This window comes from Lacerta agilis, chromosome 6, assembly GCF_009819535.1.
Source record: "Lacerta agilis isolate rLacAgi1 chromosome 6, rLacAgi1.pri, whole genome shotgun sequence".
Classification (NCBI taxonomy): domain Eukaryota; kingdom Metazoa; phylum Chordata; class Lepidosauria; order Squamata; family Lacertidae; genus Lacerta; species Lacerta agilis.
The window spans coordinates 7,405,888-7,517,473 of record NC_046317.1 but is presented as its reverse complement, the minus strand read 5'-3'; the positions used below and the strand labels follow the sequence as shown (position 1 = coordinate 7,517,473).

Here is a 111,586-nt window from a genome sequence, read left to right as displayed (position 1 = left end):
TTGACTTGCTGGCTGGGTGTTCTGCTTTAAGGATCAAGAAGATCAGAACATGCTGTAGGCAGCTTTAGAAAGCTACCATCTCTGCTCAAGGGAAGTAATAGTACCACTGTATTCTGCTCTGGTCAGACCTCACCTGGAATACTGTGTCCAGTTCTGGGCACCACAGTTCAAGAAGGATACTGACAAGCTGGAACGTGTCCAGAAGAGGGCAACCAAAATGGTCAAAGGCCTGGAAATGATGCCTTATGAGGAACGGCTTAGGGAGCTGGGTATGTTTAGCCTGGAGAAGAGAAGGTTAAGGGGTGATATGATAGCCATGTTCAAATATATAAAAGGATGTCATATAGAGGAGGGTGAAAGGTTGTTTTCTGCTGCTCCAGAGAATCGGACACGGAGCAATGGATTCAAACTACAAGAAAGAAGATTCCACCTAAACATTAGGAAGAACTTCCTGACAGTGAGAGCTGTTCGGCAGTGGAATTTGCTGCCAAGGAGTGTGGTGGAGTCTCCTTCTTTGGAGGTCTTTAAGCGGAGGCTTGACAGCCATCTGTCAGGAATGCTTTGATGGTGTTTCCTGCTTGGCAGGGGGTTGGACTGGATGGCCCTTGTGGTCTCTTCCAACTCTATGATTCTATGCTTACAGGTGGCGATGCTTCATTTTTCTGCATGTTTAGTGATTGGTGCTACACATACAATAGACACCTCTGCATAGAACTATGCCATTTACTGCCATTGCTCCCAATTTAGGGACCTTGAGCAGTAGCACCATTGTAAAGCTCCGATTCTGCTGTGGTTCTCAATGCAAAGCACAAAAAACACTCTTCCTGCAACATTATGACACGCCACTGACAAAGGAACCATACTGTTAAGTGGCATGTTGCCTTGCATGCATTTCACATATGCCTTTGTAGATGCTGTGCAAGGAAAATCTCTCCCTATCTCCCTATCTCTCTCTCTCTCTTACACACACACACACACACACACACACACACACAGAGAGAGAGAGAGAGAGAGAGAGAGAGAGAGAGAGAGAGAGAGAGAGAGATGCTGCCTTCCTCTTACAACTGAGTAGCTTGCCACAGCCTGTCCACAAATCATGTCCTCCTCACAGAGAGCATGTGCTGCGGTGAGATCATCAGGACTGACCTCACTGCTTATGTGGGTGGGAGCGATTGGATAGCCACAACAACCTGATTGATGGTCCCTCGGTTGCTGTAGTAATTCTGGCCAATAGGATCGTTTCATGCAGTAACCGAGGGACCTTTACATACCGCTACATGTTGCGTTGAGCTTCCTCTTTTTTGCCTCAGGCATCGCATCACCCGCCCACCTTCCCTATATTTAGGGTCCATTACGACCTTGCTATGCCACCGTGGGTCATCTGTTTTTGGGACAGAGGCCCGGTAGGAATTTTCCCATTTGGCTGATGCCACTTGGGTTTCGCCTGCCGCGTCGCAAATCGTCACAACTTTGTAAGGTTTGGCGGTTAGGCCTTGGTTCAATGTGGAGGGGAGGGCAGGTTGTCACACCTGCCCCTCCAATGCGCGAAAGGGTATTCCGTTAAAGGAATCCAGGGGCTCGCCTTGCTTTTGTCCGATCCCCTTCCAGGGGTTAGGGCCACGCCAGAGCCCCTGGGAGCATTTGGGGTGAGCTTGAGTCTGAACCTGGGCCAATGTTTACCTTACTGACCTCTGCCGGTGTCCAGGCATCAGTTCTGCCCGCTAAGGTCATGTGCAGCTTGTTGGGAACCAATGCCTAAGCAAAGCACTCATGATTTGTAATCAATAAAGTTGTGGCCAAAATTATGCCAATAACCTTAAACTAAATTCCGTGTCAATTCCGTCTTTATTTCTTGGGGTCTTAACACACAATACAATTAAGGCTAAAATGTCGTCTTGGTGTTCAAGCAACTTGGTCCTTAACAGTTCAGCTCCTTGCTTTTTGCACATGAAACTCCATGTTTGCTAGTTTGATTTTACGTTTCCCCTTCCAAAACCCCTTTGCAGAGCAGCAGAGGTCAGGTCTGTCTTCTGTAAACTGCTGCTCTTGCAGGATTATTTTATTCAGGGGATCTATTCACAACACAGCTGAGAATTAATCACCAAGCACATAATGGCAACCGAGTAATTGCCAACTGCCCCAATGGCCACCTATAATTTCTACCGGACCTAGCAATTAGCTCCCACAATTAATTGTATTAACTCGGTTAAACCCATAATTGAGTGATTTTAGTTTTGGGGAAGTATAAACAAGTTCATGTCTGCAAGCAATGCAAGAGCGTTTGTTTGTTTGTTTTTGGTAGGTATTCAATAACAAGAGTATATAGAACTGGAAAAGATTATTATAGCTTTACAGGGCGGACATTTTACGGGTCAGATCACATGTTCGGGGATTGGTTTTCACTGTATTATCTTCAACCTGCTCCAGTGTGTAATCAAAGACTTGTGGAATCGAATTGCCCCCATGTTGTTAAACATGTAAACAAAATAACTGACCATTTGCTAGCTTATAATGGTGCCTTATAACCACCACCTGAGGGAAGCTGGCAAGCATGGCCTATTTTATGAGCTGTGGATGAGCAATTTATAGCTGTGCTATTCATTTTTGCAGAGATTCCTACCAGTGTTCCATAAGTGCAAACTGCAGCATTAATGTGTGTGTTTTTTATAATAAATTTTTATTAGTTTTCAATTACAGTCCAATAATAGCCTCTTTACAACAATGCCAAATTATAATACAATTGCTAATACCAATCATTCAGATAACAAATTATATAATCTAGGTGGCCCTCCACATGCTAGAATTGATGGTTTGGTGATTTTCTTTATTTCTGCATTCCAAATTCTTATTAATTTTAATTACATTCCAGTCAAGATAACAATCCCTTATACAACAACTGCAATATTAACAACTTCCATTTGTATCAACACATTATTAAACTACAGGTGAGGCACTCAAGCTATGTCCTTATTCTTCCTATGTGTTGCAATTATTCTGTCCGTGATGTTTCTTCCTGCACTGCAGCATTAATGTTGGCCAGTTGACTTTACAAAAATGTCTATTTGGCTTGAGATACAGCAGGTTTAATGCTCATTTTCCAATATCATTCAGAAAGAGACACCCACGAATGTTGGGTTCTTTGACTCCTATTTGCACCGATGTGCCTGTTCTTCAAAAATAAGAAGATGGGCATGTTCCAAATATTGCCTGGGGGGTGGTTGCTCAACTGGAAACACTTACACTAACTGCTCCCATCCAAGAATGGTGAAAGAAGTCATGGCTGTGTACTGTTGAAAATTGTTTATGTTAAAGGAGATTTTGGGTAGAGGGGAAAAAAGGGGCTCAGAATGGCTATACTAAGATGGTCAAAAGGGAAAGTAAATAGCTATACTGTACAACAGACTAATCATAGAATTGTAGTGTTGGAAGTGACCCAAAATGGTCTTCTATTCCAACATTCTGTAATGCAGGAATCACAGCTAAAGGATCCGAGACAGATGGCCATCCAACCTCTGCTTAAAAACCTCCAAAGAAGGAGAATCCACCACCTCCAGAGGGAGAACGTTCCACTGTTGAATAGCTCTTATTGTCAGAAAGTTATTCCTGATGCTTAGTTGGAATCTCCTTTCTTGTAGCTTGAATCCATTGGTTTGGGTTCTACCCTCTAGAGCAGGAGAAAACAAGCTTGCTCCATCCTCCATGTGACAGCCCTTGAGATATTTGAAGATGGCTATCATATCTCCATGGAGTTTCCTTGGCAGGGATACTGGAGTGGCTTGCCGGTTCCTGCTCCAGGTGGATCACGTTTAGTCAAAACTCTCTACTATGACCTGTCTGTCTTGGGTGGCCCTGCACTGTATAGCACATAGCTTCTCTGAATTATTCAAGCCCCTTCGCCACAACAAGGCAGTGGTCTGAAGCCCAACTTAAAAAAAACTAAGATCATAGCCACTGTTCTCATCACCTTCTGGCAAATAGAAGGGGAAGAAATAGAGGCAGAGTTTTTACTTTCTTGGGTTGCATGATCACTGGCGATGGTGACAGCAGTCACGAAATTAAAAGACACCTGCTTCTTGGGAGAAAAGCGATGACAAACCTAGACAGCATCTTAAAAAGCAGAGACATCACCTTGCCGACAAAGGTCTGTATAGTTAAAGCTATGGTTTTCCCAGTAGTGATGTATGGAAGTGAGAGCTGGACCATGAAGAAGGCTGATTGCCGAAGAATTGATGCTTTTGAATTATGGTGCTGGAGGAGACTCTTGAGAGTCCCATGGACTGCAAGAAGATCAAACCTATCCATTCTGAAGGAAATCAGGCCTGAGTGCTCACTGGAAGGATAGATCCTGAAGCTGAGGCTCCAATACTTTGGCCACCTCATGAGAAGAGAAAAGACCCTGATGTTGGGAAAGATGGAGGGCACAAGGAGAAGGGGACGACAGAGGTAGAGATGGTTGAGCAGTGTTCTCAAAGCTACTAACATTAGTTTGACCAAACTGCGGGAGGCGGTGGACGACAGAAGTGCCTGGCGTGCTCTGGTCCATGGGGTCATGAAGAGTTGGACATGACTAAACAACAACAACAACAACAACATCATATCTCCTCTCAGTCTCCTCTTTCCCAGGCTAAAAATACCCAGCTCCTTCAACCGTTCCTAATAAGTCTTGCCTTCTCCAACTCCCTCAAAACTGCAATTCAGATAACAAAGCAGCATGAGTTAGCAACAATTAGTTAAAAAGCCAATCAGACTTAAGTTGTAACCCTTTCACCAGGAATCTAGATGAGATGAGAAACGGGACTAATCTGATCTCCATGTACAGGTAGTCCCACAACTTCAGTGGCATAACAGAGAAGCTTCTCCTTCACATGCCCACCAATTACACCTTTGATGGTGAGGATGGGACAGACAGAGCAGAGACTCCTTCAAAAGCTTGAGTAGATAGGTAGGATCATGTGAGAGGAGATGTTTCTTCAAATAATTTGGTCCTTTCAGGTCTTTAAAGGTACTCAGCACAGCTCTTGGAACTGGAAATGTTTGTTAAGCCAGTGTGGTTGGAGCAGCTGTTCAGAGCTACAAGCTCCATGAAAGCAGCCCTGGTCAAAACTGTAGCTTAGTGGAAGAACCATGCAGAAAGTGGGTCCATTTCCCAGGAGTAGTCCAATAAATAAATAAATCTGGAAACAAACGATTTTAATGTTTCCAAAAAAATGTTCTGAACTTCATTCCAGAACATTTAAGTCTCTGCAAGGGAAATGCCTGCATCTAATTAGGACAGAGGGAACATTTTTGTTTACTAGCCCTGTTTATGTAACTGGGCCTGGCAACGTCAAGCTACTCCTTACACCAGAGTAGTATTGCTGAACTCAGAAAGTCTACTGGGGTGTAAGTGCTTTGAGAACTTGCCTTTCTCTTGCCCATCAACCCCTTCAGTTTTTCCTGACATAAACAAGCTATATCTAGATGTGTTGGGTGTTTTTTATTTGCTCATTTGACGGTTCAATGGCAGCATAGAGTACAACTGGAAAGATAGAGAAAATAAAGGAGCATTGATTAAAAATCAACTCCCAGTCATGTTCTTGGTGCCAAAGGCTTGAACACGTGTTGAATTAATGTGTCATGCACGAAACAGCAAAAGTCACATTCCTGATGCTTCTCCCTGGAAGCAAAAATGGGATAAAAACCCCTCATTGGCAATGTGATTTGCCGACCAGATCATTCTGAAGAGCTGGTGGGGGGGGGGGAGTAAGGGCTGCACATTCTTACCTTTTCCAAAGGGCCTGGTGACTGTTGCCTTCTCCTTTTCCATTAGGACCACCTTTTAGTGGATTTTAGTGGATATGGTTATGTAATTCTGTACACATGTTCAAATATATAAAAGGATGTCATATACAGGAGGGAGAAATGTTGTTTTCTGCTGCTCCAGAGAAGCGGACACGGAGCAATGGATTCAATCTACAAGAAATAAGATTACACCTAAACATTAGGAAGAACTTCCTGACAGTAAGAGCTGTTTGACAGTGGAATTTGCTGCCAAGGAGTGTGGTGGAATCTCCTTCTTTGGAGGTCTTTAAGTGGAGGCTTGACAGCCATCTGTCAGGAATGCTTTGATGGTGTTTCCTGCTTGGCAGGGGGTTGGACTGGATGGCCCTTGTGGTCTCTTCCAACTCTAGGATTCTATGACATTAAATGTTAAAAGTCGAGCTATTGATAGCTTGTTGAAGTCCTTATGAAGAAGTTAAATGGCTTTGGTGTTTCTATGCTGTTGTTTTATGCTGTTGAGGGACACGGGTGGAGGAGGGACGTGGGTGGCGCTGTGGGTTAAACCACAGAGCCTAGGGCTTGCCGATCAGAAGGTCGGTGGTTCGAATCCCTGTGACATGGTGAGCTCCCGTTGCTCGGTCCCTGCTCCTGCCAACCTAGCAGTTCAAAAGCACGCCAAAGTGCAAGTAGATAAATAGGTACCGCTCCAGCGGGAAGGTAAACAGCGTTTCTGTGCGCTGCTCTGGTTCGCCAGAAGCGGCTTTGTCATGCTGGCCACATGACCCGGAAGCTGTACGCCGTCTCCCTCGGCCAGTAATGCGAGATGAGCACCGCAACCCCAGAGTCGGACATGACTGGACCTAATGGTCAGGGGTCCCTTTACCTTTACCTTTTAAATCACTAATTTAGTGAAGTATGTATGTTTGGGTGGTGGTACCGGGGCTGCAGGAAGAAGAGGAGGAAGAGATGACAGAGGGTGAAAAAAGAGCTGTGAGTGGAGGGGGACCCTTCCCCCATCCTTTGGATCACCTGGGAACCTCAACAAACGTGCTGCACCTGGAACACAGCTGTAGGCAACCTGAGCATCACCCACCTTCAGCCTGCCCATAAAAAGCAATTTCAGAGTGAGATACTAGGGTGGTTCCACTGTTCTCAGAAAATCTTCTGTGAGACTTTTGTGGGTGAGCGGAAAGTTTGTTTGGACCCTGTGTGAGAACCTGGAGGTTGAGAGGGTGGGTATGTCAGAAAGAAAATGAAATTATATTTATTTATATATATTTACATTTGCATTAATGTAAGCTTTTTATATGTGACTGTAATGTTTTCGTAATGTTTTGTTTTAAGTTTCCTGTTGTTGCTCCTTTTTTGTACCCTGCCTGGAGACATTTTTAATATATTAAGTGGTATGGAGATTAAAATTAAATAATCAATCAATGCTTACTGAAAAACAAGTGGACAGATTTGAACTTTTGCATAAGGAAGAAAAGATTCGTTCTCAGCTGGAAAGCCACAACTGGAAGTGAGGGAAGCTGAGGCTTCCTGGGATAGTGTTCAAGGTTTTCATGCATATCTCTTCAGTTAATGATTGATATGAAACTTCATACGTAGAATTAGTTACTGGATGCCCAAAAACGGGACTAGATTTCACTGGAAGCACTACAACAAGAACTTGTCCAAAACCCTGTATTCCTTCGTTGTGTTAGGGAAAAAAAAGTTACAGCCATTTTGGTTTCCCATTTGGATTTCTGAATTCTGATTTGGATTCAAGGGTCAGGTCTGAATTGGCCCAGAGTGAATCTCAGCTCATTCTCAACCACTGAATCAGAAGATTCTTGCAGTACCCTAGTAGAAAGCTTCCTTGATTTAGAGAAGGCTGCTAGGTCAGCATAAACATCTGCCATAATAATAATAATAATAATAATAATAATAATAATAATAATAATATTTATTATTTGTACCCCGCCCATCTGGCTGGATTTCCCCAGCCACTCTGGGCGGCTTCCAACAGAAATCAAATACAAAAATATCACACATTAAAAACTTCCCTAATAAGAGTAACTCTTATGCAAAACATTTGCTTTGCCCTTTTCACCATTAATTCCCGTTCTAAAAGTTCTGAACTTTTAGCCCAAAGCTGAGGCCAAGACATACCAAACGCAAGGCCAAGAAAAGCATTGTATTTGTTCACTCAAAGCCTAGCAAATCTGAACAAAGGGGAACTGGGTCCCGACGTAGGATAAAGTGAATGGTTTGGGGGGTGGAGTGGGAATAAACTGCTGTAAATAATGTACCGGTAATTAATATATATTGCCTTTGACTAGTTTGCCACCTCAAGTTTCTATTTTATCCACCTTTGGGTAAGAATCGGGCTGCTGAGGCAGGCAATTTAGCAAAACAGTCTAGTCAAACATGCTTCATTATGTGTATCCAGACCAACGTCACCCCTCCTCTGAAATGTCACCCCCTAGCTTCCACCATTTGGCCTTGTTCTTGTTGTTGTTCAGTCGTTCAGTCGTGTCCGACTCTTTGTGACCCCATGGACCAGAGCACGCCAGGCACCTCTATCCTCCACTGCCTCCCGCAGTTTGGCCAAACTCATGCTAGTCGCTTCGAAAACACTGTCCAACCATCTCATCCTCTGTCGTCCCCTTCTCCTTGTGCCCTCCATCTTTCCCAACATCAGGGTCTTTTCCAGGGAGTCTTCTCTTCTCATGATGTGGCCAAAGTATTGGAGCCTCAACTTCAGGATCTGTCCTTCCAGTGAGCACTCAGGGCTGATTTATTTAAGGATGGATAAGTTTGATCTTTTTGCAGCCCATGGGACTCTCAAGAGTCTCCTCCAGCACCATAATTCAAAAGCATCAATTCTTCGGCGATCAGCCTTCTTTATGGTCCAGCTCTCACTTCCATACATTACTACTGGGAAAACCATAGCTTTAACTATACGGACCTTTGTCGGCAAGGTGATGTCTCTGCTTTTTAAGATGCTGCCTAGGTTTGTCACTGCTTTCCTCCCAAGAAGCAAGCGTCTTTTAATTTTGTGACTGCTGTCACCATCTGCAGTGATCATGGAGCCCAAGAAAGTAAAATCTCTCATGTGGCCTAGAGGGTCCCAAACTTATTTGGCCTACTGCCCCATTTTCAGAAAGAAAAAAATTACTCAGTGCCTTCCTGGAATCCTACCTTCTTTAAGCAAACGAACAGAAAGATGCCATGACAAATTTGATGTATCTATATTTGCATAGACAAACGGAGACCCTCCCAACCCCAGGTCAGCTCCCGCGTGGAATAAAGACACACGACTCTGTGTTATGGGTTTAAAATTGGCCACAACTTTATTTAAGATTCAGGTGTAGGGAGACCTTGGCTTAGGCCTTGGCCGTTTATCCCTCCCAGTCCCCAGCTGGGGATGTGGGGTTATCCAGATTGAGTGGAGATTGGAGTAGCTCTGGAGAACATTTGTTCAAGCAGAGAGAACGTCCCCGAATTTGCCGCAACACGGGGGAGACCAATGGCAGCCTCTTGGTGTATGGCCAATTACTCCCCTCAAAACAGCCCCTTTAATGGGGAACCCTGGGATCGCCGTGGGGTGGGGGTGGGCATGGGTCACCGCTTCACGCCCCCCCCCCTTTTAGGGAAGAAAGACTAAAGGATTCCGCCCAAGGCCTGAAACCGCCAAAGTTGTGAGGTTTTGCTACGGCGAAGGCAAAACCTGCCAAAGCAGGAAAATTCCTTTATGGTCCTTAAACAGCAACCAATACATAGCAGCGCCAGCATACCTGTGAAGAAGAAGTTAACCTGCAAAAAAAAAAAGCTTAACTGAGGGAGGGCGAGGTGGGAGACGCTCTGAAGCCGACTGTGATCTCCCAGGTAAGTTCCACCCTCATATTGTGTGGGTAGGGAAGTCCCACCCCTTACCTGGCCAATTCCCCTGGCAAGGTTTCCCCCACCAGGATTGGTTGAGTTCCGAGGTTGGGCAGGAACCTCCAGGTATCCAGCCTGGGGGGGGGGGGTGCTGCATGCGATCATGCAAAGTATGCCCCCCATTTGATGTGGGGAGCGGTCATTCTACCAACATTTTTCTAGTAAAGAAAGATGTGAACATCTAGGGTTGACAACCCACTGTCATGAAGACAGGGGCCGAGAGCCGAGACCGGTGATGTATGGGAGAGGGAGCACAGTGGCTCCTGATGCTGCTTCCCGCAGGTAAAGGTAAGGTAAAGGACCCCTGGAAGGTTAAGTCCAGTCAAGGGCGACTATGGGGTGTGGTGCTCATCTCACTTCAGATCAATGGAGATGGCGTTCAGATCAATGGAGATGGCGTTTGTCCACAGACAGCTTTCCAGGTCATCTGGCCGACTTGACTAAACTGCTTCTGGTGCAAGGGAACACCATGATGGAAACCAGAGCACATGCAAACAGAGGCGTAGGAAGGTCAGGTGGTACCTGGTGTGGAAAATTTCTTGTCAACCCCCCAATTGATCCCCCCCCCTGCAAAAATGGTTTTACATTATTTCATATTTTCTTACAAAGGAATAATAACAAGAAATAATAATAAAAAACGTTTATTTATATCCCGCCCTCCCCGGCCGAAGTCGGGCTCAGGGTGGCTAACATCAGATACATAACACTGGTGTAAATTCAAACAAAAATTAAATTACCTCCTAAAACATCTCAGACTCAAATTAAAGTCTAATTAGATGGCTTTCCACAGGGTTAGGGTTGGGAACAGTAAGTGCTCCACTGAACTGAAATTTCAGCCTTCACGACATAGGAAAACAGCCAAGTAAACAGCTATTTTGGTGGAGGAGGGTCAAGATATTAACCAATATGCATGAAATTTCATATATAGCTATATAATCCCTAGTATAGTAAGATAAGACCTTTGGAGCAGGCATTCCCCCCCCCAAAAAAAGTTTTTTATGAACCGCCCTTGTAGGGCAGTAATTGTTCCTTGATAATTTGTCACCCCCTCCATTATGGAACATGGGGCGGCCCACCCCCTTGCTACGCCCCTGCATGGAAATGCCGTTTACCTTCCCGCCACAGTGGTACCTATTTATCTACTTGCACTGGCGTGCTTTCAAACTGCTAGGTTGGCAGAAGCCAGGAGAGAGCAAAGGGAGCTCACTCCATTGCGGGGATTCGAACCGCCGACCTTCTGATTGGCGAGCCCAAGAGGCTCAGTGGTTTAGACCACAGTGCCCCCCGTGTTCCCCCCAGGACCACAGCTGCTGCATCGATCCCTGGACAGCTAAGCCCCAGGAGCCTGCTACTGCGGATCAGACCCACCCATCCCCCAAGCCCAACCGATGGGTAATTTCTTTTGTTTTGCCTTGGGTTGCTTGGTTTGGTCCCATTTATTTATTTATCTATTTAGGTGGGCGAGTGCAGGGGAGACTGAAAATGGCAGCACCCACGGGGGAGCAGTGGCGGAGGAAGCCGCACGGGTGCCTGGGCTGGCGTACCATGCGGCAGGAGTCTGCCTGCCTCCTCCCACTCAGCCGCCCCACAGCTGGGGGGTGGGTGGGCAGTGGGCGAACTGTTTGGGCAGCGCGGAGGCTGCACATGTCAAAGCCACCGCATCTCTCCCAGGAGAGATGCGTGGCTCGGGCACACTGCAGGCCCCGCGGTGAGTGCTGCCCAGTATTTAGTAACACCCCCTCAGTGGTGACACAAGGGGCGGCCCACGCCTACCGTACCCCCTTCCTCTGCCACTGCTGGGGAGGCCTGAGTTGATGAGAGCTTTCCCTCAAACACTAAAAAAACATTAAAAAAAAAGAAAAAAGCATATTTTTGTATATCCCATCTTCTATTAACATTGTATGGTGACTTCCTTCATTCCCTTTCTGCTAAATTTCCTTGTAATATATCTTTGGCAGTTTATTGACCAAATTTATTCAACATCATTGATTATATAAGCATCTTTCTCAATTCTCCATTATTTCTTACACTTATTTCTTAACTCAAAATCCTAATTTTATGCTGTTAGCCTTAAATTTCCTTTCTAAGGTATCAAGTTACTCTATATTACAATATTTTTTTAAGATATACAGTGGTGCCCCACTAGACGAATGCCTCGCTAGACAAAAAACTCGCTAGACGAAAGGCATTCGCTAGTGGAAGGCTGCCCCGCAAGATGAAAAAGTCAATGGGGCTGCCTCGCAAGACGGAAAAAAAAAATTTTTTTTCCATTGCAAAAACTGCTACTTTGTATTGGTGCTTCACTAGATGAAAAAATCGCTAGACGAAGATACTCGCAGAACGAATTATTTTCGTCTAGCGAGGCACCACTGTAATTTAAATTTCTTCCAATCTTCTTCCGTCGTCTCCTCCTTCTGGTCACGTAGTCTCCCAGTCATTGATGCAACCCTAGCCCTCAGGAACGGCTCCAACCTCCAGACACAGCGATAACCATCCTCGATTTGATTTCAAATAATAATAATAATAATAATAATAATAATAATAATACACACACACACACACACACACACACACAGAGTATATTAAAAACTCCCCCCTTTTTTGGGTTCGTTTTTGTATTTTTAGCCATTACCCCCCTTCTTAGCTGTCAACTTTTCCCTTTTTAAAAGGGAAATTCCCTTATTCCAAACAGGATTCCTCGCAAGAAAAGGGAAAAGTTGACAGCCATGCCCCCCTTCCTTTTCCCTTTAATCCCCTTCTGCATTAATTATTGCCCCCCATTTTTATTTTTAACTTTCATTTTCATTTTTATTACCATTATTAAATATTTCCATACACCTTTTGTCTTTTACTGCACACACACACACTAGGACTGCTTCCCCCCTTCCTCCCCCCCCCCACCTATAAATGTGTCCTGGCACATCTGCCCTCTTTTTTGCTCTCCAAAATACAGCAGCGCTAGAACACGCCTGTACAGGACTTTCAGGCGAAAGTGAGCTGCTATCCAAACCAACATTTCCCCGAGGGCAGGGAATGGATATAGGACCGGAGTCAGCCCAGACAATGTATGTCGTGCCTCCTGGCTTTCAAATAAACTCCTCCCACATTTCCAAAGCTAAGAGGGAGACGTTTTGCCTTCTCTTGCGAATCCCACTTGCATGCGGACAGGGAGCCGGCAGGACTGGAAGAAGAGGAGCAACAAACAAGGAAAAGTAAGGGGATACTAGTGGCAACACAGGGAAAGTTGAGCTGGAATTGGCAGGGGGCGAATCGCAGCATCATTCCCCCGACTCTTTGAGTCTGTATCTGCCAAATCCTCATTCTGTTGCAGTTACAGCCCTAACAAGCTGCAGCTGGAGGAAAGGGCAAGGTTCGTGTAAGCAGCATAGCTGTCAACCTTTCTCTCTCTTTTTTGCGGGAAATTCCCTTATTATAGCATTGGGAAACAACAGGGAGGTTTGACAGCTATGCATATAGCAGTGGTGCCCATCTCATGAGAAGACTCCCTAGAAAAGACCCTGGTGTTGGGAAAGATGGAGGGCGCAAGGAGAAGGGGATGACAGAGGATGAGATGGCTGGACAGTGTTCTCGAATCTACCAACATGAGTCTGACCAAACTGCGGGAGGCAGTGGAAGACAGGCGTGCCTGGCGTGCTCTGGTCCATGGGGTCATGAAGAGTCGGACACGACTGAACGACTGAACAACAACAACAACAACAACAACAACAACAACAACAACAACAACTTATAGCAGTGGGGGAGCAGCAAGGAGGGTTGACAGCTATGTATATACAGGTGAAACTCGAAAAATTAGAATATCGTGGAAAAGTCCATTTATGTAAGCAATTGTTTTCATTAGCTACTGGAGTTTAATATATGAGATAGACTCATGACATGCAAAATGAGATATGTCAAGCCTTTGTTTGTTATAATTGTGATGGTTATGGCTTACAGCTGATGAAAACCCCAAAGTTGAAATTGTTAATTTGGGGTTCTCATCAGCTGTACGCCATAATCATCACAATTATAACAAATAAAGGCTTGACATATCTCGCTTTGCATGTCATGAGTCTATCTCACGTATTAGTTTCACCTTTTAAGTTGAATTACTGAAAGAAACGAACCTTTCCACGATATTCTAATTTTTCAAGTTTCACCTGTAGCAGTGGGGAACAGCAGGGACGGTTGACAGCTATGGTAAGCAGTTCTGCTGCTTGTACAGATGTTCATGTTTCAAAGCACTGTAGCCATGGGGTTCTGCAAGCCCATGGCATCTCTAGGCCTTGAGTAGGGTTAGCCTAACCCTAATACCAAAAATGTGGTGGGAGTGCAAGCGTTGCTCCTCTGCGGACTTTTTGAGGCACTTTCCAGCGGCTGTGTCTTCCTTTTCTCACATCGAATGGTACTGATCTGCAGAAAAGACCTGAAAAGAAAGTACATGTTTGCAGTTGTGGGAAGCTAGCTCACTGGGAGCCTAGCCAGACTGGTCACTTTTGAGTCAGGAGGTGCGATGGGGAAACTTTGCATACATGCTGTGAGTGCATGGTCCCAGTTTGCAAGAATGTGCGCGAACGCTCACAGAGGCAAGGACGAGCTTTTTCGGTTGTGAGTTGTGTTGGGATTTGGGAAATCATTTAGCATGGGAGCCCAAGATCCTTTTTTGGGGGGGGTCTTTGGAGACTAGTAACATACTACATATAAAATGGCAAAGGAGATACGCTTTCGTTTCTTTCCCCTGTACAGTATTTTTGCTTCCCCTTGTTTTATCTCTCCCCCCCATTTCATCTGTTTTAGATTTATCGGTTCCCAATGACTTCAAGTGGTCCTTGGGGGTGGGGGGAAACAGAGAGGGGTGTGTGGGTGGTTCATGGGCAGTTTACACTGGTACACCAAACGAGTCTTAATAGTGGGTGGGCATCACTAGGGCAGACGGAATGTGGTGAAGTTGTTGTGTTTTATTGTACTATTTTTTAATGAAATAAAGGGGGAAGGTGTTGTTGTTGTTGTTGATGATGATGAATTTATTATTATTATTATTATTATTATTATTATTATTATTATTATTATTATTATAACTGGTTCTGAGGAAGGATCTGTACAATTCCCCCTGTTCTAGGTGACCATGGTAAAAAGAGTAGCAGTTATTGGAGCAGGGGTGAGTGGACTGGCATCCATCAAGTGCTGCCTAGATGAAGGACTGGAGCCTACCTGCTTTGAGAGGAGTGATGGCATTGGGGGACTGTGGCGGTTCACGGTGAGTGTGTATTCAGGGACAACTGTCCCATCTGTCCAACGAATGTGCTGGCCCTGTAGCTTGTTACATATTTCCCTCCTTACAGGGGCGTAGCAAGGTAAATTGGTACTCAGGGGCAAAAAAAATTTGGTCACCACCCAGAGGTGTAGGAAGGTCAGGTGGTACCCGGTGCAGAAAATTTCTTGTCACCCCCCCCCATTGATTCCTCCCCCCCCCCGCAAAAATTGTTTCACGTTATTTCATTTTTTCTTACAAAGGAATAATAACAAGTAGTAATAATAATAAAACACGTTTATTTATATCCCGCCCTCCAACCCGAAGTCGGGCTCAGGGTGGCTAACATCAGATACATAACACTGGTATAAAATCATACAATAATTAAATTACCTCCTAAAAACATCTCAGAATCAAATTAAAGTCTAATTAGATGGCTTTCCACGGGGTTAGGGTTGGGAACAGTAAGGGCTCCACTGAACTGAAATTTCAGCCTTCACGACATAGGAAAGCAGCCAAGTAAACAACTATTTTGGTGGAGGAGGGTCAAGATATTAACCAATATGCATGAAATTTCATATACAGTGGTGCCTCGCAAGACGAAAATAATTTGTTCCGCGAGTCGTTTCGTATTGCGAAAATTTCGTCTTGCGAAGCATGGTTTCCCATAGGAATGCATTGAAATTTTATTCCCATAGGGATGCATTGTAATTTTTGTCTTGCGAAGCATGACCATAGAAAAATTCATCTTGCGAGTCACCTAAAAAATCGCAAAACCTTTTCATCTAGCGAGTTTTTCGTTGTGCGAGGCATTCGTCTTGCGAGGTACCACTGTATAGCTATATAACCCCTAGTATAGTAAGATAAGACATTTGGAGCAGGCATTCCCCCCCCCCCAAAAAAAAGTTTTTTATGAACCGCCCTAGTAGGGCAGTAATTGTTCCTTGATAATTTGTCACCCCCTCCATTATGGAACATGGGGCGGCCTGCCCCCTTGCTATGCCCCTGCATGGAAATGCCGTTTACCTTCCCGCCACAGTGGTACCTATTTATCTACTTGCACTAGCGTGCTTTCAAACTGCTAGGTTGGCAGAAGCCAGGAGAGATCAAAGGGAGCTCACTCCATCGTGCAGATCCGAACCACCGACCTTATGATGGGCAAGCCCCAGAGGCTTGGTGGTTTAGACCACAGCGCCACAGATACCTAGTTGTAAAAATGTGTCAACCAGATGATTACAAAAAAAACGTGCATATTGATTGATTGGTAAAAGATGTGAACCTGTTTTACAACTCCTTTTGTTGGAAATGTGCATTTGGCTTCCAAAAATTATTGCGGGGGATGGACATTATTGCGGGGGATGGACATGGAGGAAACTTCTTAGTGTTGCTTGTTCTGTCATTATGAGTTGTTTTGCCCTCTGTTGTGCCATGTGCCAGATTCATCTGACAATTTTTGGTGGGAATGAAAAAGGCACAAGGAGTCACTTTAGTCTGCAAACACAAAAGACCTTTGCTGCAGTTCAGCCGTTCAGAGTCAGCCAGAATCAAATGCATGACTGGTCGGGCATCAACTGAGAACAGTTAATAAGTTCAGGGAATTTCATAGTATTGCCAATGTGACTATTGGCCTCAAGGCTGGTTGAATAACCTTTATTGCTGCTAATCATGTGGTTTTAAGGCATTTTGCAGTTTAAGAGAGGCATTGCTTCTCATGCTGAACATACATCTTTCTTTTACACACGGTTGAAACCCCTGCAAAACTTGTTTAGCATGGAAGAAAGTGGGATTGGTATACAAAGCAATAATCCTTCTTTCAAACTGCCTTCAACTTTCTGAAAACAACTTCTTGCCTCTCTCCACCTGAAATAGGCCTAGGTCTCCGTTTTAAACCTGTGTCATGGGTCCAGGCTGCAGGATCCCCAGTATACAAAAAGTCCCTGCTCACAGAAAGCTAGTATGTCAGGGAGAAGACTCGGTGGGACCTCTTCTTCCTAGTAGTTTTCAATGTGAATGGGTTTTTAGCAGCAGAGAAGTATCCACTCGTGTGGCCCCAACCTGACCTCTAAAGTGGAATGGTTCGCAATAAAAGTTGACCATCTCAGTATGACCAGAGTCGTTCCACAAATTCGTATAAGCGAGCATTTTGATAAGCCGTTTTGCGAACTGTTTCTAAAATGCACCCTTCCATTTCAGTAGCAAAAGAGGATATTTATAGGTTAGGTATTGTGATGTGTTAAAACATACTTCTCTCTCCTCCATGGAGTCAAATAGTGGCAACAGGGAGATGACGTCCTAGGCCAGGGGTCCCCAAACTAAGGCCTGGGGACCGGATGCGGCCCAATCGCCTTCTCAATCCGGCCCACGGATGGTCCGGGAATCTGCATGTTTTTACATGAGTAGACTGTTTCCTTTTATTTAAAATGCATCTCTGGGTTATTTGTGCGGCATAGGAATTCGTTCATTCCCCCCCCCAAAAAAAAATATAGTCCGGCCCCCCACAAGGTCTGAGGGACAGTGGACCGGCCCCCTGCTGAAAAAGATTGCTGACCCCTGTCCTAGGCCATATTAACAAAATTATATCAACAGGTCCAGATGGCATCCACTCAAGAGTTCTGAAAGAAGTCAGATGTGAAATGGTTGATCTTCTAACAAAATTTAGTAACTTGTCCCTAACCTTCATATACTAGAAATTGAAAAGTGTCAAATATATCAATATAACAACCAATTTATTTATTATTTAGGTGAATCTAAGGGTTCAGCTGCCCAGAGTGGCAGTCAGATGGGTGGCTAATAATAATAATAATAATAATAATAATAATAGCGGAGGAACCTGAAAATTGTAGCTCTGACCCTCTCTTCAGCTTGCTGCCTTTGCTAACCTTTATCTTACAGGTCACATTCCAGCCAATTCTCAACTCTGCCTCATACTACTGTAACTCTGAGTTGAGGGAGGATTCCCTCCCATTTGCTGTCTGGTGCAGAGCCCCCTCTCTTTCAATTTCCTAATGTTTGTCACTTTTTTTGTTTTTGCTTTTTGTTCTCTTAATGACCCATCACCCCAGGGAATGGTTCCTGAACACAGGAAGCTGGGTTCTAGGGTTAGGAATCAGGCATCCAGTTTAACCCTACCAAGCCCTGGTTAAATTCTAACACCCGCTGGACCTGGGAATTTAGGGGAGCCTGGCACCAATACTCCTTTTAAAGCAATAATAAAATAAATTAAAAAGCAAAATGTGCCCTGGGTGCTGTGAGGATTCCCAGAGAGACCATAAAAATCACATAAGCCTCTTTACCTGCTAATTAGAGTGCAGTTAAGAAGCAGTCGAGAAGCACTTGGGTTTCTCCTTTTCAATTGCTTGTGAATAGACTGCTGTTTTTTGTCTGTTATATAACCATTCTTAACTATTTACAGAAGAGTAATCCGAGAAGAGAGAACACGGAAATACTGCCTGCCTAGACAACAGCCTGCCATAATCTTTTGATTGCTTCCAATGTGGCAATTGCCTTAATGACACTAACATTTCTTTAATTTCCTTTTTTATTTTCATTTGAGTCCCCTTCCTTCTGCCCCACCCAGCCAACCATGAGAACGTGGGTAAATCCTCATGCAGAAGTGTGAGTGGGTAGCCTGCAGTTTCATGTAAAGATTTCCACATTGGGGCATTGATCCAAAGCTGCCATTAAAACATCAGTAGAAAAGGGTCACCTTGAACCCTCCTGCACAGAAAGAAATGTCATTGCGTGTTCAGACCCAGAGACCGCCCCCCTAAATAAATTCACACTTGACTCAAATTTTAGTTTGGTTTTTGGCAGAATTTAGAGCACAACTTTAATTACAGCAAGTGAGTGGTTGCATAGGCTCTGGTTCGACTAGCTCTCTGCACCCTTGCAGGTAGCGCTGACCCAGGGCACCAGCATAGGTCAGCCAAGGGTGAACACCTGGAATAGCAGAAAGCTGGGAACAGACTATGTCCGCCACCCAAATGTCCCCCTGGACTCAGGCACGGGCACAACCCTCTCTCAGGGGTTGACCAAACCATCGAGTAACTGGATTCCTTTAATGGAATACCCTTCACATAGGGATGGCGAGAGCGTTCTGCCACCCCTATCACCCGAACCAGAGCCTATCCGCAACCTTACAAGTTGTGACAGTTTGCTACACGGCAGGTGAAACCCAAATGGCAACAGCCAATCAGCCAAGTGGGGAAATTCCTGCCGTGCCCCTGTCCCAACGACAGACGACACACGACAGCATAGCAAGGTCAAGCACAAAAGCCCTAAAAGTAGGGAGAGGTGGGCGGGTGTTCCGAATGCATGCACCAAAAGAAGAAGCTCAGGTGCACGTGCATGGGCATTTGTAGGTCCGTTTAGACTCTGTCCCATTGTCCAGATTGCACCCAGCAACGAGGGACCTGTTGTAGCACGGGGTTAGTGATTTCAGTAAGTGATTTCAGCTTTCTGACATAGCAAGCAGGAGTCAGCTTCTTCATGTAACACTCTTTATTCAGGCAAACAAGACTGGAGACTGAGGAGAGGGAAGCTACATTTATAGGGACAGAAAACTGGCTAGAAAGGATACATTTTGGAGGAAACAATCTCAAGCAATCACAAAGCTGCCTTTTGGTGGGAACCAATAAGACTGAGGATCCAAATACAGCAGCTTAAATGAACCAATAGTAGCTGTTCCTTCTGGAACAGAAAGGCAGTTACTTTACCCTAATGGGAATACAGACAATAGTAATACAGGTATAAAAACCATTGAATCAATACACAACAGGACCTACCAATTTGGTCCTGTGGCTGACCAATCTTACCCACCCACAACACAGGGGATCGGTCTCCAGGTCGCACCGCAACACATGCCCTCTTTTAGGGAGGACACGATTTAGCTCTTCCCAGGACTATGCACCATCATCCCGTTGCTCACCTTTGTAAGCATTGAAAGCGAAGTCATCAGCTGTTTGCACTAGGGCCTTGTTGTGGGGGAAGGTAGAGCTGGGGTCAGCAGTTGCATGGCCCTGACCCTGCTTGCAAGCATTTTTACAGGGCCACTTATTGATCCAGCGTGCATCAATGCAGTTCGTCTGCCAGGGACATTTAACTCACCCAGGTCCTGGCAGATGTGAGGAGGAACCCTCTGCCTGCTTCAGAATCCTCTCCACAGATTTCTAAGCCTTGTCAGCAGGGTGGATTTGATTTAAATCAAATCTATTGAAATCATGATTGAAATCACTAGTCAGTAAGACTTGATTTAAATCATCATCATCATTATTTTTTACAGAAAGACTCATTCTTGCTGGTATAATCTTAATATTTACAACCAGATGAAGGTTTCATTTTTGGAATAATAAATTTTCAGAGTAGGTTTTTTTACAGTTATATCAAAAATTACAGATTTGGTTATACTATTAGAAATACATTGGCAGATAATTATGAAATTATTGTGAGGTTTAATAAGTTAACTGTTTATATTTGGACAACTTTTCTGCTCTACTTTATTGGAAGGAGAAAAATAATCATTTCCTTAATAACAATTTAAACAATTTATTTAACTAAAACAATAACATTATAGCATACTTATCCATATTTGTTAACTGATGTGGTTAAACTTTTTTTAAAAAAAACCTTAGACAGAGTTTTAGCACACATGAAAAACTTAAATCAAATCCTTATTTCCTGATGAATAGCCTTTGAAATATAATGTAACTTAAATGGAAAACAATCTTTAGAAAGATTTCCCCTCCAAAAGTATTTTATTTTAAAAATCCGATTTAAATCAAAGAAATCCGATTTAAATATAAAAAATCAATGTAAGTAAATAAAAATTTAAATCATTGATTTTTTTTAATCCACCCTGCTTGCAAGTGTACTGACCTCCCCTTCCAACGCCACAAGAGAACTCCCCCCACCCCAGTTTATGAACCAAAGTATGACAATATATGGCTTATGATTTCCAAATTCTTTAAACTGGGATACTATTACATATAGGGGCATAGGCCCCTTGGTTTCACTGGAACCCTTCAGTGCTGCAGCACTGCATGCGGTCTCTCTAGGAAGGTTCACATAACATGCTGAAAGGTCATGTGAGTAGGTTGTAGTGACCGTTCCTCCTTCCTATGGCCAAGAGTCCCTGCCACACATGCAAACAAGCAAACAACAGTGTGACGGGACCCTGGGCACCTACTGATGGAAACTTGTAGGGCTCCCCTACATCAGATACAGACAAGCTAGCAGCATGATGTGAAACTGTGGGCACACAGGGGGAGCAGGGGATTGTGCCTGCTGTTCCCACACCTGACTTGACCACTGTGTGTCCCCTTTGTGTGCTCAGAACGTACGCAAGCTGGGCATGTGTAGGCTCTCTATGTACAATCTGGGACTTTCCAAAAAGCAAGGTGCCCAATTGCATGGGGCACTTATGGGGAAAGTTATAGAAAGTGTCATGCAATCCCAACCATTCACCACTGGTCTGTTCTGGACTTTTGAAAGGAGGCAGGCAGCATAGAATATTAGACTCGTAGAATTGTAGAGTTGGAAGGGACCCAAGAGTCCTCTAGTCCAACCTTTGCAATGCAGGAATCTCAACTATGTCATACATCTGAAGAAGGTATCTGAAGGTATCTGAAGAAGTGTGCATGCACACGAAAGCTCATACAAAGAACAAACTTAGTTGGTCTCTAAGGTGCTACTGGAAAGAATTTTTTTATTTTATTTTGTTTTGACTATGGCAGACCAACACGGCTACCCACCTGTAACTACATCATACATGACAGGTGGCCATCCAACCTCTGCTTAAAAACCTCCAAGGAAGGAGAGTCCACCACCTCTTCTGGGTGTCTGTTCTACTGTTGAACAGCTCTTACTGTCAGAAAGTTCTTCCTGATGTTTAGTCGGAATCTCCTTTCTTGTAACTTGAAGCCATTGGTTTGGTTCTTACCCACTGGAGGAGGAGAGAACAAGCTTGCTCCATCTTCCAAAAGGACAACGCTTTAGATATTTGAAGATGGCTGTCATATCTCCTCTCAGTCTCCTGTTTCCCAGGCTAAACAAACTCAACTTCCTTAGCCGTTCCTCATAAAGCTTGGTTTCCAGACCCTTGATCATCTTGGTCGCCTTCCTCTGCACATGTTCCAGCTTGTCAACATCTTTCTTAAATTGTGGTGCCCAGAATTGGACACAATATTCCAGGTGTGGTCTGACCTAGGCAGAATAGAGCGGTACTATTACTTCCCTTGATTGGGCCACTATACTATATATCAGGCATGTCCAACAGGTAGATCGTGATCTACCAGTAGATCACTGGACGTCTGTGGTAGATCACCGGTAGATCAGTGGCTCCCCCCAAAGAAGCAAAAAAACTTTGGCTCCCCTAAAAAAACCCTCAGAGTCTTTGCCCTGCACCCCTAAAATGACCTGAATCACCAAAACAGGGCTTTCCTTCCTAAAAAAAGCTCAATGTTGCTTTCCTCCTCCCTAAAGAAGCTCAACAACTTTTACGTGAACCCCTAAAAAACAGGGCTTTCCTTCCTAAAAAAAAAGTTCAACAACTCTGACCTGAAACCCCCCCCCCCAAAAAAAGAGGGTAGATCACTGCCAATTTTTAACTCTGTGTGAGTAGATCGCAGTCTCTTGGAAGTTGGCCACCCCTGCTATATATCAATATATCTATATCTATATCTATATCTCTTATATATTAAATTTGTGTATTGCTGTTCATCCATAGATCTCAGGGTGGCTCACAACATCTGTTGATGCAGCCTAGAATAGCATTAGTACCTTAATCTTCTGGTGAGAAATCCACTGTATTGTATTGAAAGGAAAGCCGAGCATGTAACATCCCAGTTGCACATTAATGTAAGGATTTTCACCTCCTGAAGCTGTGCTTATTTTCTATTGTTCATGCTTTGTCTTGCCTTCCCCATTAGGAGTCTGCAGAGGAAGGCAGAGCCAGTATTTACCACTCTGTGTTCACCAATTCTTGCAAAGAAATGATGTGCTATCCAGACTTCCCTTTCCCAGAGGAATTCCCAAATTACATGCACAACTCCAAGCTTCAAGAATATATCCAGTTGTATGCCAAACACTTCGATCTTGTAAAATACATAACGTTTAAGGTAAGAAATTGCAATCTAACTGAGGGGAGATTGTGGCTATGCATGGGGCTTGTGTGCCATGGCAATGTATCTGTGGATACAAGAATTGGGCCCAGCAGGGCAAATCGTTTTGCAAGAGTGCAAACAGGTCCTCCAAAGCATTTGAAAATGTCAGGATCCATGGTCTGGGCTCTCTTCTTCAGGTCCAGGGTGCTGAAAAGCAGTGCTTGATGGGACAACTGCTAAGGGCTTATCCACACGTAAGCATTTGCGCTTTGCAAACACATGCTTTAAGGCTCCATGTTGGACCTTTTCTTTTCTTTTCTTTTCTTTTCTTTTCTTTTCTTTTCTTTTCTTTTCTTTTCTTTTCTTTTCTTTTTTGCCCTGGAGCACATTAAAGCTGAAGTGCAACCATAGGCAATGTGGGTTTTTCCACAGTTTCTTGTTTGTTCCAACTCAGCAGTAAAGAGCAGGTTTTTGTGGGGAGATCTCCAGAGCAAAAAAAAAAGGGGGGGAAAGCACACTTGGACATGGAGCCTTAAAGTGCAGGCTGTGCCTAGAAAGCACGGAGGAAAGGCCTAAGTTGAGGTTAATTTAGAAGCAGCAGACCTCCTCTCCCCCATGCTTTTTAATTTCTAATGTCCACCAGTATGCGGATGACACCCAGCTCTACCTCTCTTTTAAATCAGAACCAGTGAAGGTCCTGTGTGAGTGCCTGGAGGCGGTTGGAGGATGAATGGCAGCTAACAGATTGAGGTTGAATCTTGGCAAGACAGAAGTAATGTTTTTGTGAGACAGAGGGCAGGCAGGTGTGGGGGACTCCCTGGTCCTGAATGGGATAACTGTGCCCCTGAAGGACCAGGTGTGCAGCCTGGGAGTCATTTTGGACTCACAGCTGTCCATGGAGGCGCAGGTTAATTCTGTGTCCAGGGTGGCTGTCTACCAGCTCCATCTGGTACGCAGGCTGAGACCCTACCTGCCCGCAGACTATTTCGCTAGAGTGGTGCATGCTCTAGTTATCTCCCGCTTGGACTACTGCAATGCACTCTACATGGGGCTACCTTTGAAGGTGACCCAGAAACTGTAATTAATCCAGAATGTGGCAGCTAGACTGGTGACTGGGAGTGGCTGCCGAGACCACATAACATTGGCTCCCAGTACATTTCCGAGCACAATTCAAAGTGTTGGTGCTGACCTTTAAAGCCCTAAACAGCCTCAGTCCTGTATACCTGAAGGAGCATCTCCACCCCCATCGATCTACCCGGACACCGAGGTCCAGTGCCGAGGGCCTTCTGGCGGTTCCCTCACCGCGAGAAGCAAAGCTACAGGGAACCAGGCAGAGGGCCTTCTCGGTAGTGGCGCCCGCCCTGTGGAACGCCCTCCCATCTCATGTCAAAGAGATAAACAACTACCTTCCATTCAGAAGACATCTGAAGGCAGCCCTGTTCAGGGAAGTTTTTAATCTGTGACATTTTGATGTATCCTAATATCTGTTGGAAGCCGCCTAGAGTGGCTGGGGAAGCCCAGCCAGATGGGTGGGGTACAAATAATAAATTATTATTATTATTATTATTACTACTACTACTACTGACAGGCAGCATCCAAATTAGATATAGTTGAAGATTGGAGCAATCTCTCCATAGGAATCTGTGTTTACATGGTTCCAGAAGAGGCAGAGAGAGCAAGTTAAGTCTGTAATCCATCAGGATGGTTGCTATGGGCTAAACTGTGGTGTCGATGTGCTCTTCTCCTCTGTCCTGCTGCTTTTGGCCTTTCTGCCAAAGGGGGGGGGGGTGCATTTTAGCTTGTGCAGGACTAGGAAGAGGGTGCGGATCCTGATGTCAAATCCCTTACTCCAATCAGGTAACATTTAGACAAGCCCTGCCTGATACAGCCCCCCCTTTTTTTAGTGAATCAGACCCCCCCCCCGGACTCACGACTTAATTATGTCTATATTTGGAGCCTAAACCACGCTGATACACTTTCTTGAACATTTCCTCAAAGGCTCTTGTGAGTAAAATTAGGAAACGCCCGGATTACCCTGTTACTGGCCAATGGGAAGTCGTAGTAGAAAAGGATGGGAAGGCGGAATCACTCACATTCGATGCTGTTATGATTTGCTCCGGACACCATGTCTATCCGAATATTCCAACGAATAGCTTTCCTGGTAAGTGGCTATACAAAAATATATGATTAGACATAATGTGATCTCCAGTTCACGAACTGCTGTGGTGTGAGAGGCCTCTATGCCTTTTACTGTCTCTCAGTGGAGGACAGAGCTAAAGTCCACTTGACTTCAGGTTGACTTCAGGCATTGTTGAAGGTTCCTCTGGGCTAAGGGTGAGGAGCAATAAAGTGGTCACCTAATGCAGCACATTCAGTGGGTCAGTTTTATTTGTTGCTATCTTTTACCACAGCAATTTCCCGCCTCAGGTGCCCCAATGTCCAAGTCTGACTACACACCCATCCCCACCACAAGAAAATGTAAAGAGTGTCAGACACTGAGAAGGATTCAAGTTAGGCTAATGACAAGGGTGAAACAAACAAATACAGCCTAGAGCAGGCATAGGCAAACTCCGGCCCTCCAGATGTTTGGGACTACAATTCCCATCATCCCTGACCACTGGTCCTGTTAGCTAGGGATGATGGGAGTTATAGTCCCAAACATCTGGACGGCCGGAGTTTGCCTATGCCTGGCCTAGAGTTTATTACGAGATCAGTTTGCAGGGTTTGAATAATTGTCTGAGGACTTGTGAAATTAACAGTTATGCTACCAAAGTCATCAAGAGCCCAGGCTATCAAGTCTTGCAGTACACAGTGCCTTAATGTCAACGAAATGTGTTTATAAGTCTTTATTCCCTTAAAACGTTTGTTACTTTTTCTCTTTTCTGCGTAGGGATAGAGAAGTTCAAGGGCAGCGTTTTCCACAGCCGGGAATACAAGGGACCCGAAAAGTTCAAGGGGAAGAAGGTCCTGGTGATTGGCCTTGGGAATTCCGGCTGTGACATTGCTGTGGAGCTAAGTGCCGTGGCCTCACAGGTACCTTCTCCCGCAGCCCTTGGGAGTTCTCATTCTGCTTAATAATCAGCAGCCAAAGGGTAAGCACTTTTAAGTCCCGTCGATTTCAGTGGGAGAGATATTAAGTGCCCCATTTGAGTCTAATGGACTTGGAAACGCTTAGGTTTTGGCTGCTTTGGAGGCGCTAATTGTGGGGGGGGGGATGTGGGGTTATAGGGAAGGGATGAATCTTACGTCTTGCATGCAGGATACTGGTGGCACTGTGGTCTAAACCACTGAGCCTCTTTGGTTTGCCTATCCGAAGGTTGGCGGTTCCAATCCCCATGACGGGGTGAACTCTTGTTGCTCTGTCCCAGCTTCTGCCAACCTAGCAGTTTGAAAGCACGTCAAAGTGCAAGTAGATAAATAGGTACCACTGCGGCAGGAAGGTAAATGGCGTTTCTGTGCACTCTGCTTTCCGTCACGGTCTTCCGTTGCTCCAGAAGCAGTTAAGTTATATTGGCCACAAGCTGGAAAGCTGTCTGCGGACAAAGGCTGGCTCCCTCGGCCTGAAAGCGAGATGAGCGCTGCAACCCCATAGTCGCCTTTGACTGAACTGCCCAGGGGTCCTTTACCTTTTTTACCTATGCAGGTACATAAGGTCTGGAGTGCAATCCTCAGCACCTCCAGCTTTAAGAGATCTCAGGAAGCACTGGAAAGATTGGGGCAAAGTAGGCAATACTGGGTTTGCTTTGGCTCAGGGTAAGGCAGTCCCTTATATCTATTCCCTGTCAGACTGAAATGTTATAAATTCATGCTGAAATGAATGTTTAAAACAGAGGTGCGAAACTCGTGGCGCTCTAGATGCCCTTGCACTTCCAACTTCCCTCAGCCCTAGTCAACATGGCCAATGGCCAGGGATGATCGAAGCTGTAGAGCTAGACAATCTGAAAAGCCACAGGTTCCTCATCCCAGATCCCTGAACGGAAGCTTGTACCCGGTGTAGCATCCTGTCAGCACAAGGTTTTACTTTTGAGCCATGGGCGTTTCCCCCTTCCCCAAGTCTGCTCCAGATGGTAGGGGAAGCTGCAGAAGAGTGTTTTTTTGTGGGGGGTTGTTCAAATGAAGAGCATACAGTGGTACCTCTGGTTACGAACTGAATTCGTTCCGGAGGTCCGTTCTTAACCTGAAACCGTTCTTAACCTGAGGTACCACATTAGCTAATAGGGCCTCCTGTTGCTGCCGTGCTGCCGGCACACAATTTCTGTTCTCATCCTGAGGTAAAGTTCTTAACCCGAGGTACTACTTCTGGGTTAGCGGAGCATAGCTGTCAACTTTCCCCCCTTTTTAAAGAGAAATTCCCTGATTCCGAATAGGATTCCTCGCAAGAAAAGGTAAAAGTTGACAGCTATGTAGCGGAGTCTGTAACCCGAGGTGTTTGTAACCTGAGGTACCACTGTATTTGCACTACAGAACTGTAGAGCAGGTTGAGGAATAGGCCTCAACTATAGGAAGGAACCTGGGAAGCTGTCTTATACCAGGTCAGACTATGTGTGTCTAGCCCAGTATTGCCTACTGAGTTAGCCAGCTTGATGCCATTCAGACACTGCTGGACTAAATCCCCACGGTTCCCAACCACTGGCCCTGCTGGTTAGGCCCAGAGGGGAGCTGGAATCCCAAAACAACTGGAGAAGCACAGGTTTTCCACGTGTGGTTTATACCATCATCCATCTCTTGAAGCGGGCAAAATATGCTCATGCTAGAGCACTGAAATAGAAGAGTCTTTGGAGACTTCTGTTGCAGTCCTTTTGCAACCTTTGGGCACACTTCACCAAGACACAATCATCTGAGCTCGCTCATGTGCAAGTTCCGTTGAACGGAGTGAGGAAGAAGTTACACAAGAATGATGTTTGGTAACACGAGCCTCTTTTGCCTGTGTCTCTCGCCGTGTCTCTTACCTGTTTTTAAAGGTTTATCTCAGCTCTAGAAGTGGATCCTGGATCATGAGTCGTGTTTGGGACAGCGGCTACCCCTGGGACATGGTGGTCATCACTCGCTTTGAAACATTCCTCAGGAACATCCTCCCAACAGCCATCAGTGACTGGTTGTATGTGAAGCAAATGAACAGATGGTTCAAACATGAGAACTATGGCCTGATGCCACTGCATAGGTAATATACCGTATATACTCGAGTATAAGTCGACCCAAATATAAGCCGAGGCACCTAATTTCCCTACAAAAATGTGGGAAAGCTTATTGACTCAAGTATAAGCCGGTTCACCTTTGCCACTGTGGTAGAGGAGGAACGAGCAGCCCAAAGCAGCCATTTGGGCTGCTCCTTCCTCTTCCTCCTTTGCTGCTGTGGAGCTCACCCCATCGCAGGGTTTCGAACCGCCATTCTTCTGATCGGCAAGCCCTAGGGCTCTGTGGTTTAACCCACAGCGCAATGTTCCCTTGTGTTATACAGAGAAGGCTGGGATCCTGTCCTGTTTAAGCAGGAGCCAGGGAAAGTGAGCACCTGTGGGGTTTTAATACTTCCTTAACTGATAGGCTTTCTGCCTTCTGGGGTCTAAAGTTTGCATTTATGTGAGCAGTTCAGGAATGGAACAAGCTTCCTGGGGAGAGTAAAGAACCGCCATTCTTGTACGCTTCTTAAGGAATGGTTGACTTGAGTATAAGCCGAGGGCAGCTTTTAAAGCACAAAAAGTGTGCTGAAAAACTAGGCTTATACTCAAGTATATACGGTAATAATAATAATAATAATAATAATAATAATAATAATAATAATAATAATAAATATTTACTAATTTATTATTTGTACCCCGCCCATCTGGCTGGGTTTCCCCAGCCACTCTGGGCGGCTTCCAACAGATATTAGGATACATTAAAATGTCACAGATTAAAAACTTCCCTAAACAGGGCTGCCTTTAGGTATTTTCTGAATGTCAGGTAGTTGTTTATCTCTTTGACCTCTGATGGGAGGGCATTCCACAGGGTGGGTGCCACTACCGAGAAGGCCCTCTGCCTGGTTCCCTGTAACTTGGCTTCTCGTAGTGAGGGAACCGCCAGAAGGCCCTCGGTGCTGGATCTCAGTGTCAGGGTAGATCAATGGGGTGGAGACGCTCCTTCAGGTATACAGGACCGAGGCTGTTTAGGGCTTTAAAGGCCAGCACCAACACTTTGAATTGTGCTCGGAAACGTACTGGGAGCCAATGTAGTTCTCTCATTGGAAATGAAAGAGGTTGTAGGTTGATTAGCTTTGAAAATGCAAACACTTTGGAGCCAAACTCCAAGTTGGTGGGCAAATGAAATCACCTGGAGCATTTGAATGCCGCTTTTGAGCATGCAGAGCACTTCACATACAGGATCTAGTGATAAAGCAGAATTGTATTAAACCAGAGCAGCTTGTTAAACGCAGCTTTGTGGCTGTGTTTCCTGAGGGATGTCTTCTAAAGGAGGTGTTTGTAGCTTCAGGTTGAGTGGAGGAACTGGAAGAGGCGGGGGGGGGACTCTTTCTTTTCCACCCATTGTTTTGTTCAGAATCTTCCCCCAGCTACTTCCCTCCCTGAGAGATACGTCAATCTGTTTCTTTTCATCCATCAAAGAGAAAGGCAGCTGAGAAGAGGGGTTTTGAAGGGATGTGGCTTATCTGATCTGTAACTTTTTCTCTGAAGTGCATTGGTCATGCCCAACAATGAGGCACAGTGGAGTCTGTAGTGTCTTTATGATATATGGCTTATTTACACACACACACACACACAGAGAGAGAGAAAGAGAGAGAGAGAGAGAGAGAGAGAGAGAGAGAGAGAGAGAGAGAGAGAAAGAGAGAAAGAGACCTGTATATACAGCTTATGTCTAGTTGGAGAGACTGCAGCACATTCACATCCCAATAGGGTCCTGCTCCTCCCATTGATGCAGCCTCAGATTCCAAGAGACTCCAAACATCATAAAACAGACTGCAAAAGTGACACATTTCCCCCCTGTTCAGTTACCTCATCCCCCCTGCAATTCTATCCATCTATCCCGAAACTCTGGCCTTTTGTCTCTGCTAACTATCTCTCACCTCAGGAAAGGGCCCAGAGAGTCTCCGTTAATGGCATTCTTGATGGGTTAATGGCTGAGTCATTCTGGTGTTTACCTCTTGATATTTTTAGGGGTGTCTTGTCCCCCCTTATAACAGTACATTAATTAAAAGTGCATTATAAGTGCAAAACTGCAGCAGCAGATGATTGGTGCAGAAAAAGATGTACCCATAAGAGAACAACTCAGCAATGTTGATGTATTTTGCCCTGTTAAAAACTTTTGATGCTGCTTTGACTCTGGCTGGAGGCTTGTCACCTGTATTCTTGAAAACTTGATTACATATCCATTCAATGAAAATAAAAATTATAAAGCAAGACAAAGGTCTGCCAAACCAGAAGCCATGAAGGGACATGTTGGGGGGGGGGGAGACCTAGGTTTTATGTTACGGGCAATTATAACCTTCATACCCTCTAGAAAAAAATATAGTTGTTAACAAAACAATTATATAACAAAATATTCAGTCAATATTCTAGCCAAGAACATTTATGAGATCAAGCAGCAAACATTTATCTTTTCCTGGAAAGACATTAGGAATTATTTTTCTTATGTAAATAGCCAAGTTAGAGGTGTGGCAGAACTGCAAAATATTTCAAATGCTCTTCTGAAGTGAATTTGATTTGTACATGCTGTTAACTTTATACAAACTTTGAGATTAGAAGAGAATAGCCAGTGCTCTCAGAAACTTTTAAAGAAGGGGGGGGGGATAATCTTGGCCAGAACCCAACCAGGAAAACATACCCTTCAAGCAATGTCTTAAGACTGACTTGCCAAATCCCAACAAACCAACATAGCTCAAATCATACACAAAGCTCACTTCAATCCCAAACTGCTAGAGGACCACTGTTTTTGTTCTTCTCAGAACTTGTTTTGACCCTATGCAAAAGTCCTGAGTGATTTTAGGAAGGCTTTCTGGGTGGCTGGGACCTGCTCCAAGGTAATCCCAAGGCAGAAGAGTAGGATTCTGCCTCATTAGTTCTTGGGACTTTTGCATGAGCCACAGCACAGATGTAGGAATCAACTGCAGCCAAATTGCAAAAGATACTTGATTTCTTCAGTACTGTCAGGGAACTGTCCCCGGGCCAGCGCAGAATGGTGCAAGGGCTCTCAGGATGTTACAGAGAGCCCCAGTCCCACCTTGCCAGCAGTACCTCCTCTAGCAGTGGGAGGAATGGTGAGACATCCAGCGAGGAGGGGGAGGTCTCGCAGGGAGAAAGGAGTCTAGGCTCTAGGGATGCACCAGAGCCCCAGCACTCACACAGATCTGTGGGAGATACAGGGGGTGTGCAACTTCCGTCGCCCCAAAGACGCCATGGGGTGAAACGAAGAAGTGGGAGGCGGGGTTTTCGTATCCCTAAGCTATTTTGCTGGGGTCACAACCGGAAGGGACCATTCCCGGATTCTGATGCCGTTTGATACAGACATGAACTTTTTAGCTCCGCACTGTACATAGTTTGCACAATAAAAACCTTAAAGGAAACAGCGGAGTGCTGGCTGCTTACTCATGAGCAACTAACTGAGAACCTTACAAGAACCCACCTACTCTCTGGACAAAAGAGAAATTTCCCAGGGTGCCATGAGGTCAGCTGCACTCCACTCCTTTCCACAACCACCAAGCACTCATTTCCAGGTCAGATGGCTTCTTAACCTGGGTTGGGGGGAGAAGAGAGGTTGTCTGGATTTTGCTTTTAAGCCCCTTCTTCAATGATCTCTTTAAAAGTAAAAAGATTGCTTTTTACTTGTAGAAGGAGAGCTTGCGTGGCGAGGGCCCGGACCCCCTAGCTCCCCCCGAAATAAATACAGTCATATGATAGCTGCGGGTTGTGTTTTTTCACCTTACGAACGTGGCAAACCCGGAAGTGTTTACTTCCGGGTTTCGCCGCATGCTCAGAAGCGCGATATTGCTGTTCGGGTTGCGGACTTTTCGGGGTGTAAACGGCACCCCAGAATGGATCGTGTCCATAACCCGAGGTACCACTGTACACAAACACAAGTATATTGGTGAATGGGATGAATTAGGCCACAACTTTATGGGTTACAGATTGGCAATTGGGTGAAGCAAGACTATATCCTGACTCCTGCCCGGCTGCAGGAAGTCTCTTAAGGGTCAACCACTGGAAGGGGGGGAGCCCTATGATGTACATCGATTGAGCACCCCCCAGGGTCACTGTTGGGGTCGTGGCATGGCCCTAGCCCACGCCCAGGCTTCAGACAGGAACCACACCCCTGGATCCCTTTAATGGGGTACCCTTAACATGGAGAACCAGGCGGAGGAACAACAACGAATGGAGGTAAAAGGAGACTGCTTCCCTGGCCGCGCCACAATTTAAACAGGCGGAGCCACGCTCCCAGGCAAACCCGATTGGCTGGCTGGGGGTGTGACCCGGCTGGAGATCCCGCTGACGTGGGCGGCATTCTTCCAGCCACTCCTGGGTCACTGCGTGGACCCGGAATACTGCCCGCAAAGCAGCCCCTCCCAAAAGGTGGAGCTGATTTCTGGGAGCACTAAAAGGCCATCTTCCATGGGACGACGGAGCAGCACAATGCCTGTCTCCCTTAAAATGGAAAATGTCACTTTCCAGGAGCCAGCCTGCAGCCCTGGCTCTGGGTTCTCTCTCTCTCCAGTGTGGTGTAGTGGTTAAGAGTGGTAGACTTGTAATCTGGTGAACCGGGTTCGTGTCTCCGCTCCTCCACATGCAGCTGCTGGGTGACCTTGGGCTAGCCACACTTCTTTGAAGTCTCTCAGCCCCACTCTCCTCACAGAGTGTTTGTTGTGAGTGAGGAAGGGAAAGGAGATTGTTAGCCGCTTTGAGACTCCTTCGGGTAGTGATAAAGCGGGATATCAAATCCAAACTCCTCCTCCTCCTCCTCTTCTCCTTCTCTCCCTACCCCAGAACCTTGCGCAAGGAGCCTGTCTTCAACGATGACCTCCCGAGCCGCATTGCATGTGGAACCATTGTGGTGAAGCCGAACGTGAAGGAGTTCAAGGAAACGTCTGCGATATTTCAAGATGGGACTGCGCAGGAAGGCCTTGACTATGTCATTTTTGCAACAGGCTACAGCTTTGCCTACCCATTCATGGAGGACGAGTCCATCATCAAGTGCAGGAATGACCAAGTCACCTTGTACAAAAGCATTGTCCCTCCTCTGCTGGAAAAACCCACCCTGGCGGTTATTGGCTTGGTCCAGTCCCTTGGGGCAGCTATCCCAACTGCAGACCTTCAGGCCCGGTGGGCCGTGAGAGTGTTTAAAGGTGAGCATGGCATCATGGCTAAGTAATGGACCTGTGAGCTGGAAGCCTCTGGTTCAAATCTCAGTGTTTCCATAACCATACTGTGGGAATGTTCAGGGAGGAAGAAGAGGATATATTGTTTATTAATATCCTTCCTAACTTGTGCTAGTAAGTTCCTTTACTTAGCAGAGTTTTACATTCCCCTTTTAAATGCACAGCGGGTGGTTGGTTGCAGGCTTGTGCAAGCCTCTCACTATTAGGTTCCTGGTAAGTTCCCTTATATCCCTCTTAAAAGAATAAACATATGGCAATCTTGTTTAAGATTCTAAAAGAAGTTTACTCACATCATCAGTTCACAGTTGGATTCCTGAAGGCAGACTTAATTACAAAGTATATACAGTCGTACCTCGGGTTACGTACGCTTCGGGTTGCGTACTATTTGGGTTACAAACTCCGCTAACCCGGAAGTGCAACCCAAAGTGTGCGTGATTCACACATGCGCAGAAGTGTTTTCGCAGTCTGCACATGCGCAGAAGCGATTTTTCGGGTTTTTTAGAATGAATTATTCGGGTTGCATCCTTTTCGGGTTGCGTACTGTAACCCAGAACGAATTAAGGATGTAACCCGGGGTATCACTCTACATGTGGATCTATCCCATACGGGGATAATCCCAGTGTCCTCTGTTGGCTGAAAGCCAACAGAGCATTTCTAGCTAAAATGCTGGTCCAATGCTGGAGGAGTCAGAGAGAGTGCTGCGTGCCTTGTCCTTTTTGTTACCTGGACAGGTAAGGTCACACTCACCTCTAGTCACATGCAAAGGAAGTATGTCCCAGCCAGGAGGAAACAGGAAGTTTTCGACTGGCTGGGCCAAACATTCCCCCGCAAGACCACTCTAGGAAAACAAGGAATGTTGTACTTGACTGCTACTTACGTATCACATCCCACATATACTAGGCGGCAATAAACAAGCCTCTATCTCCCATCTTAATATGAACACAGGAAGCTGACTTAAACTGAGGGTTTAAACTGGAGATTCATGATCAAGATCTCCCATGTTTATTTGCAAGTTAAAAGTAGCCACCAAACCAATTTGGGCATGCAGCACTGAGAAGGGACTTTTAACAGCCTCCCTCCCCCCAAAAAAGTCTGCATTTGATTTCCCCTTGCTAGAAAAAAATAGACTGGTGGTCTGATTCAGTATAATAAGGCAGCTTCCTATGTTCCCGTAACCTGTTATGCTTCTTCACTTGGGTATTCCAGATTGCATGTGTTTTTGTGCATATGTTTGCTATGCATTTGGGAAAGTGAGTTTCAAGGGACATAGGGGATCATTAGTTCTTTCTTATTTTTTCAGGTTTATATAAGCTGCCTCCACAGAGCAGCATGATGGATGACATAGATGAGAAAATGGGTAAAAAGCTCAAATGGTGAGTTTTAAGTACACATATTAGATTTTTTTTGGTTTTTAGTTTTCTGCTCACATAAGAGGAAACGCACCAGTCTTCCTGCATTTTAAAGGATTCTTTGATTTCCTGCAATCAGGTGGTTTGAGGATTCTGTGCTAAAATTTACAATATGCTTCAATCAGTCCATTGTCCACATGTATAAGGAATAAGGAATAATTTTATTGGCACAGTATCAATCATACAGTACTTGGAATTTTGCTTTGACTACATTGCAATGTAAAGAAACGTACCTCATACAAACACGATTCCCCTAATCGATTCCCCCTAACAGCACAACAGAGGAACCCCATACCACCAACTGACCTCCCTGTATATATGCTACAGTTGCCCCAGCTGGTCCTCCATGAAGATCATAAAAACGTTCTTGGAAATATTAAAAGCATCAACCCTGAAGGACCAGGTGCTCCTATATGAACCTGCCTGCTTAGGTCTGTCCCAGCTCTATGTGAGGTGAAGGGCTCACCCACACCTGTCCCACTGCTTTTCCCTGGCGAAAACCACTCTTTAGAGCTCAGTCGGAGCAAACAGCAATTGGGGTTTTGCGCAGACTGACTTTTGCTCCAATTGAGCTTTAAAGAGCGGGTTTTCGTGGGGAAAGGTCCGGAGCAAAAAAGAAAAGGGTTCTTGGACATGGAACTTTAAATTGTGGGCCTTGCCTGGAAAGAGCAGAGGAAGGGAAAGCGTGGAGAAGCCCTCAGCAGCCACAAAGGAGAGGGACTTTTCAACAGTGGCCCCTGTGTTGTGGAGCTATATAACTCCAGGTGACAGAGCTTTTGAAGGGGATGAGGGATAATCACTGTTGTCGAGTGTTTTAGGCTGCTGCTGCGTTTTTACAATTAATACGTTGTTTGGTTTTGTTGGCTTTTACGCTTTCATTTAGCCATGTTGGATTTTTGCCCCAGTCACAAACTCTACGCCATCGCATCAGTGGTATCCACGGCCAATCAGAAAATTATGAAGAAAGCTAGTTATCTCCTAAATGATTTTGCATGCACGTGTCAAAAGAGCTAGCCATTTCCAGCTAGACGCAGAGTTCTTTCAATGAGCTTCACCCCTGCTTACTGGCAAAGGACTAGATAGCTGTCTATCCAGGCTTCATTGCAGGGTGTGTAAAATCCCAGATGTTCTAGATGGCACAATTTAGCCACATGGGAATAAAGTTTCATAACAGTTTTCCTCCGCCTCTTTCCTGCTCTGCTTAGAAATGCATCTACCAAACATCCCCTTTCCTTTCCTTTAAGGTATGGCCAGAGTGATACCATACAAACAGATTACGTTGTCTACATGGATGAACTCGCCTCCAGTATTGGTGTGAAGCCCAACATTCCAGTCCTCTTCCTGACGGACCCCAAGCTAGCTCTGCAGGTCTATTTTGGCCCCTGCAGTCCATATCAGTTTCGTTTGTCGGGACCAGGGAAGTGGGACGGAGCCAGAGACGCCATCTTGACGCAGTGGGACCGAACGCTGAAGGCCACAAGAACCCGTGCCGTGAAGGGCGATCAGAATTCTTCCCCGCTCTTTCCTCTGCTCAAAATACTCGCCCTCCCCCTTCTCCTTCTTGCCGTTTTCATGATGTTCAACTGAGCGGCCTCAGTGCCAAAATATACGTGACAGAATGCCGTGTGGTTTTTAATGAAAAAGCTGCATTCTTATTATGTAATAAGAAAGCATGATAGGGGAGATACATAAATCAGTGAGCAGGATGTTAAACGTGAAGCCACATAGGAAAGGCGGGAAAGAAGGGCTCACAACAGTAACAGTAGTAATAATACCAGTAGTAATAAATAAGGCATCCCTCCCACCTCCCCACAGCCTTACTTGCTAAGTACCTTTTTCCCTGCTCAGAACGTTCCCAGCTGGTCTGAGGAGAAGAGGATTTGGGGACAGAAGCTGCTCAAAGGTAAATCATTGACAGGGAGTCTGTATTCTTCATTATTTTACATTTATCCTCATTGTTCTCATGCACACGAGCTGGAGGGACAGCTCCCAGCTGAACTGATACAAGCAACTCCCCATTTTACGCAATTTCGCACACATACTCAAAATGCTTCCGCCTTGTTTCTCTGTAATCTTTCTCTGTTCAAGCCTTGTTCCTCTCTGGTACCGACACATAATTTGTCAGAAAAAGAGGCAGCCTCTTAGATTTATAGCAGGTATAAAATGTCAGCATGCCACAGAAAACAAACATGAACTATTACATCCTTTTGGGGTTGCCAACTTTCCATATTTTATCTGACTGTTCAGTATGGGCTGAACGTCCTCTCTCCATTTGGAGAACGGTTTGTCCCTTGTGAAAGAGATATTTTCAGGAGTCAGGAAGGGCAGACTTTAAGAATTTGAGGAGAAAGGTTCTTGCTTTGACCTACAAAACGACTGAGGTTATTCTCTTCAATCTACCAGAGAAGAAGAAGCAGCCTTGGCACAACTTCAAGCAGCAGCGTGGGTATTCCAGCCACATTTCTGGGGCAGATTGCCCCTTGGAGTGGCACCACAATATGCCATAGCCTAATTATTAGGGGTGGTATTGGGGGTGGAGCTGCCCCCGACATCAGCTCAACAATGTGGCGAGAGGAGTTGAGTTGCGACAAAGTAGTGATAAGGCTTTTGCGTAGTTAAACAAAAAGGGGGGAGGGCAGGACTCCCAGCTACCTCAGATTTTAAAACACAGCCACCCACTGCCCACAAATTCTTCAGATTTGCCCACTCCCAAGAGCGCTGTAATTCAAGGAGGGCATATTCTCTCCACCCCAAAAACTAACACAATAATGCTATGCCAAATACTCTGGGGCCTGAATACTGCTACACACCACTCCAGTGTCCGAGCGGTGCAAGATTCGGGGGGTTTCAGGTAAACTTACAAGGGTCTGAGTTTTCTTTCGGACAGTGAGGCACAGTGGAGACTGGTGTCTAAATGGTATATACGTACAGCATTCACATCCCAAGAGGGCCTATCCTCTATTATCTATAAGCACATCGTTGGATTCAGTGAGCAGCAGAAAGCCACACTCTGTCATGAAGTTGTAGCTCTGTCATGAAGTTGTCAAGCCAAGGAGTGTGGTGGAGTCTCCTCCTTTGGAGGTCTGTAAGCGGAGTCTTGACAGCCATCTGTCAGGAATGCTTTGATGGTGTTTCCTGCTTGTCAGGGGGTTGGACTGGATGGCCCTTGTGGTGTCTTCCAACTCTATGATTCTATGATTCTATGTAGCAAAGTTCTTGGGAAGACTCAATAAATCACTGCTGGCATGGAAAGTTTTGGAAAGTTTATTTCAAGCTGCAGCAGGAAAGGAACAGATGTGTTAAAGCACCAAAGCACACCGTTCCAATGCGTAGGGCTCATATTTTTATGGCTCCTCTACAAAACTTCACGTGAACACATGATCAGCACCGTGATCACTTTCATTGGTTACCAAAAACACGCTCCTAACTGCTTAAGGAATACCATGGCAACACTGTGATCAACTCCCGCCCAGAAACCTATGTCCCCACCGTGGAAGGATGTGTGGATCCAGAATTGGCCTCCACAGTCACTTACACACTCATTGTTAAGACTGTGTTCATGGAAGACAATTTTACTCGGCTACGAGTGATCGCCAATGAAGAAGACCATGGCAACAGGTGGTTGCCCCCATAGCTGTCAAGTTTCGGATTTGAAAATAAGGGATCAGCAGTCTCACCTATCCCGGGGACAGTCACATGTCAGTGGTGGGCGGAGCCAGAAGCAAAAGTGGGCGGAGCAGCAATGTAAACTCCAAGCAGGCTCTGGCTCGGAGTGGAGCAAAGAGGAGGGCAGCCAGCAAAGAGGAGGGCAGCCATGTGCTCTGCGCGATGGAGCCCCATCGTCATCTTGTCTGATCCCATCAAAACAGGACAGGAAGCAGCAGCTGCTCAAAGGCAGCCAGGCTCCGCCCACCAGCTAACCCTATTGGCCGGCTGAGGGGCTCGGCGGCAACAGATAGGGGCTGATGCAGGGGGAGAAATACACCCCCCTGTAAGCATGGGAAACGGCTCCCTGCTTTGAGGGCTGAGGCTTTTCTCTCCAAGTAGGCGAGGTCTTCCCACCCAGTCCCTGGCCAGCAGGGGAGGAGCTGCTTCCATTAAAAACAGGAAATTTAAGGGAAATAAAAAATAAGGGAGAGCAGCGGGAAACTGCTTAAAATAAGGGAGAATCCCGGGGGAAACGGGATACTTGACAGCACTGGTCGCCCCCCCCCCAATAATAATTTATTAAGACCTTTCATAATACATTACATGGGAGCGCGTTACAATAGTAACACAGGAGGTATTTTCTGACAGATGGTTTACATTTTTGCCTACTGACCACGCACACTGCTCTGGCAGGGTCTGTCCCGTGGCTCCACCCACTGAGCATTACTGTTAAAACCACAAGTTAACAGCTCTTCCTGTTGGGTTCAAAGGTAGAAATGGGAACCCAAAGGGTAGGTTTATGGAATTAATAAATTGAATCTAAAACTATTAATAGCTGTATAAAAGCAAAGCATTTCTAACTTTTAGAGACATCACAGAAATAGTTACAGGTAGGTAGCCGTGTTGGTCTGCTGTAGTCGAAACAAAATTTAAAAAAAAAAATCCTTCCAGTAGCACCTTAGAGACCAAGTAAGTTAGTTATTGGTATGAGCTTTCATGTGCATGTGTGTATCTGAAGAAGTGTGCATGCACACGAAAACTCATACCAATAACAAACTTACTTGGTCTCTAAGGTGCTACTGGAAGGATTTTTTTATCACAGAAATAGTTTATCTAAAACATCATCAGGATTCTTTTTTTAAAAAACACCTCTAAAGTTACAATGCAAACTTACGAATGTTTGAAGATACAGCAAAGCAGTTTTCAGTGATTTCCCCTTTACCCCCTTACATCGCCTAATCTGCTTATGGGTTCTCCAGAGCAGATGGAAGCGATCCGAGGCTGCAGGGGGAGTAATGAGGAGTGTATAATTTAGAGAAATTCCCTTAGTATTAAGATGTTGGAAATTTGTGGACTTGCCCTAAGGTCACATTATCCAGGCAGTCCCAAAGGTTACCAGCGGCACCCCAAAAGTTGTCAAGCTTTTTTTAAGGAACTCCCCAAAATTGTTGAGCTTTTTAAAGGAAAACCCCAAGGCTGTCGAGCTTTTATTTTACAAAAACGCCATAAAAAACACAGTGATTTTTTTTTTTAAAATGGATTTGCCTAAGATCCAGGACAAAGCTCCACCTTTCAGAAAATTCCCCCATGGACGTCCATTCCACCTTTGAAATCCCCGGATGTATGGCAGCCCTATTTCATGCCTTTCCTTTAGTCTGTCCTTCCAATGTGTACAAAATCCTGACAATGTCTCAGAAGTGCAGAGAGAGGAGCGTTTGCTGAATCAACGAGGCCTCTGAAAGTGCTGGCAAATTGGAGAGATCCTTATACACATATGTTATTACTGCCATCAAGCCTGCAGCGGCCGGAGGATATTGCAAACGCTGGGAACAAAGTTTAGAGAAAGGGCTGGAATGTAGCTGGTGGCAATAGGAACAGAAGAGAAAAGTGGTAACGATCAAAACATGCATTTTTTCCCCTGAATGTCCAGAGAGAGGAGGTGCTGAACACTGAGGTTTGCTGAAGGTGAGCATATGAAAAAGATTCGCAGAATGGTGGAGTTGGGTGGGACCACGGCGGTCATCTAGTCCAACCCTCTGCAATGCAGGAATCTTTTTGCCCAATGTGGGTCTCAGACTCACAGCCGTGAGACTCAGAGTCTCGTGCTTTACAGACTGAGCTTATCACAATGAAAGAAAGAGCTCGGAGAAAAACAACTAGTAAAGCATGCGTTTGAGCATAGGGCGCTGTACTATTGTTTCAATTTGTAATAAATAATAATAATAATAATAATAATAATAATAATAATAATAATAATAATTTATTTATACCCCGCCCATCTGGCTGGGTTTCCCCAGCCATTCTGGGAGGCTTTCAACCAAATATTAAAAACAATACAGCATCAAACATTAAACACTTCCCTAAACAGGACCGCCTTCAGTTGTCTTTTAAAAGTAAAATAGTTGCTTATTGCCTTGACATCTGCTGGGAGGGCGTTCCACAGAGCAGGCGCCACTACCGAGAAGGCCCTCTGCCTGTTTCCCTGTAACTCGGCTTCTTGTAGCAAGGGAACTGCCAGAAGGCCCTCGGAGCTGGACCTCAGTGTCCGGGCAGAACGATGGGGGTGGAGACGCCCCTTCAGGTATACTGGGCTGAGGCCGTTTAGGGCTTTAAAGGTCAGCACCAACACTTTGAATTGTGCTCGGAAACGTACTGGGAGCCAATGTAGGTCTTTCAAGACCGTGTTATATGGTCTCGGCGGCCGCTCCCAGTCACCAGTCTAGCTGCCGCATTCTGGGTTAGTTGTAGTTTCCGGGTCACCTTCAAAGGTAGCCCCACGTAGAGTGCATTGCAGTAGTCCAAGCGAGAGATAACTAGAGCATGCACCACTCTGGCAAGACAGTCTGCGGGCAGGTAGGGTCTCAGCCTGCGTAACAGATGGAGCTGGTATAGCATACATGGGTGGGATCAAGGAGGAAATACATGATCTGAGGAGAAAGGAGAGAGGCCAAGTTGCTCCAGGAAACTGGAGCCAGCCCTGCAAGATACAGGGAGAAGCAAGAGGTGCCTATTCCTACCTCCGCTTCCTGTGCTCAGCACCTAAGATGCAAGAGCAGATATTTTGCATGGAAAAGGTCAGCTTCCTCTTGCTCCTGGTTCTACCTGCAAAAGTGAGTCAGCTAAGAAGAAATGCATGGAGGCTGTGCCAAGAACCCTGGGGGACAAAGGGAACTCAGAAGCTGGCTGGCTTGCTTACTAGGCAGCCCTGGTGTAGGGGAATGAGTCATTATTTAGATTTGGAGAGGCTGGGTTCTGGTTGACTAAAACCACAGTTACTTTGCTACCCGCTGGAACTCGTCTAAGAAGAGTTTGGATTTGATATCCCGCTTTTCACTACCCGAAGGAGTCTCAAAGCGGCTAACATTCTCCTTTCCCTTCCTCCCCCACAACAAACACTCTGTGAGGTGAGTGGGGCTGAGAGACTTCAAAGAAGTGTGACTAGCCCAAGGTCACCCAGCAGCTGCATGTGGAGGAGTGGAGACACGAACCCGGTTCCCCAGATTACGAGTCTACCGCTCTTAACCACTACACCACACTGGCTCTCTAAGTTGAATATCTTTTGTTTGGCACAGGCTGTTCTTCCAAGCTGTAGGCAGAGCTGCTTCTTATTTGCCCTGTTGTCTTTTCAAGAGTTCAGCTTCCACCGCTCTGCTACCTATAGCTGTCATTAAAGGGAGAAGATATAAGCCCAAAGGCACAGTCCCGCGTTCCAAATGATTGTGTAACCCTAGCCCTTGGCTAAGCTTGCCAAACTCCTTGTGTTTTCAAAGAACGTTGCTCCACAGAACATTTTAAGGCAACTCTGTTAACACAGAGGCACACCCCCAATACCCCTAAAGACAGTTCCAGGGGAAAGGGGAATCTATCTGCACCAACAAGTTAACTCCTAGCGCTCTGTGCCTGAGAGATAAAGAACCACGTGGGCATATACTGCCCGCTTGTCAAAAGTCTCTGGAGCTCAGCTGGAGTGTGGATTTCCCTCTAGACACTGAAGGGACAATCTGCTTAACTCAGGCGACAGAGAAAGACAGGTAAGAGGTGCCATTTCCCTACAGTACTTTGACTTTTCAACCTTATTATCTCTTGACTCTTCAAGTCAAAACACATATTGTAGAAATCTGTGACCAGATCAGCCACCTCTCTCTCTCTGTCTCTCTCTCTCTCTCTCTTTGCAGCAATGCTGGGGGGAAGAAGTATTTAACTCTTTCCCCCATTGTGCTGTTTTCCAGATCACCTACAATGTTCACACTCTCTGCTTCCTCCGCCAAATACAAATACCTGTAATCTCTTAGAAACCCCTTCAGCAGTACTACTGCACCAATCAAATTTAATGAAGGGGAGATCTGGTCACAAATCTCTCACCACATGTGAGGTTTGACCCTTTCTTTCCGAATGCTCAGTTAGGATTTTCGTGCCCCCGCTGAGCATATTAAAAATGGTTTTGCTTTTTCTGTTTCCTGAAGAGAGAATGGGGAATTTCTGTCTTGTGTGTGCTGAAGTTCTCTGATTTATAGCCACCGTTTTATTTAGGTAATTGTTTGATCTCAGCTCACAATCGAAATCATTAAACAAAGAACTACCAACATTTCACAATACTAAAATGCAGAACATCAGAGGTGCATGAAAGCAGCTGATAAAAGTGATCCAGATGTCAAACAAATGTAACCAACGTCCTAAGTAAACAGGTCCATCTGCAACCGGCAGCCAAAAGTTAATAATAATTTGAAATAACAGTAGAAAATTAACTTGAATGATTTTAAGAGACATTTATGAGTATTGTACACATATATCTACTACGCAGTATTATGTAAAGTACAAACTTAGGTAGGTAGCCATGTTGGTCTGCTGTAGTCGAAACAAAAAATAAAATAAAAAAATCCTTCCAGTTGCACCTTAGAGACCAACTAAGTTTGTTATTGGCATGAGCTTTCGTGTGCATGTACACACCTTCAGATGCTGAAGAAGTATCTGAGGAAGTGTGCATGCACACATAAGCTCATACCAATAACAAATTTACTTGGTCTCTAAGGTGCTACTGGAAGGAATTATTTTATTTTATTTTGTTATGAACTTAATCTTAAGTCAAACCGCTTACGTTTTCAAACTACTCAATCATGAACTTTCCTGGACAGCAACCACTTCAAAATCTGTGATGTCTCTCTTGCATCCTCATAGATTCTTAAAGTGCTACCAATATTTACTGTTAAGGGGTGCTACTGTTATAATTCCAATTCCTATTTCCTACATGCATTTAAGAAGTCAATGTTTGGCAAAATCTACTAATACATAAGCTGATCCATTAAACAAAATTTCATTATTTTTCTTTCTTTTTTCCCATAAGGAAATATCAAAATATCACATGGGTTACATTTTTCAAATAAAGAACAACAATACAGATCATAATTATCCAAAACCAGCTATACTTTAATCATACCTGCTCTTCCTTTAACCAGATTTTATACTCACTTTCTTAATATCTAATTTGCATTATTTGACTTACATAATTTACTTGACACAGATTAAATCATTCCATATTTTTCCTTCATTTCCTTCCCAACCTAGGGAACCTCATTGTATATTTCTTCTGTTTATATTTGGGTCAATGAATTTTATAAAAGGTCTCCAGTTATCAGCAAATTTCCCCCTCCTCTTTTCTACTATTATAAATACGGTATGTTCATTTTGCCATTATAACTATTTTCCCATGGTTTTATCAACTAGTTTTTGATGCTGCTCTTATCTTGTGGCTATTAGTATACCGGCTGTTGCTAAGAGTGCAGATTAATTCTGGGTACTGCTGCAAAACATCTTTTTTAAAGCTTTAATGTTTTAAAGCTATTTTAAGGAAGGGTTGGCCGTGAGGAAGAAGAAGAAGAAGAGTTTGGATTTGATATCCCGCTTTATCACTACCCGAAGGAGTCTCAAAGCGGCTAACAATCTCCTTTCCCTTCCTGCCCCACAACAAACACTCTGTGAGGTGAGTGGGGCTGAGAGACTTCAGAGAAGTGTGACTAGCCCAAGGTCACCCAGCAGCTGCATGTGGAGGAGCGGAGACGCGAACCCGGTTCACCAGATTACGAGTCCACCGCTCTTAACCACTACACCACACTGCACCACACTGCGAAACAGATACGGCCACAGATCGCGCAAATCCGACCGACGATCACATAAATAATGGCAATGGTGCCTACCTGAGAGGTACCGAAACTGTGTTCTGACTGATAAAAAGCCCTGCCTGTAACCATGCACACTTGCCTCAGAGCAGACATGTGCAGCGTTACACTGTAAATTGGTAGTGCTACCCACAGATGAGATGGTTGGACAATGTTCTTGAAGCTACTAACATGAGTTTGGCCAAACTGCGAGAGGCAGTGAAGGATAGGCGTGCCTGGTGTGCTCTGGTCCATGGGGTCATGAAGAGTCGGACATGACTGAACGACTGAACAACAACAACCCACAGATTTCTCACCAATGGGAGAAATGGGTATAAAATTAATACAAGTTAATGGCGAAAACTTTCTTGTGGGAAGTTGCACAGTCTCCTTTAGTTGCCGTATATCAGACGAGGCAGTAGTTTGTGCGATCGGCGGTTGGATTTTCGTGATCGGTGGGCAGTGCTGGCCAGTCATGGGTGCCAGCACTGCCCACCGATTGCGAAAATCCAACCGCCAATCGCATAAAACCACCTGCCAGGGATGTGAGCGCCGCTTGCTGGGGGGTGCCAGGCTGATTGCTGGACATATTTGCGTGATTTTGTGGATTTTGATGACGGCGATCACGCCAAACGCAAAAATCCTCCAGCCCGCAAGTGCCGCCATGCTGATCCACCCGGGGGATTTTGTCACCCCCCTAGGCATGACACCCGGGGCAAACCACACCCCCTGCACCCCTCTTGTGGCGCCCCGATCCACCCGGGGGATTTTGTCACCCCCCTAGGCATGACACCCGGGGCAAGCCGCACCCCCTGCACCCCTCTTGTGATGCCCCTGGTTTTAGTAGCTTAGAGCACTTTCCAATATCATTAAGCAATCGTTAAAATGCTAATGTGAATGTACTTTCTAAATTGTCAGGTCAGAGTCCCGCGAGTTTAAGATGTGATGTGGCTGCCATTTGGATCATTTGAAATACGCTTAGGTTCTTGGACCATTTGTGCATGGGGAGGGTCATGTGAACGTTGCTTGGAACATCTGCCCTTCACTTCCCTCTCCCCCTATGCAAAGAAAGCCTGTGTGAAGGGTCATGTGAACACTGCTCGGGTCATTTGAAATGCGATGTGGACACTTCTCGGGTCATGCTGCTTGCAATGTGATGTGAACATTGCTCGAATCATCTGCCCAAATTGGCACAATGTCACTATTCTTAACTGTGTTCTTCTTGGCAAACAGTCCCAAGAAGGGGCATCAACGCAAACACATTTCATCCAAATCTGCCAACAAATGAAAAATTATATGCCTTTGTTGATGTCCCCATTCCAGTCAATGGGAAAGACACCTAAGGCTTCGGGAAATGACCGCTGTCCACAGATCTGGGGCGAAGCACAATGTCTGCCCAAGCCTCTGAGCGAAGGTAGCACATCCCCACCATTAATAAGAGGACAGAAGTGACCTTCTGATTCAAGGGAGAAATTTAAGCCCTGCCTTTGATCTTTCCTTCCCGTAGGGGACCATGGCTAAGAAAGTTGCCATTATCGGTGCTGGAGTGAGCGGGTTGACATCCATCAAAGGCTGCCTGGAGGAAGGCCTTGAGCCCACTTGCTTTGAGCAAAGCAGTGACCTCGGGGGTCTATGGAGATTCACAGTAAGTCAAGAGACTTGTGGCTTCAAAGGTTAGAACACTGAATGAATGTATCTTGGGAATCTTCCACTACAACCCACAGAGGGACACACCCCGATTCTGATAGTTGTGTTCTGTGGCTCAGCTCCTTTCAACCTCAACTGCCACCAATATATGAGAAGGCGCCTAGTTCTCAATGTCTGCATCAACTGGTAGTTGTCCTCACCTTCGCCAGCACTCAAGTTTCTGGCTGAATTGCAGCGCTCCAGAAAGGATGTAGCTGAAATTGTGTGACACTGCATGGCAGAATATACTCCCAGACTCAGACTCGTCCAGTGTTGGTCACTAAAAGCCAAACCAGGTGTGAAATATATTTTCAATAATGTAAATAGTTCCATGCCATTCATGTCTTCCACATGGGTGTAGCCAGGATTTTTGTTAGGCGAGGGGGCAGCCAAAATTGTTGAGCTTTTAAAGGATCTGCCCATATGGCACACATAATCTGCTCTCTGAGGTAGAAATTTCATCTTGCCTTATGACAGAGCTGCTCTTCATCTTGAATTGTACCAAAATAAAACTGGCTTGTTCCCTCAGCAGTCACAAACCAAACAATGTGCTGATGGTTTAATAGATGCCCTCCACTTTTGCTGAACATAACTGGCCGGTTTGTTTCACCCTCCCTCCTAGAACTGGAAGATCTGTGACCAATTGGATTGTAGTCATGTGGGTTATTTATGCTCTGCTGTGCTTTTTGGAATAATGGCGTCCTAAGAACATTGGGAGCGCCCCATTCCATTTCTTTATAGTATGTAAACAGCTTTCAAGTGAGGATGAGCTAGATTCCCTTTTGGATGGATTTTCTTCGTTTGTTCATTACGTACATCAAAAACCTGTTTAAAATGGCTTCTCTTGGAATATTTTTTATCCTGCTGAGGATGTCAGATGACTCATGGGTGCACTGGATTGCATAGATAGGGAGATGAATGTTTTGGTTGTGACACCTTGCTGGAGATGCATTATATCTCTATGGAGAATTTGAGGGCAATTGGGTTATTAGCCATAGCACGTTAATGGCACCTCCATTTTTCAGAGATAGTGAACCATCTGGCAACAGTTGACTGAGAAGCAAACAACGGTGAAGAGCTTTTGCCTTCATGCTATGTGTGTGGGATTCCTGGAGGCATCTGCCTCACCTTCACTGGAATTGGGACACTAGACGAAATGGAACTAGGGTCTGATCAAGCAGGGATCTTCTTATTGCTCCCTAGGAAAAGGTGGAGGAAAACAGGGCCAGCATCTACAACTCTGTCGTCACCAATTCCTCCAAAGAGATGTCCTGCTTCAGTGACTTTCCAATGCCTGACCACTTTCCAAACTTCCTGCACAACTCCAAGTTCCTGGAATATTTGCGACTGTATGCAAAGCACTTTGGACTGCTCAAGTATATCAGGTTCAAGGTAGGTTGATTTAATTCACTCAATACTATCTCCTGTTTCTTTCTGGGAACTAAATTCGGTATAACGTTAAGAAGACAAGAGAATCCAACAGCTTTAGTGATGTTGCTTGGACAATTCTTTTTCAAAATGTTTGATGTTTGTAGAACGCCCACCACACATGTAACAAGTCTGCATTTTTTCTTGCAATACCAACACTTACTAGCAGTTACAACCATGTAGTCCAAACCCTTGCAATGTGGTAATCTCAGCTAAAGCACCCATGACAGATGGCCATCCAACCTCTGCTTAAAAACCTCCAAGGAAGGAGAGTCCACCACCTTCATTTGAAGATGGCTATCATATCTCCTCTCCATCTCCTCTTATCCAGGCTAAACATACTCAATTCCATCAACTGTTCTTCATAAATAGTTCCTTGGTTTCCAGACCCTTGATCATTTTGGCCGCCCCCTTCTTCCAGCTTGTCAATATCCTTCAAAACCTCTTCAAAATTTCCCCCTTCAGAACTTCCTGCTGTTCGACAAAGTGGGGGGCGAGGAATGTGGTGTCAGAGAGAACGGGTTGCAAAGTAACAGTGTCATTTTTTTTCTGGCTTCATGGTAGACCACCGTCATCAGTTTAGAAAAAAGCCAAGATTACGCTACCACTGGCCAATGGACCATGGTCACAGAGACAGATGGAAAGCAGGAGTCATTCATCTTCGATGCCGTCATGATCTGCACTGGCCACCAGATAGAAGCATACACCCCAGTGGAGTCCTTTCCTGGTAAGGCTTCTTCAGCCTAACAGAGAGTTGAAAACCCTGAACTTATTTCAGTTGACAACACACCATCTGGTTGGGTTTGCGAGGTTCAGTGACCAGGCATGAGGTCATGCTGGACCAAATGGAAGAGGCAAGTGAGGCGAACATCCAGGGTGCCAGAATTGAAGAGAATTCTTCTCACCTTAGCTATGAGCTTGCAAGGAGAGAGCCGCTGCTTGAACTTTTTAGATTAGATTAGATTAGATTAGATTAGATTAGATTTATTTATTGTCATTGTCCGTATATACACAGTATACACAACAACGAAAATCAAACACCCAAAGACCGGATTTACCATACACATTTGCACATATCTCCAACACTCTCATCCTTATTAAAACATAATCTATTAAAACATAACATAATCCAGAGTATAACATAACCTATTAAAAGCATAGCATAACCTAAAAGCCTGTCTCATTCCTTACTACTCACTGCTTACTATTACTTACTACTGACCCTGAGATCATTATTAAGTGCAATCAAAGCTCTTGGATAGAAACTATTCAGAAGGCGTGTGGTTCGAGTTTTCATTATCCTGTATCTTCTGCCCGAAGGCAACAGTTCAAAAAGGTTGTGAGCAGGATGGGTGGGATCTCTCAGGATGTTGTGTGTCTTCTTCAAACAGCGAGACGTGAAGATCTCGTCCAGGGTTGGTAGTTGGAGCCCAATAACATTCTGGGCAATTTTAATTATTCTCTGTAAAGCTTTTTTATCCGTTACAGAGCTGCTCCCATACCACGATAGTATACTATAGGTTAAGACACTCTCAATGGTACTGTGATAATAGGACAGGAGTAGGTGCTGAGATAGATTCAATCCCCTGAGCATTCTCAGGAAATACAACCTCCCCTGCACCTTCCTCACAGCCATATTAATATTTACAGTCCATGAGAGGTCCTCGGAGATGTAAATGCCCAGGTATTTAAAACTGCCAACCCTCTCCACCTCCTCGCCATTTATGTGCAATGGTAAAAATACACTTTTCTTTCTCCTAAAGTCAATTATAAGTTCTTTGGTTTTTTTGGTGTTAAGCATAAGATTATTTTCTTTACACCATTGAATTAACCCCTGTACTTCTTTCCTATAAGCAGACTCATCATTCTCACTAATGATGGGGGGGGGCAGCTTAACAGAGGCAGCTTAGCAGATCAGCACCATTTCAGGGGGGATGATAAGATCAAGAACGTTCTGACTGAGGCACAGACAGCTGTAAGTTGAAGGAGGGGGAGAAACAAAGTGACAAAAATGACAAATGTAAACAAGAAAATGGTTTCTCCCTCAACTCTTGCGTGTCGAGGTCCCCAACCACCCCTCAAATAAATTCACACTTCAGACAGAAATTTTTGGTTTGGTTTTTGGCATGATTTTGGCCACAAATTTATTAAAATACAAGATATGTGAGTGGTTGCTTAGGCATTGGTTCAGACTATCTGTCCCCTAAGGACAGAACTGACATTTGTCAGTAAAGGGGGAAACCCTTTGGGGAGAGACAGGGAGCCATGTGGGTCTGACCCTCCCCACTCCCCACAGGCTCCCAGGGGCTCTTGCGAGGCCCTGGCCCCCGACCCGGGGATACGGACAAAAGCATATCGAGCCCCTGGATTCCTTTAATGGAATTCCCCACACACCAGCATCAATTGGAGGGGCAGACACAGTCAATCATAACCCCTCCACCAACCACAAAAACCAATGCCTAACAGCCAACCTTACAAGTTGTGACTAATTGCTACGCAGTAGGCGAAAACCAGATGGCAACAGCCAATCAGCCAAATGGAAAAATTCCTACCAGGCCGCAAAAGCAGACGACCGACCCCATGACAGGCATAGCAAGGTCAATTCAGAGTCCTAAATTAGGGAGGGAGGGCGGGAGATCCGAAGCACGCAGCCAAAGAGGAAGTTCAAGCTGCGTGCCAACCAATATACAAGAGAAACTCGAAAAATTAGAATATCGTGGAAAGGTTCATCTCTTTCAGTAATTCAACTTTAAAGGTGAAACTAATAGATGAGATAGACTCATGACATGCAAAGCAAGATATGTCAAGCCTTTATTTGTTATAATTGTGATGATTATGGCGTACAGCTGATGAGAACCCCAAATTAACAATTTCAACTTTGGGGTTTTCATCAGCTGTACACCATAATCATCACAATTATAACAAACAAAGGCTTGACATATCTTGCTCCGCATGTCATGAGTCTATCTCATATATTAAACTCCAGTAGCTAATGAAAACAATTGCTTACATAAATGGACTTTTCCACAATATTCTAATTTTTCGAGTTTCACCTGTATACATGCTGGGCTGTCCATCACCAAACAGCAACATAGAATTCTCCCCAACAACACCGTGGGTCCAATCATAGCTGTGGCCATCCAAACCATCCCGCCCAGCAACCAAGGGGTAGTTTTTGGCCCCCACCACAACACGTGCTCTCCGTGAAGGAGAACCCGCTTTATTGAATGTGCTATAGTTATTCTCTGCAGGGGGGAGGGCTGGGAATGAGCAAAAGAAAATTTTAGGTCAGCCCTTCATATGCCTGTCCAGATAAATATCCTTATTCCCTTGCCTTACACCCCCCCCAATTCCACATGAGAAGTCTTTCCCTATCTCATTCCCTCAAATATATGATTTTGACATGTCTCTTCATCCCCTATTGTGCCTTGTGATGAAAACAAATCATGCATTGTTGCCTAATTTGTTCAACTTTTGCATAATTTGCATGTCGAGGTTACCGTCCCAGCTCCCCCCCAGTAATTCAGTCATGACACATTAATTTTGGTTTGGGTTTTTGGCATAATTTTGGCCACAACTTTATTTAAATACAGCCAATGTGAGTGGTTGCTTAGGCATTGGAACCGACTACTGTCCCCCCAGCCATGGGACAGCTGACATTCGCTTTTGAGGGCGAAGTCAGAAAAGGGTGAACACCTAAGGCAGAAGCGGAGTCGGGCAACGACCCAGGCTTCTCCCCCAAATGCTCCCTAGGACTCCGCTTGGCCCAAGCCTCCCACCATTGGGTATGGACAAAAGCAGAAAGAGTCCCTGGATTCTTTTAACAGAATACCCTTATTTTCAGGGGTAGGCCCAACCAATTTCCTACCCCTGCCCCGCGCATTCAGAGGTAGGCCCAGCCTATCCATACCTCTGAAGCAGCGTTTCTAGGGGCAGGCCCAGCCTATCCTGACCCCTAGTGCAAGCAAATTTATACCAATGCCTAACCGCCAACCTTACAAGTTGTGACGATTTGCTACGCAGTAGGCAAAACCAGTGACAAAAGCCAATCAGCCACCGGATAAATTCCTACCAGGCTCCCGCTTCAAAGCAGACAACCCCATGACAGGCATAGCAAGGTCAAGCAGCAAAAGCACCGTTCCCAAATTAGGGAGGGCGGGCGGGAGATCCGTTGCACACCGCAAAAGTGAAACCAAAGTTTCACAAACTTAGGTTTTAAAGGCAAGAGCTGTCAATCAACCAACTAGCAACATGCTAAACTCCCCAGCAACTTGCCTTAACCAATCCTAGCTGTGGCCAGCCCAAAACCTCCTCCCATTAACTTGGAGCTGCTCCTTTAACCCTTCTGCAACCCGTGCTCTCTTCGATGGGAGAACACGCTTTGCATGTCGAGGTTACCGTCCCAGCTCCCCCCCAGTAATTCAGTCATGACACATTAATTTTGGTTTGGGTTTTTGGCATAATTTTGGCCACAACTTTATTTAAATACAGCCAATGTGAGTGGTTGCTTAGGCATTGGAACCGACTACTGTCCCCCCAGCCATGGGACAGCTGACATTCGCTTTTGAGGGCGAAGTCAGAAAAGGGTGAACACCTAAGGCAGAAGCGGAGTCGGGCAACGACCCAGGCTTCTCCCCCAAATGCTCCCTAGGACTCCGCTTGGCCCAAGCCTCCCACCATTGGGTATGGACAAAAGCAGAAAGAGTCCCTGGATTCTTTTAACAGAATACCCTTATTTTCAGGGGTAGGCCCAACCAATTTCCTACCCCTGCCCCGCGCATTCAGAGGTAGGCCCAGCCTATCCATACCTCTGAAGCAGCGTTTCTAGGGGCAGGCCCAGCCTATCCTGACCCCTAGTGCAAGCAAATTTATACCAATGCCTAACCGCCACACGAGCTACCCCAAGCTCGCCGCCAACCGCTCACAGTCCCAATCCTACCTTTAGTCCCTCCGCAATATCCTCCAACCAGATATCGCTCCCCCGGGGAGAAAGGTGGACTCCATCAGCCCGATAGAGCTGACTTGCTCGAGCATAAATCCTGGGGTGCCTAATAGCAACCCCCCCCAATTCCAGGACCCTAGCCGAAGCTACCGCGTTGACGCGCTTCCTGGCCTTCTCCGTACCCTGCGGGCGGAAACTGCCCCGCCATTCCTGCCTCTGGAGCCAGTGAGACCAAAACAGCTTACAATCAGGTACCAGCGACCTCAAAACCCCCAGATCCCTTTGGATTGTGGAACGTAGAGTAAGGCAGTCCAAAGCTGGCAAATCGTTTTCCCCCAAGTGCACCACGATGGCGTCAGGGCGGGCCTCCCAATTCAAACGATGCTGGATTAAAGGCAACAGTTCACACCAGCGCATGCCCCGCCTGGCCATCCAAGAAACCTGCACATGTGGAGGGAAGCCAAGCCCTGCTCCGAGGCCAGATTCCTCTGCACGAACTCCAGCCCAGTGGGCAATGCTGTGCCCCACAATCCAAATCCGGGTGGCCGCTACACCTGGGGGGGTCAAAAGAAAAATGTAAGTTCCGGAATTAACGCCGCCCCCTCACGTAGCCTCTGTAAGCCTCCGACTTCCAGCGCCCCATGTTCTTAATACGCGCTACAGACAAACCCCAATGTGCGGCCGTGGTTGCGGCGCCAATGCGGAAAGAATGGGGGGCAAATCCGACTGCCGAAACGCCGCAGGCAGCGATTGTTTTGCGCATTACCCTAGAAAACTGCTGACGCGTCAAGGGCTGCCCGTCAGCATGGATCAGCAAGGGACCCTCGCCCGCGGGCCTGACGGCCAAATATCTGGCCAAGTCCTTCACTGGACAAGGCCCACGCTGCCCTGTGGCTGGCAATGCCATGACCGTACCCCTTCCCAACTGGTCGGTTTTTGAGCTACGAATTGTCAAGGTCACCTCAGCGTCAGATAGGCTGGCGTCCTGATAGAGCAAGCCCCTGTTAAGCCCAGTTGCGAATGTTTCCAAGAGCACTTCTCCAATACGCAACGCACCGAAAAAGGTCAGGGAGAAGGCCGCAGCAAAAAGTCGGGCCTCATATTTAGACCAGCAAATAGCACGCAAAGCAGAACGCATGCTGGTAAGCAGCTCAAATGAAATGGGCCGCCTCGCGGCCGCCTGGGGAGTGCGAAGCCTACCCCAGCCCTCTAACGCTCTGCGGACCACAAATTTCGCGCAAGGGTCCGAATCAAAAAGGGCCTTAGAGAAAAAGGAAATGGCAGCAGCCTGCAATTTTATGGTCCTGGCCGCTCTCCCCTGTTGGAAAAGGTGCGCCAGGTACTGCAGCACCTGGGAAGATGATGGGCGCAACTCTACCCCCACAGCCACCGACTCTCGGTGAAATGCCAGGAAGTCCTTCCAGGCCTTGTCGTATGACCGAAGGGTGGAAGGGGAAACAGACGCCGCTACTCCCTGCCAAACTACGTGCTGCCAATGGTCCACAGGTAAGCCGGGAAGGGTTCCGGGAGAAGCTGTGCGTCCGGGGCGAGCGACCTGAAGCGTTCCATCTGGAAACGGGACAGGGCGTCAGCTATCTCGTTAGTGACCCCAGGCACAAACCGTGCCGAAAATACAATATTGAACCTGAGACAGTGAAGCACGAAAACCCTGAGGAGGGCCGATACCCTGGGCGAGCGCGAGGACTGCTTCGCGAGAATGGTCACAACCGCCTGGTTGTCAGACCAGAAGCAGACACGCCGGTCCCTGAAGTCCTCGACCCAAATATGCACGGCAACGGCTATGGGAAAAAACTCCAAAAAGGTTAGGTCACGCGTGACTGCCTCCCCTTGCCAGGTCGTAGGCCATGCCTGCGCGCACCAGCGCCCATTCCAGTAAAGGCCGAAGCCCAGGGACCCTGCTGCATCCGAATGCACCTGGAAGTCGGTGTGAAGGTTCCACACGTCCTGCCATAGTGACACTCCGTTGAATTCCTCCAGGAATTGCAACCATACCTTCAAATCAGCCTTCTCTTCTTTAGGCAGTCTGCGCCTATGGTGCGGGCTGCGCATTCCCGCTGTCAGCCGATACAATCGTGAACAGAACGGTCGGCCGGGGGCCACCACCCTACATGCGAAATTAAGGTGCCCCAGCAGGGACTGCAGCTGCCGAAGAGTCACCTTCCTCAAGGGAAGAAGATCAAGAATGACCCCTCGCAACGCCGCCAACTTTTCCTCCGGTAAGCGTGATGTTTGGGCCACTGTATCCAATTGGATACCCAGGTAAGTCAGCTGAGTTGCGGGGCCCTCCGTTTTTCCAGCGGCGAGAGGCACTCCCAGTTCCTCTGTCAGGGCCTGAAAGGCCCTCATGAGTGACAAACAGTCTCCCGACTCCCCCGATGACACCAGCAAAAAGTCATCGAGATAATGAGTCACCCCAGATAAACCTGTTTTAAAGCGGAGGGCCCAGTCCAAAAAGGTGCTGAAGCACTCAAAGGCCGCGCACGCGACCGAACATCCCATTGGCATGGCCTTGTCAAAATAGTAAGCCCCTTCAAAACGAAACCCCAGGAGCCAGAAGTCCTGCGGGTGAATGGGCAATAGCCGAAATGCTGACTCAATGTCGCATTTAGCAAGCAAGGCCCCGGGGCCAAATTTTCTGATTAACTTAATAGCAAAGTCCAGCGAAGCATATTTTACTGAACACAGCTCGTGGGGAATTACGTCATTTACTGACGTGCCTCTGGGATGAGATAAATTGTGTATGAGGCGAAACTCCCCAGGGGCTTTCTTGGGCACAATCCCTAAAGGGGAAAGGTGCAAATTCTGAAACGGGGGGGCCTCAAAAGGGCCGCCCATGCGACTCAGCGCCAATTCCTTTGCAATCTTTTTTCTGGCCACCTCATGCATTTCACGCACCGACTTTTGGTTAGGGGGGTTCCGTGCCACGGGTAGCGCAGCCACCGGAACCCTAAATCCCTGGACAAAACCATCCCGCAGGTAGGCCGCTGCCACCGCGTTGGGGTAAACGTCCAGCCAACGCAGGAGCGCCGGTACCTTAATTGGGGAGAAGGCCAGGGAGGAAAGGACGCTACTTGCTGCCCCCGGCGACTGCGGGGGAGGGGGCAGGCTTGGCTGCCTGTGAGGCCCCCCCTCTCCCGCCCCGAAAGGGCCGCTTCCCACCAAAACAATTGGAGGCAGGGTGATTCCCCCCGCACTTGGAACACCCGTGCAAGTACTTGCATGACTGCCTTTGGCAGGACCCTTTATTAAAGTCCCAGCAGGATAGCCGGCGGGTCGCCTTCGATGCTCCCGCCTTTTGCTTAGGTTGTTCCGCCGGTGACTTTTCAATGGACGGGGCCACATGCGTGGTCCACAGATCCAGATCCCTGCGGTCCCAACGAGCAGTATGTATCCGATGGGCCCTGCGCCTAAACTTCTCATCGTAAGTGATTGCCGCAGCCTCGCCCGCCATGGAGTAGGCCGAGCGAACAATGGACTGATAAACTAGGAGGTGCAGAGCCCTACGGGGATAAGCAGCTGCCACTACGCCCGCGTATTCCTGAAAACAGTCCAGCCAGCGCTCAAAGGTCCGCTCCGCTCTGGCTGAGCTGGAGCGTTTCTTAGACGCTGAGTCTGACTTAGCCTGGCCAGGCGACTCGTCAGCCGGGGGGGCCAATCTGAAAATATCAACATAGCGGCCATCCAGGATCCTGGCACGAATTTTGGAGGATAAGTGGCATCCCGGCACTATGTCCCTAGCCTTTTTAGTGGACACCGTAACATCGGGTAACAGTACCCCATTCAGGCAGTCCTGGGTGGCACCATACCTTGCCCTGTGTGAGTTGGCCCTGCGCTGCCATGCCCATTTTGGCAAACCTGGCACCGATTCCCCGAAGCCCCAATAAAGGCCCAGTTGGGAGTCGGAATCGTCATCCGAGCTGTCTGAAGACGTACCTGTTGAAGACGACGAGGAGTCCCCTTTGCGCCGCTTAGTACGCTTTCCGGCACGCCTGCCGCGTCGCCGCTTCCCGCCCGAGGAAACCTTAGTGGGGACCGGCAGACTGTCCTCAGCCGAGGAGTCGGACGACGGGTCCTGAGCCAACGTATCTGCGGCGGACTGAGAAAGAATCACAGGTGAGATAGCGGTGTCTGAAGCAGGCGCCGGAACAATCCGCGCCCCTCTACCTGCACGGGGCGTGGTGGATCTCCCCCGCTTTTTCCTCCCCTTCCTGGCCGCCGGCGAAGGCGACGCCCGTGCCGCTGCTCGGGTCACAGGGCGAGAAACCCCTGCTGACCGGCCACCTCGGGCAGCCCCTCCTTGCAACGAGGTGCCTTCGCCCTCCTCGCTGGACTCCTCAGAAGGAGGGGGGGAGGTCGCAGCCTGATGGGAAGGCCCCGCGCGGCCCCGACCCCTAGGGGCCGTGCGCTGCAGCAGACCATCCAACCCAGACGCCAGGCGGGCCAAAGCCTCGGGGTCACCCGCCAAGCCGGCGATGAAGGACTCCACACTCCCAGCTGCGCGGGGGGAAGTCGGCGATCGCAGCGATTGAGATGGTCCCCTGATCACCCTCTTTGATGGAGTGGAGGTCGCTGGGCGAGCCGCCTTCTTTTTTGGCGCCATCCTTGCTGCAAGACAAGAAAGTTCAGCACGCACAAATGCCAACCAACCGCTAGCACTGGTTTGTCCAATAACTGAAGTGTGAAAAAGTGGACTGGGCCCAGTTACCACTAGGGGGCACCGCCTGCCTAGCCACCTAAAATGGCCGCCGCCACAAAATGGCCGCCCGATGAGTCGGGCCTCAGCCAGGCGTAGCACACTTAAGTAGGCCGCGGGTCGTAAATTGCAATTTAACAGAACATTAAATGTGCAAGGCCGCGCCCGGCCCGCACAGCACCGGCGTGCAAGTCAGGCCCAGGCCGCCCAGCAGCTGCTCGAGGCCAGACAGGACCGTGGCGTAGAACTAGGCCGCTCCCGTGCCAAGCAGGCCTCACCGTAGCGGCCAAGGGCCCTAGATGCAGGCCCACCCTCTCAGGCCGCGTGCAGTCCCGCGCCGGCGGGAGCGCACTGCCGAAATCGGGGTCGCGGCCCCACGCGCTCACCCCGGTGCGGCCTACCGAGCCGGGGCGCAGCGGGAAACTCCCCCCCCCTCCGCCAGCGGCCGGCGGTAGCGCTCCGGCTGGCAGCGCCGAAACGCTGCAAAAAACCTCCGCACACAGAGCCGCCGCCCTCCGCGGCCGGCTCGCAGCGGTGAGCCCCGCCCCGGCCCGCGCAGCGCTCGCCGATCCGGCGCGGAGCCGCTGCGGCCCGGGCGGCGAGCCCGGTGGCGGACCCCGCCCGGCGCTCCTGCGGCGCGGGCGAGAGAATCGGGGCGGCTGGGCTCTACCCTCTGGGGGGGGTGAGAAGCGCGCCGGCAAGGCTCCGCTCCGACGGCTCCGGACGCCGCCGGAGTCGCCGCCGCGGAAAAAAGGGGGGGGCGCTCCCGCAGCCCCGGCGCCGCCGCCGCAGCGACGCGAAGCCCGGCAGGGCCCCGCGGCGCTGGTCGCGGCGCGAGGCGCCGTCCGGCAGGCCCCCGGCCGGGTTCCGGACCGGCGGAAGAAGGGGCCCAGGCACCCAGGACACGCTCCCTGCCCTCGGCGCCGAGCGCTGCAGGGGAAGAGCTGGGAAGCCGCTCTCTCAACTAAGGGACGCGGCCCTTTGCCCCGAGCTCAAAATAGCTCACAGGCTTGCTAAGGCCGGGAAACGTCCGAGGCCGCGCTCCTCAACCGGGTGGTGAGTGCGCTGGCTCCGGCGGACGGGGGACGGGGCCACCCCGCACGGACGGGAACGGCCGATGCGGGGGGGGGGTGGAGGAGAAGGGACGGGAATAAGGGCTCTTTTTTTTTTTTTTTTTTTAAACTAAACTGAAGGAAAAGATAGGAAGGGAATAGCCTAGCAGGCCAAATAAAGCAAGTATTCAATACAACCGTATCGAAGAGCTCCCTCTGCAGCGACAGCAAGCAGACCAAGATCCGTTGCACACCGCAAAAGTGAAACCAAAGTTTCACAAACTTAGGTTTTAAAGGCAAGAGCTGTCAATCAACCAACTAGCAACATGCTAAACTCCCCAGCAACTTGCCTTAACCAATCCTAGCTGTGGCCAGCCCAAAACCTCCTCCCATTAACTTGGAGCTGCTCCTTTAACCCTTCTGCAACCCGTGCTCTCTTCGATGGGAGAACACGCTTTGTTTCAAATTCTGGATTCCTTCCCCCCCCCCCCATATCAGAGTTCCAAATGTATTTCTCTTAGCCAACTCATGCTTGGAATTCCTAGGGGAAGGAGGGGATATATTGCATAGAAGATTTGGCAGAAAATGATGGCTCAGAGGGAGAAAGAATCAAGCTCTCCTTTCTGCTGCCAGGAAAAAAACAAAAAACACCTCTACTGCTTTTTTTAGAAGAGGCCATAGTTAACATGTTTTTGTCCTTAGCATGCACTTTGGATGTAAAATAAAAATAGGAATGAAAAAAAAAACACCGTAGCTCCACTAGATCACTGACTCTACAAATATATACTGATTTAAAGTCATTGACTTTCACATTCTAAAAGGCTACTTTCTTGTACTGCATACTGCACCAATGTTTGGTCACAAAACGGGTAGTCACTTGGCTAAATCTATATTGTTTTTACCAGTTTTTTCCTCTCGTGAGAAGATAGATTTGAGGGAATAGCATTCTTCCGCTGCAGATGAGCCAAGCAAAGTTTGTCTTGTAGCCTACCTGAATGCCGTGATATCCCGATCTGGAATCTATCTAAAAAACAACTTTTTGAAACTATTAAGTTATTCTGCAAGTGCTGTAGCAACTCTTTGCTTCGTGGCAGGTTTCGAAAAGTTCCGGGGAAACCATTTCCACAGCCGAAATTACAAAAACCCTGATGGGTTCGATGGGAAGACTGTTGTGATCATTGGGATGGGGAATTCGGCTGCTGACATCGCTGTGGAGATCTGCAGGAAGGCAAAGAAGGTAAAGAGGCTGTTTGGGGAGAGGGGTGATGTGAAGATTTAGATATCTAAGAATTTTAAAGTCTCATATATATATATATATATATATATATATATATTCATAACTGTATATATAAACCACATGTCTGAAACCCCACGGATTAGGCCCAGAACAAATTGACCTCAAATATTTCGCTGAAAGGTCAAAGTGAGAAATCTCCCCATTGTCTCTTTCCTCACAAATCTTGCCTTAAGGGCACATTCAAGATATGAATAGGGTGTGAGTCTGTGACCTGTGACCTAGATTCAGGTGGCGCTGGGACGTGGGTGGTGCTGTGGGTTAAACCACAGAGCCTAGGGCTTGCTGATCAGAAGGTCAGCGGTTCGAATCCCCGCGACGGGGTGAGCTCCCATTGCTCGGTCCCAGCTCCTGCCCACCTAGCATGCCAAAGTGCAAGTAAATAAATAGGTACCGCTCCAGCGGGAAGGTAAACGGCATTTCTGTGCGCTGCTCTTTTTCACCAGAAGTGGCTTAGTCATGCTGGCCACATGACCCGGAAGCTGTACGCCGGCTCCCTCGGCCAGTAATGCGAGATGAGCTCCACAACCCCAGAGTCGGACATGACTGGACCTAATGATCAGGGGTCCCTTTACCTTTACCTAATAACAAAAGAGTAGTTAAAACCCAGATAATGCAATCAGGTAACTTGCCACAACAACGCACTCAGATTTCTGCTGTAGGTATGATGTATCTGGGGGTTGGTCTTGGGCCACACCCTTTCTGTGTTGTATGTATGATGTTTTTGGGGGTGGTCTTGGACTCCAGGGCGGGCAATTTAAAATGTCTATATTAGGGCTTGCATGCATGGCTCGGTGTCCCTCCTCCTCCCTCCTGTGTGTGTGGGGAGCACCCTGTTGCAACAGCTTTTAATGAAAATGCTTAACTAACCGCCTTGCTTTTCACTAGACTTCTGGTCTGGTCTCTGTTATTTCTGCGCTGGCAGGGGTTTCAAATAACGTCCTCCCGGGGTTCAGGATTCCACCCAGAATCGGACACTTTAATGGGATAATTTCCCCTAAAATTGTTACAATAGGCATAGATTACAAAACAAAATAGATGGAATCCAACCTAAGGTGGACTTACTCATGCGGTGGTCGGCAGCAGCACCCACTCACTGAAGGAAGGAGCAGAGAGGGAGGAGGAGGAATGGGAAGAAGATTTACAGTAAGGAAGAGGATAGATGTAGACAGATATTGTAACAGTAAACGTTTTTAAGTCCGTTTCCCTCTCCCCCCGTCCCCCTCTGTGTGGCCCGGGACTCTTGCAACCCACGCTACGCTACTGGATTGGTGAAGGAGAGAGGATGCTTTGAGAGAGTTCTGGAGGCTCATCAGCTTCTCTTGCTGCCCCACAGGTGTTCCTCAGCACAAGGGGAGGCACCTGGGTGATGAGCCGAGTGTACGACAATGGCTATCCTTGGGACACCATCTTGCACACTCGCTTCAACGACATGATCCGAAATTCTGTCCCTTGGTTCCTTTTGCAATGGATGACAGAATGGAAAATGAACCAGTGGTTTAACCACGAGAACTATGGCTTGGTGCCTCGAAACAGGTATATAGTTCAGGCATAGGCAAACAGCACTCCAGATGTTTTGGGACTACAACTCCCATCATCCCTAGCTAACAGGAACAGTGGTCAGGGATGATGGGAACTGTAGTCTCAAAACATCTGGAGGGCCGAGTTTGCCTATGCCTGATATAGTTGGTCATTTTGCTTCAAAAGGGGGTTGATGTGACCTGGGTTTGTTGCCATGGTTATTGCAAGACATAACAAGAGAAGAAAAGCAGCTTGTGGCAGTTAGACACAAATTCTGTCAGTCCTATGCATCCATCCATCTCCTTTTTGAAAAGGCATATGGTCCCTGTGTTTAGACCGGGAAATCTGTGAGAAGAATTTCGCACCATCTGAGGATGCTGTTGTGCCTGCATGGATCGTTGATCTGGGCTTTCCACCTTCCAGCCAGCAGAGTAAACCTAAAATAGATTCACACACAGAAATACAGAAACCGGGCTCCTTTGAGGACAGGTGATCCTTACTGCTTATAAGCATTCTTATAAAAAGCACATGTCTGGGGGTGTAAGCGTAACAGGTCCAGTCTGACTTGAAGTCAAGGAAAAAGTTTGCAACTTGCACCAACACTTTGGGAAATGCAAGTACCGTATTTTTCCATGTATAACACGGCCCCATGTATAAGACGTGCCTTATTTTGGAGGACTCCAAATTAAGAAAATGGGGGGAGATTACCAAGAGTTGTTAAGTTTTTGGGGGGAGAGGATTGCCCAGAGTTGTTGATTTTTTTTGTGTGGGGGGGGAATTGATGGAAATCGCTCACCTGCATAACCATGCGCGTCACCAAACACACCAATCATGTGCCCGCTCACCACCAGCAGCCTCCAATCGCCCGCCCAATAGCAGCAGCGGCAGCCAATCGACAGCAGCCATTGCTGCAGCCACCACTCACACATCCAATCACCGCTGACAATCTCTGGATCGCCGCAGCAACCAATTGACCATCCCACCAATCAACTATCTGTGTATAAGACGACACCAAATTTATAAGTTATTTTTTTAAAGAAAGAAACCTCGTTTAATACACGGAAAAGTACGGTTTATGAAGCACTTTGAACCCTATAAAGCACTGCACAGGAGTTACGTTCCAGGGATTGCACCTAAAGCCAAAATTGCATATAGAGGTGAAACTCGAAAAATTAGAATATCGTGGAAAAGTCCATTTATGTAAGCAATTGTTTTCATTAGCTACTGGAGTTTAATATAAGAGATAGACTCATGACATGCAAAGCGAGATATGTCAAGCCTTTGTTTCAGTTACAGGTAGGTAGCCGTGTTGGTCTGCCATAGTCAAAACAAAATAAAATAAAAAAATCCTTCCAGTAGCACCTTAGAGACCAACTAAGTTTGTTCTTGGTATGAGCTTCCGTGTGCTGAAAGAAATGAACCTTTCCACAATATTCTAATTTTTTGAGTTTCACCTGTACAAGTAATCCTTGTTTTACATGTGGGCTCCATTCCAGACACCCCCACATCACCCTTTGGTGGAGCACATATAAGCCCATTCAGCCCCTTTCCATTCCTGCCCCTTTACATGACGTCTTTATGATGTTTTAGGGACGCCTGCCCTCTTTCCACCCCTTTCCTATTAATTCTTACTATCGTTCCCCCCCCCCCCCACGAAAAGCTGAATGTGTTCAAGTCAAATGCACATAGGTTTCTGGCTTACTGTATTACTGGTGAGAATAAGAACAGTGTTATCCTTTCCAGTTTCTGGGCATGTTTCTTCTCCACTCTCCCTTTGCCTTCCAGATCCCTGATGAAAGAGCCAGTGTTCAATGATGACTTGCCTAGCCGTATCCTCTGTGGTGCTGTGATGGTGAAACCAGTCGTCAAGGAGTTCACCGAGAGCTCCGTCATTTTTGAAGATGGAACCGTAGAGGAGAATGTGGATATTGTCATCTTTGCAACAGGCTACAGTGTTGCGTTTCCTTTTCTGGACAAGTCAGTGATCAAGGTGGAAGACAATCGGGTCCCGTTGTATAAACACGTCTTTCCTCTTCATCTGGAGAAGCCAACGCTGGCTGTTATTGGCCTCATCCAGCCCCTTGGGCCTATCATGCCCACTGCAGAGCTGCAAGCTCGCTGGGCAACCAGAGTCTTTAAGGGTAAGATTCTGGTTCTGATTACATAGCTCAGTCAGGGTGCATAGTACAAAAGAACAGTTCCTTGCCTTGAGGAGGTTGCAATCTAACATTTTACAATAGAGTGAACAAAATAAGAAGCAGAAAAAACAAACAAATAACCTCAGCCTACACTGGAGAGGTTGATAGCATTAACACCCCAAAGGGTCTTGCTTTTCCCATAGCTGCAGCAGACTTCAGACATTGTGCTCTGACTCTCTGGCTTTTCAGCCTCCTGCTTTCCTATCCAGCTTCTAGCTCACAAAACCCAACTCTTTCAACCCTAAACTCTGGCTTTTGTCCTTCTCACTATCGTAAGAGTTGAAGGAGGGGCCCCACCCATTTCCCATCCGGCACACAGCCCCCCTCTCCTTGCTTTCTTAATGGCTCATCACCCCAGGCAATGACCTCATCAGAAAGCTAGGTAAAGGTAAAGGGACCCCTGACCAGTCGTGTCCAACTCTGGGGTTGTGGCGCTCATCTCGCGTTAATGGCCAAGGGAGCCAGTGTACAGCTTCTGGGTCATGTGGCCAGCATGACTAAGCCGCTTCTGGCAAACCAGAGCAGTGCACGGAAACGCCGTTTACCTTCCCGCCGGAGTGGTACCTATTTATCTACTTGCACTTTGACGTGCTTTCGAACTGCTAGGTGGGCAGGAGCTGGGACCAAACAATGGGAGCTCACCCCATCGCGGGGATTTGAACCGCCGACCTTCTGATCAGCAAGCCCTAGGCTCTGTGGTTTAACCCACAGCGCCACCTGCGTCCCTCACCAGAAAGCTAGCCTGCCATATATTTCAGTACTTGTTGGGTCCAGGCGTTAGAAAGGTCTGGCACCCACAAACACATGAAGGGGATGATGGGATGAGAAGCTATGGAAAGAAGTGGGGCAAAAGAGCTGATCTCCTCTATCATGACTTCCCCCCCAAGAATATATATTGTAGACATGACCTCAGCACCAACTCTTAATCTTTTTAGGGCTAAGTTTCCTGCCTTCAGAGAGCGCTATGTTGGCTGACACTACCAAGAGGAACGAGAAGAGGATCAAATGGTAAGAGAAACATCTAATGCTTTATGGTTAATATCAGCTCCAGATCAAATAATAATAATAATAATAATAATAATAATAATAATAATAATAATAAATTTATACCCTGCCATCTGGCTGGGTTTCACCAGCCGCCCCGGGCTGCTCCCAACTGAATATTAAAAACACGATAAAACATCAAACATGAAAAACTTTCCTAAACAGGGCTGCCTTCAGATATCTTCTAAGTGTCAGATAGTTCCTTATCCCCTTGACCTCTGATGGGAGGGCGTTCCACAAGGTGGGCGCCACCACTGAGAAGGCCCTCTGCCTGGTTCCCTGTAACCTCACTTCTTGCAGGGGGGGGAACGTCCAGAAGGCCCTTGGAAGTGGACCTCAGTGTCTGGGCTGAACGATGGGGTTGGAAAGAGAATATAATAGAAGGGTGGATGACTTATAGAAATTTATTAAAACACGAGGGAGGAGAGTATCAATTGAAAGAATTTAAGGAATTATCAGGGAAATTAGCAACATTGATGCAATATCAGCATTTGAACAAAGTATTTAAGAAAGATAGGCTACGAGGGCTTGGGGAACAAATATGGATAGTGTCAGGGATCTGCACTCCGCTGCCAGGCGAAGTCTGGGTGGGTACAGGCAGCCCCAGCCACTCCTAGCTAGCAATACGTCTTCCATCTCCTCCCCTGAGGAGGAGGAGGAGTTCTCCTCGGGCAGCCTGTTGGAGTGCGGGCTCCAGGATGTTGCTCAGAGACCCAGCACCGTCCAGCAGACCCGCTCCGAGGGGGAGATGCCACTTCTGTCGCCTGAATTGCACAGAGTTGTCAAAAGACCGGGAAGGCGGCATTTCAGGATGCCGAAGTTCTTATGCTGGGGTCGCAGCCGCAGACAGGCACTTCCGGATTCTTCTAGCAACTAGGCAGCCATGTTTTTCAGTAGCTCCGCACTGTGAATAGCTTTGGCACAATAAAATAGTTTAAAGACAAGGCGGACTTTGTCTTTACTCGTGAGCAACCTGACAGATAGCCTCCATCTGCCAGATTCAAGATGGGCGAGCCTCCGCTTTTCTGCTACTAGACTCGTTCTTGCCTAAGTTATGTGCTCAAGATAAAATCATGTTATGCCTTCTGCGCCTTAGATATTGGTGTGTGAAAGATACTCGGAGTCCAGTGTGACTTTCATGCTCTTTATTCAGCTCATAGTAGGATTGGGTGGCTCCTGCAGACCAATCAGACCGCTGCAATCTCAATCCTATTGTTCTGGGACCAGTCAGACTGCTGCAATCTCAATCCTATTGTTCTAGGACCAATCAGACTGCTGCAGTTTGGATCCTATTCAACTCAGTACATAACAGTGTGATTTATGTCTTTCTTCACATTCAAAGGTTTGGCACCAGCCGAAGCCAGTCGATCCAAACAGATTTCATTGAGTATCTGGACGAGCTTGCTTCTCTCACAGGAGCAAGGCCAGACCTGTTCAAGCTCCTGCTGAGAGATCCCAAACTGGCCTTGACTACCTTCTTTGGACCCTGCAGCCCATTCCAGTTCCGCCTGATGGGACCGGGGAAGTGGGCAGGAGCCAGGAACGCCATCCTTACCCAGAAACAGCGGATCATCAAGCCCACGAAAACTCGAACAGTGGGCAATTCTTCGAGTAATGCTCTGCTCTCCCTGCTTAAAATCCTCGGCTTCCTTGCTCTCTTGGTTGCAGTTTTCCTATCCATTGGTCAGCGCTGAACTCTACCCAATGATGCAACAATGGCAAATTGCTGCTTAACTGGTGCCTGCTTGCTCTTCAATGCATGTATAGGAGTCACACGGGGCCAACCTTGCCCTCTCAGACTTGTGTCCCTCTTAGGGTCTCCTGTTTCCTACAAACTTAGCAAACGGAAAGAAGGAAACGTCTGAGAAACAACGAAATAGGAACATACAGGCAAAGTATGGAAGGGCAAGTCTGTCAATTTCAGTTTCTCTTGATTTCTCATGCTTTCCTATCTACTTTGCACATAACCCGATTAATTTGCTTTAAAAAAAAAAAGTGTCTCGTGAAAATTCATCAATGTTTTTGTGAGCATTCCTCCTAATACATTTTTGCTAGGAACTTTCCCTAATACAGTTCATTTTGATATGCTATTTTCAGAAATACAGTGGTACCTCGACTTACAAGCGACTCGACTTCCGCATTTTTTGACTTCCGAATGACCCCCGGAAGCAAAAAAATGGCCGCCGCTTCCGAAATTTCCGACTTCCAAAGTGAAAACGGCAGCACGATACCTCGACTTACGAGGTTTTCAATGCGGTTTTTTCGACTTGTGGAGTTTTTTTCCGTTCCAAGATGGCGGCTTCGACTTGCGAAGATTTCGACTTATGAGCTCGCCTTTGGAACGGATTAACTTCGTAAGTCGAGGTACCACTGTATATGCATTTTAATGTGCAACCTTCTCCCAATGGTGGTGTTTTCCAACAACAACATCAAAGTGAACAAAGAGGCATATATCAGGAGAAGTGTGAATTTTGAAGGATAGCTCTTTCAGGACCCACAAATTAGGCAGGTTTGCCTGAAAATGTGAATTGAATGGACTTTCCTCCCATTTCTAATGTGAAGTCAGGAAAACACACACACACACACACACACACAAGAATGGGCTGGTAAACCAGTTGGCAAGGCCAGCAAGGTCTTGTGCCTTTTGGGTGCAACTTAGAATTGTAGCTTTTATTTTTAGAAAAGTATGTTTCTGGTCCTTTGAAGGGACATTTGAACTGCGTGGTCTATGTAAGGCTTGAGAGAGTCGGCGAGGCTGAATCTCCTCTGTGCTGCTTCCCCCTTTCTCATGAGCCCCCCTGACATAGCTGTCAACTTTCCCCCTTTTTAAAAGGGAAATTCCCTTATTCCAAATAGGATTCCTCGCAAGAAAAGGGAAAAGTTGACAGCTATGCCCCCTGAGCTCCAGCTAACCATTGCAGCTGTGCCACTAAAACCCTCTGCATGCCTGAGAAATGCCCAAAATGCAAGAGTATGCAAATAAATCGTGCACAAAGAAACAAAACTGTATGTGTTTTTAAATCACTCATTGAACACTGCAATTCAGACCAGTGCATCGTTCTGTTCTATAGGAGCCGAGCCCCTGGTTCCTTCAAGTTTATTTCATGCTGAGCATCAAGGGCTATGCTTTATTACTCTTGCTATGGAGACAGGGCTCCCAGTACGTTTCCAAGCACAATTCGGAGTGTTGGTGCTGACCTTTAAAGCCCTAAACGGCCTCAGCCCAGTATACCTGAAGGAGCGTTTCCACCCCCATCGTTCAGCCCGGACTCTGAGGTCCCACTCCAAGGGCCTTCTGGTGGTTCCCTCACTGCGAGAAGCGAGGTTACAGGGAACCAGGCAGAGGGCCATCTCGGTACTGTGTCACCCACCCTGTGGAACGCCCTCCCATCAGATGTCAAAGGAATAAACAAATATCTGACATTTAGAAGACATCTGAAGGCAGCCCTGTTTAGGGAAATTCTTCTTCTTTCAAATGACTGATGTTTTAATGTATTTTTAATCTCCTGTTGGAAGCCACCCAGAGTGGCTGGGGAAACCCAGCCAGATGGGCAGGGTATAAGTAATCAATTATTATACAGGTGAAACTCGAAAAATTGGAATATCGTGGAAAAGCCCATTTATGTAAGCAATTGTTTTCATTAGCTACTGGAGTTTAATGTATGAGATAGACTCATGACATGTAAAGCGAGATATACCAAGGCTTTATTTGTTATAATTGTCATGATTATGGCGCACAGCTGATGAAAACCCCAAAGTTGAAATTGTTAATTTGGGGTTCTCATCAGCTGTACGCCATAATCATCACAATTATAACAAATAAAGGCTTGACATGTCATGTCATGAGTTTATCTCGTATATTAGTTTCACCTTCTAAGTTGAATTACTGAAAGAAATGAACCTTTCCACGATATTCTAATTTTTCAAGTTTCACCTGTATTATTATTATAGGGTTTGATAGATGGTTTTTATTTATTTGATGTGTTATATCACACTTTATGGGACACTGGTGGCGCTGTGGTCTAAACCACAGAGCCTAGGGCTAGCCGATCAGAAGGTCAGCGGTTCAAATCCCCGCGACGGGGTGAGTTGCCGTTGCTCGGTCCCAGCTCTGGCCAACCTAGCAGTTCGAAAGCATGTCAAAGTGCAAGTAGATAAATAGGTACCGCTCTGGTGGGAAGGTCAACAGCGTTTCCGTGTGCTGCTCTGGTTCACCAGAAGTGACTTAGTCATGCTGGCCACATGACCCGGAAGCTGTAAGCCAGCTTCCTCGGCCAGTAAAGCGAGATGAGCGCAGCAACCCCAGAGTCATCCACGACTGGACCTAATGGTCAGGGGTCCCTTTACCCTTTACTTTTACATTGACATTAGCGTTACAAGTTTGGACACGGGCTGTTGAGTCCTCTGCAGTCAATGTAAAGCTTAGTTCCCACCCTTAGATTGATATACTGTTGACTTCCTTAGCTTACTAGAATAATGCAAAAGTAAATACTTCCATCAGCGACAGATAATTAGCTTTGGAATCACTTTCTGGGGGGAGGGGGGACAGAACAGTGTAGTTAGTCCAGTTTTTGTCCATACTGAGGTACTATATCACTCCTGAGCTTAGTACAAAGGTCAAAGTGTGTGGGTTTTCTTCCACTTAAAATTCTCCATTTTTGCCCATCTGTAACATTGCCAAACACCTCCTTTCAAAGGTAAAACCTGATACACTCCTCCCCACCCAGCTGGGAAACAAATTCTTGGCAGCTAAAGGAGCCTAGTTTGGGGCACTTGTAAGTAAAAGAATGAGGGGACAGGCAGCCAAATTCTTAGTTTTGCACCCAAGGATCTAAACATTCACATTCCAGAGATGTTGCTGTGTTAAAACTGTTGAAGCAAAACTAAGAAATGGTACCGCTGCCACCTTAAAGACAAACATCTGAAAATCATATCAGGCATTCTTAAAGCAACAATATCCGCCCAATGAAGTGAAAAAGAAACATATCAATGAGGCAAAACAGGTACCCAGGATGAATCACCCAGCACCGGAAGTGCCAGAACTGTATCTCCATGTTTCACCATCTCCTTTTGCCTATATTTACATCATCTGCCTCCTCTCACACATAACCAACCCCATCTTTAAAGGCAGAAAGTAATTGGTATGAATATAAAAAAGAAATTTACTTCCAAGCATGTCCCATGTGCCTGTCTCCCTCTGCTGAGCAACTGCAGCCTCACTGCAGCATAAAGGTAAAAGGTAAAGTACTCCTGGATGCTTAAGTCCAGTCGAAGGTGACTCTGGAGTTGTGGCATTCATCTCGCTTTCAGGCCAAGGGGCCCAGTCTTTGTCCACAGACAGCTTTCCGGGTCATGTGGCCAGACTGAACCACTTCTGGTGCAACGGAAACCAGAGCGCACAGAAACACCGTTGAGCTTCCCGCCGCAGTGGTACCTATTTATCTACTTCCACTGGTGTGCTTTTGAACTGCTAGGTTGGCAGGAGCTGGGACAGAGCAACGGGAGCTCACCCCATCACGCGGATTCGAACCACAGCACCATCCGTGCCCCTGATCACAGCATATACAGTTAAGGAGAAGGGATTCGTCCCAGGAAGTTGAATTTCTAAGCACAGATCCTGGCTTTCAAGGTCTGTGTCTGATTGTGCGTGCTCTCTCTGTCTCTCTCTCTCTCTCTCTCTCTCTCTCTCTCTCTCTCTCTCTCTCTCAGAGCAGCTTTTCCTGGGGAAAGTGATGGGGGTGAGGGGGAAACACATGTTTGGACCAGGAAAGTTCATGGCAAAAGATAAGTGTGGATGAGGCCTCAATGAGGCTTTTGCTGCTCATACTCCATTCTGCTGTATTCAGTGGGCCTTGCTCACAGGTATGCCTGCATAGGGTTCATTTCATTTTTGCCTACCAATATATACTGCAACACACTTTTGTGCATCTTCCATCCCAATGTGTTTCATTCTCTCAGAATTGTGAGTCATGGTCTGATTTATTTGTCTTAGTAAATGCTTGTTGTTGTTCAGTCATTCAGTCGTGTCCGACTCTTTGTGACCCCATGGACCAGAGCACGCCAAGCACGCCTATCCTTCACTGCCTCTCGCAGTTTGGCCAAACTCATGTTAGTAGCTTCGAGAACACTGTCCAACCATCTCATCCTCTGTCGTCCCCTTCTCCTTGTGCCCTCCATCTTTCCCAACATCAGGATCTTTTCTAGGGAGTCTTCTCTTCTCATGAGGTGGCCAAAGTACTGGAGCCTCAACTTCAGGATCTGTCCTTCTAATGAGCACTCAGGGCTGATTTCTTTAAGGATGGATAAGTTTGATCTTTTTGCAGTCCATGGGACTCTCAAGAGTCTCCTCCAGCACCATACCGGTAATTCAAAAGCATCAATTCTTCGGCGATCAGCCTTCTGTATGATCCAGCTCTAAATGCTAGGTATGCTCAATTGCACCCACCTGGAGAGGGTGACTGGGGACAGCAGAGGAATAAAGATGACAATGTGCACTGGCCTGTTTGTCTTGTGCTAAAATAGATTAGTCAATCACCTTTAACAGAAAAGGCAGTACTGTCGTACCTCGGGTTACGTACACTCCGGGTTGCGTACTTTTTGGGTTACGAACTCCGCTAACCCGGAAGTGCAACCCGATGCATGCGCAATTTGCACATGTGCAGAGCGTTTTTCGCAGTTTTTCTGTTTTTTTTCCGTTTTTTCCAGGGGTTTCTGGTCTGTGCATGCGCAGAACAAATTGTTCGGGTTATGTCCTTTTCGGGTTACGTACTATAACCCGGAACGGATTAAGAATGTAACCTGGGGAAATATAAAGACATTTTGTTACAAGAAGGTGAGAAATATAAGTTAAAATCATATGAACAATTGAAAGATTATCTTACAGATTGGTTGCATTATCATCAGATTAATGTGACATTTAAGTCAGATAAGAAAACTGGTTTTCAGATAGAAAAATCTAAGTTGGAGACTTTTAGACTTTTAGAATCTAAGTTGGAGACTTTGGTGGAATGTACAATTTACTGCTGGAGTGGCATACAAAAGAAGAGATGGTGAAACCAACAATGATAGAATGGGCAAATGATGTGGGGCATAACATCATGTTGGAAGATTGGGAAAAATTATGGAATACAAATATAAAATTTTCAGCATGCAGTTTATTAAGAGAGAATATCATGAAGATGATGTACAGATGGTATTTAACCCCTGTTAAATTGGCAAAAATGTATCATGGACAAAGCAACAAATGCTGGAAATGTAAACAAACTGAAGGTACCTTCTTCCATATGTGGTGGACATGCCCTAAGGTAAGGGACTTCTGGGAAAAGATATATAATGAAATGAAAAAAGTGTTGAAAAACACATTTAAGAAAAAACCAGAAGCCTTCTTACTGGGCATGCTAGGCCAAGATATTCCTAAATGTGACAGAACTTTGTTTTTGTATGCCACAACAGCGGCTAGAATTTTGATAGCTAAGAACTGGAAGACAGAAGAATTACCATTGATAGAAGAATGGCAATTGAAAATGATGGACTATATGGAACTCGCAGAAATGACCGGGAAACTCCGTGACCAGAGGGACGACGCAGTGGAAAAAGAATGGAAGAATTTTAAATTATACTTAAAAAATCATTGAATGATTGAAAGTTAGTGATAACTGGAGAATAAGTTAGGTTGTAGAATAGAAGATAGGTGAATAAGTGATAGGATGATAAGAATTAAGATAAGATGATAAGATTAATTAATTAGGCAATGTTAATAGGTTAATAGGTATAGGAGAATTAATGATTTTTAGTAATTATAATGTAGAGTAAGATTGTTATGAATGTATGAAGTTACGAAAAGATAATTTGACAAGGGACGCAGGAGGAGGAGGCAGGAGGAAGTCCCACTATGATGTGAGGAAAGAATAATAGTTATAAGAAATATGTATGTTGTTGTGTTTACTTTTTATGTAGTTATGTTGTGTTGATGTGTATTTTGTCTTTTTTTGTTAATTTTTTAAAATAAATATTATTATTTTTAAAAAGAACGTAACCTGGGGTTACCACTGTAATGAAAGAAAATAAGTGCAGGGCTTCTGTCCAGTTGCAGTATTTTAAAAACAAAGCGTTATATTGGGCTCCTTAGTAAACAGGGGCCGGCAACATCAATGGGGCAGAAATCAAAGCACCATCCAGGCCAGGTCCAAGGTCACAGTCCAAGCAAGCAGAATCTGCAACAAAGGGTCAGGCAAGAGATAAGGTCAGAGCAGTCTCTGGTCACATCTTGCATTGGGAAGCAATGTTTACGAACGTTTACAAAGCTGCTATGCAGATGATTTTCCAGCAGTTCTCCCAGCCCAACACTGGAGCTGGACAACAGCTGGAGCTGCTGGACCTACACCCAACCTCAGATGACTCCTTCTTTCCAGAAGCCAGTGTGGTGTAGTGGTTAAGAGCAGTAGACTCGTAATCTGGTGAACCGCCCTAGTAGGGCAGTAATTGTTCCTTGATAATTTGTCACACCCTCCATTATGGAACATGGGGCGGTCCGCCCCCTACGCCCCCTCTTGCTACTCCCCTGCACTTAGGTAGTTGACATGATCATGCCCAAGCAACTTTTCCCTTGGGATATACTTGATCTGAAGGCAACAAAGCAAGATGGCTGGAACATAAATGGAGGAAAACTCATGTTGGAGCTCATTGGGCATACTCTGCTCTTTATTTATTTTAATAAGTATTACAGTTATTCCATTCCTTATTCAAAATAAAATATGATACAAAAAGGAAAAAACAATTCAACATCAAATGTTGCTGATATATTACATCACAGATAAGTAACCTTCTACTCTTTAAATGTGACTTCCATCCATCCTTCCTTTTTAAAAAATTGCTTCCTTTTTCACCTTGTAATTCACATGTATTGTATGATATACATTATCTGTATGTTACATAATTTGTGAAAATTAATCAAAGCACTTTAATGATTTCACTTGGGAACAATGTTTTTCCAAGTATATTCTGTAACACTCCTACTCTTTTTTTAAACTTTTGATTTGTTTGATTCCTGATTACATCTGTCATCTTTGCAAGTTCTAAGTAATAATCTTGTAGCTGAGCCAGAGTCCTTTTAGTTCAGCCACGGGAGAAGGGATTTATACAGTATGTAGCTAGTTTAAGATGCCGCTCTGTTGTGATTCTTTGCTACAGACAAGCTTAGCCGGGTGCCTTAGATCTGAGTCTAATGCACTAGAAAAAAATTTATTGGGTTACTGTAAACAAAAAGTAAAAGACCATAAAGAAGGATGATTGCCGAAGAATTGATGCTTTTGAATTATGGTGCTGGAGGAGACTCTTGAGAGTCCCATGGACTGCAAGAAGATCAAACCTATCCATTCTGAAGGCAATAAGCCCTGAGTGCTCACTGGAAGGACAGATCCTGAAACTGAGGCTCCAATACTTTGGCCACCTCATGAGAAGAGAAGACTCCCTGGAAAAGACCCTGATGTTGGGAAAGATGGAGGCCACAAGGAGAAGGGGACGACAGAGAACAACATGGTTGGACAGTGTTCTCGAAGCTACCAACATGAGTCTGACCAAACGACTAAACAACAACAACAACAACAACAAACAATCAAATGAGAGAGAGAGAGAAAACACCCCACAACCCTGGACATTTCACCAAATCCTAAAAATCCGCCCGGACAGAAATTTTAATCCTGAAAAAGAGAACATATCTGGGGGGGAAAGGACATATGGCAACCAGACCTGAAATAGAGGATGTGTCCTGGGGGCGGGGATGGAAGGACATTTGGCAACCCTGAGTAGCTTGATCTGCAAACATTAGCAGGTCATAGTTATCTCCATGCGAAAAGCTTCACCTATTGGTGCCTACGGAACATGCTGCTGCTGCTGAAGATGCAAAGGTGAGGCCATTTTTCTGGTCAGTTGGCAAAACTAGCGGTACTTGTCATGCAGGATCAATGCTGCTGTTTGAGAAACATAACTCCAAAATCAATTGGGATTGCCCAGCTGGTCACATGGTGCTTCGATCTTTCTTTCAGGAAGGCTGGGATTCCTACGGTTACAAATGCAAGCCGGAGTGGAGAAAAATTGGATTGGGTTTCTCTGTGAACAGTAATAGGCCAAACTCAAAATGATGCTGGAAGTGCTTATATGCATCTCTGTCATCTTCAATGATGGCCCTTGTGGTCTCTTCCAGCTCTATGATTCTATGATTCTATTGACAGCCATCTGTCAGGAATGTTTTTGGCAAGGGGTCGGACTGCATGGCCCTTGTGGTCTCTTCCAACTCTATGATTCTATGAAATATTTTTTCCTCTTTAAATAGCAGCCACAGAAGTGTTGAGGACTATAGCTTGGGAAGAGGGAGGTGACCAAAACCCTCGTACCATTTCAGCACTGAAAATCTTGCCTCAGCTGCTACTTGCCACAGCTGGGGGGGGGGGGTGTGCGACAACATGTCAACACATCCATCTCCATCGTAGGTTTTGTTTCACTGTCAGAGGTGAATATTTTCGCAGCGTGGAGAGAAGTACTAATGTCTTAGCAAGGTTCTGCACAAAAACCAGTAACAGAACTTAGCAGCTCTTGGGAATCAAATAACTTGCAGGACTAGTTTCGAAATCTTCCCTCCCAGCCAGACAAGTTGTTCTTTAGATCTTAAGATGTCACAACAATAAGTTTCGCAACAGCAGCCTGCCCCTCTGGTTCTAAGCTCTGGTTAAAGCAATATTTGGCGCGGTCTTCCTGTCAAAACCACAAGGAAACAGCCTAAGTGATGCTAATGTTCATTTGCTTTTTTTACACATTGGGTTTTGCAGATGCCTTTCGTCATGTTAAATCTGGGCAGTGATCAAAGGGTTCCCTTTCCACATCCCGACAAAGCCCAGCCAACAGAGTCTGCTTATGTAATGCTCTCCAAAAGGATGTTTGTGCATGAGGGGTGTCGTTCATACGCTTCTCAAAAGTTGATCAGCTAGGATCAGGAACAAATCCCTCCAGAGGTGCCTGGGCAAGCTTATGAAATTTCTGCATATTCCAGTGCAGGTTGTAAAGTTGAGGTAAGAGAGGGGTGACCTGTTGATCTTTCAGTGTAGACAGCTCAGAGGAGGAAAGTGAGCCTAGGAGGAATATGGTCAAATGCTGCTTCAAACTAAAAGTTTGGGGCTGCATCCTCGGGCGTATAATGAAAACAGGGGACTAAGGTTGCCATCTGAACAAGAAAAGCAGCCTTTTTTGTTGATGTCTCCAATTGCTGTCATAGGAAAAGGTCTCCAACATTGGCTGAAATGAGACTAGCGGCCCATGCCTATCCCGACTCGGAACTTTTTACTTTTCGAAATGGTTCTGGAATTTAGGAGAGTTCGGTGGGTGATACATCAATATTTTATTTGGGGAAAAGAGAAGTCCTGAGGGATAGAAAGACCTGTCCATTTGGGTTCTCTCTGTTTCTCATTTTTCCAGCCTTAAATCCAGCTCTCCACATTTCTGCAGGGTTTGGTGATTTTAAAAATCCTCACAACAATTCGTTGTAATGCAATTTTCTCTTAATAAACACTGTGGTATGCAGTTTTGACTAATATGCACATTTTCTGCAAGCATTTCCTCCTAACAGCATGCATTTTTGTTTGTTATGTTCACTGTTATGCACACTTTCCCCTAATGTATACATTTAAAAATAAAACTTAATTTGATTGGGAAAATGCATTGCAAAATTTGGATAAGTGCACATTTCGGATGGCTGCGTTTTCGTACAATATATTATTACAATACAATACAATATTATATAATACAATATAATATAATAGTACAATATAATATTAGTTGGTCTCTAAGGTGCTACTGGAAGGATTTTTTTGTTTTTTATTTTGTTTTGTACAATATGTTTCTGAAAGTGAAAGTCTGAAAAAACGTAGCTTTAAATGTAAACTGAATCAAATTTCTCCCCCTTTACTACCTGGAGTTAAATCCTGTTGAATGCAGTGGGAATTTCTTCTTACTCTTCTCCCATTTCTATCTTGCATTCTCTTGCGTGAAGTTCTCCACAAATACATATGTCTATATTTCTCCATGTTAAATTAAAAAAATTATGGTTTCAATTCATAGTTATGTTATTTAAATTTGTCCGTTCTTTAGCTCTCGCTTAGCATTCATCTTCTCTATCTCTAAGTTATGATGATTCCCTTCTGCTTTGCATCTTTCTCTTATGGCTGTTATTCACACAGTCCTTTTTGCTAGATGATTTCCAGTTAATTGGTTCTCTTGACTCGCGTATTCCAGCATGCTTATGAACAACGTGTTGTGGTTTTAAGTTTCACACTCCCTTCCTACAGGTTCTCATCATTTTGTGTTTCATCGTTTTTCAAAGCCCACTTGAACAGGGCCGGTCTTTCTAAGTCAGTGGCTTTCAACCAGTGTGCTGTGGCACCCTGGGGTGCCTTGAATGATGGGCAGGGGTGCCGCGGGCAACAATGGCCTCTGTCCCTCTTCTCTTCCCTCTCTCCTTTGATGCCTTCTTCCCCCCAATGTTTCTTCCTCCCAATGGCTTGCATAGCTGTTTGTTGCAGCAGCCCTGCCTACAAGCTCTGCGTGCGAATGGGGCTGACCAGGGGTTGCTAGTTGCCAGGAGCTGAGGTGGCCTTGGAGTAAGCAAGCAAGCAGGCCAGGGAGTCCAGCCGGTCCACCAGCGCTTGCTGTTGGGAATGGACAGACAAGGAACGGCTTAGGGAGCTGGGTATGTTTAGCCTGGAGAAGAGAAGGTTAAGGGGTGATATGATAGCCATGTTCAAATATATAAAAGGATGTCATATAGAGGAGGGTGAAAGGTTGTTTTCTGCTGCTCCAGAGAAGCGGACACGGAGCAATGGATTCAAACTACAAGAAAGAAGATTCCACCTTGTGGTCTCTTCCAACTCTAGGTTTCTATGATTCTATGATTCTAAGTCCCAGGCCCTTGTGGAGGGGCCTCTGTTGGGGGGGTGGGTGGAGCTCAGAGACTAGGGGCAGCAGCGAGCCATGGACTCAAAAAGGTTAGAAACTTCTGTTCTAAGTGTTTGTATAGCAGCTGTCCCCAACCTGGTGCCCTCCAGATGGGACTACAACTCCCATCAGTCCTACCCGATGCCAGTTTGAGATGGGCTGTTGTATAGCATCTACCGGTAGGTTGTTCTTACTGTTACTATGTTACTATGATGATGATGATGATGATGATGATGATGATTGCTATTACTACTGGAGACTGCAGAATCTAAGCATTTATTGCTACAGTTAAACTCACTTTATCAACAGCAGCACAGACCATTTTTGCCCTCCAAAGCTGACATTTAAATGCACATGCATTCCATAGCTGTCAACTTTCCCCTTTTCTTGCGAGGAATCCTATTCGGAATAAGGGAATTTCCCTTAAAAACGGGGAAAAGTTGACAACTATGATGCATTCCACAGATGTGTCTACTTCGACCACCATAGAAGCAGCATCAGGACTGAAGCAAAGTGGAGCCAAAATGAGAACTAGCATGGCATAATGAACGACACGTTTACACTTAGGACACTCACAGATTTAATTTGAGGCTATGAAAACTCCTAATTCCGGCAGTGACTCATAACCTGCACAACAGGGTTGTTTAAGTTACCCCCCCTGGAATAGATGTGAAGGAATGTTAAGCTATATTGGGGGCTGGGTACACATCAAAAGGTTTGTGTTCTTTCCTCTGATGACACTTCCGCTTATTAAAGAATGTAGTAGATGAGTAGACACTGTAAATCTTTAATTAAAGGATAGGCGGGTCTGGTTCAACAAGGTTAGCACTGGTTGGAAAAAAACCAAGTACCATTGGCTTAAACGGCAGATGCTAGCCTGGTTCTTCTGAAATCAGGTGGCACTCTGTCTGTGACAACAGGATTACATTGAACGCATGCTCAGTTGAGACTATTGACATAGCTAGATGTGGACTGTAGCATCTTAATGATGACTCTGAGAACTTCAAAAGACAGCTAAGAGAGAGCCAACTGGTTTTTCCATATCCTCCTTGTCCTCCCCCACCCGGAGAAACCCATAGCAAAGACTTCTGGAAGTGTGCACTGCTGTTTAACCAGGTAAGTCATGGGAAGAAGTCTGGGGTGGGCTGCACTGAGCTTGTACAGACAGCTGCAGTTGCTGGGGCCAAAGGTCAGCTCCGCTCTGAATAAGACTTCCTTCTTGATCTGATTTGTGGGTGAGGAGGCTTGATATGGTCTATGTCACTTTTATTTAAAAAAAATTATTTATGCTTTTCAGTTTTATACATTTCACTAATTTTACCATCAATTTAACCTTTCAAAACTTGACTTCCTTCTTTCTGCAGTTCCTTAAATTTATTTTTAATATTTTCTGCCTATCCAAATTAACTCCATTTGCTCGTTTATTCATCTGCTTTCAATATATACTCTTACAAAACTGCAGGTTGTTACCACAATCCTGCCAATGTTCTTATCTGTTTACAATTTGTCTGTAAATATTCAATAAACCATTTCCATCCTTTTTATAAGAAGTTTGTTGTCTTGATTTCTTCTTCTGGTAAGTTTCACCATTTCTGCATATTCTGTAAGCTTTTTTTTTTATCAATTCTTCCTTTGCTGGGACTTCTGCTTCTTTCCATTTGGGGGCAAGTAACATTCTTGCCGCTATAGTAGCATACATGAATAAATTTCTATACCGTTTAGGTGGTTCTGTTGCTATAATTCCCATTTTAAAAAAAGAAAAAAAGAATGGAAATTGTTTATTGAATATTTACAGATAAATTGTAAACTGATAAGAACATGGGCAGGATTATTGTAATAAGCTGGAGCTTTTCATATATTTAAAAAGGATGAAGAAATGAGCAAATTAAGTTAATTTGGATATGCAGAATATATTAAAAATAAATTTAAGGAACCACAGAAAGAGGGGGAAGGAAGTCAAGCTTTGAAAGGTCAAAATGATTGTAATGTATAAACTTGAGAAGTATAAATAATTCTTTTCTTCTTCTTTTTAAAGAGACAAGGCTGGTCTCGGAGGTGGTGTTGAGGACTCCCAGACTGCTGGTTATGGGGGACTTCAACATCTATGCCATGGCAACTGGCTTTGGGATGGATTACAACTTTATGGCTGCCGTAACGACCATAGGGCTGTCCCAACATGTCACCGGTCCAATGCAGGTGGCAGGTCACACTCTGGACCTAGTTTTCTCAACTGGGCAGGAAGAGGGTGATCTGAGAGCCAGCGTGGTGTAGTGGTTAAGAGTGCTAGACTCGTAATCTGGTGAACCGGGTTCGCTTCCCCGCTCCTCCACATGCAGCTGCTGGGTGACCTTGGGCTAGTCACACTTCTCTGAAGTCTCTCAGCCCCACTCACCTCACAGAGTGTTTGTTGTGGGGGAGGAAGGGAAAGGAGAATGTTAGCCGCTTTGAGACTCCTTCGGGTAGTGATAAAGTGGGATATCAAATCCAAGTCCAACCCCCTGCCAAGCAGGAAACACCATCAAAGTATTCCTGACAGATGGCTGTCAAGCCTGCGCTTAAAGACCTCCAAAGAAGGAGACTCCACCACACTCCTTGGCAGCAAATTCCACTGTCAAACAGCTCTTACTGTCAGGAAGTTCTTCCTAATGTTTAGGTGGAATCTTCTTTCTTGTAGTTTGAATCTATTGCCCCGTGTCCGCTTCTCTGGAGCAGCAGAAAACAACCTTTCTCCCTCCTCTATATGACATCCTTTTATATATTTGAACATGGCTATCATATCACCCCTTAACCTTCTCTTCTCCAAGCTAAACATACCCAGCTCCCTAAGCCGTTCCTCATAAGGCATCGTTTCCAGGCCTTTGACCATTTTGGTTGCCTTCTTCTTCTTCTTCTTCATAGGAGTCCTACACAACCAGTTGTTTGCTGCACTGCCTCATTGGCCCTGCTACCCTGTCTTTTAAAGTAAGCTCTGTAAGTGTGCAATGCTCCCAGGAGCATCCCCTGCTCTCACAAGGTCTCCAGCAGGTGCCTTTTGGTGCTGCTTGAACATGCCTGTACTGCGGTTTTCCAGTCCTCTTTGCCACATTTCTCAAAACCTGTCGCTGTGCTGGCACTCACAGCTGGCTGGTGCTACAACCCCCCCACCACCCCTGCTTGTGAGAAATCAGGCTGCTTTCATTGTGTTACTTCCAGCTCCTGTTACCCAGGAATTTGCATCCTAGAGCTAGGAATCGGGGTGTGTGGGTGTGTGTGATTAAACTGGACATTGGCCAGAGAGTCATGTTACTGGAGGGTGGGTTAAAAAATTGACTAAATAACAGTCTGGCACTATTACAGGTGCCACATACTACTTGTTCTGCATCTGCAAGATATCAATTGTTTAGTGTGGGAGCACCTACACTGTGGAACTTCCCGCCTATTGACATTGGCAGATGTCTTCACTACACTTTTCAGCTCCTGATAAAAACATTTTTGTTTAGACAAGTCTACCCAGGCATGCAGAGTGTTGAAGTATGTTTTAATCTGTTTGTTGCTGATTTTATCTGTTGAACTTTTCAAAGAACTGTTTTCACTAATGATTTTATTGTTGTTTTTAAACCACACTGAGGGTTGGTGGGGTGTTTTTTTTTTTTAACAATCTAGCAGTATATAACTTTTTATGAAATATTGATCTTAAGTCAAAAGTAAGCCCAACTGAGTTCAACAGTTTATTTCCAAAAGTATGTACAGGATTGCACCTTACATTGATTACATAGCAATTTAACTCTTGGTGGGTAGCCTGGCATGTTGTAAAATTCAAAAAGCAATCGTGTTTTCGTACAGCAGATGAAAGAGAACACAGCTTTAGTAACGATGTAACAAGCTTAACAATCCAGATATATTACTTGGAACCTCGTGATTCCTATATGCTGGGTCCTGATTCTGGTATGGAAGTTTGTTGCATGTTTTCAGACCTTGCTATCTGTTCATTTTTGTTGTCTTTTTCTGCAATCTAAATTGATTATAAATATTAAAAATAATAGCAATGCATTTTAATGTACTTTTAATCAATAGCATGCATTTTATCTGCACTCCCCCGAATATGTACATTTCTGTACACTTTTTGTTCTTGTTGGAGAAATGCAGATTTCAAAGGATAACTGTGGCTTCAATTAGGTTTGTTTTCAGATGTGTGGATTAAGTAGAGTCACATTCATGTGTGAAATGAAGCAAAGCTATGTGCTTTCTAGCCACTCCAAACAGTTCTTTCCTGTGAAAGGAAGAATAAATTTGGCCTGTATCACATGTAGCGCTAAGTAACGGTCCCTTCAGCGCAAAGATTTGCGTTTGTGCCATGGACTCTTTCTGCCTTCCTTCTGTCTTGTGCCCCGAAATCTGCTCTGTGGGCTCCATCAACCTCTGGAGCAGATTTGGGGAGGGTGGGGTGCACATTAGGGAGAGGAGAGGGGGAAGCCTCATTGTGCAAGTGGAAATACTTGCAATGATGGAACCATGCCGTTGTCAAGGCCATCTCACAGGATTCAGAAGATTGTGGATTCCGGAGTGGCTCCATGTTCTGATCCACAAGGCGCAGGAGTTCTGCAAGAGAAAAGTTGGCAAATGCAAGTAGAACCCTTTTACGTAAAGGTAAAGGGACCCCTTGTTGTGATATTATTACAAGCCGAGCTGCGAACACTTCAGCAGCGAGGTCAGCATGATTATTGTGTCTGTTTTCATCCTGTGGGAAAGCTACCAGTCCTATCAGCTTTCTCACACACGTGATGTTTTTTTACTGTACTGTTGTATTTTACTTTCAGTTCTGGCTTGAGAAATGCTGGACGCCATTACAGACAGCTCTGAACTCATGAGCTGGAAAGCAGATACATACTCTGCATTTTAACTGCAATAAAGTAGTTTTAGCCTTCACTGGCTTGTGTGTGTTGTTCTTCAAGCTGGGAACAATCACATATTACTAATGTGCCCCTGGACTCTAGTAGCCAGTAGGGCACGCAAGCTTCGTTCCTGCCTGGGGGTCAGTCTAACAACTTGCCCCCCCCGGGACGTTTTATAACACCCCTGTCTGTTAGGTCCAGTCACGGACAACTCTGGGGTTGCGCCTCTCATCTCGCTTTATTGGCCAAGGGAGCCGGCGTACAGCTTCTGGGTCATGTGGCCGGCATGACTAAGCTGGCTGTTTCTGGCGAACCAGAGCAGCGCACGGAAACACTGTTTACCTTCCCGCCGGAGCAGTACCTATTTATCTACTTGCACTTTGATGTGCTTTTGAACTGCTAGGTTGGCAGGAGCAGGGACCGAGCAACAGGAGCTCACCCTGTCGCGGGGATTCAAACTGCTGACCTTCTGATCAACAAGCCCTAGGCTCTGCGGTTTAACCCACAGCGCCACCCGCGTCCCATAGAACCGTTTTAAGGATGAACAAATGCCAGAATTGGGGTAATCATGTTTATGACTTTCCGACAAACCCTTTTCAGTTGGGTAGATGCCTGCCTGGCCTTCTGAGATTCCTATCTTGAAGGGAGCAACTAGATACCAAAGTTTGGAGGGAATATTTACTTTCTCTGCTGAGAAAGTTGATAAAATGCATATCTGCTGGCAGAAAGACCCCGGTGCCATGAGTACTTTGGCCAATCTACTTGACATAAGTAGATTGAATAGGCCATGCCCAAGAACTCAAGGACCTTCACTCAAGGCATTCTTTCATGAAGGACATTCCATAAGGCTGGGAACAATCCATTTTCAACTGGACATGAAAAGTCTGTCAGCATTCAGGTGAAATAATTGGATGTTGAAATGGGACTCGCTTAAGAACAATGATGGTGGGAATTTCAGTAGAAGAGAATGTGGAAATGCCTGTCATTTCAGTCTCCAGAGCTGTCGTATCAGGCAACCATTGTACAGCTGCTACCCAATATGATAAGTGAGATAGCGGGACCAGAGGGAAATGATTATACAGACAGGTTATGCAGCCATTCTTATCTAAGAGAGAGAAGCATGTTGCACCTGTTGAAATTTCTTGAGTTCTTAACTCTTAAAGCTCCAGGAGCCCTACCCTCCATGTCTTCTGACCAACCTCTGTTCTTGGGCTGCTGGTACATGCCCTAATCCTACATTTATTCACGACAGCATTAGAGTGACAGAAATAGCACATTTCTAGCCGCATGCTTACGGGATGGGAAACCAGTGGCGGAGCTTCATTCTCCAGCACCGGGGGGTGGGGAGCAGGCGGGGCGGGGCTGGCACGTGTTTTGGGGGCAGGACGCCCAGCCTGTGGGGGCATGGTGCCCAGCGTGGGTGGGGGCAGCTGCGATGGAACCCCACCGGGATTGCGCCAATGGGGGCGGTACACTCCCATTGCCCCCCCTTCCTCCGCCCCTGTGGGAAACTATTAAATTTCAAAATACATGCCCCTGGAGCATCAGCAACCATGAGCATGTTACTCTCTTCATTCAACTATTTCACAAGCTCTTCCTTCCACTTTCCTGCCCAATTGGGGGGGGGGGGGTACTCCTGGTTTACAGTGGTGGAAAAAGAAGAAGAAGAAGAAGAAGAAGAAGAAGAAGAAGAAGAAGAAGAAGAGGAGGAGGAGGAGGAGGAGGAGGAGGAGGAGGAGTTTGAATTTAATATCCCGCTTTATCACTACCCAAAGGAATCTCAAAGCGGCTAACATTCTCCTTTCCCTTCCTCCCCCACAACAAACACTCTGTCAGGTGAGTGGGGCTGAGAGACTTCAGAGAAGTGTGACTAGCCCAAGGTCACCCAGCAGCTGCATGTGGAGGAGCGGAGACACGAAGCCGGTTCACCAGATTACGAGTCTACTGCTCTTAACCACTACATTATACCACACTGGCTCTCAGTGCCATATTAGTGACGTATGTGATGCGGTAGCTGGATACAAGCAGGTTTTTTTCTCCCACACCATCATGTCATTCATGTCTTCAGTCTCTTCCATCAGTGGCATTGCGGTTGCCCCGTGTGCAAAATTGTTAGGGCCACAAAATTTCAACACCCAGTGCTGCCTCAATACAGCTCTGTGCTTGCATCACTGGCTGTTGAAAATGGCTTCTCCATGCGAACCAGCAAGTGACCTCTCCAAACAACAGAACGACTCTTATTTTCTTTTCTCGGTGGCTGCAATCTCATGGGTGCTGCAGACACCATTAGCCAGTTGAATGCACAAGCAAACTCCATCTGTTCCACTCCCTTCTATTTCAGCATGGCCCCAGGCACTGGCAACCCACGCTATGCCACTGTCTTCCAAATCAGGCTGCGTTTATCAATTAAGTGGGAAGTCAGCCAAGGCTGAGCATTGGCGCAACCTGTGCACATCTAGAGGCTGTTGGGCTCCAACTCCCATCAGCCCCAACAAACATGGACAATGATCAGGGATGAAGGGAATTGGAACCTAACAACATCTGGGGCATCCCTGCTCTATAGAAGCTGCACAGATTCAATTTTCAGCACATCACATTCACTTACATGACCAAACAATGCATGCTACAGGATGGGAAGCCTCCGACTACCACTTCTGGCCTGATCAGCAAGAACACTTGTGCAAGCAAAAGTTCTGCCCTTGTGAAGTGATTAGGCTACTCCAGAGCATGACAACAAAAGCCAGAGCCGTAGGTACAGAAGGGCTATCCAGGTTTTTTGCCCCGGGTGAAGCCTCCAAAAGGGGCTCCCAGCCTGTAGGTGGGGTGGGTGGGTGAGTACGCAAAAGCATATGGGTCTTTGACCCAGCGGAAATAAAGCTAAGTTTTGCCTCTAGCAACAGCACCCTTAGCTATGTCACATCAGAGTATTTAAAAATAAGATTGTGCTAAATCTTAACAGGCATCTGGGCCACTGTTTTCCATCTGAGCTCAAATGTTAATAATTGCGTACTTTGTGGGTTGTAGGGTTGCAATCTGATCTGTGTGGCATGAAGTGCTACTGGAACCCTTTCACAAACAGGGTTGTTAGGACTAAGGATGGAGGAGAAATTCAACTGAGTTCACATTTAGGGCTCATGTAGACTTCCTTTTGTGTTGTGTTTTCTTTTTCTGTTTGTTAAATTAGTTTTTATTAGCGGTTTTTGTGTGTTACAAAGCAAACAGGTAAACAGGGAGTGGTACATCTATTGTCTCCATTTTCAATTCATAGCCTTTTTCACCGTTCGTTTACGTTTGGTGAGAGGCACTTTTGTCATAGACCTCCTGCCGTTGGGGGAGAGGAGTGGGAGAGAGAGATGGGGATGTTGTTCTTTCATTCTATTGCCTATTCTTAGTGTAGGGGGTTTGTGTCAGCATCACATGGGTAGGTCTTTTGTCTGTGTATTTAAGGGTAAGGACAACCTCTTTCCTGCTTGGCTTGAGAAGTCTTACCATTTGCATCCTTCCCTTGCCATGTTCGCCAAGCTCAGCCCTCAGATTCTGAGCACAACCAGGTTCCACCTTTCATCCTGTGCTCTTCAGTGCCCCAACCGCCACTGTTGACATCTATCTCTTCAGAACATATACATGGTTACAGATGCTCATTGTGTTGTTAGTTTTTTTCTTACTTTACCCATTGGATGCCAAAAGCATACTTATTCCCAAGCAAATGGGTTTAGTACCAGGGCAGCAGAAGCAAGCTCTACAGTCGTGCCTTGGTTTTTGAACAGAATGCGTTCCGGAAGTCCATTCGACTTCTGAAATGTTCGGAAACCAAGGCGCGGCTTCCGATTGGCTGTAGAATTGTCCTGCAGCCAATTGGACGCCGTGGAAGCTGAGCCGGACGTTTGGCTTCCGAAGCAAAGTTTGCAAACTGGAACACCTACTTCCAGGTTTGCGGCGTTCGAGTTCCAACTTGTTTGTGAACAAAGCTGTTCGAAAACCAAGGTACGGCTGTATTTAATTTCTGCAGGCCTATAGATGGTGCTGTGATTTAAAGGTAAAGGTAAAGGGACCCCTGACCATTAGGTCCAGTCACAGACGACTCTGGGGTTGCGCGCTCATCTCGTGTTACTGGCCGAGGGAGCCGGCGTACAGCTTCCGGGTCATGTGGCCAGCATGACAAACCAGAGCAGCGCATGGAAACGCCGTTTACCTTCCAGCCAGAGTGGTACCTATTTATCTACTTGCACTTTGACGTGCTTTCGAACCGCTAGTTTGGCAAGAACTGGGACCGAGCAACGGGAGCTCACCCTGTTGCGGGGATTCGAACCGCCGACCTTCTGATCAGCAAGCCCTTGGCTCTGTGGTTTGTGAAACTGCACCTGCACAGAGTATTTTGTTATTTTTTATCAGTGTTGGCAAGCAGTTTTTTTTTAAGTGTTTGTTGTAACATAACAGAAATGTAGAATGGAAGGATGAGCCCCCCCCCCCACTTTGGATGGGACCTCCACCCCCCCATAAGACCATTAAGTCTAGAGTCTTATATTATCTAACTGCACCATTGCGTTCATATATTCAAGTATGCTTCAGGAAACAGCCTTTAAAGGTGTAGCTTTAAAATCTAAATTCAGCAAAGCAAACTCACCCTTTAAAAACTTTCTTTCTGTGTTTTTGTTCTTTTCTACCTCAAGAGACCATGGCCAAGAAAGTAGCGATTGTTGGGGCAGGAGTGAGTGGACTGACCTCCATCAAATGTTGCCTGGATGAGGGGCTGGAGCCCACCTGCTTCGAGAAGAGCGATGACATTGGGGGTGTGTGGCGATTCACGGTAAATTGAGGAGGGGCCATATGGCTTGATCTCTGATTGTTGTTGTCGTTCAGTCGTGCCCGACTCTTTGTGACCCCATGGACCAGAGCATGCCAGACACCCCTATCCTCCACTGCCTCCCGCAGTTTGGCCAAACTCATGCTAGTCGCTTCGAGAACACTGTCCAACCATCTCTCTCTTTTTTTTTAATAAGAATTTATTGGTATTTTCATAACAAACATACACCCACACCCACACCTACATATATAAATCAAATACAAACACAAATACAATTCTTCTTGTTTATACACTTAAGAAAATATCCTAGTTCCAAATCTTGACAATTGACTTCCCCCACCCTCTCTCCTTCGGTTTTATATCCATATTCTACTTTAATAACTTCCTTTCTCTAAAAATTTTATTCACTTAATAGAATTCAAACCTTAAACAACAATCTTAATAACAATTCTTTGGATCTTAACAAATTAATCTTATATTAAATCTAAACTATTCTTCTTCCCTTGAACTGCTGCTAATATCAAAAAGTTTCAAAATATCCCTTTTCTTATTAAAAATTAAAATAAAACTTAATGTCTTAACCCTCCGATTTCAGATTACCATAACAATGCATTTATATTTTATACTTAATATAGTTCACCCTATCCCCCCTTTGTCCCATGTCCTTCTCCATCTTTCACCGGAACCGCTCCTCAGATTGTCCTCTTTTCTTATACATCCACAGGACCAGACACAAAACCAGACACCTTCCCCAACCATCCTTGCATCGAGCATCAGGATACACTGTTCGTCTCTCGGCTTCTCCCATTCAATGCTGCATTCTTCTATTTGTAAATATCTTAATTTCTTGACCATCGCTCCCGAGCTCACACCTCGGGGGCTGGATATAATATTCCTTGCCGTCCTCGGACTGCCACCACCGAGGAACGCTTCTTTTTCCGGGGATCGCCATGCCAGCTCGCTCAATTTTTCAATCAGCTCCATCAGCTCTTTGCCCAAATTTTCTTCCATAGTATCGAGTGTCTGGAAGGTCTCCTCTGTGGGAAATAAATTTTCCTTCAAATCCCCACTCAAAACCTTCAATTTCCGATTAATCAGTTCCAGTTTCAATATAATAATCCTTTCTTCATCAGTTAGTTCAAAGTCCAAAACAGTTTCAAAAACAAAGCCCAACATGGTGAGGACGGGCATAGGTATCAGATTTCAGTTTCTATTTCAGTGTTGTTCATCATATAGCAGTAATTTTCCACTTCGATTCAGAGTCTTCGCAGCCATTTTCCTCTGAAACCGGAGCGCAAAGACCAAAACTTTCAACTGGGATATTTTCCATCCTCTTCCTCCCCCAAGGGAGATCTATAAAGTCTCACTCCTCAAAAAGTCTTAACAATATATCCATCCGATAGCAACAGTATCACAATCTGTTATTTTTCTCGCCTCCGAAGGGAGACAGGCAGACTCCTTTATCTAAAGCCTCCAGGGTCGTTAAGTCGTTAAGTCGTTAAGCTCAGCAGTTAATCCAATCAAGTACTTACGACCTCCAGCTTCTTTTTCTTTCATCTCTCAGGGAGAACGTCTCGCTCACCACGGCCAGTTCTCGCCGCTTTTCCGCCCGGTTGGGGCATTTCCCCTAATGGCCCGGCTCCGCATTCCCTTCACCCCCACTCCCCCTTTACAGGGGGAGCGAGGGAAGGGTGCGTAGCCTAGCGGGCCCGCCGGGGAGCCCGAGGCACGGGACGCTCTTCCCGGCCTCACCGGAGCCCCGCGTAGCGGTGGCGGGGCTCCAACCCCCGGGCTAGACTGGGTGGCCTCGCAGCCGAGGCAACCCAGCGACCGCCCGCGATGGCGACCTCGCCGGAAGTCCCCACTGTCCAACCATCTCATCCTCTGTCGTCCCCTTCTCTGATTAGGGTTGCTCAACTGAAGAAACTCACATTTGGGTTAAGCAAGGCTAGTCAGTCATCAGTAATAATCATATTCAAAATAAACAAACTAATTGAGCGAAATCCTCTGATGACTATTCAGCATGTTTCCCCTGCATATGATTCTGAAATAGTAGCCAAATATTTAATATCTGCATTTGGCGCCTGTTGATTTTTACTTAACTGATTAAAATAATCATATGCTAATATTGATTATGTAATATCGAATGTTATGCACATCTTTTTTCAGGTCAAATTACGTGGTGAAAATTAGGGTGTGCATTAGATTTTATGCCGCCAGCAAATACTTTTTTTTGTTTTGTTTCAAGGCTTTGAAAAGTGAGGTGCGCATTAGATTTGATGGCGCATTAGATTGACCTAAATACGGTAAATGCAGAATAAAAATATCATGAAAAAGATCAGCCATCTAAAATGGACATTTCAGTTATTTAGCCATTCTTTCTTATGGCATGTGAAATATTTGTACATACAAATTCTCTTCGCTGTGATGCTGTTGCTATTCTATTCTGCATGCACACGAAAGCTCATACCAGGAACAAACTCAGTTGGTCTCTAAGGTGCTACTAGAAAGAATTTTCGATTTTGTTTTGACTATGGCAGACCAACACGGCTACCCACCTGTAACTGCTATTCTATTAAGATAGGAATATACTGGTAGTCATTGCTCTCCCTTTACCCTCCTGTGTCTTAACAATAAGATTAATTTACACATTAATTCACACATAATTGTGACATTCCTTATCTATTCCATGCCACGCCTTACCTAGTTTGGGATGTGACATTTCTAAAATTTTACAGCAACCATTCTTCGGCCAACTAATAAATAACACACAAACACCTTATTTTCTCAAATTCATGAATTAACCATGGCGTAAATATGAGCACATCTCCCATAATTTCTCGAATTTGTTTTAAAACCCGGTGCCCAAAATTTTGCATGATTTTACAGGGGCACCAAACATTGGGCTAATCGTTTCCATGACAATCCCAACTTCTACATAAGGTGATACTATATTTTTTCTTCATTGTTTCTAGAATAGAATTCTGGGATTTTATAAATGCGTTCCCTTACGGCCACATTTGACAGGATCAGTGGAACTTATTGATAAATTCCCACTGTAGAATCATAAAATTGTAGCGTTGGAAGGAAACTGACAGTCATTTAGTCTAACCCCCTTCACTGCAGGAATCTCAACACAAGCATCTCTGACAAATAAATGACCATCCAACCTCTGCTTAAAAATCTCCAAGGAAGGAGAGTCCATCACCTTCCAAGAGAGTCTGTTCCATTGTCTAACACAGGGGTCAGCAATTTTATTTCAGCAGGGGGCCGGTCCACTGTCCCTCAGACCCTGTGGGGGGCCGGACTATATTTTTTGGGGGGGGGAATGAACGAATTCCTATGCCTCACAAATAACCCAGAGATGCACTTTAAATAAAAGCACACATTCTACTCATGAAAAAACACACAGATTCCCGGACCGTCTGAAGGCCGGATTTAGAAGGTAATCGAGCTGTATCCAGTCCCTGGGCCTTAGTTTGCCTACCCATGGTCTAACAGCTCTTACTGTCGGGAACTAAAAGGTAAAGGTAAAGGTACCCCTGACGTTAGGTCCAGTCACGGACGACTCTCGGGTTGCAGCGCTCATCTCACTCTATAGGCCGAGGGAGCTGGCGTTTGTCCGCAGACAGCTTCCGGGTCATGTGGCCAGCATGACTAAGCCGCTTCTGGCGAACCAGAGCAGTGCACGGAAACGCCGTTTACCTTCCCACCAGAGCGGTACCTATTTATCTACTTGCACTTTGACATTCTTTCGAACTGCTAGGTTGGCAGGAGCAGGGACTGAGCAACGGGAGCTCACCCTGTCACGGGCATTCGAACCGCCGACCTTCTGATCGGCAAGCCCTAGGCTCTGTGGTTTAACCCACAGCGCCCTCTTATGTCATTGCTATGCCAACCTTTCCAGTTTTTTTGATATTGATATTTGACAGTTACTTGGGCATATTTGGTAGCATATTTGACATGCAATGGTATGTAGTATGTTGCCATTGTTAAATTACAAGACTTTGCCTTTGTCCAAATGCCCCCACTGAAAAAACCAGATGTTAATAAATCTATAAGCACTTGGATTTGTAGCACATTCAAAACCTGAAGTTTTGTCCAGTATTAAATTTTTGTGAATATTCTGCCCATTGGGTCCTCTTTGACAGAAACAAATTGTGAACACTTTCCCTTCCCAAAATATCACCCCACTTTTCCAATACAGGCAATATAATTATTATTATTATTATTATTATTATTATTATTATTATTATTATTATTATTTGTACCCCGCCCATCTGGCTGGATTTCTCCAGCCACTCTGGGCGGCTTCCAACAAAAATCAGATACAAAAATATCACACATTAAAAACTTCCCTGAAAAGGGCTGCCTTCAGGTATTTTCTGAATGTCAGGTAGTTGTTTATCTCCTTGACCTGTGATGGGAGGGCGTTCCACAGGGCGGGCGCCACTACCAAGAAGGCCCTCTGCCTGGTTCCCTGTAGCTTTGCTTCTCGCAGTGAGGGAACCGACAGAAGGCCCTCGGCGCTGGATCTCAGTGTCCGGGCTGAACGATGGGGGTGGAGACGCTCCTTCATATATATATATAAAATACTGTTGCATGTTTCCCAATGTAATGTTACAAGGCTTGTTGTATTTGGAGGAGGGAGTACAGGTGAAACTTGAAAAATTAGAATATTGTGGAAAAGTCCATTTATGTAAGCAATTGTTTTCATTAGCTACTGGAGTTTAATATATGAGATAGACTCATGACATGCAAAGTGAGATATGTCAAGCCTTTATTTGTTATAATTGTGATGAGTATGGCGTACAGCTGATGAGAACCCCAAAGTTGAAATTGTTAATTTGGGGTTCTCATCAGCTATACACAATAATCATCACAATTATAACAAATAAAGGCTTGACCTATCTCGCTTTGCATGTCATGAGTCTATCTCATATATTAGTTTCACCTTTTAAGTTGAATTACTGAAAAAAAAAACCGAACCTTTCCACGATATTCTAATTTTTCGAGTTTCACCTGTACCGGAAATGTTCTTCAGCATCTCTGTAATATGCTTTGTTGTCGTTTTTAATATGCAAATAAAGCAGAGTAGAGGAACAAATGGGCTAACCTCTGTATCAGATTTCTAGAAAGATATTCTGCACCTCGAGGCGTTTCTTCACAAGGCACCTCACAGAAGTTCTCTCTTTCCGATTCTGTTTCTCTGAATTCAAACTGCAAAATATGGCTCCAAGCTATTTCTCTTCACTTGGGTTGCAACAGTGAGGCTGGAGAGGGAAAAGCTATCAAGGGACATTAACATGCTCTTCATTAAATCTCTTGCCAACAGAACTATAATATAATATGTTGTTGCTTATTGGAATAATGGGGACGTGGGTGGCGCTGTGGGTTAAACCACAGAGCCTAGGGCTTGCTGATCAGAAGGTCGGCGGTTCGAATCCCTGCGACAGGGTGAGCTCCCTTTGCTCGGTCCCAGCTCCTGCCCACCTAGCAGTTCGAAAGCACGTCAAAGTGCAAGTAGATAAATAGGTACCGCTCCGGCGGGAAGGTAAACGTCATTTCCATGCGCTGCTCTGGTTTGCCAGAAGCGGCTTAGCCATGCTGGCCACATGACCTGGAAGCTGTATGCTGGCTCCCTCGGCCAGTAAAGCGAGATGAGCGCCACAACCCCAGAGTCATCTGCGACTGGACCTAATGGTCAGGGGTCCCTTTACCTTTACTATTAGATTAATACCGCTCCTTCATCAAAAGATCTCAGGGCAGTTCGCAAGATAAAAATACAGGATAAAAGCACAAATAAAAAGTTAAAACAGAAACCACAAAACAATAACCCCCCACGAGCACATTTAAAAGACTGTGAAATATTAATTAGTCATATGTTCTGTTTAAAGAAGATAATAATACAAAGAACGTAACGTAATATGACAAAATCAACAAGCAAAAAGCAAACATTACATCAAGGCTGCCGTCCTGTTCCTGCTTACGTGGAATTCAGTGAGACTGGGGTGGAATCTGGAAACATATAAAAAGCACTGTGAACATGCTTTTATAAAAAAAAGAGTTTTGAAAAATATATTGAATTTGCCATAAGCTTACTATCGCCATCTAGTGTCACATTTGTATAATCCATTGCCATGAAATGGGGACATTTCCAGTACAGGTTCATACCAGTTTAATATTCATTCCTTCTGGTAGTTAAATGTCTGTCCCTCCTCCCACTAGGAATTCCTCCCACTAGGAATTGTCTCTCGGTAAAGGCTGCTATGCAACAGGATATTAATGTGTGCCTGAGTTGCACAGATCCAATTTTCCTCAGTGTCCTTTGGACAAACGTGTGCACTTCCAACTGAAATCTACCTCAGTCCTTCCCATCCACACTAGTGGTGGCTGTTACAAGTGGTCTTGAGACCCTCAAAATAAAATCTGAGCAAAATTGATGAAGCGGCAAAGAGTTTATTGATTACAAAACGTTCTTGCAAGAGCAGGTATCCAAAGTAGGAATACCCAAAATTGACAAAACATAGCACAGTTTCTCTCCCTTGTCTCCCCATTGGCTGGGCACTGCAAGGTTTACAGCCTATCAAGACCGCCTAATTTTCCTACTAAAATTCCCGACCTCGTTGACATCTCCCATTACTCTGATTTCGATGCTCACCACTCCTGTTTACCTTAATCCTTATTTGGTCCCATGTTTCTATGCTTTTCCATACTGACTCAAGCAACAAAGCCACATCCTGACCACTAACGGGTGTAAACGAGTTCTAGACCTGCTGAAGCATACAAATAAACCATATTTCTTATGAGCATCCTAACCACAAGCTGTTCTAAATATAAGTGTCAGCAAGTCTGTGCTGCCTGCAGTTATCTAGCAGTGGCAGCATTTTGGCTTTTTGGTGGAAAAGCAACATTATCATTCCTCACAGTGGTGCTTGATGGGGTGGTTGGATCCTGAATGGGGTAACTGTGCACCTGAAGGTCCTAGAACAATAGGATTCAGAATAGAACCTGTGATCCTAGAACAATAGGATTCAGAATGCAGCAGTCTGATTGGTCCTAAAACAATAGGATCCAGAATGCAGCAGTCTGATTGGTTCGCAGGAGCCACCCAATCCAGCTCCAGGTGGAAGTGAATCCGCAACCCGATTGACATACAGGAGTATCCTGGAATTAGCCAATCACGTGGGGCCCATTGTGTAAATAGTGTATATAAAGCAGACGTTTTGGGGAAACTGCATTCCTCACTACTATGAGCTGAATAAAGAGCATGAAATTCACACTTGACTCCGAGTATATTTCAGCAGCTGACTACTAGCTCCATCTTGTATGGAGGCTGAGACCCTACCTGCCCATGGACTGTCTTGCCAGAGTGGTGCATGTTCTAGTTATCTCTTGCTTGGACTACTGCAATGCGCTCTACGTGGGGCTACCTTTGAAGGTGACCCGGAAACAACAACTAATCCAGAATGCGGCAGCTAGACTGGTGACTGGGAGCGGCCGCCAAGACAATATAACACCGGTCCTGAAAGACCTACATTGGCTCCCAGTACGTTTCCGAGCACAATTCAAAGTGTTGGCACTGACCTTTAAAGCCCTAAATGGCCTCGGCCCAGTATACCTGAAGGAATGTCTCCACCCCCATCGTTCTGCCCGGGCACTGAGGTCCAGCCCCGAGGGCCTTCTGGCAGTTCCCTCCATGTGAGAAGTGAAGTTACAGGGAACCAGGTGGGGGGCCTTCTCAGTGGTGGCACCTGCCCTCTGGAACACCTTCCCATCAGATGTCAACAACTGTCTGACTATTGGAAGACATCTGAAGGCAGCCCTGTTTAAGGAAGTTATTAATGTTTGATGTTTTATCGTGATTTTAATTCTTTTGGGAGCCGCCCAGAGTGGCTGGGGAATTATTATTATTACAGTATTATCATCGGATAAATCTGAATTAAATGGGGAGAAAGTGCAGGCTGCCACTTAGGGGAGGATGACCGGAAGAACATGCACACCTGAGATGAACTGAATCCACTTTGAACTGCCTTGTGCACACATCCGGATGGATGGATCTCCACCTGAACTCTGAGCATCCTCACTAAACCATAGTTCCCAGCATGGGGCGTGGGGGCAAGGTTAAGTATGCCTATAGTTTCTGATATTTTAGGACCACATTTGTTCCACAGCTCTGGATATCTTGGCAATCTTGTAATACAGTATATACAACTTTTGGTATGTGAGGTGGATGAAAAGAAAGGATCTATTTAACAGTGTTTCCAACCCTTCGTGTTGATTTCTGCATAATAAGGCAATTGATAAATAATGAGCAATGTTATTCTGCTCTTATGTGGCCCAGGAGGATGTTGAGGAAGGAAGAGCCAGCCTCTACAGATCAGTGGTCAGTAACACATGTAAAGAGATGTCGGCTTTTGCTGACTTTCCATACCCAGAAGATTTCCCTGTCTTTTTACCACATGACAAGCTCCTGGAATATCTTAGGATGTATACAAAACATTTTGATCTTCAGAGGCACATTCAGTTCAAGGTAAGACCTCCCCCCCCCCATGAACTGCTGAAATTAACATGTTAACATTTCAGAATATTTCTATGTAAGGACCTTGGTGTTTTTTTTTACAACTCAAAACCAAAGAAAGCATCTGAAACTCAGGTTGAGAAATTGCTAGAGCACGCAACAAACCTGGCTCGAATCATAGAATTGTAGAGTTGGAAGGGACCGGAAGGCTCATCTAGTCCAGTGTTCCTCAACCCTGGGTCCCCAGATGTTTTTGGCCTACAACTCCCATCATCCATAGCTAGCAGGACCAGAGGTATAGCAAGGGGGCGGGGGGCAGGCCACCCCGTGTTCCATAATAGAGGGGGTGACAAATTATCAAGGAACAACTTTTTTTGATTTTTTTTTTAATGCCTGCTCCAAAGGTCTTATCTTACTATACTAGGGATTATATAGCTATATATGAAATTTCATGCATATTGGTTAATATCTTGACCCTCCTCCACCAAAATAGCTGTTCACTTGGCTGTTTTCCTATGTCGTGAAGGCTGAAATTTCAGTTCAGTGGAGCACTTACTGTTCCCAACCCTAACCCTGTGGAAAGCCATCTAATTAGACTTTAATTTGATTTTGAGATGTTTTTAGGAGGTAATTTAATTATTGTTTGATTTTATACCAATGTTATGTATCTGATGTTAGCCACCCTGAGCCCGTCTTCGGCCGGGGAGGGCGGGATATAAATAAAAGATTTTTTATTATGATTACTTGTTATTATGCCTTTGTAAGAAAATATGAAATAATGTAAAACCATTTTTGCGGGGGGGGGAATCAATGGGGGGGTTGCCAAGACGTTTTCCGCACCGGGTACCACCTGACCTTCCCATGCCTCGGGGGGGGGGGTTGACAAAAAATATTTTGCCCCCGGGTACCAATTTACCTTGCTACGCCCCTGAGCAGGACGAGTGGTCATGGATGATGGGAGTTGTAGGCCAAAAACATCTGGGGACTCGAGGTTGAGGAACACTGATCTAGTCCAACCCCTGAAAAGCAGGGATCACAACTAAAGGATCTCCAACAGATGGCCATCTAACCTCTGTTTAAAAACTTCCAATGAGGTAGAGTCCTTCTGCTGTTCAGCGGCTCTTACTGTCAGAAAGTTCTTCCAGATGTTTAGTTGAAGACTCCAATCTTTCACCATGCACTGCTTAATCAGAGAAATATATTTGCTTCTAGTTGCCTATGATCTTAGTAACGCCAGACTCCTAAATCTTGTTCTTATTTTCAATTACAGGTGGGTAGCCGTGTTGGTCTGCCATAGTCAAAACAAAATAAAATAAAATAATTCTTTCCAGTAGCACCTTAGAGACAAACTAAGTTTGTTCTTGGTATGAGCTTTCGTGTGCATGCACACTTCTTCAGATACACTGAAACGGAAGTCACCAGAAGTCACCAGACCCTTAAATATAGTGAGGGAGTGGGGAGGGGTATTACTCAGAAGGGTGGTGGGAATGGGTGATCAGCTGATAGGTGTGGAAAACCTGTTGACGACTGTTAACGGCTGCAATTGGTCTTGCAGGGGAAGGCAAGGGGTGAGATGGCTAAAGATAGCTTTGGCGTGTATAATGAGATAAGAATCCAATATCTTTGCTCAGACCAGGTCTCTCCATCGTTTTAAGTTTGGCAATGAGTTGCAATCCAGCAACTTCTCTTTCCAGTCTATTTCTGAAATCCCTTTGTACTAAGACAGCTACTTTGAGATCTTGTATAGAATGTCCTGGGAGACTGAAGTGTTCTCCTACTGGTTTCTCTGTCTCGTGATTCCTGATATCAGATTTATGTCCATTTATCCTTTGGCGTAGGGTTTGGCCTGTTTGTCCAATATAGAGAGCTGAAGGGCACTGTTGGCATTTGATGGCATACACAATGTTGGAAGACATTTATTCCAATGTTGGAAGACTTATTTTCAAGTCCACTAGTTTCTTGTTGTCCAATTGGTTCTTTCCTTGAAATATTTCAGAGCACCGTGATCAGCGTAAGGAAGTGCCCTGACTTCTCTGCCACCGGCCAGTGGGATGTTGTCACGGAGACTGATGGGAAACAGAAATCCGCCATCTTTGATGCTGTCATGGTTTGCATTGGTTATCTTGCCGTCCCCTCGTTGCCGCTCAAGTCCTTCCCTGGTATAGCTGATCTGGAGTTTCTTTCTGTTTAGTGCTTGCTTTAAAAAGCTCTTGCATGCATTCGGCAAGAAAGGGAACACATGCAGAAGCAAAGTTCATATTTTTTCCATGTATCCAAGGGTCCAAGGATGTGTTTGTCTTCCTAAAAGAGATATTTTGATGTATAGCGTAGCTAGGTAAATTGGTACCCGGGGGCAAAAAATAATTGTCACCCCCCCCAGGCATGGGAAGGTCAGGTGGTACCCGGTGCGGAAAATTTCTTGTCAACACCCCCATTGACCCCCCCAAAATGGTTTTACGTTATTTCATATTTTCTTACAAAGGAATAATAACAAGTAATAATAATAATAAACTTTTATTTACATCCCGCCCTCCCTGGCCGAAGTTGGGCTCAGGGTGGCTAACACCAGATACATAACATTGGTATAAAATCAAACAATAATTAAATTACCTCCTAAAAACCTCTCAAAGTCTAATTAGATGGCTTTCCACAAAGTCTAATTAGATGGCTTTCAGCCTTCATGACATAAGAAAACAACCAAGTGAACAGCTATTTTGGTGGAGGAGGGTCAAGGTATTAACCGATATGCATGAAGTTTCATATATAGCTATATAATCCCTAGTATAGTAAGATAAGATCTTCGGAGCAGGCATTTTCAAAAAAAAAAAATCAAAAAAAAATCTTGCTAATTTGTCACCCCCTCCATTATGGAACACGGGGCGGACCGCCCCCCTCACGCCCCCCCTTGCTATGCCCCTGTGTATAAATATAAGCAAAACTGCACATGTCCCTCTTGGGACAACAGTTCAAAATTATTGATTACATCTCAGGATTTTTGAAGCACCATCTCCAACAAAAATGATTCCTGGGTGCAGAAAATCAGCATGTTTCTTCCATGATAGCATGAGGGGACCTTCCCCCAGCAAAAACCTACTCTTTAAAGCTTAATTGGAGCAGACAGCAATCTCTGGAAACCCTGAATTGCAGTTTGCTCCAATTTAGCTTTAAAGAGCGGGTTTTGGGGTGAAAGCTCGGGGGGGGGGAGCACTCGGACATGGAGCAGGGCAAAAGGCAACTGTGGAAAAGCCCGTCCAGGGGGGTGGCACATCCCCTCTGCCCAAGGGTGGCTCTGCTGTAATAGAAATAATGTATATTTAGTACCTTGTACACTAGACATGCAGGATGTGGGTGGCGCTGTGGGTTAAACCACAGAGCCTAGGGCTTGCTGATCAGAAGGTTGGCGGTTCGAATCCCTGCGACAGGGTGAGCTCCTGTTGTTCACTCCCAGCTCCTGCCCACCTAGCAGTTCAAAAGCACATCAAGGTGCAAGTAGATAAATAGGTACCGCTCCAGCGGGAAGGTAAACGGCATTTCCGTGCGCTGCTGTGGTTCGCCAGAAGCGGCTTAGTCATGCTGGCCACATGACCCGGAAGCTGTACGCTGGCTCCCTCACAGTAAAGTGAGATGAGCGCCGCAACCCCAGAGTCGGACACAACTGGACCTAATGGTCAGGGGTCCCTTTACCTTTACCTTTACACTAGACATGCACTGCATAAATCCCAGGCATGCAGCCTGGGAGTCATTTTGCATTCACAGCTGTCCATGGAGGCACAGGTCAATTCTGTGTCCAGGGCGGCTGTCTACCAGCTCCATCTGGTACGCTGGCTGAGACCCTACCTGCCCGTGGACGGTCTCACCAGAGTGGTGCATGCTCTAGTTATCTTCCGCTTGGACTACTGCAATGCGCTGTACTTGGGGCTACCTTTGAAGGTGACCCAGAAACAGGGGCGTAGCAAGGCTCTGCGCTGCCCTGGGCAGAGGTGGCGCAGAGGCACCCCCTGGGGGAGGGGCACGGTGTGTGCGTCGTGACGTCATCGTGACGTCACGAAACACATGGATGCCACTGAAAGGGGGAAATTCCCCCTTTCCGACGCTTTTTTCATTGGGGGGTGGGCCAGCGAGGAGGGGGCGTCACGCTTGTCCCTGGCATGACGCCCCCTCCTCGCTGGCCCACCCCTCGCACAGAAAAAAAAAAACGCTGGGACGGGGGAAAGGCGGCATGCCCCCATTCGGGGCCCGCCCGGCGGGGCGGGGTAAGGGGGGGCGGCCAAAGTGTCACCCCCCTCCCCTGGAACCCAGGGCGGACCACCCCCGCCCCCCTTGCTACACCCCTGCCCAGAAACAACTACTAATCCAGAATGCAGCAGCTGGACTGGTGACTGGGAATGGCCACCCAGACCATATAACACCGGTCCTGAAGGATCTTCACTGGCTCGCAGTATGTTTCCGAGCACAGTTCAAAGTGTTGGTGCTGACATTGAAATCCCTAAATGGCCTTGACCCAGTATACCTGAAGGAGCGTCTCCACCCCCATCATTCTGCCCCGGACACTGAGGTCCAGCGTCGAGGGCCTTCTGGCGGTTCCCTCACTGTGAAAAGCGATGTTACAGGGAACCAGGCAGAGGGTCCTCTCAGTAGTGGCGCCCGCCCTGTTGAACGCCCCCCCGTCAGATGTCAAGGAAATAAGAACTACACAACTTTTAGAAGGCTTCTGAAGGTGGCCCTATATCGGGAAGTTCTTAATGTTTGATGTTTTTGTCAGGATCTTCCCCAGTGCTGCTCATGAGTATCAACAAAGCCTCTTTTGAAAAACTGAAGCTATTTATTAAGCATAGCTATTTACAAGCGGAGCTAGTCAAAAACATGACCGTTCAATCACTATCAGAATCCGGAAGTACATTCCTTCGGCTACCCACCCAACACCAGATTTTCGGCACCCTGAAATGATGTCTCCTGGGTCCTCTAGCCCCCTCCCCCTGCGTTGTGCCTGTGTCAGAAGCTGTGGGCTTCTGTCCGATCTTGTCTGGCTGGTGGTGCTGGGTCTTTCAGCAGTGTCACAGAGCCCATTTGGAGACAATTCCTGTGATAAGCTGGATGAGGAGGAGGAGGAGTCCGTTTGCAAAAGGGGCTCGGGTTCCCTATAGCTTCGTGAGCTGTCTCCCGTTGAAGAGCAGCTCTCTCTGCCCTGCTCCTGAGCAGGGCTTCCTCTCTCCCTCTCCTCGTGAGTCGCTGGGCTACTCCTGACAGTTTTATAATGTTTTTATATGTGCTGGAAGCTGCCCAGAGTGGCTGAGGCAACCCAGTCCAATGGGCAGGGTATAAATAATTAAATTAAATTAAAAGTTGCAGTCACGAGCACATGTACTTGAGAGTAAACTTCACCCACGGGGTTGATTTCTGAACAATCATGCAGAGGACTGGGTTATAGGTGGTATTTCAGTTGTTATTTCTCTGGGCATGTCCTCATTTCCACACAGGTCTAGAAAAGTTCAAGGGGCAGTATTTCCACAGCCGCTACTACAAAAGCCCAGAGGTCTTCAAGGGTAAGAGAGTCCTTGTGATTGGCATGGGGAATTCTGGAACCGACATCGCCGTGGAAGCAACTCAGACAGCAAAAAAGGTACCATCCCTCGGACCAGTTGCACGTTTTAAACTGGGCACCTTCACCCACCTCTTAAACATAGAATTGCTGTTTTTATTCAAATTAGACATTTCTGATGCTAACATTTCCCAGACACTAAAATGCTCTTATTTTGGACAATTAAGCTTTGCAACGGGGTTATGTAAGTTTTTATTGCTGTGTAAGGGAAGCACAGCTTGAAAGCTCATCTGGAGATGTGGTGGCCCCACCTAGTGGGAAAAGTTGGGTATGGCACTGTAAATATTACTTTGTTTCCGTAGTTAGTCCAGAGATATGGGGAGCCTTGTTTAGCATTCATCTGCTTCTGCTTGCCACAAAGTTTATGTGAAAGTTAGGTTATCACTGTTTCTTACATTTGCTAAAACCCTGAAGTAGTTGATAACAACAAATTTAGTTGTATCTGAAGAAGTGTGCATGCACACAAAAGCTCATACCAGGAACAAACTCAGTTGGTCTCTAAGGTGCTACTGGAAAGAATTTTTGATTTTGTTTTAACAAATTTAGTGACATTTCGGTCCTGTGTCTGGCCTATTTGAACTTGGCCTATCTTTGAATTTTATATATGTCCAGCTTATAAGGGTGGATGAAGGCAAGAGACTGCTGCTCCAACTCACCTTTATCTCAATCAGCGTGGTTTCCTTTCCACTGCAGTGCTGTTTCTGCCACATTATTCACTTTGAAATTTACCTAAATCACGGATTTAACACAATTATTCCCACATCCTTCACAAGGGCAATTTAAATGGAGGAAGATGTGCTTGTTGTTGTTTTTTTACAGTGCTCACTGATACATAGGGCCACTGCCTCTTTGTTTTGGTGCCCATGGCACTTTTATCAAGATAAGGGCAGGACAGAGCACATTTTTTTTTGTGTGTGTGTACCAGCTCCATCTGGTACACAGGCTGAGACCCTACCTGCCCTGCAGACTGTCTCACCAGAGTGGTGCATGCTCTAGTTATCTCCCGCTTGGACTGCTGCAATGCGCTCTGCGTGGGGCTACCTTTGAAGATGACCCGGAAACTACAACTAATCCAGAATGCTGCAGCTGGACTGGTGACTAGGAGTGGCCGCTGAGACCATATAATCTGAAAGATGTACATTGGCTCCCAGTACATTTCTGAGCACAATTCAAAGTGTTGGCGCTGACCTTTAAAGCCCTAAATTATCTTCCGCTTGAACTACTGCAATGCTCTCTACTTGGGGCTACCTTTGAAGGTGACCCAGAAACAAAAACTAATCTAGAATGCGGCAGCTAGACTGGTGACTGGGAGTGGCCACCCAGACCATATAACACCGGCAGAGGGCCTTCTCGGTAGTGGCACCCGTCCTGTGGAACGCCCTCCCATCAGAGGTCAAAGAGATAAGCAACTACTTGACATTCAGAAAATACCTGAAGGCAGCCCTGTTTTAGGGAAGTTTTTAATCTGTGACATATTCAAGGAAACAAACAACTATCTGGCTTTCAGAAAACATCTAAATGTTCCCTGCATCGGGAAATTTTTAATGTTTGGTGTTCGATCGTGTTTTTAATATTGTGTTGGGAGCCGCCCAGAGTGGCTGGGGAAACCCAGGCAGATGGGCAGGGGATAAATAAATAAATAAATAAATAAATAATACCAGAAAGAAAGCATTGCTGATTGGCATTTGCTGGATAGATGCCTGTTTCAGGCTTGGGACATGAACATCTGTAATTTCCTCTTCTGCTTTATTTGGAATTCTCTGACATCTCCATTGCTCTAAGTACCAAACTTCCTTTTTTTAAAAACAAAAAACAAAACTGGGTCTGCTCCATAAACTATACCAGACTGTTTTCTTTCTAGGTGGTGCTCAGCACAGAAAGAGGCGCTTGGGTAATAAGCCGTGTCTTTGACAATGGCTACCCATGGGACATGGTGTTCCTAACTCGTTTTATGAACATTGTTCGAAACATCCTCCCCGGGCGCTTCACAGGATGGCTGATTGAGAACCGAGTGAGCCAGTGGTTTAACCACGCGAACTATGGCATAATTCCCAAGGACAGGTACGTGGGGTCAACATAGGATTGAAAGGGGAAAGAAACACAAATGCAGTATATTTGCCCCCCCCCAAAAAAAAAACATAACCAAAAGCATAACCAAAAGCATTTTTTAAAAAAGTTCAAGAAGGATACTGACAAGCTGGAACGTGTCCAGAGGAGGGCAACCAAAATGGTCAAAGGCCTGGAAACAATGCCTTATGAGGAACGGCTTAGGGAGCTGGGTATGTTTAGCCTGGAGAAGAGAAGGTTAAGCGGTGATATGATAGCCATGTTCAAATATATAAAAGGATGCCATATAGAGGAGGGTGAAAGGTTGTTTTCTGCTGCTCCAGAGAAGCGGACACAGAGCAATGGATTCAAACTACAAGAAAGAAGATTCCACCTAAACATTAGGAAGAACTTCCTGACAGTGAGAGCTGTCCGGCAGTGGAATTTGCTGCCAAGGAGTGTGGTGGAGTCTCCTTCTTTGGAGGTCTTTAAGCAGAGGCTTGACAGCCATCTGTCAGGAATGGTTTGATGGTGTTTCCTGCTTGGCAGGGGGTTGGACTGGATGGCCCTTGTGGTCTCTTCCAACTCTATGATTCTATGAAATAGAGGTGGCAAGAAAGGGTGTTGCCAGCATCCATAAAAGTACAGGTGGAGGTGTGGTCCAAGAAATGGACTGTGGCAGAAAGTCTGAGTCCCTATTCCCACATCCTTCTTGCTCCGCAAGCCTCATTCAAATGAATGGGAGCTGGGCTGCATGGATACCCTTCCTGCCCCATGGATCTGATCTGCCACCCTTTTTTATATATATTTTCCATTTTTTAAAATTGTTTATTGTACGAGAATTTTTACATACATTGTATAATCTCTGTCAAGTATTGAATTTCCCGTACAGTTTTTTTTCTTTTTCCCCTTTTTCCCCTGCCACCCTTAAAGGGCGAGCCAGTGTGTTGTAGTGGTTAAGAGCGGTAGTCTCGTAATCTGGTGAACCGGCTTCGCGTCTCCGCTCCTCCACATGCAGCTGCTGGGTGACCTTGGGCTAGTCACACTTCACTGAAGTCTCTCAGCCCCACTCACCTCACAGAGTGTTTGTTGTGGGGGAGGAAGGGAAAGGAGATGGTTAGCCGCTTTGAGACTCCTTCGGGTAGTGATAAAGCGGGATATCAAATCCAAACTCTTCTTAAAAGGACCAAAACCCCACCTCCAGTAACTGCAGTTTCCTTTCGGAGCAAAGTTACAAGCTGCGTGGCTTGACAACATTATTGGTACACTTGCTAGCTGTAGTTGACTAGAAAACCAAAATTCTCCATCTCAAGCAGAAAAAAATGAGATTCCCACTGCCACACATAGACACCCCTGGGAATTGATTCCTTTCCTGTGATAGATAACAGAACTTTCCCTGTGGTTATATTGACATAACCAGGGGCGGACTTGGGTAATCTTGGGTAATCTGGCACCCTGAGCAAGGACAACATTTGGAGCCCCCAAATGGATCTTCTCAGTTATGGAACTTCTCAGGTATGTGCCCCCTCGGCTCGGCACCCTGTGTGGGAGAAGCACTCACGCCACCCTAAATCCAGCGCTTTTGAGTTCTTTATATTGCGGTTTTGTGTCGCGAACTGCCCTGAGATCTGCGGGGATAGGGCAGTATACAAATTTAATAAATAATAATAATAACCTTAGAGACAAAAATGTATGCATGGCGCGGATGAAGTGGACAAGAGATTTAATTTCCCCCCCCCCTGTCACAGTGAAATTGATGGGCTGTAGTTTCAGCAAATACCAAATAAAGTTTTTATGGCTTCTTTTTTTTAGATGCAATGCATCTGGGGTTCATTGCCACAAGCAGGGGCAGAGGAAGGGGGCGGGGGGCAGGACACCCCAGGTGTCATCACTGAGGGGGGTGACATTCGGCACACCACCCACCTGCGACTCCGAGCCATCAGGGGAAGGGGTGGAGCTGCGTCGCCTTGCTGGCACCCTTCCCCCTTTGTTTTGACAGCTATGGAGAGGCTTGGGAGTTGTGGGCGGGGGGCATGCCGTTGCCCCCCGCTCCCGGGCTGTTTCCCAGGGGGAGCCACCCCCGAGCTGTCAAAAGGAAGAGGGAAGGGAGGAAGGCTGCTGGCAAAGTGGTGCGGTTACCCCCCCCCCCCCGCCCAGGAAGCAACCTGCCATAGATGGCTCGCTCCACCCCCATGGGCTTCTCACCCCCTGGGATGCCCGCCCCGCCCCCATGGCCCCGCCCTTGGGTGCACAGCATGTGTGCCGCTCCGGGTGCCGGGGCAGCTAGCTCCGCCTCTGGCCACACGTTGTGGCGATGTCTACTAGCTTAGCTGCCACATTTGTGGAGGATGAGCTATTGGTCACGAGAGGTACATGAAACCTCCAGTTTCAGGCGCAGTGTACCTTTGAACAACAAATACAGGAGACAACAGGTGATGGGTGGCCATCCTTATATGCTGATTATGGGCTTCCCAGGAGCATTTGGCTGCTGAAGGGGTTGTAATAAAATGAAGGGCAGAGAAGGAAAGTGAGTAATTTGGGTGGGGGGGCTACCTCTCTTTGCCTCTCATTTTGTAAAACCAGCATGGCAACAACATGCCGAACCACACTCTTTTGTTTGCAGCTTACTTATTTGGCAATCTTTTTCATTCTTCCTCCTCCCTGTAGGAGGGTGATGAGAGAGCCCTTGTTGAATGATGAGCTCCCGTCCTGCATCATCTCCGGGAAGATCTCTGTTAGGCCCGAGGTGAAGGAGTTCAGAGAAAACGCCGTCGTGTTTGTGAACGCTCCTGGGGCAGAAGAAGTGGACGTCGTCGTCTTCGCCACGGGATACAAAGCTTCTTTCCCTTTCATCGACGAGTCGATTGTCAAGGTGGAAAACCAGCAGGCTTCCTTGTACAAATACATCTTCCCCCCTCAGCTGGAGAAACCGACCCTCGCCTTCATCGGCTTCCTCAGGCCATTTGGAGCAGTGATGCCTGTTGTGGAAACTCAGGCGCGCTGGGTCACACGCATCTTTAATGGTAGGAAGGGGGGGAGATACAAGCACCCTAGGAAGCCAGGGGGCGTTTGTATGTGTGTGGAAATCCCGGGGAAGCTCAGCCTGGCAGCTGGACAAGGCACTTACTCTCGATGCCATGGGTAGGGGGGAGCTGTGGACCTCCAGATGTTGTTGGACTCACCCTCCTATTGACCCTAAGTAGCATAGCCAATGGCCAGAGCGGATGAGAATTTTAGGCCAAGAAATCTGTAGGGCCACAGAATGTTAGCTGTCAACCTTTCCCTTTTTTGCAAGAAATTCCCTTATTATAGCATTGGGAAACAGCAAGGAGGGTTGACAGCTATGTATATAGCAGTGGGGAAGAGCAGGGAGGGTTGACAACTATGTCACCTCTGTGCTGTGCCAGTAAGTGATTATCTACCTTAGCTTTTGCACAGCACTTTCTAGGCACTGGTTTGGGCTTTAAAGCCCCGTGTCCAAGCACAGGCACCCCCAACCTTTGGCCCTCCAGATGTTTTGGCCTACAACTCCCATGATCCCTAACTAACAGGACCAGTGGTCAGGGATGATGGGAATTGTAGTCCAAAACATCTGGAGGGCCAAAGGTTGGGAATGCCTGTCCAAGCACCACTTCTTCTTCTTCTTCTTCTTCTTCTTCTTCTTCTTCTTCTTCTTCTTCTTCTTCTTCTTCTTCTTCCGCCTAGCCAATTTCCCCAGAAAAACCTGCTTTTAAACACTCGATCAGAACAAACTTCTATTCAGGTTTTCTGCAGATTGCCATTTGCTCCCATTCAGCGGTAAAGAGCAGGTTTTCGCGGGGAAAGCTCTGGGGCGAGAAAAAGAAGAGCACTCAGACACAGACCACTTCTGGAAAGCCCAGAAGAAATATGAGTGTGGATAAGCCCCACCTTGCTGGGAGAACAATGACCCACCACTCCAGAGGGCTAGAGGGGAGTACTGCAGCTCAGCAGAGCTCAGGGACACCCAAGGCTGTTATTGGTGGCGATGGTAGAAATTTTACTTTATTGACTGTACTGTCAATAAAGTAATATTACTTCGTTACTGTACTGACTTTAGACCCAGATCTGCTGAGCTTCAGCAAGGGGGCTGCATCATGTGTCCTCAACCTATGCCTTCTCTCTCTCTCTCTCTCTCTCTCTCTCTCTCTTAAGCACGTATTATTCCTCAAAATTCACAGAATGCCTCACTCTACTGCAATGAGAGTTCCATAATGTAAAGGTAAAGTTAAAGGGACCCCTGACCATTAGGTCCAGTCGCGGCTGACTCTGGGGTTGTGGCGCTCATCTCACCTTATTGGCCAAGGGAGCCGGCGTACAGCTTCTGGGTCATGTGGCCAGTATGACTAAGCCGCTTCTGGCAAACCAGAGCAGCGCACGGAAATGCCGTTTACCTTCCCGCCAGAGCGGTACCTATTTATCTACTTGCACTTTGACGTGCTTTCAAACTGCTAGGTTGGCAAGAGCAGGGACCGAGCAACTGGAGCTCACCCCATTGCTGGGATTCGAACCACTGACCTTCTGATTGGCAAGCCCTAGACTGTGTCCCTCTGTAGATTAGGACAATAATGTAGATTAGGGCAATAATCTTCAACTTGTTTTAGTGCAGCCTCCTCCAAGCCGCTGTTCCCTCCAGATGCTTTGTGTAATAAGAGCTGAAAAAATCTACTTTCACAGGGTAATTGAATGCCACCTTACGTTGAACCAAAGCATTGGTCCATTTAGATCAGCATTATCAACACCAACCTTCGCCAACTGGGTGCCATCCAGCTGCTGGCTGGAGGTGGAGTTTGGAGTTTGGATTTGATATCCTGCTTTCACTACCTGAAGGAGTCTCAAAGCGGCTGACATTCTCCTTTCCCTTCCTCCCCCACAACAAACACTCTGTGAAGTGAGTGGGGCTGAGAGACTTCAAAGAAGTGTGACTAGCCTAGCCCAAGGTCACCCAGCAGCTGCATGTGGAGGAGCGGGGAATCGAACCTGGTTCACCAGATTATGAGACTACCGCTCTTAACCACTACACCACACTGGCTGGGGGTTGATGGGAGGTATAGTCCAAAACCTCTGGAGGGCACCCAGTTGGCGAAGGTTGGTGTTGATAATGCTGATCTAAATGGACCAATGGAGATGCTTGGGGTTGAATCTGGAGCGTTCTGTATGTAAAGCAGATGCTAGAGCCCTTCCCCACTGTATAAAACTTTGAAGCATTTTGAGGGAAATAGACTAGTTTTCCTAGCCCAGTTTCAAGGCTAACCAGGATTCTCACCCCATTGGTGGACAATACTACGACTGTCTCTATTTCCCCCCCCCCAAAAAAAAAAAATTATTGATTTTTTAAAAACACAAACAACACATACAACAAAGAACATTACAACAAAATACACAACGAAAAGATGAATAAAAACAGTTAATTATATCTATCTAATCCTCTTTTATAACATTGTATATTGACTTCCTCATGCCCTCTCCGTCTGCTTTCCTTGTAAATCATCTTTAGTAATTTCTTTACCTTTTTATAATCTAATGTTAGTATACAAAACAACTTTCTCTTAATTTCTAACACCTTAACATTACTTCATCTATAACTACTTCTTATCTAGCTTCCATGTCTGCTGCCTATCTATTTCTTTCTGGTTGTTTTAAATAGAAATCTTAGCAGAATTCTTTAAATATAGTTTAAATTTATTCCAGTCTTTCTCCACCATTTCATCCCTCTGGTCTCAGAGTTTCCTGGTCAGTTCAGCAAGCTCACGGCTGTCTCTATTTGAAGGGGCCTCTCACACATGCAATGTGTTGTGTTTGAAACCCTGCTTTGTCCCACACCAGGCAGAAATGGATGCCACTAATAATTGGACAGCTTGTACTCCTGGTTGTAAGGCACCTTCTCAGTTTTCCACCCCCTGCAAAAAGAAAGTCCCATTTTGATGAACCTCAGAAGAAAAAAGTGACTCACTGAAAAATCCTTCCTGTCTTCTAGGCTTGTGTAAGTTGCCTTCAGTGACCGAAATGATGGAGGAGGTCAACGAAAAGAAGAAAAACAAGCTCAACTGGTAAGCTCCTACATATGACCTGACAAAGACGTTGAGCCAAATCTTCACTGGTCAGATGGAGGTGCCTGAGGGATGCCAGCTGATCAGAAAGAAAGAATGAGATGTTCTTGTGCCTTCAGCTGGTGGAGGAGATTTTCACATTACAGATGTAAATATGTGAATTGTCTGCCCAATGTGCCACAGCTAAAGGCATGTTTGACAAAGCCTGTAACAGACCCAGCTACAGCTGCTGTGAGCTGGAGACTGGCGGTGTGGTCTAAACCACTGAGCCTCTTGGGCTTGCCGATCAGAAGGTTGGCGGTTTGAATCCCCGCGATGGAGTGAGCTCCCGTTGCTCAGCCCCAGCTCCTGCCAACCTAGCAGTTCGAAAGCACGCCAGAGCAAGTAGATAATTAGGTACCGTTGTGGTGGGAAGGTAAACAGCGTTTCTGTGCGCTCTGGTTTCCGTCACGGTGCTTTGTTGCGCCAGAAGTGGTTTAGTCATGCTGGCCACATGATCTGGAAAGCTGTCTGTGGACAAACGCCGGTTCCCTCGGCCTGAGAGCGAGATGAGCATCGCAACCCCATAGTTGCCTTTGACTGGACTTAACCGTCCAGGGGTCCTTTACCTTTTACCTTACAGCTGCTCTGCAGCTGGGTGGGAGAAAGGCAAAACCAATGAACACACAACAAGAGCAAGGGCTTGTCCACACTTGTGTTGTGTGCAGCTTCAAACCATGTCATTCCTCCCCATTTCCCCTTGTATATTGTTTCGTTCAGGTTTGGCCTGTCCTATGACGAGGTTTTGAAAACAGACTGCCTTGTATACATGGACCAACTTGCTTCCTTCATTGGCATAAAACCGAGTGTGCCAGCCTTCCTTCTCCAAGATCCAGAACTGGCCCTGAAGATCTTCTTCGGTCCCTGCTCCGCCTACCAATTCCGCCTGACTGGACCAGGGAAGTGGGACGGAGCCAGAAACGCCATCATGACCCAGTGGGAGCGTACAGTGAAGCCCACAAGAATCCGAGTGGTGGAAGACTCTGGAAATTTCCTCACATACCTGCTGAAAGTCCTTGCCGTCTTTGCTATTTTTGTCGGGATTTTCTTCAGTTTCAATTAGTTCTGCCAGTTCTACAGCATTATTACCTGTACCTTTCCAGAAGTATACGTTCTGCCTATGTGATACTTCACCTTGCAGAAGGAAGAAAAGAAGGAATGGCCTTTTCTTAAGTACATACTCAAATCTAAATTTGGATAATTTGACATTTTCATACCCGAGGGTTAGAAAAATTAAAATTAAAATGGAAGCGCAAATCTTTGACCCCTGAACATGAAAATGTGCTCTTGTTGGTGTGTGCAATACACAAAGAAATCTGCTCTACATGCTTGGCTACTATAAATGCACAGAATTATTATCATTTGGACGTTCATTCACTCTGTAAGACATAGTGCTCTTTATCAAAGTTATGCTGCTACTTACATTGAGGGCGTAAGAAGGCCCCTACTAGAGGAGATCAAAAGTCCACGTAGTCCAGAATCTGGTTTTCAACAGTGCCTCAGACACCTCTGGAAAGCCCACACTCAGGTCCCAAAGGCAGATACCCTCCCGGTGGATTGCTGCCTTCCCAGCAAATGGTATTTATGCTGTCCCTGCGGTGAAGGTTTTCTTTAAGTATTCTGCTCAATAGTCCCAGGGTGCTTCCAGAGAACCTGTTTATTGAAGATTCATTCTGATCTATTCGTAGGGAGATTAGGCACCGTTAGCTATTGAATGAGCCTTCATTCTGATCTATTATTGCTATTTTGAAGGAAGCTTCGATGGTGTTACCTCAAAGCAAGCGTCACTGCACACTTTCCAGGGCAATTCCCGGTCACTTTCCTTATTGCAAATAAGTTTGATCTTTTGAGGAAGCAGGTACGTCGTGCAAGACTTCCCAAATCAACTTTCACCCCGTGACCTGGATTTGCCAGTATGTGTTCGAATCCCCCCCCCCCCGAAAATAGTGACAGTCTGGAAGCACCCATTCACAGGCCTCCATTCACAGGCCTCTCCTCCGTGAATTTTTCTAAACATTTTTAAAAGTCACCTGAAACATCTTAAAGAGAGTGAGATGCATGCATCTTCTCCCACCACGCTGGAGGCTTGTCTGAGATTTGCACCTGTGCCTTAGAATCATAGAATTGGAAGAGACCACAAGGGCCATCCAGTCCAACCCCCTGCCAAGCAGGAAACATCCC

At 46.0% G+C, this 111,586-nt stretch overlaps 3 protein-coding genes across 6 annotated transcripts; all 3 read left to right on the top strand.

Moving 5' to 3' along the window:
• The first annotated feature begins 12,777 nt into the window (after window positions 1–12,777).
• On the top strand, window positions 12,778–36,440 carry LOC117048018 (dimethylaniline monooxygenase [N-oxide-forming] 3-like). The gene is made up of 9 exons (XM_033151328.1): window positions 12,778–12,896; window positions 14,801–14,938; window positions 22,858–23,046; window positions 25,030–25,192; window positions 25,922–26,064; window positions 27,993–28,192; window positions 32,997–33,355; window positions 34,689–34,761; window positions 36,042–36,440. The coding sequence occupies exons 1-9, from the start codon at window positions 12,843–12,845 to the stop codon at window positions 36,382–36,384; spliced, it is 1,662 nt and encodes a 553-aa protein (XP_033007219.1). The 5' UTR covers window positions 12,778–12,842; the 3' UTR covers window positions 36,385–36,440.
• A 5,850-nt stretch (window positions 36,441–42,290) lies between these two features.
• FMO2 (flavin containing dimethylaniline monoxygenase 2) lies at window positions 42,291–66,719 on the top strand. Of its 2 annotated transcripts, XM_033151326.1 has the most exons (9): window positions 42,291–42,476; window positions 46,105–46,242; window positions 47,487–47,675; window positions 48,276–48,438; window positions 59,514–59,656; window positions 61,050–61,249; window positions 63,020–63,375; window positions 64,368–64,440; window positions 65,819–66,714. In XM_033151326.1, exons 2-9 carry the CDS (start codon window positions 46,111–46,113, stop codon window positions 66,168–66,170), a joined length of 1,608 nt encoding a protein of 535 aa, XP_033007217.1. In that variant the 5' UTR covers window positions 42,291–42,476; window positions 46,105–46,110; the 3' UTR covers window positions 66,171–66,714. The 2 variants fall into 2 exon arrangements, with proteins under 2 accessions (XP_033007217.1, XP_033007218.1); XM_033151327.1 differs by lacking the exons at window positions 42,291–42,476; window positions 46,105–46,242; window positions 48,276–48,438 and having other exon boundaries at window positions 47,541–47,675; window positions 65,819–66,719.
• Window positions 66,720–75,421: 8,702 nt separating this feature from the next.
• Window positions 75,422–111,350, top strand: LOC117048016 (dimethylaniline monooxygenase [N-oxide-forming] 1-like). Of its 3 annotated transcripts, none has more exons than XM_033151323.1 (9): window positions 75,422–75,539; window positions 86,999–87,135; window positions 95,477–95,665; window positions 97,650–97,812; window positions 101,131–101,273; window positions 103,114–103,313; window positions 105,966–106,321; window positions 109,294–109,366; window positions 110,126–111,350. In XM_033151323.1, exons 2-9 carry the CDS (start codon window positions 87,004–87,006, stop codon window positions 110,466–110,468), a joined length of 1,599 nt encoding a protein of 532 aa, XP_033007214.1. In that variant the 5' UTR covers window positions 75,422–75,539; window positions 86,999–87,003; the 3' UTR covers window positions 110,469–111,350. The 3 variants fall into 3 exon arrangements, with proteins under 3 accessions (XP_033007214.1, XP_033007215.1, XP_033007216.1); XM_033151324.1 differs by lacking the exon at window positions 75,422–75,539 and adding an exon at window positions 78,326–78,573; XM_033151325.1 differs by lacking the exon at window positions 75,422–75,539 and adding an exon at window positions 80,396–80,418.
• Window positions 111,351–111,586: the final 236 nt, after the last annotated feature.

Coding starts and splice junctions, on each gene's coding strand:
- LOC117048018 (XM_033151328.1), top strand. CDS start 12,843: ATGCGGACAGGGAGCCGGCAGGACTGGAAGAAGAGGAGCAACAAACAA. Junction 23,047..25,029: donor TAAAATACATAACGTTTAAG/GTAAGAAATTGC, acceptor ATTTCCTCAAAG/GCTCTTGTGAGTAAAATTAG. Junction 34,762..36,041: donor ATGGGTAAAAAGCTCAAATG/GTGAGTTTTAAG, acceptor CTTTCCTTTAAG/GTATGGCCAGAGTGATACCA.
- FMO2 (XM_033151326.1), top strand. CDS start 46,111: ATGGCTAAGAAAGTTGCCATTATCGGTGCTGGAGTGAGCGGGTTGACA. Junction 48,439..59,513: donor CCCAGTGGAGTCCTTTCCTG/GTAAGGCTTCTT, acceptor GCTTCGTGGCAG/GTTTCGAAAAGTTCCGGGGA. Junction 59,657..61,049: donor TCTGCAGGAAGGCAAAGAAG/GTAAAGAGGCTG, acceptor GCTGCCCCACAG/GTGTTCCTCAGCACAAGGGG.
- LOC117048016 (XM_033151323.1), top strand. CDS start 87,004: ATGGCCAAGAAAGTAGCGATTGTTGGGGCAGGAGTGAGTGGACTGACC. Junction 87,136..95,476: donor GGGGTGTGTGGCGATTCACG/GTAAATTGAGGA, acceptor TATGTGGCCCAG/GAGGATGTTGAGGAAGGAAG. Junction 109,367..110,125: donor AAGAAAAACAAGCTCAACTG/GTAAGCTCCTAC, acceptor TGTTTCGTTCAG/GTTTGGCCTGTCCTATGACG.